The sequence below is a fragment of the Sminthopsis crassicaudata genome, chromosome 1, assembly GCF_048593235.1.
Source record: "Sminthopsis crassicaudata isolate SCR6 chromosome 1, ASM4859323v1, whole genome shotgun sequence".
In the NCBI taxonomy this organism is placed as follows: domain Eukaryota; kingdom Metazoa; phylum Chordata; class Mammalia; order Dasyuromorphia; family Dasyuridae; genus Sminthopsis; species Sminthopsis crassicaudata.
This window is the reverse complement of record NC_133617.1, coordinates 206,587,328-206,731,506: the sequence shown is the minus strand read 5'-3', so window position 1 is coordinate 206,731,506 and position 144,179 is coordinate 206,587,328. Positions and strand designations below refer to the sequence as shown.

The 144,179-nt window shown below is 32.5% G+C and overlaps 2 protein-coding genes across 3 annotated transcripts in view; one reads left to right on the top strand and one right to left on the bottom strand.

The window, feature by feature from the left end:
* DOK6 (docking protein 6) overlaps positions 1 to 10,467 on the top strand; it is a 681,307-nt gene extending 670,840 nt beyond the window's left edge. The window contains exon 8 of the mRNA XM_074274156.1: positions 10,027 to 10,467. Within this exon, the coding sequence (XP_074130257.1) occupies positions 10,027 to 10,166 (140 nt within the window). The 3' untranslated portion in view covers positions 10,167 to 10,467. The remainder of the gene's footprint in view (positions 1 to 10,026) is intronic.
* Positions 10,468 to 37,384: 26,917 nt separating this feature from the next.
* CD226 (CD226 molecule) lies at positions 37,385 to 142,956 on the bottom strand. 2 transcript variants are annotated; one of them, XM_074274147.1, is made up of 7 exons: positions 142,636 to 142,956; positions 142,258 to 142,320; positions 141,982 to 142,062; positions 83,334 to 83,681; positions 44,467 to 44,563; positions 42,693 to 42,735; positions 37,385 to 38,190 (listed from the first exon to the last, which is right to left on the bottom strand). In XM_074274147.1, the coding sequence occupies exons 1-7, from the start codon at positions 142,679 to 142,681 to the stop codon at positions 38,080 to 38,082; spliced, it is 789 nt and encodes a 262-aa protein (XP_074130248.1). In that variant the 5' UTR covers positions 142,682 to 142,956; the 3' UTR covers positions 37,385 to 38,079. The 2 variants fall into 2 exon arrangements, with proteins under 2 accessions (XP_074130248.1, XP_074130238.1); XM_074274137.1 differs by having other exon boundaries at positions 141,982 to 142,320; positions 142,636 to 142,955.
* Positions 142,957 to 144,179: the final 1,223 nt, after the last annotated feature.

The following is a 144,179-nucleotide window of genomic DNA, read 5'->3' as shown; positions in this document are numbered from 1 at the left end:
CCAAGAAAGGACATGTTTGTTTGTAAATTCACTAACTGACAGAAGAAGCAAAATGGAGAACAGTTAGCTTTTATAAATTGTTGTGCAACCATCAAAGAGTATTGATTAATGAATTAATATTTGCCTAGAATGAAGAAGAATGAGAAGTTACATGCTTGAAACTGTTAAAGCCACTGCCTAAATGCGTAGGAGAACAATAGTATTATTAACAGAAATAGTAAAGACAAGAGAAAGAAGTTTATTTGGTAGAGTGGATGTTTCATCTTACTAACTTTAATAACATCTTTATGAATACTCTCTACATGTTTATGGCTTTTCCTGAAAAGGAATTTAATTATCAGTGACATTAGTTCCATGCTAAATGTAGTGAATGTCACACCTTTTTCTTGGAAAAAAGAATAAAGTGGTTTTTATACAAATACAAAATTTCATGGTTTTTTGGTTCGTGGTTTTTTGTAGCTGTCTCTTCAGTAAAAGAATGTTTGCCATCATTATGTTGATCTACTCCTAATACACTAATTCATTCCCTTGAAATCTCTTTCAGATTTGCATAGCCTCCTTAATGCTATATAAATTTCCTGCCAGATTAAATCAAAATTGGTAGATTATAAAGCAACATTGTGCTGGTTACATGTCTATAAAGCCATGTTTTAGTCTTTGTCTGAATTTGACCTCCAATTGTTGTTTTTGTTTTTGTTGTTGTTGTTTATTCATCTTTCCTCATTCTCACATACTCATTCTCCTTCAAATGTTCTCTATGTAGGGAATTATTTTATTATTAAAAGAAAATTGAAGAAATATAAAAGAGGGATCAGAATTGCCAAAGGGTTGGTTTTTCATTTTTATTTTCTTTTTAATGGGTGAGAGATAAAGAAAAATAGTAACTAGAAGGAAGAAATGGTTTAATATGTTTCTTTAACAGGAGAGACTACACAGTCAGGCAAAAAAATATGAAACTCTAGGTCAAAGATATATATATGTTAACATTGAAGGGAATGGGAGAGATAAGGCAAGATAAAGAAGAAAGGAAAGGTAACATTAACAGAAATATTGATGCTTTTTAAGCTTCAGATTGACTACAGATTTTATAGACCATCAACCAAATTCCTATAAAAATTAATAAATCATTAGCACAAGCAGTTTAGTATAGGAGATTTCTAACTGAAAAGCCTAAATTTAAGCCATTTTCCTTCAAGTAAAAAGTAACCAGTTGATTCAGTGGATAAAGTTCTGTAAGCCTGGAATCACTAATACCTGAATTCAAACAGACCCCATACATAACACTCAATAGTATATGACCATGTTGTGACCTTGGGGAGGGCACTTAGCCATTTTTGCCTCAGTTTCCTCATATGCAAAATGAGTTGGAAAAGGAATTGGAAACAATTTCAATATCTTAGCCAAAAAAAATGGGATCACAAAGAATGGAACATGACTGAAACAACTAAGTAGTAATACCCACTAATATCAAGCTGTGTGACTTGAGTGAATCAGTTGACTTCACTGAGATAGTTTTCCCATATGTAAAGTGAAGAGATGATCTCTAAATGATCTCTTAAGTTCTCTTATGCCTCTAACAATTTATGAAATATAGCAATGACATGGAAATTCTGGAGTTGGAATCCATATAGCAGGAATCAAATATTGGCTTTGCTATCTACCTAATACCTATATAATCATGGAGATGGAATTTGGAGTTGAGGAAATAAATAAGTTAGTTTGATTGTGGGAAGGGGGCAATATGAAATGTCTAAAGAGATAGGTTGGAAATAGATGGAAAGGGACTTTAAATGCCACTTAGAGGAGTTCATAGTTTACTATAGATTCAAAAGAGAAGCAAATGCAATTTTTTAATAAGGAAGTGGCAGGATAGACCATGCCTTTGGAAGATTATTTTTGTAGCTGTGTGTAGAATGAATTGAAGAAGGATAGTAGATTTAGAGGCAGAAAGGATTGTAGAGGATATCTAGTAAAGTATGGTTGGAAACAAAGAGAAAAATTAGGAGTCTTTTAAAATGGTCTAGCAAGAAGCTAATACAATAGTCCAAAGATTACCATAGCAATGACATGAAGGCATTACTCAAGGTGGCAACAATGAAATAATGGAAATGATGCAAGAGGTTGTATGATAGCAGTGATAAGATTTGGCAATAAGACAACCTACATATAAACTATAGAATAACTGTTGAATATAACACAGTCTGTAAATATAAATAACCAGTACCTTTTTATTAAACTCTTACCACTTTTCTAAATATTTTCTAGTTGTCTTTATCCCAAATGAAGGTCATTTTGCTTGTTTTTCCTGGCTAGTATCAGCTTACATTCAACTGCTATTAAGAATAGAGAATTTAAATATGTTATTCACACCTTTTATTTTCGAAGTTCTCTAAGCTATGTCTTTAGGGCTCTTAAATTCTGTCCATTGCAGTTGCCCTCCCTCAGTACAAATAGCACTTTTCACAGGGAGGAATAAAACTTTTAAAAATATTCTCCATTTTGTTTTTCAGTGAATGCATTGAAACAGACTAAAAAGTGGCTGAAACATAATGTTTTCTAAAGTTTTCTCCTTATATCTGTTAACTCTGTTCTTGCTAATAGACACACATACCACTTTTTCTTTCTGAGGAAAAAAGGCTAGAAGAAAACAAACTTTCCCATATCTTTTGCCAGGAATAAAAACTGAATAAAAAGAATTTAATAGAAATTGAGCACACTGTGAATAGGATTTTAAAGCTCTTGCTTAAAAATTCAGAATGAAAGGGACATTCATAATCTGGCTGCTGTCATTCTTTGTTTTCTCTTCTCTGTGGGAAATGTGAGTCTCTGGTCTTGCATTCAAATTTGGTTGTTATTTTCTTCTGTTTAATATTGTGTTCTTTCTAGTTTATTACTAGCTTGACATTTTTTTATGATACAGCTGTGGAAGATTTCATTTAAGGATTTAGTTCCTTTTACATTATTGCAATATGGTATAGTTTGAATTTCTGTAGTTCAGGAAGTGTTAGGCTGATGTTGAAATAAAATTAATTTAAAAATATAATACTAACAAAAATTTATTCAGGATCTTCCCTTCTTTATATAGACTAGTAGAAAATGTCCTGATCTGGAACTTAAGAGATATAGGGATTCCAAAACTGCCTTAGACACTTTGTTATATGATTATGGCTGGACATATTGCTTTAAATTAATAGTAATAAGAATCTAAGTAGCATAATTGTTTTCAAAGTGCTTTACATGCATTATCTAATTTAAACCTCACAACAAACTTGTGAAGTTGATGGTATCCCCACATTTTAGATCAAAGCTTTTTGAATTATGTGTAACAACACCATATTGAGTCACATAACTGAATATAAGGGTCACAAAAATTGTTTATTGTTGCCAGCAACAATAAAAAGTATCAAAATTCTGCCAAGATTTAATTGTTTACATAAAAATAAACAAGCACATTCATCTCATTACTATGCAAATTTTGCTTTTATCATTAATAACTTTAATAACTGGTAAAATTACATGTATACCAAAGATATGATTTATTAGCAGTAAATGCTTGATTTGTATACCTATATACAAATGTTTGTTTGACATACATATATACTCAGGATCATGTAAACATTTCTCAGGGTAAAAAGGGTCACAAGTAGGAGGCTGAGAGAGGTTAAGTGACCAAGAAGTTAAACTAAGTAAGTATCTGAGGTACAATTTGAGTTTGTTTTCCTGCTCCTGAGTGGATATACTGACCCACTTGAGAACAACATACTACCACCTTAATTTCCTCACCTGTAAAACTGACCTGATGATACTGTCTACTTCTTAGAGTTGCTGTGAAGAAAGTCTTTTATAAACCTTAAAATACTGTGTGAATGTGATCTGCATTATTACTATTATTATTTGCATGACAGACTGTGCAGTGGGGTGAGGAGATTTGTTCAATCCATTTCTTTAATTCTAGGTGTGAATCACTGAACAATGCAGGATGACATAATGCATATGTATCTCAAGAAATTACTTAGATTTCTTTTTATTTTTCTCATTAGCTTCATTATTCTCATTAGAGTATCCTTTTAGATTAAACCCCTAAAAGGCCAGGTTCTTGTTTTTTATCTTTATCTCTCCAATGTCTTGAATACAATAACAACTTAATAAATGTTTATTGCCTTTAATTGCATTACATCACCAAAAAAAACTTATTAAGCCCCTACATCATTTTGTATAGCAAGGAATGAACAATGTGAGTTGTGACTTGTCTGTTCAGAAAAGGTAAAAGTAAATAATAAATCTTTATAAATACATTAAATTTGAAGAATATCTATTTCAAGTATTGGCTCCACAGCATGCATATCTGTATAAAGTAAGCAAATCTCAGCTTTAAATGAGCTTCCTTTTCTCTTCTGCAAAATGGTGTTGATAATACCCTTACTGCAAATTCCTATGTGTTGCTCTGAAGGTCAAAACTATTAATGTATCAGAAGTCCTCATTGATTGCAATATGTAAACTAGTCTTATGCTTATTCCATTTTACTTTTTCATGGTGTTTGTTTTCAGGTGGCCTTAAACCATAGGCAGTGGTAATTTGAGCCATATGAAACATAAGCTATAGGGTACAAGGCCCAAACGTGGAGTGATTGAGATAAAAGGTAACAAATACTTTTATTTGAGTGAATCGAAGATGTAGCACTGGGGAACAGGAAAAGTTATTTGCAGTAGTTGAAATAAATTTCTATTCAGCTCCTTTGGATTGCTATTCTCTGAACTCCTATTTTCAATAACGTATAAGTGTATTTTTCTTTTGTACCACCCACTCAAATAGACATATCATTTATAGTCTTATTTCCTTTGTTAGAATAGGTCTCATCTCTCTCTCAAAACTAAGCTTTTAAAAATCCTTTTTATATTTATTTATTTTACCTTTTGAAATCTACAATCTTAATTTCCTGGAGCTTCAATGACTTGTTCATAATCACATAGCTACAATATGCCAGAAACAAGACATGAGCATAGGTGTTCTGTGTAGCTTGAAGGCAACTGGATGGTGTAATAGAGAAAAAAAATGACATCAAGGAATACCAGAGTTCAAATCCATCCTTAGATATTTACTAATATGAGTCATTTAATCTGACTGCTTAAGTTTCTTTATGTGTAAAATAACTATTTCCCAGGGGCTGTTGTGAGAATAGTTAGATAATATTTGCAGATTGTATAAAGCACTATATGTCTGCCAACTATTCTCTACTAAAAGACTGATTCAGTCCTCTTTCCACTATTTTACTATCACTACTCTCTACTGAACTCCATAAGACAAAAGTTTTGTACCTATTTGAAAAACTATCTATATTTCAAATATATCTTTTAGCTTTTTGAGAATGAAGACTTAGAAGTAGACCTTGATTTACTTTCAACTAGTTCTAAGATATAATAACTCAGAAGTAGAGCAGATTTCCTAGGGGGAGGAATTTGAAATGAGGGTAACATTAAACTACTGGTAATACTGCTGATCCTTTAAATGAATTAACATTTATTCTCCAAGGATCTCAAGCATGAATATATGTGATGGTAAGTATCATTATCTCCATTTAGACACAGTGAATCTTCATGTCAAGGCAGGAGCAGGGAACACAGAGACTTTGTTCTGGACCACCCTTTTTCCAATCAGATCAATCAGATTTTTCCATTTGCTGTAAATATATCAGCATGCAATTCCTATATTTAGAATAGGAGTGCATCACCTAGAATCAGTGTTTGAAAAATTGGTATTCTCTGATGAAATGTAAGTTTAAAATGTCCACAATCCCTGAAATTCAATAAGAATTGCACCTGGTGATTAAATTCTTGCTAATGCTAGTTCTATTACTTTCTCCCTTTTTAAATGAAAGATTAACATAGTTTCTATAGAGTTTTCTTCTTTGATATTTTAACATCTAGGGATTATAGTTTTCATGTATATATTGCCTACAGATCTTGACAATTCTTCTTACTTAATACTAATGTATTAGTAATTCTTTATTTACAAATATTTATTATCTATCAAATAGAACATAAATTCTTACTAATTTTCATATATGCAAAACAACAAAGAACTAAAAATCATGCTGATTTTCACTTGCCAAATAGAAAAGAGAATGGGATTATATTGGACTGAGATGCTTCAAGTTGTGTTGATTCACTATGCAATAAGAAAACTTGTAGGGAATTATTAGGGTCATGAAATTTAGAAATGGAAGAAATGGAAGAATTAGGAGATATAGAGTTGGTAGAGACCTAGAGGAAGGGAGAAAGGGAAAAAAGAATGAATGAACATTTTTGAAACTTTTGTACCAGTTGATCTTTATAAGAACCCTGGAGATACATGCTATCAGTTGAGGAAACTGAAATAAGGGAACTGCCCAGAGTCTTATAGATAGCATATCAGGCAGAATTTGAACGCAAGTCTTCCTAACTCCACATCCAGTATTCTATCCACTATACCATCTAGATTCTTCTAGAAGTCATTGAATTCAAACCCTTTGTTTTATATGAGGAAAATAGACTCATATAGGTTAATTGCTCAGTCCAAGGTCATATAGACAGTTTTCTCAGAACTTTTGATCTGAAATTTAATGCATTTTCCAGTATATAATCTCTAGGTCATCTATTATGGTGTGCAAATTACTTTAGAAAGTAATAATTTATATGGCTTTTGTTTATTTATTTTGGCTGCTTCCTATGGCATTTTCTGCTTATTGCCATCTCAATCTGTTTTATTTCCTATTTCAGTGTCACCTCTGACTCCCAGTATTTGGGGCAACAATTATAACAATCACCATTTTTATTCAGTCTAATTGACAAGAGAATCTGGTAAATCTAGTGAAAAAAAAAAAATAAATGTGGTGCCAACAAGAGTGCAAGGGACTATATCATTAAGCACTAGATTTTGTTTTTATTTAACCAATTTTTTTTTATCAATCTTTCTCTTCCACTACAGCTCCTCCTATTGAGTATTGTTTTTAAATCCTTCAATACAAATGTGCTTGGGATAGGGGAAAAAAAAGTTCACATATTAGCCATGTTCCAAAATGTATATCTTTCTGAATTATCAATTCATCTCCTCTCTATTAGGAGATAAAGTCATGTTTCTCCTTGATTCCTTTGAATTTTCATGTATAGTCCTAGTTTCTTTTTAAAATATTCATTTCAGGATTTCTTAGGACACAGTAATATTTAATTATGTTCATTTATCATTCTTAGTTTAGTGATTCCCCTAAAGGAAGACACTGTCTTGAGTTGCATAATGACTTGATTGAATTATTTCTTTCTTTTATTAATGAAACCATGTTAAAAATCTAATTCTCCCATCAGATTTGCTTGAATGGTATTCCATAAGTGTTAGCATATTTTCTCATTAAATCTTTTTCTGAAATTAAATTTTATATTATTTTTAGAGCTTGTTTTTATAGCGTTTTGGAACTCTTTGGTATATATATATATATTTTAAGAGCATTTGAATTGAATAATAATGTATTACATTATGATTAATAAATTATCAATTCAGTGTTCCTGGTTTTCTTTCTCTATTTTTGGAGAGTTCTTTATACTCCAAGACATGATCCATTTTTATTATAAAGGTGCCATGTGCAACAGAAATATGTGTGTATATATGTATATGTATATATTAACTTATGTATGTATATATATAGGTATATACATATACATTATATGATATTCTCATCCAGTATTTACGAAATATTTATCATCTTTAATTTTTTCTGAAGTTCTATTCAGACCCTTTTTTCTTTTTTGTTAGATTTGTTTAGGTCTGAAAGGAAAACATTAAGGTACCAATTATTTTAGTTCAATTGCCCATTCTTCCCTTTAATATAATTAAATTTTTTCATTATCTATGGATTCATTATCTATGATATGTTTTAGCATAATATATATTTCTTGATGATCTTTTTTATCTTTTCTGTATTTACTATAATCTCTAAAATCATGATTCTATCCCTATTTCGTTGAGCAAAAGAAAAATAGATATTGATCTAGTCATTCATTTTAACTCTATGTAAATCATCGTGTTTTAAGTGTTTTTTTGTAAAAAGCCATGTTCACATTCTGCTTCATAATCCATTTCAATCTTCCTTTTTATGGGTGAGTTCATCTCATCCACATTCTCAATTATTATTGTTAAGTGTGTATTTCTTGAAATCTTATCTTCTTTGAATTATTTTTCTCTTTTTTTCTCTTCCAATTCTCCTCTTTACCAATAAAAAGATTGTAATAGAAGAAAATGGATGTGGACATGTTTTTATTTTGTGAGGACATGGTCAGAACATCTTACTTTGACCAAAGGAAAGTAATTTGAAAGTGTTTCTTCACCTTTACTTAGTTCTGTATCAGTCATATGCTGAATTTTGTGCTATACACAAATATTTTATTGTTCTATTTTTATTTTTGTAGCTTAAGGGAATGAATATTAATCTAAGTAAATATTACTTTAGCTATTAAAAAGCTCATTGTATAACTGATAGAGGTATTACAATAGTTTTTATAGTGAAATCAAGTTTTTCAAAGATCATTCAAGCTTACCATTAAACATGATCAGTTAAAGATGATCAAGTTCAAAGGAAAGTAAAAGTCAAAAATGAAAAACAAAAATGAAAAAAATGAAGTAACAAACTCTTTTTACAAAAAATTCTTAAAGAAAATTGAAAACTGGATAAGTTATTATTACTTCTATACTGTGTAGCATACTTTTATATATGAAGCTGAAAGGGAAAAAAAAGCAAAAAATTGTTTTAAAGAACAATTAATTATTGCTATGAAAAAAAAACTTGTTTCAGGCAAAACTATATATAAAGAAGAGTATGAAAGATTAAGGAGAAAAGCAATTATAATAATGGAATTCCTTTTTCCTTTTAAGAATATACTGAAAGTATTGTCAGAAGTCTAGGAGATCTAATTATTTAAGTTATAAAATATCATCCTAGAAATTAAGATTTTTTTTTACTTTTAGTGAACCTAGAAAGACATGTTTAATATGTTTCATTGAAGAATGTAATTATTATTAACTTATTGAAAAATTAGACTGAGTGGCAAATCTTTTGTGATTATTTAGGTTCTTTTCTTATTTTACTGAACATTAAATTTACTTAAGAAGTCTTAAAAACTTCATTCCTCTAATATGATACCAAGCCAGAGCCAGCTTGAACTAGTTTATGAGAATCAGCTGTTATATTTTCCTTGTGAACATTTCCCCTTCAGAAATTGGCAGTGCTACAAATCAGAGCTTGGTTTTTTGCTTTGTTGTTTACTTAAGACTTAAGATAAGTGATGAGAAAAATATTATAATGCAGATTAAATAAAATCTGTATTAAATAATATAGATTAAGAAGATTAAAACTAGGTTGCTTACACTTTTTTCCTAGGGAAGTAGTTGTTAAACATTTAGCTGCAGATTATTGACTAATATCTTTGATTTCTGCCATTAATTCCAAGTTTCAATCACTGAAAGGATTTAGAAGAGTAGAATTTAAAAGACAGAAAGGACTCTAGTAGTCACCTAGTCCAACTTGTACACAAAAGGAATATATATTATGAATCACCAGCTTATATACTTGACAAGGAAGCTGACTTCATTTTAGCAACCCCAGGTGATATTCATTACAATAATGTAACCTCATTCAATATTTTCATGGATTGATTTTTTTCTGGATATATCTTCAATACTCTTACTATAGAAGGCAAATAGAACATAAATGAAAACAAGGATGTTCTTTGTAAGATAACGTGCAACTAATTAATTTTTCATCTCTCTTGAACTAAATAATTTTAATAATTTCCTTAGATGTAACAGGCGTGTGAAGGAAAAAAAAAAGCAAGTAACCTGAAAATTTCATCTTAGGTATCATTATTCCAATTCAAGATGACATTTTCTCCCATGGGAGTTGCATGTTAATCTGTTTTTTTGTAGTGGTTATTCTTTGTGGGAAATGCACTGATCTTCAGCTGAAGTTACTTATTATGTTCTTCTTTACCTTATCCTTCTAGGTCACCGTTTTGGTTCAACAAAGATGTCGAGGGCACAAACGTTCCCCAGCTACACATCGGAGCAGAACGAAGAGCACCAGCAGCCCCTGTCGCTGTCTAGCAGCTATGGATTTAGCTACAGCTCCAGCCTCATCCAATGACACACAGAGAATCACTGTTGACCAGAGAGACAGTCTAGTCTGAAACTTGCCCATAGGGTCAGGGAACCACTTGTATCCTCTGCATCCATGGAAGACCAATTGCAGTGAAAACTGAGCTGTGTCAGTTCTAGTCCTGGTCACAGTTGAAGGTTAAAAACTGGAGCTCTGCTTCCTAGAGTCAGAGGCTAAGTCTTTTATTTATTGAATTTCTTTGGGGATCTATGTTTAAAGAAATTGATTTTGAATTGTAAGAAAAGTCATTTAAATAAATAAAAACCCTTTTGGTTTGAAGGCAGCAAAAGCCACCACATGGTTGGATGTTGTCTGCATTGGGTTGTGACCTCTCAGTTACACTTAGTTTCAGGCATTTTCCACCTGTCTTCTTGGCTGAGATTTCCGACCTACAATCCCAATGGACAGAACCATAGTTAATAGTGGTGAACCGCTGGAATCATTTCTGTGTTAGAGGTTTTAACAAGAATATAATCAGTGAACACCACAAACAACATCAAAACTGTCCATATTAATACATCCCATGGCTATTAAGAGAACAAGAAATTTAAAGCACCATGTTAAGCAGGGCCCCATAACTCTATTCTGTGTGTGTATGCGTGTGAATGTGTGTATGTAGAAATATAGAGGTGGATATAAAGCTATCCATCTATATATAACAAATATATATAAAATGTGTGCTGAGGGTGACAGGATATGCTCACTTAAATTGTTGAAAATGTAATTTGGTGCATTCAAATTAAGATTGTTATGTCAATATCTATTTTTAAATTAGTGCTGTAAAAAGGCTTCTCATTAGCAAAAGTATTTATGTAATCAAGTCTGAACTTATGACGAATGTAAATGCAAAAATGAGAAAGGGGAATGTGTTTGAACAAAATGAAATAATCCAGCTGTCCCATAATAATCTACATTATCACACTCTTTCTGGTTAGTGTTACCCTGGTTTCTGACCCCTGCCCTTCTTGGCTCTCTGAAGTATATAAGGATATTTAACTTGTTGATCATCTACCTATTTAATCTTCAGTGACAAAGCAATTCAAAATGAATTTTTAAGGAAAATAATCATATAAAATTACTTTAGCAAAACCATTTTAGAATCAACAAAAGAACAAAATGAAAATGATTTTTGTCAATATCAAGATATTTAAATTTTCATATAGACCATGTGCAGAAACAAAGAGAATATATTATTTGAGTTCTACCTATATGACAAGATTTTAAGTTATGTTTTAGGCCCTAGAACTTACTATGAATATAGAGAAGATTGTATTAAGGACTTATTTTTCCCCAATATTCTATCTGATTAAGATAGTCCAATGGGAAGAAGGAACTAACCATTATGTTGGAGTAGACTGATAATTTAAGTTTAAAAAATACATATCCATCTACTTTATGGTGCTTTCAAGCTAAAATGGAAAGTTCTTACCTGAATTAACTGGATAATTGTGTCTGTAATATATAACAAAGAAGACATAAAAAGAACTCCAGTGGGTGTTTTTAATCCATGTAATGTTGGAATGTAAATTTAAATTAATAATTAAGGATCATTTTGATTAGTAGTTTGCTAGTTGATGGTAAAGTCTTTTATTTCTATCTTAAATATCCTTTTTCATTAACCTGATTGCTAGCAAACAAGACACCTTCAGTGAACAAATGCCGAATGAAAAGGGCCTGAGTTTGTCTAAATGGGCATCACACCTTATAATAAACTGTCGATCATCTGTCTCTCATAAAAGTGTGAAAGTCTAGTATGGCAGTCCTACTTCCACTGAAGAAACTATTCTCAGCCTTGATGGGGAGATGGGGAGCAGCGGGAAATTCCCTTCTCCCTAACCCTGCTGTAGACTTTGATAAAACAGCAGAGAGGAAATGACTGGTACCAAAAGAAAGAACCTACCCTGAAATCCCGCTTTTCAGGGTTGAAATTGCTTGCATTACTTTAGCTTATGGCATTTGCTTTTGGATGCCAAGCCTATGCTATAGCAGAACAACTTCCAGCTGAGACCATTTTTGCACAGCTCCTGGTGGAGCCTCATCCAGAGAGGGAGAGATTGTCTCTCCATTGGCTCGTTCAGTTGAGCTGTTGCCTAGAGACCACAAGGTTCCACATGGGACTAATGGGGGAAGGTCCTCAGGGGGTCTAATTCATGTCTCAGCTTTATAAATATGCAGGGTGCACAGACAGTAGCCTGGAGGGTTCAGCTAATCAGCTATGTCTGCTCTTACATTGGCTTATGGGGACCCATAATACCTGCAGTGAAGTTGTTTACAAAACAATATTTGGATCTGATCCTTAGTTATCAGTGAATAAACTAATAAAGATCAGATCTAGCTGGACCAGTTCATTCTGAAAAAAAGTAAAGGAGAGAAAGAGACAGAGAGGCAGATAGATTGATTTCCTTCCTCAGTTTTTGACTGAAATTTATCAAAATAAGAAATGTTTTCAAATCTCTTTTGTTCCATTTTTACACACTTATTTTGGCATACCTTTGCATATGCCCATGGTGCAACTGTAGCTGAAATAAAACTGCATAGTGAACAGATAGAATTTATTTTAACATAATATTCTATTCACTAAGTAATGTGTGTTGTAATGAAAATGACAAGCCGATAAGTTTCTTTTCAACCAACTGGGTGTAGTTGCTGTCTCAATCACATGGGACTTCATAAAATGAATTTAACTTGAGTCAGCTAAAATAACTCATTTGAATCAGTAGAGGTTTTCCTGAAGATGTCCCTGCCATTTAAAAATCATTTCCCCTCCCCATGAAGACTGAATTATTCCCCCAATTTGCATGTAAAATTGTCAAAGGTAGGAAGGGTAAGAATGAACAAAAAATACCTTCAGATTCTTTATTCAAATGGATGAAGGGAGGAAATACTGTGAATGAGTACTGGTAAATTAAAATAGCCATAGTTTTACTTCAAAGTTAATGAAAAGAAGGAAATGTCAGATTTTCTGAGACTCAAATACATGTGGTTTTTCAAAGATTTTTTTTTCCTTTCAGACTTTTCTCCTGCTAATGTTACAACATGTATAGAATTAATAGCATATGTAGATGCTATATTTAAAATAAAGGAAATACAAAATAGCATTGATAAAATACCCATTATCTTGATGGGGTAAAAAAAGAAAGTACGATTTTATCACTTATTATTTATTTAGACACTCAGAAAAAAATTTGTAATGCAAGTTTCAGTTATTTTTGACTCAATCAGTTTTGGCCACAGACACAATTTCTTTTTACTGTATTAAAATATATAACTACTTATATAGTAAGATACTGGTATAGTATGTGTAGAATAAAGTGGCATTTAGTAAAACTGAGTATCAACTCTTCAGATGGAAACTAGTCAGATGATCTTTGCAACATGCCATTCAAATATCCATTTCAAAAATCATTCCATCATTTTTAATTATAAAGTTTATCCCTTGATATCCCTTATAGAAAAGAGTAACCAGACAAAGAAATGAATTTATTGCTTTCTTTCTAAGCCAGTTTACTGCACATAGTATCTTTATGGTATGTATTAAAGATATTTTCAAATAAACTGGATTTTGTGCCATTGCCTTTACCCAACATTTCAAAAATCTTTTAAAAATGATTTCTTTACCACAAAGATATTCTGACAATCTCTTTAAATGAGCATAATGAAAAATTAGCTAAAAAGAGTGTTCAAGTAATGAACTACAAATCTGGTTTTGAAGGTTAAAACAAAGAGGAAATACTAGGGGCTTGAACGGGATTGAGATTTAGTGTATATATGTGTGTGTGTATATATATATATATATATATATATATATATATATACACACATATACACATACACACATATATATATACATATACACATACATATAAATATATATATGGAATTTTTAAGTACCTAAAAATACCCAAAATGAAAGCAGTCTATATTTAAACAACTTTATCAAGATGGCCATGCCAAATGTTTTTCTGGATAAATAAACTTTTAAAAAAGCATAGTACTAGCTTTCCATTGGATTGGAAAAATGCAAAGGAGGATTGCTTGTATCAGACCAAGCAAAGATTTGTTGTTCTCTCAATTTCTGGCAATGATTTAACAGTCATTATTTATAACAAAATGGTCTTGCAACAGATAATTAGGAGAAAGTGAATTCAGACCTGTATATAAGTTATTCACCATTCTGCAGATGTAATGCCATTTGAGGGTTATTTTGGAGGCTAAATTTCTGAACAGAAGCATCAACAGATTCATTTACACATTCTCTGCAGATATAAATAAGAAGTTATAGGCAAGGTTAAATTTCTATTCCTCTCTTTTCATGGAGCTTCCCAAGCCTCTTTCAAAATTCTATTTTTGGCATTTTTATCATCTTGCCTGAATCTTTTCTACAATTGTTATTATTGACAGATACTCTAAGTATTATAGTGCTTGTGAAAGTGAAGTGGCTGTTTTTTTTTTTTTTACATATGTATGTAATAGAATTTTAGAGATAAAAGGGTTCCAACCTCTTTATTGTACAGATGGGGAAAGTGAGACCTGAAGTGATTAACTGATTTTCTCTAGGTCATATAATTAGTAGTGGCAGAGCTGGGACTAGAACAGATCACCTAGTTCTCAATGCAATATTCTTTCCTTCATTTGGATTGTAATTACATAGCTTCATGTCTTCCTTTTTAGGCTTCTATACTCTTTTTATCAACTTCCAAGAAGGGAAGAGCATAACCAAATGAATTTTTTCACTCTTTTTCCTATTCCAGCCTTCCCTAAGCTCATCTCTGAACATTTTAATAGAGCACATTTATTATGATTCTCACTCAGAAATGAATTGCTATCCCCATAGTTTTCTGACATTTTTCCCTAGAGCCAGCCAAAAATTTTGCAGGCACTACTAGTTTTTATAGTATGCTATAGATGATTGCTGAGTTCTGTGTTTGAAGTTAGAATTTATTGACCCTAAATGATAATTAATTTAGAGAATTTTAAATTGCTATGCTCTGTATTCCTAGAAATTCATCATGTTATAATTGTGATTACTATTACTATTTAACTATTTCTGCAACACTTTATGTTGTAAATATTTTGCAATCAATTACGCACCTTTCCTAGGCAAATAAATGATAGTTGTTAATGTTACATAGAAGTGTAAAATCTGAAACCGAGTTTGAATTACAAAGGATAATAAGATCATTTTTATTTTACTTGAAATTTTCTACTTTTCTTTATCATCAGTTTTATTTTCCTCATGTGCTACAAAAGCTTTTTAAAATATAATTTAAATGCAATTATGTTTGTGTATTGCTGGTAAACATGATATTTTAAAGAAATTTTAAGTCTAGATTTTGCTTTTATGACTTCCTGCTTCTTTCATTTTGGGGTCTTTGACCTCTCATCAGGATTTAAGGGAGAAATGAGACGAGTTTGAAAGAGAAGAATTTCTCTTTTATTTTTTATATCTATTTGATGGATATAATTTCATTTTATATTCTTCTCTGGGCTTGTTTTCATATATGAGTTGTCTAGAAATTGGCAAAGTTTTAAAATAAGTTTTCTTTTTCTGGCCTATAAATTTTATTTGTAATAAAAAAGCATTTTATCTAATTTTAATAGTTATTATATTCAAGTTCTCATCAAACATTTCATTGTTTCGAGGTATGCAATTCAGTGAGACTTGAAAAATAGACCAAATTCATTCCATTTCTTGACAGATTTACATGAATAATATGAGAAACTGTATTCTTTCCAATGCCAGTTGATCTGGACAAATGATGGCAGAGCATAAATACAATCTAGTTGTCATATTAGCGTGTCATCATTTGGGGGTTTTATTGCTTCCTTGATTCAACTAAATTGCCCATAAGTATATGTGCATTCCCTATTTTAAGAAAGTCTGATATAAAGTAAATGTAAAATGTAAAATCCCTTAAGTTAAAAGACTATTTAGTGTGTTTGTATATTACTTGTTGATCTTTAACATAAAGAGTAGGAGGAATAGAAATATATAGGTAGAATATGAGATTTTCTTGCCAATTCAAACAGTTTGGAAAAAAATATTTCTGAAATGCATAATACAAGTTAATGGCAAAGCAATTTTTTTTACAAAATTTTGTTTAATTCATCCTTTTATGTGTAAGTCATAGTAAATTTTGTACATGCTTTTAATAATTAAAAATTAAAACATAAATAGCCATATGATTCAACAAGAAGTTCCAAAACTCAATAAAGGGAATTATATAATCTTCTGGTTATAAGCAGTTCTCAACTTATAGCATTTAACATATATCACTTTGCTAATAACACCTGGACCTTTAGCTATTGTTCTCTTATTGCAAACTGCACAAACTTATTGACCAGATCAATTTACCCAAGTTTATCTCTTTATAACTCTTCTGGAAGATCTCCCTATTTACCATCCACAGCCTTTCCTAGGGTGTCACTTGATTTTGACTCCAGATCCGTTCCCACTCTTGAATCATTTCTTTGTAACACTTTAGCCCTTCACCTCATTCAACTCTCCAGGGAATTTTAAATACAAATTAAATTAAAAGTTATGTACTTGTTTGCCATGTTTACTTATTTAATTGCTTCATAAACATTTTAGAAAATCCTGTATTGAGTAGTACATAAGTATGTCTTTTATAACTCATTAAACAATTGATTTGATTTGTGATTCAAGTTTATTTCTTTAAAAATTGAATAGTAGAGTCTTGGTTAAGAGCAGAACTCACTATTCTATCATTGTTTCTATGGAAAAAAAACCATTAAATTTATATTGTTGTGATTTACAATATCATTTTCAAAATCAAATCTCTATAAATACTTAAGTGTGAATTGAAATATTTGAAGTAGAATAGAAAATATTCATAATCCCCAAAACAAAAATGAACATATCTGGCAAGGAAAAAAGTCACAGTTGGGAGATAGCAATAAAATTAGCACATTAATTTTTTTAAAAAATTATTTTTTGGTTGTGAATTTTTCTCCTAGCCATAAAAGGATGGCATGTTTAGTTGAAATAAACTAGTTTCCCTTGAATTTGCAGTTTCCACATCCAGCTCTCTTCTAAATAAATCCATACCATAAATACCATAGGTCCAATGTTTGTTATCTGTTGTTCTATGAACATTTCAAAAGTTTGAAAAACAAAAAAAGAAAGAATACATTAATGTAAATTTGAATGATGCTTTTATGCTTTTAAAAATACAAGCATGGGGAAGATAGACAGAAGAATCTATTTATTCATGACTTTGCATGATTAATACTTTGGATAATGAAGTTAATGTTCTTTAATGTATAATTACTTAATGAAATTACCAATGTATAGTAATGTGACTTTGGTTTGCTTACTTTATGTTATTATGTGAGGAAGTTTCTGTAACTACATAATTAAATAGAATTCTGACAATCATAACTGATAACCTTTAAAATGTCACCCATTACCTCACTCTAGCTTGCTATTTTCAAATAAAGGTGAAAATTTGCCCTTTATTAAAGATAAGGTTACAATGAATCTATTATGTATTTCCCGTATTTTCTGTAGCCCCATTTTATCTTGGATCTTTATTATTAGAATGATTCATATGAATTATAGAGCCTTATATTTGAAAAAGACCATACAGATCATATACTGTCATGCCTTCCAGAAGCATGAACCAGAATCCCTGACAAATAGTCACCCAGATTTTGTTTGAAGAACTCTTATGAAAAGAAATTCCTAATTTTGAAAGTACTTTTTTTGCCTCTTTGAATGATTCCAATTGTTAATAAGTTGTTTCTTATTTTATTGTGACTGTTATAAATCAGCTGAAATCTGTTTCCTTGAAAGTTCCACACTCTAGGACCAAGAGTAATAAGTCTGATCTATATTTCATATAATAATTCTTTGTACATTTGAAAATGGTCATCACTATATTTTCTTCAGGAAAACATCTCCAATTTTATCAACCAATACATATATGAAATGAAATAGAGTCTTCATTTTCAGGTTCCTTACTCTGCACACTTTCTAGGTTGTGAATTTGGCACTTATAATTGAAAATCATACTCCAAATCTGGTGAGCACAGAGCAGTGTGCAATGGAAACATTACTTCCTTTATTCAGAAAAATATAGTTCTGTTACCATTCCTTAAGATTGCATTAAGCTGTAGTACTTTCGTTACACTGAAAATAAATTTTGCACTTACATCTTGCAAAAAAAAAAAAAAAATCCTAGATCTTTATCACATCAACAGCCATCTTGACATCAAATGCTTATGCAATTTATTGGGGTAGAGCAAAAGCAGGGACTGGATTCAGGATTTTGCATTTATCTCTATTATAGTTCTTCCTGCTGGATTTAGCCCATAATTCTAAAATTTAAGATGGTTTAAAGAAAATCATGAATTCTGTTTCCAGTATAGTTGTCCATCCTCATTTCCTATCATTTGCAAATTTTATAAGTATTCTATCACTGCTTTCACTGAAGTGACTGAAAAAAAACTGTCTCATAAAAAGTGGTTAAAAACAGAGAATTGAAACATAGTACTAGAAACATCTAGTGGCATTTTATAATTTTAGAGCAAGAATTGAAGAATTCATTTAATTTAATAATTCTCAGTACCACTTCACAGACTGATGCCAACAAATTATTACCATTATGCAAAGTTTTGAAGTCTTTGTTTTATTAAAAAATTAATATTAAAACTGTCTTTTTCCCCACTTTCTTAATCCCAATTTTTCTATGCCTTGCTTCTTCTTTATCCCAGGCTCATGACACCAAACTCATGAACCAAACTCAGCAACTACTAAGTGAAGGCTACGAAGAGCAAAGAAATCCAAAGTGAATGAAATTCCTCTCCTTATTTAGAAAGTTTGGATTGTTAAACTTTGACTTAGTTGAACCGTCCTCATTCTTATAGGTGAAGAAGTCAAGATCTAGACAGAGTAGATGATTTGCCCAATTGGAATCATAGAGGTGGTAGTTAATGGCAAAGCCAGAACTATATTGCAAGTATCATGATGTCTACCTTTATAGAAACCAAAGAAATTCTTTTATTTTCAAAATGTAATTCTATGGCAGTTAAAACTTAGTATCCAAGACCAGCTACAGAGAGTCAAGTTAAACAGTGATCCTATCCAGACTTCAACATACATGCATATTCTACCCATATATCAATTCTTCAGAATTAAGTGGCTAATTTTTAGTTTTATTAATAGGTTAATGGTTTGAAAGTTTTGTTTTTTTTTTTCTCCTCCTTTGAGAATGTTTTTGTCATGGACCTTTAAAAGATCAAGCATCTATTGATGACAAATGAGAAGTCAAAAGACTTGGGATTTGGTACTGAATTCTAAACCTGAAAAAGAGCTATTAATAAAGAAATATAGGGCAACAGCAAAGAACTATAGTGCCATAGAAAAACCCAAAGATATAAATTTATGTGTAGAAAATGGGAAAAAAGGTAAAAATATCATTTTATACAACTATGTATATTATATGAATTTGGCTCTGGTGAATACTCCTATTCTTTCCCAATGCTAATCAAAAAGTATCCACCAAAGATCAAGCTGAGGATTTAATTTTCTGCTTCCATAAATATTTGGTAGTAAAGACTTTAGGGGCTTATTTTTTTCTATCTGTTTATGATAGATAGCCATATACTAATTATTATTAATATTAATATGTGATATACTGTCTTTTTGTTGCATGTAAAGTCTGTTAACCTTCATGCAAAATGTGGGGCACATATTAGATCCTTAATAAATAAATCAATCATATGACTCGCCCAAAGAATAATTATCATACTTTTTGTAGTATAATGTAGCATAAAAATTATGAAGTGGTTAAAAGAACCTCTTATCCATCTAAGGAGTTACATTACATGGTAGTGGCTAAAAATGTACTCATTAAAGTATTATTTCAGGGATATCTATGTTATATTATAATAAAAATGATAAAGGAGGAAGCAAAGAAAATTTTAAAATATTTAGAAATAAAAGCTACTCATTAATCTTAAAGAAATCAGGCAACCAAATTAAGGCAAATGGATCGACAGATATAAAATCTAATCAAAGATATTTCATTTAGCAATATCAATTGCTCCCATATAGACTTGATATATGAGAGGTACTAGCCTAGGCTGCTGACCTAGAATACATGCCCTCTATTGTATCATATCTTTCTTTTCCCTATCCTTTTTTTGTCTCATTTTGGTGGGAGTCTATGCTTGTGAGAACTTTGTCTACTCATTGTTGACAAACATTGAATTTTTCTTAATAGGAGGAAATGAGTATCACTAGAAGTGTGGAAATCAAAGACTACAGAAAGAATTATCTTGCTGGATTAATAAAGTCTCATGAGCATTTTATATTATTCTTTTTAAAGATTTTTAAGTTATTTTTGCCATTATTTATAAAATGATAATTGAGATAATAACTATTGCTATTTAACTCTTTGGGTTTAAAAATATAAAATAAATTTTTGAACACTTAAAATGATTTGATCCCAATTTTTTAATCACTAAAAATGTTGAGCAAAAATAATGGGAATCTATAATACAACCAAAAAACTTGTCTAAGCTAATCTGATCCCATGAAGAACAGCTTTTAAAAATCTGCTGTACACTATTGTCTCAATGATACTTGAGTGGAGGTAAAACAGAATTATATCTCAGCTTTCCATGATTAGGTAAATTTAGATGGTTTTTCTAAGTAATCTCCTCTCCTCACCCCTTTCTCTGAATAGTTTCTAATCCTAAAAATAAAACAACAAAGATTTAAAAATATGGCATGTTATATAGCAATAATTGTTTAAAACAAATAAAAAGAAAAAGAAATTCCACACATTTCAAGTCAGAGAAAAGGCTGATTTTCATTATGCTATGACTATTTGGTTACTGTTTCTTGAACATTTTTTTCCTGAATAAATTTCTTTCCTATTCTAATAATGCAATGGAATTTAAAAGCCTACATTTTTATTCTATATGGCAAACTCATAATGCACACTCATAATTTGTGGCTTTAAAAACACATGAACATATGAAATCATATTTCAAATATTAGATGGACATAAAGTAAGATCATGATCATGATATCAATAAAATATCCAGGGCACTAACCAGAAACAAATTATAAACCAATTATTTCCTAATCTATTCAAATCAGCCACAGTCTTCTCACCCTCAGCAGACACATATAAAAGTTGTCAAAGAATATATTTGGGTGAAATCCCTCCCCTTTTTCATCCCTGCCCTCCCCTGCCCCCATAGTGAGGGAAGACCAAAAAAAAAAATGCTACATGGGATCTATAAATCATAGGACCATTGGGAGCTCCAATTAGGAAATATCAGATTGAATTGCTTTTATTATCATATAGGAATTATTTTAAAATTGAATCACAAAGTTTTGGGTTAGAGAAAAGGCCTGATGTTGCAAGGTTTTATTTGTGATGTTGTACACAGTTTTGATGGATATAGTATGACATCCAATAACTCAGGTAAAATCAATATTACTAACAGTACATTGTGTGTCTTTTTCATGAATATAATACATCTTCTTTCTTCATGTAACAATGTTGGTATTCATTAATTCTTCAGTAGATTGGAATGGGTAAGGAAGAAGTAGGTTGTGGACCCCTTGGAATATGTAGAGGTATTGAAAAGTATTCAGGCCCCAAAGAGCTGTTTTCTAATGATATTAAACTTTAGTAATGGGACTCTTTAATGCTATATCCACACTTCTGTTTGGGATGGACTTAAAGGTGGGAGGAAGTATTAGTTTTTGACATTTCTTTAATATAGCTGAAATGCATAGCATTTCCTTGCAGTGATTCTCCAATAGCCCAGGTCACCAAATTATTGCCATATTTTACAAAAGATGATGACAGCTATTTTACATCTTCTTAAGACTAAGTGAAATGATGTTGTTGGTTGATTTTTTAAACTATCTGCTTATAGTTAAATCTCTTTGAAAACTAGGTAGAGCTAATAAATTGTTTCAGGCAGATATTATTTTCCTGTACCTTTAGGAATATTCAATATCACTACTGCTTTTCCTCATATGGAAAAAGGAAACTGATACAGATGGAACAAAAATTATTTGGTTTATTATCTAGGTTTTAAGGCATCATAATATGAAGAAATGTGTGATCATTCATCTCCAGCCATTCACTTGGTTCTTTCATAGAAATGAAGTGACAGCTTCATGCACTCATAGAAACATTCCAAAATAAGTACTTGTGCAAAGGGCCAACAGAATGTGTAGACATTCCCACACCCTTCTCAGGTCTTCCTTCTGTTTTTCTTCCCTTTTCCTCTTTTGTGTGTTCTATAGGATTCTTCAAAAATATATATATATAATATCTATTTTTTGTAAACACTCAATCTTGCTGTTTCTGCTTTGGTTCCTCTTACCCATGTAACTTTCTTGTTCTCAGTTACCTTTTGTGCACCTAACCTTATAATAAATTTAAATATCCACTACCAAGAGACACTCATCTGTGTTTATTGTTTTGTTTTTGTTTCTTTTAAGATAATTCAACAACAACAACAAAGCACTAAATAAATATGGTACTTCAAATGGAAATCAGGCACCCACAAAAATTAATTGTGAAAAACACAGAATATGAGATAGCCTTTAAGCTTTGCATTTCTAGACCTCAATGTTTATTTCATATTTCTTTTATTATGCTTAATCCTGATGTGTCTCCTACCTTAACTCTCCAGAAACTAATGAAGGATTTAGATGGTGGAATCTCTACTGTGATTGTAAACTTTCTTCCCTCAGTGAATTCTCTCAGAAGCCCTGGGAAGCTTAAAAGAGAGTCTTCACTTGCATTATAGTGAAACCTGAATGATGCATCTCACTTCTAGCTAGCTGTACAGATTGATCTTCTTTAACATCTTAGAAAATTCTTCTACAAATCAATGAAAACTTACACTTTGCATAAGGGTCAGGATTATGGACAGGTGCAGATCATAGAGTTAGAGACAGAGTCTCTGTTAAATTCTGACATTGTTCTAAGTTAGGAAGTCAGCAAGCAGAACACTTAACCAGAGCAGAAGCATACAAGAAATGACTGTGCAGGCAAACCAGAAAGCCCCAAACTCAGCATACAGAGGAACCTAGGAGGGCATACACCTAAGGGTAAGTCAATGAAAGTGAATACACTGGACACAGAAGACCCATGGTTGCTGAAGCTGACAAGGAAAAAAAGATATGGTGCATATGGCAAGATCTTGAAAAATTAGATAACTATCAGTCTTACCCAAAAAAGCTTTTAGATTCATCCCAGTGGGGTAATAACTAATCCCTAAATCTCATTTACTTAGTCTGATTTGTAGAAGCAGAGTACGTTAGAATGTTTATATGCAGGAAGGCAATATGCTAACATTCTCTTCAAGTAGTATTCTTTTTCAATACATGATTTAATAATGCAATGTTCTCCTTTGATTCCATAAAAGTTTGTAAAGAGGACAGTCAATCTACTTCATTATTGCTGCCATTTAAAAGCACGTTAAAAAAAATTCACAGTTAAGTCATATTTTCTTAGACATTCTCCATGGGAAATGAAGGTTAAAACTACATAAATATACCTCCTCAAAAAGTATTTAGTAAACTCCTACTCTGAAAGAATGACATTTGGATGCTGTTTTAGATAGAACTCAGACAATGAAAGTAGTCTATTATTTATATATTCTGGTTTTTTTGGTCCAAATTTGTGATTTCATAGGCTTCAAAGGCTCCTATTTCATGATATCCTTACCAACATAAATCAACATCTGCTCTTCAATTTATAGTTTTAAAGAGTTGCCTGGGGTTCATAGAAATGTCGTGATTAATCTAAGATCCTACAAAAGATAGTCACACAGAAAAAGAAAATTACAAATGTTAGAGGAGATGTGAGAAAATTGTTGGAGTTGTAAACTGATCCAATCATTCTAGAAAGTAATTTGAAACTATGCCCAAAAGCCTATAAAAGTGCAGACTTTTTGATCCAGCAATACCACTACTGATTGTACCCCAAAGAGATCATAAAAAAGGGAAAAGGACTGACATATACCAAATATTTGTAGCAGCTGTTTTGCGGTGACAAGAAACTGGAAATTGAGGGGATGCCCATCATCTGGGGAATGGCTGAACAAATCATAATATATTAAATAATTGAATGTTATTGCTCTATAACAAATGCTGAGTAGTCAGTTTCAGAAAAACCGGAAAAGGTTTACAAGAATTTTTGCTAAGTGAAGTAAGCAGAACCAAGAGAATATTATTCACAGAAATAGCAAAATTATATGAAAATCAACTATAATAGATTTACTTCTTCTCAACAATACATTAATTCAAGGCAATCCTAATGGACATGTGTTGTAAAGTGCCATCCATATCCAAATAAAGAACTATGGAGACTATTCAAGCATTTTATTTTCACTTTCCTTTTTAGTTTATCTTTTTCATGTATTTTCTCTTCTGTTTTGATTTTTCTTCTACCACATGAAAAAGAAGAAAGAAGAAGGAAGAAGGAGAAGGAGAAGAAGAAAAAGAAAAGAAGAAGGAGAAAAAGAAAAGAAGGAGGAGGAGGAGAAGAAGAAGAAAGAAAGAAAGAAAGAAAGAAAGAAAGAAAGAAAGAAAGAAAGAAAGAAAGAAAGAAAGAAAGAAAGAAAGAAAGAAAGAAAGAAAGAAAGAAAGAAAGAAAGAAAGAAAGAAAGAAAGGAAGGAAGGAAGGAAGGAAGGAAGGAAGAAAGAAAGAAAGAAAGAAAGAAAGAAAGAAAGAAAGAAAGAAAGAAAGAAAGAAAGAAAGAAAGAAAGAAAGAAAGAAAGAAAGAAAGAAAGAAAGAAAGAAAGAAAGAAAGAAAGAAAGAAAGAAAGAAAGAAAGAAAGAAAGAAAGAAAGAAAGAAAGAAAGAAAGAAAGAAAGAAAGAAAGAAAGAAAGAAAGAAAGAAAGAAAGAAAGAAAGAAAGAAAGAAAGAAAGAAAGAAAGAAAGAAAGAAAGAAAGAAAGAAAGAAAGAAAGAAAGAAAGAAAGAAAGAAAGAAAGAATCTGGTCACAGAGAAATTGTAACTCGGATCATCTAGACTCTGAACTAGTCTCCAAAAAGCACAACTCCAATGAGCTAGCCACAGTATTTAAATGCCAAACATATATTTGCCTAAAAACTATTTTACACAGAACTCACCCAAGACAATCATTTCCATAGAAGACAGAAAAAAAAAAATACAAGGTCTCCTCAAGGTCTTTCTAAAAATCTTTAGAATTAATTGTGAGATGTGAGAGACATTGACAAAGGACTGTCTAACATGGCATACCTGCATCAAAGAATGTACTGTACTCTATAAGCAAAACAGAATTACATCAGTTCAAAATAAATGTGAGATGCACAAATTTAGAGACATCTGCACTCCATATGGTCCCATGGATTATTTGTACCCACATTATGGTAGTCTTCTGAGCTCATAATGGTCAGGGAAAAGTCACAGTTAGACACATTGTACTATTATCCCATCATATTGATGTCATTTAGTCCTCTTCAAGAACAAAGACAACCATCTTGCCTACAAAAGAGGGTTTAACACTTTCATTCTAAACAATATATGAATTAGCAGGCATTGACACAATATTTCACTAGTCAAATCATACTTAGGCTATTATTTCATTTTAAAGAGTAAATAATGTCAGAACACTTCTACCAGCCTATTAAGCAATGGTTATGATAGGTGAAGATACTAATAGGAGAGAAAAAAAGAGTTTAGTCATGTTGATTACATAAGTTAGCTATGGCCAAATGATTTTTTGGTCAGTTCTCTGAATCTGAATTTTATGATCTGTAAAATCAGAATAATATCAACTGTTGAGGCTACTTCATGAGGTCATTGTGAGAATAAAATAAGGTAGCAGTGTGAAAAATCTTTGATATATAGAAAGCATATATTTGTGATATCCACATGGTATAATGGATAGATTGCTGCATGTGGAATTCTGAAGTGATCTGAATTGAAATCTTGTTTTAGATATTTATGAGACATGTAATCCTTTGACTGGTCCCTAATTCCCCATGGGCCTCAGTTTCCTCGTATATAAAATGAGAATTAGCCTTAATGACCTCAAATATTCCTCACAGTTCTAAATCCGTGCACTATGAACAATTACTCTGTGAAAAGAATACCTAACAAAGTTAAATGTTTTGAAATAGGGTAGAAACAAGAAAGTTGGGTTGTTTTTTTTTTTTTTTGCATCCAAATTATTTTTTATTAAATGTGTTTATTTAACATTTAAGCAGAAAATAGAAAAGGAAGAAAAAAAAATGTTACCTTGTGCACAGAACATAATAGAGGATTCAAACTGTGAAACAAATTTTAATTTCAATAAAGTCTATATAATAAATACTATACATTGTGTTCAGAGCTAGCCATTTTTGTTTTTTTTTTTCCTTGTCGATTTTCTTTTGTTCTTTGCTATGCACTTTTACTTTATTCTTTTTTTCCTTTTCCTCTTTCTCTCCTCCCCCAAGAAGGCTACGGTTAAGGCCAGATATATTTGTATGTGTGTGTGTGTGTGTGTGTGTGTGTGTGTGTGTGTGTGTGTGTGTGTGCGTGTGTGTTTCATACATACCATATATGTTTATCTGAAGGTTGAAAACATCATCCTTCATAAGTCTGAGTATTTCCATATTTTTCTAAATACACTAATTTATAATTTCCTCTACCACAGCAATATTTCAGCCTTATGCTTTTTAGTTATTTCAAATAGTCTAAAACAAAATTAATTAATATAACAGATACAGTGCAGTTTCCCTATCACTCTTTTAATTAAATCTATTTTAGCTTTAAATTTGAGATCACTGATTACTAGCTCTGATTTTTAAAAAATAAATAAGTAAATCCAACTCCTCATCACTATTATTATAATTTTGTATATATCTCTTATTTCCCATCCCTGATGGCTCCTTTGCTCTACTTCTACTGACTACCTTGCCCTGCATTACTTAACCTATACCATCTCCCAAGGATCCCTCCCTTAATCTCTCTACCCATTTTTTCCTTCTCCCTTTCTCTCATTTCCATTAATCTGTACCTTCTTCTATATCCCCCAATTAGTGTATCCCTCCCCCTCATATTTCATTATAAATTTAGAATACTTTTATATCCCTTTAGATATATATGTATTTTTCACTCTTTAAAATCATTTCTGATGAAAGGATTCCAAAACTACCAGGTCTGCTCCATTTAATCCATCTATGCCAGTTCATCTCATTTATATAACATACTCTTTTTATCTTTTCTTATATAGTTTTCCTTTCTAAAATCATGTCACACTCAGCTTTATCTCAATCTTTCTTTCAAACTATCCAATTACTAATGACAACCATAGACATATGTTTCACATTTCTACGTATAAAACATTAATAGTTTATCCTACAAAATCCTGATTCCTTGATTATTTTCTTTTTTGTTCAAGATTGTGCTCAAGTATGATTTTTTTCAGCCACATGCCTATTTCTTTTGCTCTTTGATAGATAGTGTTCTAAGATCTGTGGTCTTTTAATGTAGACACTGCTAAGTCTTGTGTGGTTCTAATTGTGGTTCCACCATATTTGAATTGTTCTTGTTTTTGTTGTTGCTCTTCATATTTTCTCTTTGATCTAGGAATTGGGGAATTTGACAAGGACCTTCCTGTAGATTTTCCTCATAAGATCTCATAAGATCCATGGATCTTTTTCTATTTTTATTTTCCTCTCTTGTTCTAAAACTTTAATTTTCTTTAATTATTTCCTGTATTTTTGTATCGGAATTATTTTTATAATTATAGCTTTTGGTTTTCTTTTTCTTTTTGATCAGTTGTTTTTCTTATGACATGCCTCACATTCTCTTAAATTTTTTTTCATTCTTTATATTTTATTTGATTATTTCTTGGTCTCTTACAACTTTGCTGGCATCCCCTTGTTGCCAAGATCTAATTTTGTTTTATTATAGCTTTTTATTGACAGAACATATGTATGGGTAATTTTTCAACACTGATCTTTGCACTCACTTCTGTTCCAACTTTTCCCTTCCCTCCCTCCACCTTCTCCCCTAGATGGCAGATAGATTCATACATGTTAAACATGTTGAAGTATATCTTAAATACTATATATATATATATATATATATATATATATATATATATATATATATATATATATATATATATATATATATATATATATATATACATATTTACACAGTTCTCTAGTTGCACAAGAGAAACCGAATTTAGAAAGGTAAAAATAACCTGGAAAGAAAAACAAAAATGCAAACAGTCTACACTCATTTCCCAGTGTTCTTTCTCTGGGTGTAGCTGGTTCTGTTCATCACTGATCAATTGGATCTGAATTGGATCCTCTCATTGCCAAAGATATCCACTTCCATCAGAATTGATCCTCATATCGTATTGTTGTTGAAGTGTATAATCATCTCCTGGTTTGGCTCATTTCACTTAGCATCAGTTCATGTAAGTCTCTCCAGGCCTTTCTGAAATCATCCTGCTGGTCATTTCTTACAGAGCTATAATATTCCGAAACATTCATATACCATAATTTACTCAACCAATTGATGGGCATCCACTCAATTTCCAGTTTCTAGCTATTACCAAAAGGGCTGCCACAAACATTTTTGCACATACAGGTCCCTTTCCCTTCTTTAATATCTTTTTAGGATATAAGCCCGTAGTAGCACTGCTGGATCAAAGGGTATGCGCAGTTTGATAATTTTTTAAGCATAATTTCAGATTGCTCTCCAAAGTGGTTAGATCCATTCACAACTCGACCAACAAAGCATCAGTTTCTCATTTGATTTTTAATTTTTTTGAGTTCTTCTATGAATTCTTTTTTAGGCAAGTAAACATTTAATGTTGTTGTTTGGAGTGACAGTAATTTTTTTGTTTGTTTAATGTTGTTTTGTTGCTTCCCTATTCTCTTCTGAAGATGAACCTCAGCCTTTTCTATTCCCATAGTAATGTTTTATGCTTGGTTTCTTTTTTTCCTTTCACGTGCTTGTTTTTTTTGTAGCATTATTGTTAATTTAATCATTTCTACGTCTGGGGTATGGAGGATAGTGTCAATGACCTCAGAGCCTCCCTCATTTCTCCTGTCTGGCCTGGAATCTAAATCAAGAACTCTACCCTCCTGTAGTGTCCACAGTCAGCAATGTCCTGATCTATTGATCTTTCTTGTCCAGGACCAGTCTGAAGCATAGTGAACCTAGAATCCCTTATCAACAGAATTTCCCTCTCTTCTTCACTCAGACACAGGATTCCCCATGCTGTCCTGGAGGTGAAAACTCCTTTGGCTGGGGCTGAGTTTATTTCCCAACCAAAGTAGCTCCAGGGCTCACTAATGCTTTGCTGTTGTTCCAAAAAGACCACTGTTCTAATCCAACTTTTATTTGTTTTTGACTACTCTGCTTTTGCTCTGGGGTACTATTTTTCCTTGTTCGTTGGAGAAATCTGGAGAGATTGAAATTTTCTAAACTACTCCACCATCTTCCCAAAATCCTCTCAACAAAAAAGTTTTAAAAGGGGAGGCTGAGGGATATTTGCCACTGCAAGAATGTAGCTTTAAAGTTCCAGTAATATAAGATACATCAACCCATGAAATACAAATTTGACCCAACAACATAGATGCATAGTTGAAAAAGTTCTATAAACTTTTGAATTAAGATGTTAACATTGTTAGGGGTTTTCTCCAGTGTCAATAATGATCATTTTTTGGTGTTTTGTAATATTGAATTTTAATAGCATCCTTCTGGATCATGTGAGCAGCAAGGTGGCAGACTGGACTTTTTTTTTTTTTTTTTTTTGATCAGAGAACTAAGAGATACAGGCAATGAAAAAGGTCATCAGGGAGCTATGCAACACTCTGCTAACCCTGAGGGAAAGAACAGAGTATCCAGCTGGGGATAGTTCAGACCACTCCAAAGCTATTTACTCCATAAACCTAGGCTGGAAATCTGTGAATTGCTCAGTATAGGAGGCTTTGAGATTCCGCCTCCTAGTAAACCATAATCAGAAGAAAGAAAATCAAAAGTGGTTAATAAGGAAAGTAAGAGAGGGAAAAAAACCCTAAGAGTACTATAATGCCTCAGTTCCCCTGCCTCAGTTTCCCTGAATTGTTTCTTTGAATTATTATTATACCCTGAGTGGAATTGTTGTAGCTATCTCCCTTCCTTACCCCATTGAGACTGAGAAAATTGGTGCCTCAAAGCTCTGGTTATTCTCACATTACAGAGTCACAAATCCCCAGATCGCTTATCTCAAATGCCTGGGTATAGCTAACTATCTCTTGTTTCTGTCTCTTTCTCAACCACCTTCTCAACCCCCAACCTATCAGAACTAAAATTATGATAGTTTGTCCACTCACCCAGTATTCTGCCTACCCTTGTCTTTGATTCCCTGATAGCTGGAGCCCTATAAAAGTCTCTGTAATTAATTGCTTGTAGCTGGATGCTTTGAAACAATAGTTCCATTCAGCCATCTAGGGGTCATACATTATTTGGACATAAGTCCTGTTCGATCACTAACCCAAATTCTCCACTAATAAAATATTAAAAACCTAATCTCTGTCTTGCCTCAGTTTCTCCAGCATTACAGTACTAAAAATTTTAGGAAGATGAAATCTCAAAGACATTGAACATAAACAGATAAATTAACAAGAAAAAAAACAGTAACAATAGATAGAAATATGGAATAAATATTGCAAAATAAAGGGAAATGATCCACTACTTGATGAGACAGAAGATCCTGTGGATTTTGAGGAAAACAGAACCACAACCCACTATTCCTGAGTGGTTTGAAAGAGAAATGAAGATTATCAGAGAGAATTATATGTCACATGGTAAAATAATGACCAGAATAGAAAAACTTGAATCTGCAATCTTGAGAATATTGGAAAAGAGCCAATAATTATGCAGATTTCCTTTAAAACAGAACATTACTTATCTTGTCAGAACAATATGCTTTCAATCTGCAGTCAGGGTTCAGAGCATTTAGTGAAAAGTCAAATTCCTTTATTAAAAATGAACTAACATCATGCATTGTACTGAGATGGATATAGTATAAGGGCTTCATGGCTTTATCATTTGAGCTTGGGTGGTTCTGTTTCTTTCAACATTTTCCCTGACAAAATCATTTTTACAGGACTTTTCTTCTCTTTGAGAAGGTGCATAGCACAGAAGAGAGTAGGCTTTAGAACTAGTCACCTGAGTCCAAGTTCTACCTCTAACAGGAATTTTGATGACAAATTCATTCAATGGGAATTGACTCATGATGGAATAATACATTGTAGATTATTGCTTTTGGATAAGAAGTCAAAGTAGAGTAATAGCAAATGGAGCAAAAAATTGAACAAGGTATGCCAAGTTTGAAGAAGTTAAAGTCTCTAAATCTATAAAATAAGAACATTTTCCAAAGAAAAATAAGATTCTTCACTTAAAAACCTTTTTATATCCCTAAAGTGTTATGGGAGCAATTTTGTCTTTCTTCTTAAAGATCTTAAAATCTTAAAATAAGATTAAGAAAAAATGTAGCTATAATGCTAACTAGTTTTGAAGATTTAGAAATCTGCACAGGAAAGCAAAGAATTAGCAGCCAATTCTAGGATGTTATCCATTAATCTATAATTTTTTAATCAAGTACACTATCTCTAGAACATATTAAAATCAGGTATTGTATTTTACAGATAAGGATCCTAAAGTCCAGAGAAGTAATTTCCAATTGAGATGAAATTGTGGTTTCATAAGGGGGGCAGGGAACCAGGGTTCTCTTATTTTATGCAGAAACTTGGTTATGAAAGTCAAGACAATATTTATGTCTTAATAATCATTGGACTTATGTTTCTTAACCCTTCTGTCATGGAAAAATTACTTAGCACATAAGCATAATGTCTTAACCTGTACTTGGTATGACTCTACATACTACAAAAACCTTGCTGAACTTGCAAATTAAAAGCATAAAATGTAGTTCAAAAGCAGACATTTGGAAGATTAAAATTTCATCAATTTGGAACTTACTGCTCCATATATACCAAAATGTTTGTAACAGCAGTTTTTGTGGTAGCAAAGAATTGGAAACAAACTAGATGTTCATTGATTAGGTAATTTGAAAACAAATTGTGTTATATAAATATAAATTACATTCAGAAGTGTGCTGAAGCCAACTCATATCAGCTCAGAGGGTCTATTATTAAAATTTCAGCCCAAGCATTTATACCTAGGATTGGCAATCACTACAAATAAGGGATTGTTTTATTGTTTTGTTGATTGTCTGGGCTTAAGAAAGTGATAGAGAAAATGTTAATAATGCAGATTAAATTTAAAAGTGTGTGGGATGTTTTTGTGTACATCTTTCTAAGAGAGCTAGTTATTAAATACTTACCAGTACATCTCCAAATGTAATGGAATATTACTGTGCGATTTTAATGAACATGATGAATACAAAGAAGAGTAGAAATTATTTTAGTAACGTACAATATGACTTAAACAGAAACATGAAAACAGTGTTTATGTGTGTGTTTATACATATAAATGTAAATATATATGTATGTGTGTCTGTATCTATACACACATATCTATATATGTGTATGTATCATTGCAAAAGGAAAGAACAATAACCACAACACAGATGAAGTTTAATGCTAAGAACTTAGAAAAAATAAACTTTGCCCCAAAGAAGAAATATGAAAAGACATCCTTTCCATCCTCTAGTCTTATGAAGAAGTGGGTGATATAGAGATCTCAGAACAATGCTTATAACATCATTTTTTTTTCAATTTGTTGATTATATGTGCTCATTTTTACTTTCTCTTCCTCCTCTTTTTAAAAAAAATTATAAGATAAAAGGAATAGATCTAAAGGTGAAGGAAGGGGGAAGATAACAGGTAAAAATCTAGGTGATGCATAAACACAAAAAAAATCAATAAAATTCATTAGAATTCAGGAATCTACAAATTCAGAAAACTATAATTCAGATGTGATACTTACTGAATAAAATACTATAAAAATGAGCATTACCTATATATTATACTAAAATTCAACTTAGCAAGCACTCATTATGTACATAGACTTGATAGATTCTGAAAATATAAAGACAAAAATGAAACAGCTTCAATGAAATTGGTACATTGCACCAATATGAAAAATAAAAGTGGTAGAAAAACAACCTTACACAAGGAGTTACAAAATAAGTATGTCATTTCTGATTTTATTTGTTTACTTGCTTTGTGATCTTTTACATGTCATTGAAACTCTCCTGAGCTTGTTTCTTCTCCTTTAAAATAGAAATGATTCCTGCTTTGCCTACCTCTTGAGGTCATTGGGAAGATTACATAAAATAATATATGTAAGAAAATATTGAAAAGCCTAAAGACCCATATATTTGTAAGGGATTATCTTTATGATACACTGTTTTGTGCTATAGATCATTAAATTTTAGACTTCATATTTTGTTCATTTAATTCATATTTTTATTACTTATTTGTATTATGGTACAGGGCTTAAAGATTTATAAATTTTATAAATAAAATCACAAATCATAATAATAGTTAGAAATTTGAACTTTTAATTTACTCAAAAGAATTAACCCATGCCTTCTAATGCTTATCACTCTCAGTCACTTCCCTCTCCCTCCCATGCATGCACACCTGTACACATAAACACATATATTAATAAAATTCTGGATTGTTTTTACTTTTACTTATGTTAATTTGGACTCCTATTAGAGAAGATTAATTAATTAATTATGTGAACTTTCTCTTCTGATTCTCAATTCTTCCTGTATCAGTTATTGATAGTTGTCCCAATTTCCTCTGATTTATCTATTTCATCATTTTTTATGGCACAGTAATATTCTGGTATACACATATGACACAATTGCCAATAAGAAAAGATTATTTTAATTTTTAAATTTTGGTTACAATAAAAAGAACTCTTATAAATATAAATGTATATTGATCCTTTTACTTCTTTTTTTTTTTTTTGATTTGTTAATGTATTTAATGGAATGACTGAATAAAACTGTTTTAACATTTTGGTACTCTTCCAATTGTATTCAGAATGGTTGGATCAATTCATAGTTGCACCAATAGTACACTGCACTGATTCCTTTGTCATTTTCCTCTTTGTCTTCTTCACCAGTATTATGAGTATGATGTGGAGCCTCAAAATTTCTTCAATTTGCATTTCTCTAAATATCAGCAATTTAAAGCACTCTTTTATATAATTATCAGTAGCTTGGGTTTCTCCTTTGGAATATTGTGTGTTCATATCTTTTTAACCTTATTAATTTGAATCAGATGCTTATGTAAATTTGGAAATAAGACCTTTGTTAGAGAAACTTATTGAAGCTGATTTTTTAATTCTAGTTTTCACTACATTAGATTTGCTTATGTAAAAAAAAACTTTTTAATTTTACTTAGTCAAAATTGTCTTTTATCTTGTGTGATATCTCTTATTTTCTTAGTCATAAACTCTTCTATTATACGTAGATAAGAATAACAATTCTTCCTTGCTCTTCTCATTTGTTTACTGTGTAGTGTTTTAGATATAAGGCATGTTTTCCATGTAAAGTTTATCTTGTTGTACAATGTGAATTGCTGGTCTAAATTTTTTTTATACCTTTCAATCTACTATTCATTTCCCCAGCAGTTTTTGCAAAATAATGAATTTTGTGAAAAAATGAAGCAGAGATTTAGGTGTTTTATCAAAACTTCTGCTATTGTTTGTTTTCTCCTCTATATTATATAACTAATTCATAACAGAGATCTTTTTTTTTAAATAGTACCAAATCATTTCAATGATTATTGCTTCATAGTATATTTTGACATTTAATACTGAGAGATTCCCCTTCCTTCCTATGGTACTTTGATTATTTTTTCCCTCTCTTCCTCTTTCTCTCTCCACAGATAATTTACACAGAAAAATACATATATACACTCATACATACATATACATATACATGTATAGATACAGATATGTTGGTTTTTAAGGAGTTTGGTACAGTACTCAATATATAAATTATCAATTTATATAGCATAATCACTACCATATTGGTATGTTCACCCATAAACAATGATTATTTCTCCAATTATTTGGGACTGTATTTCTGCAAGGAGTGTTTTATAATGAATTCACATAGTCCCTGGGGAAATCTTGTTATATATACACCTAAGTTTCCATCAAGTTTGTATAGTTATTTTAATAAAATTTCTCTTTCAAACTCTTCTGCTATCTTTTGTTAGATATATATAAGAGTGGTAATGATTTATGCAAATTTATTTTATATTATAAAATTTTTCTATTTATTTTTTCAATTAATTTTAGTTGATTACATCATTATGTCATCAGCAAAAGTCTTATCTCTCTTTTTTCTTTTGGCCTATATTTATTTCTCCAATTGTTAATTATTGCTCCTTTTCTATAGAAAGAATTTTAGCATTATGTTAAATAATTATGATGAAATTGATAATTTGAACTTGTTGGAAAGGCATATAACTTCTCTCCCTAACAACATTTGTTCTTGAAATTAAATAAATACTATTTATTATGTTAATGAAAAACCCATTTATTCTTATTATTTCTAGGAATAGATGGCTTTTTCATTAACATTATTAGAATTAATTTATTATTATATTAGAATTAATAGTAATGAGTGCTAGATTTTGGTATCAATATAATCATATTTTTATTCTTTATTAAATGTATTGTCTACTTTATGTTGAAGCAATTCTTAATTCCTGGAGTGAATCCATCTTGGTCATACTGTATCATCTTTCTAATAAGTTGTTATAGTAAACTTATTATATTATATTTTAAATTGTCACATCAAGATTCCTTAGGATTATTGGTTTGTAGTTTTCTTTTTTTCCTTTGTCTGTCCCTAATTTAGATAGAAAAACTTTATATCATAGAAAGAGATTAGAGTGATGCCTCAGTATCTTATTCATAAAAATAATGGTTACAGTCTTGTAAATTTTGTTAATTAACCTTTTGTTTTTGGAAACCACTTTACAAATCTAATAAAATATGATCTAAAAATATGACAAGTGCCATGGCATAATAAAGATTTGGCTCCAGAGAGAGGCATAGATAAGTTCAAGTTTCATTCTAATAATTACTGACTATATCACCATTGGGCTTGACTTTTCAGTGCTCTCTAGTCAACTCCCTGAGAGTATAAATTGCAGGATTAGTAGAATCTGCATTAACTTGTTCATCCAGTAGTTTCCTATATGTGTGAAAATTATTTGTTTAGTACTTATTAAATTGTAAGCATCCTGAAGACAAGGACTTTCTTCTTATTTGTATCTACAGTGTTTAGTATAGTGTATATAGTAAGCACTTAGTAAATGTTTATTGACTATTGATCATGACTTATTCTATAATAATAACCTTGGGATCTACTCAACAGAGGACATATGTATCCCTTGACATATGAAGAGACATGATAAGAGATTTCAAGGTGGAAGAATCATAGAAGTCTTTAATAATCTTTTTATTTTAAAAATGAGGAAACTGAAACCCAGAGGCCTTGTCCAAGGTCATACATTAGATATTACACATCTAATGTATGACCTTGGACAAGGCCTCTGGGTTTCAATTAAATTAAACTTTGATTCACAAATTTATGGTTTTTCCCATTGTACTACAATGTGTCCCTTAATTTGTATAAAGTGAACACTAATTACGTGCCACTTCACTTTCTAAGTAGAAGTAAACAATAATTTTCCTAGCTTAAAGAACAATTTTAATGTTTTGCTTATAAAATAATTTAAAGCCAAAAATATTTTAAATTGAAACGTTTATAGTAAGAAATTATACTTGTATCCTATAAGCAACCTGAGAGATTGTATTTTTCTCTATTTTGTCAAATGGCCTGCTCTAGGCTTGAAATATCTGTAGAATTTAACTCTACCTTTGAGTACAATGAATTGTATCATTCAGAAATTAAGAATAAATATGTTAAGTGTTTTACACCAGTAGTAGCTAGATGTAGATAGAGTGTTGGGCCTAAAAACAGGAAAGCTCTTTCTGAGTTCAAATAGGACCTTACACATTTATCAGCTATGTGACCCTGGGCAAGTCACTTACCCTGTTTGCCTTAGTTCCTCCCCTATAAAATTAGCTGGGGAAGTGCAAGCTTCTCCAGTATCTTTGCCAAGAAAACCCCAACTGTTGCCACAAAAAGTCGGATACAAGTGACATGACTGTACAATAACTCAAGCCAAATATGATATTTTTATTGTTTTTTGTTTTTTTCACATACTTCGCATTGTATTCATTGTATTCTGGAATAGACTTAGAGTTAGAAACCAGAAGAGGCAGTCACTTTCCTCTGGGCAAAGAGTAAAATAGTTTGTATTTGGTGACTTCCTTACCTACATATCTAATCACCAACATAATGTCCTATTCTTGTTTTAGTTGACAGTCAATTAATGTCTTACTAATGTAGTAGATAATAATTGTTATTTGGATATTAATTGGGAACAAAGAAAATCCCCCCCAAAAAAGAAACTATAATGATGGAATGAAAAGAAAAAGTTAATATTTGAGATGGAGAACAGGAGTTAAAGAAAAAGAAAGGAAAGTCTACCTCAGATACTCTCCACTTTTTGCAATAATCTATTCATTCCACTTTCAGCAATACAAGGCTCCAAGTCTTTGGAGTGACTTTATCTAAACCATTGCAATGGCTTTTGGAAAGGAGAGGGATAGTCAATGGGAGGTCACCCTTATTTTATAATCTCTCAGATAATTCTGAATATCCTCAATCAAATGATGATATTTATATAATCTTCTTTGTATAAGACAAAGTAAATTCAATCAGTATAGATCTGTAAATACAAAGGAAGAAATCTCTAAACACAACTTGCATTTTACTTCGTATGCTTGCTTGGCTCAAATTGAAGAGTTGCTATCTTGCAGTTGGTTTTTGAGAGAAGACAGGACAGTTGACATAAATATCCTCTTCTTGGTTATCTTGAAAATGGTCAAGAACCTCACTTCTGGTGCAGTTTTTAGATGACTAGAAAAAGAAGTGGGAAAGAATTTCAGAAAAGTAAATGCTACCATTTCAGTACTTAAAAGAAATGCAGATGATACATGAGCTCTGATGGCCTTCACCCATTGTCAGCATAAGATGCCAAACACCATAACAAGTGACTCTAGGAGTCATTTTCATTAAGAGTACCCACAATGTATATGAAGGTTATGGAATATTATTGCTCGGTAAGAAATGACCAGCAGGAGGAATATAGAGAGGCCTGGAGAGACTTAAATCAACTGATGCTGAGTGAAATGAGCAGAACCAGAAGATCACTGTACACTTCAACAACAATACTGTATGAGGATGTATTCTGATGGAAGTGGAAATCTTCAACATAAAGAAGAGCCAACTCACTTCCAGTTGATCAATGATGGACAGAGGTAGCTGCACCCAGAGAAAAAACACTGGGAGGGGAATGAAAATTGTTAGCACTAATATCTGTCTGCCCAGGTTGCATGTACCTTCGGATTCTAATGTTTATTGTGCAACAAGAAAATGATATTCGCACACATGTATTGTACCTAGACTATATTGTAACACATGTAAAATGTATGGTATTGCCTGTCGTCGGGGGGAGGGAATAGAGGGAGGGGGGGGTAAATTGGAAAAATGAATACAAGGGATAATATTATAAAATATATATATATATATATATAATAAAAAAAAAAAAGAGTACCCACAATGAAGTTCTATATGAAAATACATTCCTAGTGTGAAAGTTTAAGCTTGAAGTGAAATGCAGCAGATATCTGAGCTGTCAATAAATTAAGGGATTGGTGATCTCTAATATCCCTTCCATTTCTAAATCTATGATCCTGTCACTTGGAAAGGATAGAGTGAATTAGAAAGCATAAAGAAGTCTTTCAGCATAGTAGAATAAAGGAAAGACCCATAAATGGGGAAATGGCCTTTAGTTCTTCTATAAACACTAAAATGGCAGCTTGGTATAGTGGCTAGAGAGTAGATCAAGAAGACCAGAGTTCAAATTTCACCTGTGATATACACTATGTGACCCTGAGTAACCTCTCTATGCTCCAAGGAATTGAGACTACAGGTAGAAGGTAATCTTTCCCCTCAGTATTTTAAGTTTAAGTTTAGTTTGGATATTAATGTGTGCTTTCTAGAGCTCCAAATTGGGGTACCAAAATACATTATGCTTTCTATAGCTCCAACTCTGGGGTGCCAAAATATACCACCCAGACTAGTTCTCTGGAGAATCTTGGGACCAACCTCAGTCCTTGATTTTAGTGGAGGAATGAAGAAGGCAGGAGACCCATGAGAATGGTCAAAGATGAGTCAATTTATTTCAAGTTCTTTCAACCCCTAAACCTTGGTAGGATTACATCACTATAGCACATTAAGCATGTGCCAACTGTAGAACCATTACATCACCACATCACTACAACACACTGCTATAAATATGTTAATGCCTCTTACTGTAATATCCCTTGCTTTAAGTAGAACACAGGTGGTCACACCCTTCCTGACTTTTCAGGAAGGGTGAGAGACACCAAAGGGGATGGGGAGCCAAACCACACATTATCAGCAGGTTCCCTCTGGGCTGAAGGGTCTTATGCCTTACCCAGAGTTCCCCCACTATCTGTGACCCTCTACATATTAATATGGCTCTTGTCATATTTTTCCCATCTCTGATTGTTCATGTAGCATTTAAATTTTTTTCTCTCAGTCCCTTCCTTTAAAAACTCAAATAGTGTCTCTAACTTCCTCTATTCAAATTATTTAATTTAAAAAAAACGGTTTTTCATTTTAGATGTTTTATAAACAATATATGAAAATTAAGAAACTTAGAAATAGCCCAGAAACACATCAGCACTTCTAATACTCATTTCAGGACAGCAAATGACAAAATTACTTCTACTAAATTTTGTTTTAATTTGCCAAGCAAGCAAAATGATGGGTTATATGTGATGAGTTTAATTTCTGGTGGTGTTTTCAGGTCATTTTTCATTTAGGCTGAAATTTAACAAGATAGTTTAAATTGTTCCAAGTTAAACATATTGTAAATCTAGTAATTCAAGTGATAACAATACTTTTTTTCTCAATTGTAAAACATTTTTGGACTGATTTATTAGAATAACTCAGTCAAATCTTTGTGTCACTTTCTATTTATTATAGAAAGCAAGGAAGAAGAAAAATCATAAAAAGAGGACTGGCCTTGGAATCCAAAAGATCTTAGATTAAGTCCTATCTCTGTCACTTTATAGACATGTAATCCCAAGCAAGTCACATTAACCATGTGACCCTCGGTTTCCTCATTTATAAAATGAAGATTAAGTTATTTGTCCTTTAACATAGCTCACAGGGCTATGAAGAAAGTTTATGTGTGTATGTTTGTGTGTGCAAAAGAAAATGATACATAAATATGTCAGTATGGACTATTTTTAGATAAATCAGAAAAATTATTTTCTAAAACAGTTTAGAAAGAAGTTTTTGAGTTCAAGTAAATGAACAAGTTTTATTGCATTCTTTAATTCTTAGTTTGGGATAGTTTTTTGTCGACTACCATTATAGATTACCTGATTGGGCATTGCCAAAGACAAAGAAATAGAATTCACAAGTCAGAGAGTAGGTGGTGATGGGGTAGACATAGCAGCTAGAATTAAATAACTCATTAATTTTGAATAACACTTAACATTTCCCTAGTGTCTCAAAGAAGCCAAATTGTATTCCTGCTGGAAATCTTTAAATCATTTTGGTTCTATTTTCCTCTGATAACCTCTCTGATCTGCTTTCAAAGGTCAAGAAATGTCCCTGAAACAAATTATCACTGTGCAGATGTATAATCAAACTTCTCTGACATCCAGACATAAATCCAAATGATGTGCCACCCAACCTCCACTCTATAGCAAAAGTATTTCAAAAGCTTTATATATGCTAAAGGAACAGAGAGCAATGAGCTGTTGCTATCTTTAGAAAGAGAAATTTCTTGTCATATCCTATCCTATTGCAGACTGTTTATCATTTATTTAAATTGCCTCTTAGACACAAAGTCAGACTGACAGGTAGATAGATAGATAGATAGATAGATAGATAGATAGATAGATAGATAGATAGATAGATAATAGAGATAGTATAATTGCATAAAGATAAAGAGAGAGACAAAGAATGAATTTGAATGCTAGATCAGAGGTCACTCATGGATCAATACTAATACTGTCCCACAGGAATCTTTTAACATGCATCATTTTTCCAAATTGGATCAGTTTGCCTCTCTACTACTCCTAGAAACTAATGATTTTGATGCCAAGCTTAGCATGGATTGGTTGATTGGCTTTTAGTCCTACTGGAGCTCAGAACTCCTTATCTCAAATAAGTCTCCCAGGAGGAGAGACTACAGACATTAATCAACATACATATCTTTAAAAAAGGAAAAATTTTTCCCAAGTGCTGCAAATCGAATGTGATTAAAGGTTAGTCTATACCCTTAGTCTCCAGTAAAATTCTATTCAATTAGGAATAATAGAAAATAATTATTTAAATACTGAGAAAACTGGAAAAGAACCTAACTTCTTAAAGCTATAATTTACACCAAGGAGAATTTATCAATCTGAAAGGGTCTAGTCCAGTAATATATCAAATAACTTTTATATAGGCCTTTCTGCACTACAGGCTTGTGACTTAAGATATAAGAATAGTAATACCCTTATTTATAAATGAAGGATCTAAGTGATTCTCCTATACACACACACACACACACACACACACACACACACACACACACATCTATGAACATATGAGGATGAGCTCTATACTATTGTAAAAAGTGTCCATCTTATTCCCATATATTATAAGTGTCTCATGCTACAGGTAGTAATACTGGGAGAAATGTTTAATAAATATTTCAATTCAATAAATATTTATTTACCTTGAAGTAGAAAAACACAATAGTGGATTAGTAAAGAAAAAAGAAAACAATAATGGGGAAAGGAAAAAAAAATAGCAAGTGGCTTCAACAGCATAAGTAACTATTAGGGTATATAGTGGGTTATTACATAGAAAGAAGAGAAGCATATAGAAATCCAGCACTGATGTCAGGAAGAATTGAATTCAAGTCCCATATATGTGCACACAGCTGGTAACTAGCAGAGAAAAGACTTGCAAACCAAATTTTATAATTTTAAGTCTAGAGTTCTTTCTGTGTGCCTCACTGTCTCTGTACTTTTCTTATGCATGCTTATAGAATAGTTTTTTTTTATTTTTAGTGAAAATGTATTATTAATATCAAACAGCAATTATTTCTTTGTTAATATTAACATGACAAAATAGGTCAGTATTAGGAAACCTGAAGATTAGCTGAAGTCAGTTGGGGCCATTAGCAATGACCAGTTCACTTAGGAATAAGATCCTGTAACTGTAACTGTAAAAAAGTGTTTTTCATATAAACTCAATAATACATAGATACAAGAAAAAATTACTATAAGAATGATGTCCAAAATAAATGCATCCTTGAGAAATCTTACCTGAATCTGAGTATCCCACAGTGCCCGAGACACTCTCTTCCTCCTGGAAATCCACATTCAACAAAGATATTAGCACATGTCATAGTATACAATCTAGTCTTAAAACTACTTACTTTCTTCTTTTGGTCTCTTGATCATTCAGTCTTGATATTTCATAATTCTTCTGGTGTCTTATCTTACTGTATTACAAATAGGGATAGATTCTGTATCTCTGATATGATATAAAAATCTCTAAAATAATGAAACTTCCTCTACTAATGTAAGCAACACTTCTGAAACTTGTAATCATTGACAGCTGCCTAGAACTTTGAGAAATTGAGTAACGTGTACCTTGCTATTAGATCTGGACTTAAACCTAAATCTTTTGGTTCTAAGGACAACTCCATGTCCAGTATCCAAATTACCTTCTGAATACAGGAGTATTTATATGATTAATTTATAGTAAGCCTTTATGAGGAACTTTCAATTGCTATCACTAATTAACCTAGCCTTGCTACCTTCCAGCAGCTCATACTTGCCATTAATAGCATCTACCAATATCCTATAGCTAGTCACAAGTCATTCTCCTATGAACATAAGAGAATGAGCTACACGTAAAAGTGTCCATGGGACTGAATTCAAGTCCCATATTTAATATATTCTAGTTGTGTGACTCAAAGCAAGTAAATTAGACTCTCTATTCTCTAAGGAGCTTTCTAAGAATATAATGTGAAAAAAGATATGTGCTCACCAGGGAGTTCTTTTCACTGATGTAATTATTATATCTGTATTACAGAGAAATACTGATTACTTATTTTTTATCCCAACTGAGAAGAATAAAACAGAAAATGCATATGCAGAATTTATTATAGATGTGAGAAGGAGCAAAATTGCCAAAAGAGGGAATTCTTTTCTTAGAAATGTCAAAAATCTGTTTGAGGAATGAATGGCTTATAGGAGGTAAATTGATATAATACTTAAAAGAGCCTTGGAGTAAAAAGTCAGGAACATTATGTTCAAAACACAGCTTTAACACTTACAAGAAGTTTGACCTCAGAATACTCTAAGCCTCAATTTTCTTATCTATAAAATGGGGATAAAAACTCATAAGCTTGTTAACTTCCTGTATAAATGTGATGTGTTGCTATTAAAATAAAAGAGCAATTAGAACGGGCTATTAGAAAAGGCAAGTCACTTAACTCCAATTGCTTTGCAAAAAAAGAAAAAAAAGGTATAACTTCCCTCGGACTCTCCTCCTTCCTTATCTGAATAATTTTAACATTTACATGTAGAGCATCACATGACCAGCTAACCCTTAAGTCTAGAAGATAAATAATATTCCAAAAGTTTAAACAAAAAAGGTTCTTCCTCCTACCACTAATTAATGCCCATTTCCTATTCTCTCCTCTCCTCTTCCTCAATCACATTGACTCAAGAAATGTAACTTCAAGAAATGTCCTGGACACCATTGAGTCCAGGACAGGCAGAAGAAGGCAAAAAGGCATTGTTTCTATCAGTAATTTACCTAGGACACAAAAGATCAAGTAAGTCTTGGCAGACTGCCAAATCTTGACTCTAATTATTAAACTTTCTAATTGAGATTTCTTTTTTCACTATTACCACCTACTGCTGTTCTCCTTCATTTCCCCATCCCCCACATCTAACAGAATATGTAGGAACAGTGAAAAGAAAGGAAGATAACAGCTAAGGAACTTTGACAAACTACTAATATATGAGATAAGTATTCTAACCAGACTTGGTACAGACAAGGCTTTTGATTAGCAAATATACTCACCTGCAATAATAACAGATGACAATGAAAAATATCACAAGAATTAAGACTAAAGCTGCCCCTCCAGCCATGAAGAAAACAATCTGATGGTCGGTTTTTGCTGGAAAAAGAACAATGCAGGGGGTTTAGAAAGAAAACTATACATAAGCCAGTTTATGCAAAATAGCTAATAGTCTTGTAACACTTTAAGATTTGTAAGGTGTTTCACACATGTTATCTCATTTGATCCTCACAACAACACTGTGAGGTAGGTACTATTATTATCTTCTTGTTAAGAATGAGGAAACTGAGGCAGAAATATCAAATATTTACCCAGGATCAAACTGCTAGTAAAGATGAACAAGATCTAAATTCAGATTTTCCCATTTCCTTCTCTAATAGATTAAGGCAAACAAAGATTAAATGACTTGTCCAGGCTACTACAGCTAATGAGTGTTTTAGGTGAAATTTAAACTCAATCTTTCTGACTCTAAGTCCACTCTTGTATATACTGTCACCCAATTGCTTATGTGCTCAAACTGCCTTCGGTGGCTACATGTTTGTAAGCAAAAAACAAAAACAAAAAAAAAAACAAAAACAAACAAACGAACAAAACAATATATTGATTAAAATCATACTGAAGTTGATAAGAAATTTTGTGACTTTCACAACGCTCCCAGATGTGGTCATATCTGGCTCTTCATGATCCCATATAGGGATTTTTTGATTAAGATACTGGAGTGATTTTCCATTTCCTTCTCTAGTAGACTAAAACAGAGTTTAAGTGATTTACCCAGGGTGATACTACTAATGCATGATTGAAGTCAAATCTGAACTCAACTCTTCCTGACTCAGGCCCAGAATTCTACTCACTGAGCCACTTAGCTACCTCTAGATAGATATAATTTGCTTGTTATTAATTGGCAATTATTTTAATATTGTTACATATGTAGCCTATCATCATTATAAATATAGATTGCTGAATTTTGTGTTAAGAAAACCTGGGTTGAAATACCCATTCTTATTAAAAGCACTAAAGAGCATAATAATACATAGAGTTTTCTTAAAATGATAAGTAGCATCTATATAAAACCATTAGCAAGCATTATATGTAAATAAGGATAAACTAGAAACATTCCCAATTAGATCAGGGGTTGAAAAGCTTGCCCATTATCACCACTATTATTCAATATTGTACTAGAAATGTTAGCTTTAATAATAAGAGAAGAAAAAAATTTTGAAGGAATTTGAGTAGGTAACAAGGAAACAAAATGATTACTCTTTACAGATGATATGATGGTATACTTAGAGAATCCTAGCAAATCAACTAAAAAACTATTAGAAACAATTATCAATTTTAACAAAGTTTTGTGATATAAAACAAACCCATATAAATCATTGGCATTTCTATATACTACAAACAAAGTCCAGGAGCAAGAGATAGAAAAAGAACTCATTTAGAATAACTGTAGACAATATAAAACATTGGGAATCTACAAGCCAAGACAAAGCCAGGACAATTTATACTTCACACAAATAAACTTCACACAATTACAAAACATTTCACACAAATAACATTAAATCTAAACAATTGAAAGAACATCATGTGTTCATAGCTAGGCTGAGGTAATATAATAAAAATGGCAATTCAACCTAAATTAATCTACTTATTTAAAGTCATACCAATCAAACTTCCAAGAAATTACTTTATAAAATTAGAGAAGATAAAATTTATCTGGAAGGAAAAAATGTCAAGAATTTTAAGGGAATTATAAAAAAAAAAATGCAAAGGAAAGTAGTTTACTTGTACCAGATCTAAAACTGTATTATAAATCAGAAGTCATCAACTGACTAAGAAATAGAGTAGGAAATCAGTGGAATAGGTTAGATTCCCAAGACACAATAGTTGATGACTATAGTAATCTAGTGTTTCATAAACCCAAAGATTCCAGCTCCTGAAATAAGAACTCACTATTTGACAAAAATTGCTAGGAAAACTGGAAAATAATATGGCAAGATTTAGGCATTGGCCAATATCTAAACAGGGGTTCTCAAATTATGACCTGCGGGCCACATGTGGCCCACCGAAGATGTTTATGTGGCTGCCCATTATGGCAAATGGGCTGAGGGGTAGCGACAGAGTGTGAGTTTTTGTTTTTACTATAGTCCGGCCCTCCCACAGTCTGAGAGACAGTGAATTGGCCCCCTATTTAAAACGTTTGAGAACCATTATAATACCTTATATAGAGATAAGGTCAAAATGGGTTTATAATTTAGATATAAAGGATGATACTATTGGTAAAATTAGGAGAACAAGAGATAGTCTACTTCTCATATCTGTAGAGAAGGGAAAAATTTATGGCCAAAGAAAAACTGATGAACATTATTAAATGCAAAGTGGAAATTTTGGTTACATTAAAAAGGTTTTGTACAAACAATACCAACACAGCCAAGATTAGAAGGCAAGCAGAAAGCTGGAGGAAAATTTTTGCATCCAGTTCTTCTGATAAAGATCTCATTTATAAAATATATAGAGAATTGACTCAAATTTATAAGAATACAAGCTATTCTCCAATTAATAGATGGTCAAAGAAGAGGAACAATTTTCAGACAATGAAATTAAAGCTATTTCTTGTCATAAAAAAATATTCTAAACCACTATTGATTAGAGAATACACATTAAGACAATTTTGTGGTACCCCTTCAAATCTCTCAGATTGGTTAAGATGATAGGAAAAGTAATGGTAAATATTGGAGACGATATGGGAAAACTGGAACATTAAAACAGTGTTGGTGGAGTTGTGAAATCAGCCAACCATTTGGGATAGCAGTTTGGAACTATGCCAAAGCACTATCAAACTGGGCATACCATTTGATCCACCAAAGTCTCTATTGGATTTGTATCCCAAAGAGATAACAAAAGAGGGAAAAAGATCCAATGTGCACAAATATTTATAGCAGCTCTTTTTGTAGTGTCAAGAGACTAGAAATTGAGTGGATACCAATCAATTGGAGAATGGCTGAATAAGTTATGATATATAAAAGTAATTGAATATTATCGTTCTATAAGAAATGATAAGAAGGCTGATTTCAGAAAACCTGGAAAGACTTACATGAACGGATGCTAAGTGAAGTGAGCAGAACCCAGAGAACATCATACACAGAAACAAGATTATGTGATGATCAACTGTGATGAATTTGGCTCTTTTTAACAATGAGGTGATTCAAGATAATTCTAACCTACTATCCAGAGAGAGAACTATGGGGACTGAAGATGTATTAAAGTATATTATTTTCACTCTTTTTTGTCATTATTTGTTTGCTTGGTTTTTCTCATGTTTTTCTTCTTTCCCCTTTTGATCTGATTTTTCATATGCAACATGAATATGGAAATGTGTTGAGAATAGTTACATATGTTTAACCTATATTGATTGGTTGTTTGTGGGAGTGTCAGGAGAAAGTAGGGAGAAAAATTTGGTTTTGCAAAGGTTAATGTTGAAAATTATCTTTGTATCTATTTGGAAAAATAAAAATCTAAAAAAAGAAAAAATATATTAAAAATAAGAGTATGAGGATTACTTTTCAAAAAGAGAAAACGTGGGTTCAAGTTCCATATCCTGCTGTGTGATCCTGGGCAAGGAATTTAATCTCTATATAATTTATATAATTCCTTGAGATTTATCTGTTAAGTCAAAGGTAGATTGTACTCTCTCTAAAATGAAGTTTCCATATCAGAAGGTCCTATCCCATATAAATCATTCTCTTGAATGTTCATGTATCTTCATTATGTTGATTTCAGAAATGAGATTTAGAAGTGGAAGAGGCCTTAATGAGCATCTAGTATAACCTCCTTATTATACAACTAAAGAAATTTAGTTCTCACATGATTAAGTAACTTTTCCAAGATCATAGAGATAGTAAGTAGCAAACCTAGGATTCAAATTTGGGTCTTTCAAATAACGAGTTTGTTTGTTTTTTCCCTTCTTTTACCAAATAAGAAATACAAACAAATCATAGAGATAATAAGTAGCAAAACTAGGATTCAATATTGGGTTTTTCAAATAAAGAGTTAGGGTTTATGGGCAGCTAGGTGGCGCAGTAGATAGAGCACCAGCCTTGAATTCAGGAGGACCTGAGTTCAAATGTGATCTCAGACACTTAACACTTCCTGACTGTGTGACCCTGGGTAAGTCACTTAACCCCAGCCTCAAGGGGGGGGGGGGCAAGAGTTAGGGTTTTTCCCCTCCTTTCACCAAATAAGAAACACAAATCCCAAAAACATTGTGCCATTTTCTTCAAGCAATTATGATACCCTTTTTTTGGTAAAAGTCACTGTCAAAATAACACAGAGGTGAATAATAATACAATAATAGCTAATATTTATACAATACTCACTATATTCTAGGTACTATACTAATCACTTTACAAAAATCTTATTTGATCCTTATAACAATCCTGGGAGGTAGGTGTTACAATATTCTCCATTTTACAGATGAGGAAACAGCCAAAAAGAAGTTAAGATTTGTCCAAAGTCACATAACTGGTCTAAGCGTCTGAGACCACATTTGAACTCAGATCTTTTTGATCCCAGACCCACTGTTTTATTCATTACAATCACCTCATGGCTAGATGAAAATTAAATTTTTTTTTGTGTTCAAGTTATCACACATACACACACACACACACACACACACACACACACACACACTCCTGAAAATACTATTTGTTATATGCAAGCAAAACTTTGCTTAAGGAAGCTCCATTACATGGAGAGCCATGTAATTTGAACACATGATGATAAATTTGAACAGTTTTCTTTTCTATGCTTAATCTTGTCATGAAAAGGATGTAGGACAAGGAGTTAGAAAACCTGAGCTTCAGCTTTACTGCTAACTATTTGACCCTTAGTAGAGTCCTGTTATTCACTGTGTTTCAGTTTCTCTATCTATTAAAGAGATTTGACAAACTTTCCTTCCTACTGTTTAGAAATGTTCAGATGATCTCCTGAGATAATATACATGAAAGTACTTTACAAAGGGTAGATTGCTATAAAAATGTAAAGCATTTTTATTATCATCTTACCTTTGGGCAAGCAATTTTGCAAAATCTTAAAGTAAACTCCTGTCAGGCAGCATGTATGCCCCAAGTGGAAGGTTGGAAAGAGTAATAACTCTCAACCAAATTTCCTTTCCTTCTAGAAAGTTGCACCATTATATAGCTTCCAGATTTTATTTTTATTACTCACCTTTGACACCTGAAAAAATCCTAATTTCTTCTGATTCTCTTCATTTTAGCATATTGGGCATTCATTGCCTTGCATTCTTAATCAACTAGGCTGAAGGTTTTTTTCTTTTTCTTTTCTTTTTTTTTTATTTGTTTTTGCAGAAGCAGTTGGGGTTAAATGACTTGCCCAGGGTCAAACAGCTAGGAAGTGTTAAGTGTCTGAGGCCAAATTTGAACTCAGGTCCTCCTGAATTCAGGAGTGTATCCACTGCACAACTAGCTGCTACTTTCTTTTTATTTTTCATGAAAATAAAAGCTAATGTTTTGAATTTTCTTCTTGTTTTATAATGTTGCACTTAGAAATTGAGTAAACAAGAACAGAGCCTTTGTTTTTTTTTATTTGTTCTATCTCTAATAAACAAAAACAGGAAATATATATACATATATATATATATATATATATATATATATAATCATTGTGTTGTGAGAAGTTTTCACTGTGGGATAGAAGTATTAACAAGGAGCAAATAAACAAAAGTTAATGTTTCAAATAAAGACAAGCTCCTCAAAAGTGGTTTTAATGTCACCTCTTGCCACTTCCAAATGGGATCTATCCTTTCCTATTCTCAGGCCATCATAGCAATGTAATATTTCATTCTAGAATTTCCATAAATAAAGGGATCCCCTAAATCTTATCCTAAATGCTGTGGATGCCAAAAGATAAAGTTGCAGGAACATAAACTCAGCCTGGTAACCACAAGAATTTGATAATTGGGGAGGGGGGGAGAAGGAGGCAGATAAGGCATGGATACTGAGGACTCATGCAAGCTATTTTCTTTGTCCATATTCCCTAAGTAATTTTTTAAAAAGATGTGATGACAGATTTTCATTCATTTGAAAGGTATCAATTGAATAGTTCCTTTGTGGTAAGCATTGTTCTAGAAATTCTGGAGTATATGTTGTTGTTTGGTCATTTTTCAACCATATCTAGCTCTATGTGACCCCACTAAAGGCATTCTTGCTAAAGCTTCTGGAGGGGTTTGCCATTCGATCCCCCAGATCATTTTACAGATGAAAAACTAAGACAAACAAGGTTAAGTGACTTGTCCAGGGTCACACAGCTAGTAAGAAGTGAGGCCAGATTTGAATTTTGGAAAATGAGTCTTCCTGACTCCAGACATACATATACATACATATATTCCATTTCTGTGATTTTCCCAGGCTATTCCCCCAAGTCTAGAACATATTCTCCCTTAACCTCTGCCTCTCAAAATTTATTCTTTCTTTTAAAGGTTATTTCAAATACTGTAGCCTCCATGAGACCTTTACTGCTTCCCCAAATTGCTACACTTCCCCCCAGAAAACTATCTTTGTATGTATTTTGCATATACATTGCATGTATGTGTATATTGTCTCCAATAACAGGGGTAAAACAAGAATTATGTCATTATTGCTGTTGCATTCCCAATACCTACAATAATGACTGATTCATAAGAAGAGATTAACAAATTCTTTATAATTACTTGACTCACAGACTACCAGATGTTGCAGAGGATGAGCCAAATGTGCAATTATGAGAAATTTGATAAGGTTTAATGGATCTAAACCAAATTCATACATGGCTTGGGACTCAATGACTTCAAATAAAAGGGAAAATGGCAACCCTATATTATAATATGTGATTCAGAATCAAGACAAAAAAAAGTCAATAACTATTAGAATAATCAGAAGCTTTGCATCTGAACATGAAAACCATTTTTTCATGAATATAATTAGAAAGCTCTGGACATGGTAAGGACTAAGATACATGATACAGACAAAAAGAAAGAAGAGAGAGAGAGAGAGAGAGAGAGAGAGAGAGAGAGAGAGAGAGAGAGAGAGAGAGAGAGAAAGAAAGAAAGAAAGAAAGAAAGAAAGAAAGAAAGAAAGAAAGAAAGAAAGAAAGAAAGAAAGAAAGAAAGAAAGAAAGAAAGAAGAAAAGAAATCAAGTATTTTATCTTAAAAAAAAAAAAAGCAACTTGTTACAGACACAGGAGTCATTTCAAGAGTGACTTGCCCAGTCTGTGTGAAGTTGTATTATCATCAATTGGATAGAGCTAAGGTTAAAATCAATACCAAATTAGAAGAAAAAATAAAGAATAGGAGAAAAGACTATGCAAGATCACAGATCACAGCAGCTCCAATCCAATCAATGTTTAAATGTACTGTCAACTCTGAAAAATGGGAAATGGAAAAAAAGTAGACTATTATCATTCTTTAGATAAGTTTAACTTGATTCAAAAATAATTGCCACAATGAGGAGGCTCCCCCAAAGCTAAGTCTGTAAATGTAATCTGTGCAAGAGAAAAGGCAATCAAAGCAACCCTCTGTTTATAACATCCGCTCATTTGTAAAATATTAAAGGAGGAGGATGACTCACAAAATTAGGAAAAAGAACCGAGGGGGAAATGAGACAAGAGAGAGATAGGAGTGAGAGCCAGCTAAGTGAGATCATCTCCACAACATTTAAGAGAAAGGAACATACAGTAAATTGTAACATTTTCCAGAATTTTAAAGCTAATCTATTTTTATTTGTCACAATAATGGAACATTACATTTGAGGTTTATCTTCATAGCCCCTGAAGGAGGCAGAAATGGCACTTGCTATAAGATGCTGAAGATCTGGAGGAACTATCCCAAACCTTCATTTTCCCATTTTAACTGGCTGGTCAGAACTACAGAGTATGGCTGTTACTGCCTGATGGAATGGAGGGTTTTTTTCCCTTAAAGTTATAACTTTAAAGGCACCATCATTGTGTTCTACCCAATAATTATTAATTGATATCAATTAACCAGTCAGACACAATTAGCTTCTCTATAAATGAACATTAACTAAAGCAATATATTAAGAATAGTTGATACAGGGCCATTTGAATATTTATAACATCATTTGCTGGCCTTACAAAATTATCCACTTAAAGAACTCATACACTGGAAAGTTGTTATCACCAGCAGTTGTCTTGGCAGGGCCAGACTAACTGATTTTAAGAGCCCTGAATTGCTTGTACTGGACATTTCCCATCTCTGCAACAGAGAAAAAGATGAGAAATAAGTAGAACCAAGATAAAATAAGGTAAGATGGAAAATAAAGATACTGGAGTGGTTTACCATTTTTTTCTTCTGTGAATTAAAGCTAACAAAGGTTAAGTAATTTGGGGGATCACACAGCCAGTAGGTGTTTGGGGCCAAATTTTAGCTCAAGTTTTCCTGACTCCAGCTAAAGACAGAGGTATCTGTCATAATACTTATCAATGACAGGCTTCATCAAATAGTGCCATACACAGATGTCATTGTACTAATTGTACTATACCCCAGATTGTAATAAAGCTTCTTCAATGACATTTACTGACAAACTTATGAGCTCTGCTTCTAGTATATGACCCATCCTCTCACTTGACATATCATCCTCACATATATTCTCCTTATCCTTCACCACCTCTGGGAGGATTCGGATGTTCAGCTTGGATTAGATAAAATGATACTTCTCCTCTCCCTCCTCCCCCTTTTTAAATCAAAAATCAAAAAAGAAAAGAAGTAAAAAAGAAGAAAGAAAAAGAAATTTACTGTTATTCAAAATGGATCAATCATATACATTCACATTAAAAAACAAAGCAGATGAAAAATTCAGATTGACCATGTTGCAACATGGTTAAATAAACAATCTAGTGAGCTTATTTATTTTAGATAAGTTCTGCATGTGGACAATTATTAGCTAGACCAATCATATAATAGGTGAAAAATATTGGATTTAGTGTTATTTAAAAAACTGTACAGTATTATATCAATAATCCTTCCCATTTCCACAGGAGCTCATATTTTTAATGGAAATATTTTCCCTGGATATTAGATGTTTGCAAATTTTATATCACTATGATCTCAAAAAATAATATAAAAACATTATAGCTAGAGTGCAATATATTATAAAAATTGATTTATGTATGAGGAGACAATCATTAGTCAGTCAATAAATCTTTATTAAATAATTATTATATACTAGATACACTATTAAGTGGTGGAGATATAATGAAAGGCAAAGCACTACTACTCCTGCCATCAAGGAATATATATTCTAATGGAAGAAAGAACATGGATAAATGTAAGTATATATATATAGAGAGAGAGTGAAGATGAAAAATAATCTTAAAAGGCTGCACTGAAACTTGAAGAAAGCCAGACCATTCTATAAAAAGGACAGTCAATCCAAAGACATGGAGATAAGAGAAATGTCATTTCACAGAGTTGAAAAATTGGTGTAGATATATTGAAAAGTGTATGAATACAGTGAAGCAAAAAGGTGGTAAAAAAAAAAAATAAGAAAGGGCCAGATTACAAAGGAAAGGGCTTTAAAAGCCAGCAGTTTTTGATCCTGGAGGTAATATGGAGCTACTGAAGTTCATTGAGCAGAGTTACATACTCAAACATATGCTTGAAATAAATCCATCTTACTAAGCAAAGAGGAAGAAGAGAATTGAGGCAGAGAGACTATTAGATTGCTATTGCAATAATCCAGGAAGAAGTTGCAAGGACTATGTGAATGGAGAGAAAAGGGTGTATAGGAAAGAAGTTGTGAAATTAGAAGCAATAAGATTTGGTAACAGATTGGATTTGTGGGGTGAGAGTAAAGAATCAAGGATGACACTAAAGTTTCGAGCATAAATGATTGAAGATGGTCATACCTTCAACAGTAATAGGGAATTTTCAGCAGAGGTTAGGATTTGGGGGAAAAGATAATTAGTTCTGTTTTGAATACGTTCAGTTTGAGATGTGTATAGGAAATTTTGATTCAATTTCAAGATGTCCTAGAGGCAATTAGTGATCTATAACTATAGCTCAGGAGAAAGACAAGGGCTGACTATATAGTTCTGAGGATCATTTGCATAGATACACCATAATTGGAATTGATGAAATCAACAAATGGACAGTATAGAAATACCGTAATAGGAATTAATGAGATCAATAAATGAGACAGTATAGAGAAAAAAGAGAAAAGCACCCAGTAAATGTATCACTGAAAAAGAAAATGGGATGATTATATTGTGAGACTGGGGGGCAAGATATAGGCATACTGAGAATTGAACCCAGATAATGTGAAATCATATTTTTCTATGCGTCAGTTTCTTGAGCTATAAATTAAACACACTAATTGCAAATTTCCAAAAACTAATGTGAAAAAATGTCATTTTTGTTAAAGTACTTCAATTCTTCAAATAAATGTTCAATATATGAAAGATTATGGTGACTTTCTACATATCCAATATTAAAATATCAAAGTGGAGAGAATTTTCCCATAACTTTTCCTAAGAAAAACAGATATTCCATCCAAATAAAAGATAGGTTTATTAGAAAAGTAATTCACAGGGTCGTTCACTGGAGGAATTAAGTGTTTTAACCCTTTAATTTTTTCTAACCTATTCTGATTAATCAAAAAAAAAAAAGCAAAATTGCTTCTCATTTCCCCCTCATTTTGTCTTTGCTACCTTACAAAGGAGTTAAAAAGCCTTAGGAACCAAACAGCCATCTCCCCAAGCAATTCAGTAGACCTAGGGCAGATAGAAATGCAAAAGCAATCAAGTTCACATGGCTGTTCTGGATGTTAATCAATAGTTCATGACATTCCTTTTTCCCAAGTACCTCCAAGAGACTCTGGGTAAAATAAAAACAACACTTAAATCCTACTCTGGAGGGAAGAGAATTTATTTCCTAGTTCTAGCAATTGCTTCATGTTGATTAGCCAGCGGGCTCTTACTTACATCTCAGAGCTGTCTTGATTCATAGGAGGACAAAAGTATCTTGAACCATAAAGCCACTATTTTCCCTCCTTTCTTAAAATATTAATATGATTGAAAAAAATTTGAATTGAGTCAGTAAAATACATAAATTAATCATTAACTCCTAGACAATGACATTACAAATGAAATTTATGCCCATCATAAGCATCTGTGGTTGAAATTTAAACTCTTAAAACAGGCTCTTGATGGAAATGTTCCTGGTACAAGGTGAGCAGCAACAATTACTGAGGTCTATTGTTTCCTAGAGCCATAGAAAATAAGTCAAGTAATTTAGAACTCCAATATCAGTGTAGTTTTTATTTGAACAAAACTTAGGAATGTTTATCTTCTCACTAGTCCTGAGAGGTGGGAAGAAAAGGAAGGAAGACAATATGCAAGAAAGGGGACCATGGTGGGACTTTATAATACTAGGCTTTTACAACTTTTTCCACTCCAGACTCCTTTTAACCCAAGAAATTTTATGCTACCCTTAGCATATACATATATGAAATAGATATATAAATCAGACATTTCCTGATAATAATCATTTCACAACTCCCACATTCAGTTACATGATCCAATATAAGATCACAACATCAATTTAAGAAGCTTTAAAATATAATAGATTATTATAGTAAACATTTCACAAAGAGATACAGAAAAAGCAAATATATAAAAATATTGGAATCCATTAATAATAGGAAAAATAAGGCAACTAGAATCTATATTTGATGGAATGCTCCCAGTTTTTATTTCATCTCTGTCCTAGATAGAGATAAACATCTTCAATTAAATTAGTATTAGACATTAACTAGTCTCTGATATTAGGACACTTTTGGGAATTGTTATTACCTTGTTATTATTGTTATTATCAGCACACCAAGGTAAAACATTATCTCAATCAAGGAGCTTCATGCTATATCTCTACATTGCACAAATTATAAATATTGTGTACATACACACAAACACACACACACACACAAATATCAGTGTGAAGAAAAAAATTATATTTCTATCACTAGTGTCTTTTTATTCAGGATTTTGCAGTAAACTAAGCATAAATAACAGAGGATTTTCCTTAGCCATGATAAGAGGAGGGTATCACATTGATAAATGAATAAGGTCAATGACAGTTTTTTAGCCTAGTGAAAATATTGATGACCCTGATGATTTGTTGAACTTATCTGTAAAGATGAAATACATAGCTAGTGGATCTCATTATGCTAATGTTATTCTGAGATTTGAAAGGTCAACTTATTTGCACAAATCAATTTCATATCCTTTGTGTTTGAGAAACCTTTCCTTGTTTCTCAGGAAGTAGCTACTAGGGAACAGAAATGATATTTAGTAAAATTATGACAATAGCATCTAAATTTAATCTATCTTCTAAGTAAACAGCAACCAATGTTCTTCCAAAAAGCTTCAAAAGATAATCCTCATCAATAAATTAATCAACAGCCTTTTATCGAATGCTTACTATGTGCTAGATATTATTTTAGATGCTGGGGATACAATGAAATAAATGAAATCATCTTTATTTCTAATAAGCATATATTCTAATGGGAGAGAAAATAAGGTCATATGTGAACTAGTATAGAATAAATAATTATAAATATAATTAAATACAAGGGAGTTTAAGAGGAAGAGCACTAAGCAGTTGAGGGGGAAAATAAAAAGTATTCAGCCATAACCTGAAGGAAAAGAGAAGGGAAAAAATGATGGTGCTAGGATTTAAAATCAAACTTGATAGTTTATTACAATGCTTTTTCTCTGCCTGGTGAATAGCCAGAAGCTTTTGTGTTCTGGCACTTAAAAACTTCAGCCCACATGGCAACTATTTGGACAGTGGCAGGCTGGACCTGAATTTTTCTCCAATAATTCTGTGAATGTCTGTCTCAGGTATCTATTTATATAAAAAAATAATAAAATGTGACTTTTCCCAAAAGTCCTACTTTTGATGAAACCTACAGGGTTTCATCATGGCATAGAAGTGACTTTAGATTCTCAAAGACTGTGCCAGCAGAACATATGGCCAAGCAGGTATTACCATGCAAGAATGGCACTGAAATGTACCCTATGAGACTGCTTTCTAAGGACCACTTTAGCTAAGCATAAATAGACTCATTGCCAGTAGACTAGATACTTGGTGATGAAGCTATTAATCATGGCTATGTTTCTAAGAAAAACACAAAATCAACTTCAGTCTTATATGGATCTTTCTGCTCCTGTAATGATAATGGCGAACAGTGTCAGAAAAAATTGCCAAAAATATTAAAATAATAACAGTTTTTAGATGGTCTGTAAAATTTAGATTAAACATTGGTATTCTAAATGTGATATTCTTGTCTGATGAACACTGAAGCACAATACTAGAGGAATTAAATTATGTCAATCTTTATGTTTTTCACTTTGAATAAAATCAGGAGAAAGTTGCAGTTTAAAAGATGGTCCAAAACTTCTCTTTAGAGAGTCAGATCAAGGAATTGGTATTATCATATACCCAAAGACAACAAGGACATTTGGTCATCTCATATTTCAGTGCTCATGATAAGTATTTCACCATGAAAATAATTGCAGTTTATGCATTATCTTCTGCAGATAATTAGGAGATACTTTGTAACAAGAACTCAGTAAGACCCTCCAAATTAAACTAGCATGCAAATATATGTCAGCCTACTCTCACATTTATAAATATGGGGGGGGAGAGAAATAGGGAAGGAAAAGGACAAAAAACTATAGGTGACTTCAAAGTTAAGGTAAAAGAAGTAAAATAACAGAAAATATGGATTAGGAATAAGAAATGAGAGGTCAAAGATTTGAAAACTACAAAGAAGCCTCATATCATACATATTATTAATACTGTCTTTGAGAATAAAATTTAAATGAATTAGACATAACAAAAATCAAATAACATAATCATTAAATTTATTTTTAATTTATCAGACTGAAAACTACTCTGCTGATTTGCATTACTTCCTACAGAGTATTCTTTGCCTCTAAAATTTTAACTTCTTGAACTGCTGGATACAGTATTTCCTAAGCAATAAATAATTCTACTGATAAATTCCATAGCCAAAAGTTTAGAGGGAAAACATATACTTTCCAATGGGTTCCTAAAAATGTGTAGGGACACAATATAAATCAGAGATGAAGGTCTTATAAAATAGCACCCCCTCTTTTAGAAGCTACCTCCCCAATACTGCACTTGCAAGGTTGCAAGTTCTCATTACCAATGGGGATGACTGCCCTCACAGTGTCCAAAGTTGTTGTTTTTCCTTTGTTCTTGAAGAAAACCAATGACATTACAAGGGCAATGATATAAATGTTTTGAACATGAATTGGATTTAGGAAGAATTTTGCAACGTCATTAGCCTTACTCTCCCCTCCAGTCATTGAAATCTGGGTCCAATCTCTTAAAACTATAGCTCAATAGCCAACACCAGTACATTATCTTCCAGTAGTGAAATAATCCAAAACAATGTTACTTACTGAGATGGAACAGTAAAAATAGTATCTACAAATCATTTCACACATACGAAAAATCTGTGGTACTCTAAAGTGAAAACACATAGTATCTATGTGACAAGTGGGCACCAACTTAAAGATTGCTCATAGAGAATAAAACACATGTACAATACACATGGCTTTGGATTCTAACGCCATTATAAGTTTTGACATCCTTTGCCTAGGTATATCTGGATACTTTCTCCTACCTCCCAGCCAGATTTGCTTCTTTCTATAACTTTACATGTCCATACTAGCTCCTCTCCATGATTCTTTTTCTGGATCCTCCCTAGAATGCTTCCCCTGACAAACCGTGAAATGTAGAGTTTCTCATTGATGAGGATGCTATAGCCTATCAAAGAGGGAAAACTCTCTTCCCTCTCTTGTCTGCTGATTGGAGCTCAAGAATCACATTCCACAAAACGACTTCTTTCCAAAAATGTCTCACTCTTGATATGTCTGACAGCATTTTCAGTGACTACTCCCTGTGCCTGGAATTTTCTTGTTTCTTATCTCTACCTCATGGCTTCTCTGGCTTTTTCCAAATTCCTAACTAAACCTCACCTTCTCTGAGATATTCTTCTAGATCTTGCTTAATGTTAATGCCTTGCTTTTGTTGATTATCTGCAATTTATCCTCTATAAGTATTGTTTGCTCACAGTTGTTTGCATGTTGTCTTCAGCATTAGATTATGATCTCCTTGAGAGCAGAAGTGGATTTTTTTTTCAGTTTATGGAAAAAAAAAAACCAAGAATTTATAGAGAACATAGTACAATAAAAAAAAAAATGATTGCTCATGAAACTGAAAATCCACTTTGTACAACTTGCTATTCCTTTTTAAAAACAATTATTATGTAAATTTCTTTTCCCTCTTTTTTTCTCCCTTCTCCTTGATCCCCACCCCACAGATACTTACCATTAGAATTAAACATATATATATATATATATATATATATATATATATATATATATATATGCGTATATATATATATATATATATATATGCATATATAATTATTCTACACATACTTCTATTTATCAGTTCTTTCTCTGAATATCAATAGTGTCTTTCATCCTATATCCTTAATTATCAATTTGGGTATTTATACTAGTCAAAATTACTTATTCACTAAAAGTCACTACTAAAACAATATTACTTGGGGGCATTCTGGAAAGATGTGTGAGTAGATCAGAAGTTTCCAGGCTTTACAGATTTCCTCCACAAATAGACAGAAAATTGTCACAAAATGAAAGCAGAGTCAGACACAAAAATAAAAGGACAAAGCAGTTGTCCCACTTGAAAAGACCTCAGAAAAGGCTGAGGTTTGACCTGAGTAAAGTGTAAATACTTCCATGCTGATTCTACTGAATTAACAAGTAGCAGGTCCAGAGGGAAGCAGACTAGACCCTAAGAAATTTCATCTCAGGAACTTTTACTTCACAAACTTACATCGCTTCATCTAAGGAACAATAGATGGTTAAGTGGGGGAAAACTGAAGGAGCCCCTGCTCTTTCCTGGCAGTGCTGACCAGAAGTGGTTTAGCATAGTGATAAGCATATAGTAGGATTTTTAAGAATTTTCTTTTGTGTTTAGGCAAATCTTTACTCAGTAAATGACCTGTTCCCTTTCCAATTAAATAAAAAGTTTTTCATGTTTGATAAAAAGATGAAATTTTATTAACTAGTCTTTGTGCTTCATTAACATTTTGTTTACCTATTTCAATGATTATATGAAATGATCTTGAAGTGGGAGGAAATGATCCAACGCCTCCCTCCATGACTATATAGAAAATTAGGAGTTTGAATTAAGTGACATTGAATATTTCTTCTAGCTTTAATTATCTATAAGAAAAACTTTTCAGTGGTTTTCTATAAATTAAAATGTAAATAGCTCAGCCTAATATTTATGCAGTTCTATAACCTGTTTCAAGTATTACATATATATATATATATATATGTATATATATATATATATATATGAAATGTGTGTACATGCAAAAATATGCGTGTGTCTATATATTCTCTATTATCTAAAATGCATTTCCTCTTTCCCTCTGAGCCTTAGAATACATATATTCCTTCAAAAATTAATTCAGGTGACAAGTTCTATAGGAAGTCTTTCCCAATCTCCCTAGTTGTTAGTGTCCCTCTTTCTGAAAATTACTTTGTATTATAGATTTTAGGGATTTAAGAGTCAGAACAAATCTCAGGGACCAGATTGGTCAGCCCATACTTGAAAGAAATTTCTATTATACACTCCAATTATTACTTTGCATTTACTTATCTTTTATATGTTTTATCCTTTGTCAGAATCATTAGTCTGATTCCAGTTTTCTCTTAATTCAGGTTCAGTGCTAGGAAGAAATGAGGCACTGAACCATTGATTAAAAAAAAAAAAAAAGGTGTGGGAGAAGATACATATTGCTCTAATAACAAGGATATGCAACAAGGATACAGAGGAATTTAACTTCTCTGGAAAATACTCTGTCTCCATGAAGAAATATGTCTGGTCATCAGGGCAAGAGCTAATAAAGGACAGAGTTATTCATATGTTTTTCTGAAATATACCCAGTCTGATAGAGCTAGATTCCACATATCTGGCATTTTTTATGACTTCAGGTAATCAGAAAGATATACTGAAGAAGTTTAGACTAATTGGGTCTTTGTGAAAGCACTGTATTCTTTAAGATAAGCCTCCTCATATTGTCAGTAGGGAGAAAGGAAAAAGTATCATTGTTGTCAATAGAGAATAACATGAGTCATATCAAAACCCACCAATACAATGAAAATTTCTTGAGAACAAGTTGATTCCACTCATTTTTGTCTTTGCATTCCCAGCACCTAACAGTGCTTTGCATATAATGGATTTTTAAAAAATACATTTCAAATTAAATTGAATTTAATTCTTCCATTTTAAGAACTACAATAAGTTGAATAATGGACAAAGGAAGCCAAAAGGTGGTTTCTTAAATCATAGCTTTTCATTAAGTGTTGGTTGAGTTAATAATAATGATTACGATAAAGATGATATTTTTCTTCCGCTGAAAAAGAAACAGCTAGAATAACTAATGTGACCCCAACTTCCCATGAATTTTATTGATACACTCTTTCCTGGACATAATTTCAAGGTCCTATATCTGCCACTTGTCCCTGGCAAGTGCAAATTTCATTTGAACTTTCTTCCTCCTCTCATCATAACTGTATATTTTTATCTCATTTTTTTTCCCTGCAGCTTTCCTATAAGGTGTTAACATCAATTACAGACTTGAGATGGAGTGTTGAATTTCCTGTTTTGTCAAGTTGTTAATCATTTTTCTAAAGAAAAGAGGAAACTGTTTATTGTATACTCTTCCAAAAAGATCTACAAACAAGGAGATCAATGCATGGTTATCAGAAACAAGGTTTCTCTGGTAGTGATTACAAAGGACAGTTTGCCAGACTATCCCATAGAGCCAAATGATAAATGTGATCTCCTTACTAACGTGACAGCCAAGATTTCTAAAAGAAGGTATCTCATTATATCTTAAGATTGATCTTGGATTTGGTAGTCTAGAAGATCAGTCTTGAAAACAATCTTATTGCTGAATTAAATACCAAAGAAGACAACTAAGGGGTAAGATATTCAAGGGACTTGCTTTGTTTGGGCAGTGAGGACTGAGATTTATATACATATATTTCACTTTAAAACCATACCCAGAACAGCTATAACACTGTCCCAATTATCCTAAACAACTAGTATTTTACAATAAAGTAATTTCCATACTATTGTACTCAAAATAGGAGATAAATAATGATTGAAGATAATTTTTTTTTATTGAAGAATAAGTTCTCTACCCTAAGAGAATGGAAGTCCTGGTCCTGCTACTGGACTGAACTGCTACTTTTTGATTATTTCATTGAGTCATGATCATTTCTCACACTTATCCATGAATTCACAAAAATAGTTCACAATAAACCTAACTGGTATCCTTAAGGTCTTCCTTTATGTTTTCTGACATATTATGGGTAACAGTGTAGCTATTTTAGCACCTGGATTATTACTCCTCTTATCCTAGAAATGGCTAACAGTAGACACAAATATATGTTTATGTGCACATACATGTGTGCATATATACATATGTGTGCACATGCATGTGGGTATACATGTGTATACATACACCCTACATACACATACTATTCTATATATACTTTTGTTTATCATCTCTGTCCTCTGGATACAGATAAAGACTTTCTTTTTTTGTCCATCATAGTTAATTTAGATATTTACAAGTCAGAATGACTTAGCCACTCAAAATTATTATTTTTTTTTTTCCTGAGGCTGGGGTTAAGTGACTTGCTCAAGGTCACACAGCAAGGAAGTGTTAAGTGTCTGAGATCAGATTTGAATTCAGGTTCTCCTGAATTCAAGGCTGGTGTTCTGTCTACTGCGCCACCTAGCTGCCCCCTCAAAATTATTCTTAAAATAATATTGTTGTTACTGTATACAATATTCTCACAATTTTCAATTCTTTGCTACCACAACAAAGCTGCTATAAATATTTTAGAACATATAGGGTTTTTTTCCTCTTTTTCCCCTAATTATCTTATTTCTATTAATTATAATCCAATTCATTGTCTACTGTTATATTGGAAGGAATCTTTGAAGTGACAATCCAATTGACTCATTTTATAGATGAAGAAACAACTGCAAAGAGAAGTTAAGGGACTTGCTCACATAGTAAAAGTGAATCTGAGGAAAAATTTTAAATGAAGTTCTTCCTGAATCCAGTCCTAAAGTCCAGTTTTCTATTCACTATAACACAATCTCTAAAAGTTATATAAAAATTAATTGTCTATTTTTAAATAATTTTTCTCTTACATAAATAAAATTGTTCTCATACAGATGAAATTATGTCATTTTATTACCACGACTGTGAAATAATGAATCTTTCATTCATGTCATAAAAGTGAAGTGACAGATGTTGCCTTTCAAATATAACCCAGAGCTTTGGATATGCACCATCTTTAAGTCAGAGTAGTGACCCCCTCTTTTATTCCCACAATTCCTGCCTTTTCCTTAGAAAATACCCTTTTAGAGAGGTCCAACCACTGCTTTTATTGATGAAAAGGTTTTGATATTTATTTAGGTAAGTTAGCATTTACCATATCAAAGAATGAAATGAATGGGGGTTTTTTTTTGGACTAAAATATTTTAAATTGCTAATACACACAAATTATTTATCTTATGTGTTAGAAGTCCAAAGACAAAATTCTAAAATTTCAAATGATGAGTTTCTTCCCATTAAGGAAACTATATGCAATCTTTTTTATTTACTCCATAATTAACAATTTTCCAGAGATACCCACATGCCTGTTGATATCTCCTAAAAGTGTCTGAAATGAAGAATTCAATGTGTGAAAAAGTGGTATAAATGGACATTTTGTAAATGGATGTATTAGGTAGGCTTCTAAAAGACAAGTAATAAATGTGGAAGTGTATTTTAAATGGGAACAAAATAAGCACATTTGTCTGAATTACATTTCCTGTTTCAAGTCTAGGTTTCAACCAAGAGAGAGTGATTCAATTGCTACAACTGATTTTTCAAACTGAAGACTCAGGTAATAAATAAATTTCAAGAAATAGAAAATCCCAGAAAGCATCATGTTCTAGCAGGTCTTTCTGGTTCCTTTTCTTATTCAAGTGTTTAAGAATCTGTTTATACAACACTTGTAAAACACAATATTTATTAGATATGTAAGTCACAATAGTCTAAAAAAACTATTTAGATCTGAAAGGCACATTTACCTTACATTTCACACTGAAATACTTTTAAGACACAGATGGTTAAGTGATTTATTATAATTTCACTAAGAGACTAAGAAGCAGAGATGTGAACTCAGGCCCTGTGATTCCAAATTCATAATATTACATCATTCCTTAATGTAACCTTGTCAGAATATTTATTGTGATATATTGCCATTGAGATTTTTCACATCCTAAGTACAGAATGGTCATTGTTTTTGATTAAGTATTGTATTTATAAAGTTCCTTGTATAGCTTAATGATTTGATATACAGAATAGAGAATAAATAGAGGGAGATAGGAATTCTATTAGAATTGCATCAGACTTAATAGTTAAGGCTAGGAGGGACCCATATATATGGGTATGATTGAAGAATTGAAATTACTTTTCATTTCAGCTTCCAATGCTTGCCTCAGAATTCATTTAATAGAAAAGGAAATGGGTCCATTATATACATATATATGTGTATATATATATATATATATATATATATATATATATATATATATATATATATTTTATTTAGCACATTAGATCTTACAGCTACAGTGGGGCAGAGACACTCCTAACAACTCCAGGACATTAAAAAAAAAAAAAAAATTTATGGTCATATTCCTTGAAGAATCTCTAAAAACAGCTGAATAAAACTTATGAAGCTTGGGACAATGCACCCTCCACCTTGAAACCAGAGTCCTATTTTAACAAAAAGTTAAAAGCCAAGTAATAGACTGGGAAAATGAGCACACAATGTAAAAAGTTTCTGATCATTGAAAGTTATTATGGAGACTTCCGGCCAAGATGGGCTCCTCGTTTTCTCTCAGAACTTACTTCATGACAAGCCTCAGACTTAATGCTTGACCCAAGAAGAAATCCACAAATAATCACTAAGAGAAGACATCCTTGAAAGTCGGCAGAAAAGGTCTGTGTTTGCTCAGGGGAGGGCCAATCAGACTGGGCGCAGACTGAGGGCAGGCAAGCCAGAGCGAGACAGGCAGCTCACACAGCTCAGACTAGAGGGGGAGGGTTAGATCTCTGCCGTTTCTGGGAAAAGACTTTTTCCCCAGTGTGGATACTCTGTCTTGGCAGCAAGCTAGGATCAGTGGAGAGGGTGTAAACACTGGAGGTGAAGATTAAAACCCCGGAAAGCCAGCATCTCTCAGAACCCTGCCACCCCCAACCCCCACCTAGACTGACTCAGCGCATTCTCAGAGCCTCAGAGCATAGACTCAGTACAGTCATCACTGTTCTGTTAGTGGCTCTCTGCTGCCCTACCCCCAGTCTGTAGAGGAAGCCCATTAACACCATCCAGCCCCATCCCCTGCAAAACAGACCAATTGTTTCTCTTGTCAATTTGTTTTCTTCAATTCCCTCTCTGAAACAATGAACAAAAAATTCAAAAGGGCTCTAACGATTGACAGCTTTTGTATGGAGAGAGAGCAGACTTCAAACATTGAGGAGACTAAAAACAGACTGTCCCCAAATGAATCCCCTAAGAGGAATATGAGCTGCTCTTCAATACAAAAGAATCTCATAGAGGAAATCAAAAAGGCTATCACAAGAGAGCTGGAAGAGAAATGGGAAAAGGAAAGGGAAGCTTGGCAAGAGAGCCTGGAGAAGTCATCCCATGCATTCAAAGACAGAGTGGATAAAGAAATCAAATCATTGAGAAACAAGATTAGTGAGCTGGAAAAGGTAAACAACTCCAAGGAAAACAGGATTAGTGAGCTGGAAAAAGAAAACAGCTCTCTAAAAAGTAAAATGGATAAAATGGAAAAAAATTCCATAGAAGATAAAAACTCAATTGGACAATTACAAAGAGATATAAAAAAAGTGAGTGAAGAAAATACATCATTGAAAATTAGACTGGAACAAGTAGAAATGAATGACTCAAGGAGAAACCAAGAGGTAGTCAAGCAAAACCAGAGAAATGAAACAATTGAAAAGAATGTCAAGTACCTTATTAGAAAGACAACAGACCTGGAAAACAGATCCAGGAGAGACAATTTGAGAATAATCGGACTCCCTGAAAAATGGGAGGAAAAAAAGAGCTTGGACAGAATTTTCGAGGAAATTATCAAAGAGAACTGCCCAGATGTTCTGGAAACAGAGGGTAAAATAGACATTGAAAAAATCCATCGATCACCTACTGAAAGGGACCCTAAAATCAAAACGCCAAGAAATATAGTGGCCAAGTTCAAGAACCATCAGACAAAGGAAAAGATATTGGAAGCTGCTAAAAAAAGCAATTCAGATATGGAGGATCCACAATAAGGATAACCCAGGATCTAGCAGTGTCCACATTAAAAGAAAGAAGGGCCTGGAACATGATATTCTGAAAGGCTAAGGAACTTGGTATGCAGCCAAGAATAACTTACCCAGCAAAAATGAGCATTGTTTTCCAGGGAAGAAGATGGACATTTAACGAAATAAATGAATTCCATCTATTTTTGATGAAAAAACCAGACCTACATAAAAGGTTTGATATTCAAATACAGAACTCAAGAGATTTCTAAAAAGGTAAAAAGAAATCTTGAGAACTATACTTCTGCCAAAAAAATATGTAAAGAACATATGTACAATTTGTCTTAGAAACTAGAGGTGGAAAGGAAATTATATCATTAAAAAGTGTAAAGTGGTGGTACTACATCTCATGAAGAGGCAAAGGTAACCTATTATATCTGAGAGAAAGAAAGGAGGGAGATGAACATAGTGTGTATCAATAGACATATTGGATTTATGGTGAAACTTCTTCCATTTCATTGAAAAGTGAAAGGGAAGGAGTAAGCTAAGGTGAAGGGAATACAGAAATTTCAAGGAAAAGGGGCAAAATAAGGGGAGGAACTTTAAGGTGGGGGAGGGATCCTAAAAAGGGAGGGCTGTGAAAAGCAAGTGGTGTTCACAAGCTTAACACTGGGTAGGGGGGTAAGAGGGAAGGAAAGGGGAAAAGCATAAGCAGGGGTTAATATGATGGCAAGCAATATAGAATTAGTCCTTCTAACCATAAATGTGAATGGGGCAAACTGCCTCATAAAGAGGAAGCAGTTAGCAGACTGGATTAAAAGTCAGAATCCTACTATATGTTGTTTACAGGAAACACACCTGAAACAGGGTGAGACATTCAAACTAAAAGTAAAAGGGTGGAGCAGAATCTATTATGCTTCAGGCAAAACCAAAAAAGCAGGAGTAGCCATCCTCATCTCAGATCAAGCAAAAACAAAAATTGATCTAATTAAAAGAGATAAGGAAGGGCATTATATCCTGCTAAAGGGCAGCATCAATAATGAAGCAGTATCAATATTAAACATATATGCAACAAGTGGTGCACCATCTAAATTCTTAAAAGAGAAATTAAGAGAGCTGCAAGAGGAAATAGATAGCAAAACTATAATAGTGGGAGATCTCAACCTTGCACTCTCAGAATTAGATAAATCAAACCACAGAATAAATAAGAAAGAAGTCAAAGAGGTAAATAGAATACTAGAAAAGTTTGATATGATAGATCTTTGGCGAAAGCTAAATGGAGACAGAAAGGAATATACTTTCTTCTCAGCAGTTCATGGAACCTATACAAAAATTGATCATATACTGGGGCATAAAAACCTCAAAATCAAATGCAGTAAGGCAGAAATAGTAAATTCATCCTTTTCAGACCGTAATGCAATCAAAATTACATTTAATAAAAAGCCAGGGGAAAATAGACCAAAAAATAATTGGAAACTAAATAATCTTATACTAAAGAATGATTGGGTAAAACAGCAAATCATAGACATAATAACTTCACCCAAGAAAATGACAATAATGAGACATCATACCAAAATGTGCGGGATACAGCGAAAGCAGTAATAAGGGGAAGTTTTATATCTCTACAGGCCTACTTGCATAAAATAGAGAAAGAGAGGGCCAATGAATTGGGCTTACAACTAAAATTGCTAGAAAAGGAACAAATTAAAAACCCCCAGACAAACACAAAACTTGAAATTCAAGAAATAAAAGGTGAGATTAATAAAATTGAAAGTAAAAAAACTATTGAATTAATTAATAAAACTAAGAGTTGGTTCTATGAAAAAACCAACAAAATAGACAAACCCTTAGTAAACCTTATTTAAAAAAGGAAAGAGAAAAAGCAAATTGTTAGTCTTGAAAATGAAAAGGGTGAACTCACCACTAATGAAGAGGAAATTAGAACAATAGTTAGGAGCTACTTTGCTCAACTTTATGCCGATAAATTCGATAACTTAAATGAAATGGAAGAATACCTTCAAAAATATAGCTTGCCCAGATTAACAGAGGAAGAAGTAAGTAGTCTAAATAGTCCCATCTCAGAAAAAGAAATAGACCAAGCTATTAACCAACTTCCTAAGAAAAAGTCCCCAGGACCAGATGGATTTACATGTGAATTCTACCAAACATTTAAAGAACAACTAACGCCAATGCTATGTAAACTATTTGAAAAAATAGGGATTGAAGGAGTCCTACCAAATTCCTTCTATGACACAGACATGGTACTGATACCTAAACCAGGTAGATCAAAAACTGAGTAAGAAAACTATAGACCAATTTCCTTAATGAATATTGATGCTAAAATCTTAAATAAGATATTAGCAAATAGACTTCAGAAAATCATCCCCAGGATAATACACTATGACCAAGTAGGACTTATACCAGGAATGCAGGGCTGGTTTAATATTAGGAAAACTATTAGTATAATTGACCATATTAATAATCAAATTAATAAAAACCATATGATCATCTCAATAGATGCAGAAAAAGCATTTGATAAAATCCAACATCCATTCCTACTAAAAACGCTTGAGAGTATAGGAATAAATGGACTATTCCTTAAAATAATAAGGAACATATATTTAAAACCTTCAGTAAACATCATATGTAATGGCGATAAACTAGAACCTTTCCCTGTAAGATCAGGAGTGAAACAAGGTTGCCCACTATCACCATTACTATTCAATATAGTACTAGAAACTCTAGCCTCAGCAATAAGAGCCGAGAAAGAGATTCAAGGAATTAGAATAGGAAATGAGGAAATCAAATTATCACTTTTCACAGATGACATGATGGTATACTTAGAGAACCCCAAAGACTCTGCTAAAAAACTATTAGAAATAATTCAGAATTTTAGCAAAGTTGCAGGATACAAAATAAATCCACATAAATCCTCAGCATTTTTATACATTACCAACACAATCCAACAGCAAAAGATACAAAGAGAAATTCCATTCAAAATAACGGTCGATAGTATAAAATATTTGGGAATATATCTACCAAAGGAGAGTCAGGAATTATATGAGCAAAATTACAAAACACTTGCCACAAAAATAAAGTCAGATTTAAATAATTGGAAAGACATTCAATGCTCTTGGATAGGCCGAGCGAATATAATTAAGATGACAATACTCCCTAAACTAATCTATTTATTTAGTGCCATACCAATCAGACTTCCAAGAAACTATTTTAATCACCTAGAAAAAATAACAACAGAATTCATATGGAACAACAAAAGGTCGAGAATTTCAAGGGAAGTAATGAAAAAAAAATTAAGTGAAGGTGGTCTAGCTGTACCTGATCTAGAACTGTATTACAAAGCAACAGTCACCAAAACCATTTGGTATTGGCTAAGAAATAGACTAGTTGATCAGTGGCATAGGTTAGGTTCACAGGGCAAGATAGTGAATAAAAATAGCAATCTAGTGTTTGACAAACCCAAAGATCCCAAATTTTGGGATAAGAATTCATTATTTGGCAAAAACTGCTGGGAAAACTGTAAATTAGTATGGCAGAAACTAGGCATGGACCCACATTTAACACCACATACTAAGATTAGATCAAAATGGGTCCAAGATTTAGGCATAAAGAACGAAATCATAAATAAATTTGAGGAACATGGGATGGTTTACCTCTCAGACTTGTGGAGGAGGAAGGAGTTTGTGTCCAAGGGAGAACTAGAGACCATTATTGATCACAAAATAGAAAATTTTGATTACACCAAATTTAAAAGTTTCTGCACAAACAAAACTAATGCAAACAAGATTAGAAGGGAAGTAACAAATTGGGAAAACATTTTTACAGTTAAAGGTTCTGATAAAGGCCTCATCTCCAAAATATACAGAGAATTGACTTTAATTTATAAGAAATCAAGCCATTCTCCAATTGATAAATGGTCAAAGGGTATGAACAGACAATTTTCAGATGATGAAATTAAAACTATTTCCGCTCATATGAAAGAGTGTTCCAAATCACTATTGATCAGAGAAATGCAAATTAAGACAACTCTGAGATATCATTACATACCTGTCAGATTGGCTAAGATGACAGGAACAAATAACGATGAATGTTGGAGGGGCTGTGGGAAAACTGGGACACTGATGCATTGTTGGTGGAGTTGTGAAAGAATCCAACCATTCTGGAGAGCAATCTGGAATTATGCCCAAAAAGTTATCAAAATGTGCATACCCTTTGACCCAGCCATACTACTACTGGGCTTATATCCCAAGGAAATACTAAAGAAGGGAAAGGGACCTGTATGTGCCAAAATGTTTGTGGCAGCCCTTTTCATAGTGGCTAGAAGCTGGAAGATGAATGGATGTCCATCAATTGGAGAATGGTTGGGTAAATTGTGGTATATGAATGTTATGGAATATTATTGTTCTGTAAGAAATGACCAACAGGAGAAATACAGAGAGGCTTGGAGAGACTTACATCAACTGATGCTTAGTGAAACGAGCAGAACCAGAAGATCATTATACACTTCAACAATGATACTGTATGAGGAGGTATTCTGATGGAAGTGGACATCTTCAACATAGAGAAGAGCTAATCCAATTCCAATTGATTAATGATGGACAGAATCAGCTACATCCAGAAAAGGAACACTGGGAAATGAGTATAAACTGTTATTTTTATCTTCTGAATCCAATTCTTCTTGTGCAACAAGAAATTCAGTTCTACACACATATATTGTATCTAGAATATATTGTAATATATTTTACATGTATAAGACTGCCTGCCATCTGGGTGAGGGGGTTGGGGGAGGAAGGGAAAAAATCTGAACAGAAGAAAGTGCAAGGGATAATGTTGTAAAAAATTATCCATGCATATGTACTGTCAAAAAAAAAAGTTATAATTATAAAACAAAATAAAAATTAAATAAATTAAAAAACAAAACAAAAAAAAAAAAAAGAAAGAAAGTTATTATGGTGACAAGGAAGATTAAAATACGCATTCAGAAGATGATAACAAAATCAAAGCTCCTACATCCCAAACCTCCTAGAAAAATAAGAATTGGGTTCAGGCCATGGGAGATCTTAAAAGGCATTTCGATAATCAAGTAAGAGAGAGAGAAAAAAAATTATGAACAGAATTGAGAGTGGTGCAAAAGGAAATATAAAAAGCTAACGAGGAGAAGAATGACTTAAAAAGCAAAACTGGCCAACTGGGAAAGGAGGTAAAAAAGCTCATTGAAGAAAATAATTCCTTAAAAAGATAAACTTGAGCAAATGGAAGTTAATAACTTTGTGAGAAATCAAGATACAATAAAGCAAAACAAAAAAAAAACCATGAAGAAGTAGGAAAAAATGTGAAATAAATCATTGAAAAAACTACTGACCTAAAAAATAGATATGAGAGATAATGTAAAAATTATTGATTTATCTGAAAGTCATGATCACAAACAAAAAGAGCCTGGATATCATCTTTCAAGAAATTATTGAGGAAAACTGTCTTAATATTCTAGAGCCAAGGGGTAAAGTAGAAATCAAAAGAATCCATCAAATGCCTCCTGAAAGAGATTCTAAAATGAAAACCACCAGGAATGTTATAGCCAAATTCCAGAATTGCCAAGTGAAGGAGAAAATGCAAGCATCCAGAAAGAAACAATTCAAATATAGTAGAACCAAAGTCAGGATCATCCATGATTTAACAACTTCTACATTAAAAGACCAGAAGGCTTGTAGTAATATAATATTCTGGAGAACAAAAGAACTAGGATTAATTTAATATTCTCTAATTAATGTTTTAGAGCAATTTTTAGATTTTTTTTTTTAGATTTAAACTCAGGAAGATGAGTTTTCCTGAATTCAGGTACAGTGCTCTATCAATTGCGCCACTTAGCTATCCCCAATATTGCTGTTATTTCATGTAATATTCTCTTAGTTTTGTTAACTTCGTATCAGTTTATGTAAAACTTCCTATATATAGCAAAAGAATATTTCATTACAATTGTATATCACAACACTCCCCATAGATTCCCTCAATATCCAATTCTTTACTACCACAAAAGAGCAGCTTTAAATATTTTTGTAAAAATAGTTTCTTTTCCCTTTTTAAAAAATTTTTGGGATACAAATCTAAAGGTGGTATTGCTGATTCAAAAGGCATACCCTGTGGGTATAATGTTAAATTGTTCTTCAGAATCATTGAACCAGTTCACAACAATACCAACAATACTTTAGTGTTCCCATTTTTCTACATCCCTGCAGCATTTGCCATTTTCCTTTTCTGTCATGTTAACCAATCTGATAGGTGGGTACCTCAGAATTGTTTTAATTTACTATTCTCCAATTAATGTCTTAGAGTATTTTTCATGTCTATTGATAGCTTTGATTTCTCCTTTTCAAAATTGCCTGATTACATCCTTTCACAATGTATCAATTGGAAAATGGCTTCTATTTTTATAAATTTGACTCAGTGCACTATATATTTGAGAAATAAGGACTTAGTCAAAAAAAATTTTTCTATAAAAGTTCTTTCCCAGTTTCCTTTTCCTTCTAATTTTGACTGAATTAGTCTTGTTTGTATAAAAACTTTTTTTAATTTCATGCAATTAAAATTAACCCTATACTTTCCATTATCCTCTCTATCTCTTTTTTTGCATAAGCTTTTCCTTTAACTATAGATCTGAAAGCAAATTTGTCCATGCTCCCATAATTTACTTACATCCTTTATGTCTAAATCATTTATAAATTTTGACCTTATTTTGGTATATGGTGTGAGATGTTGATTTATGCCTAGTTTCCATCAAACTGCTTTTGGGAGAAATTATTATTTCCCACTTATATTGATAACTAATTATTGAATGAAAATCATGGATTTTCTCCTTTTCTACTTCCTTATCCAGAAACCAGCTAGAGTGGGCAATGTTGGACAACAATTTACCCAGGCCAAGATCTAAAGAAAGACAGTAAAAGAAATTCTAAGTTTAGGTAAATATGTGGATTCTTGTGCATTATGTTTGCTCAGATAGGTCTGAGAAAAATGTTGATTCTCCCATTTGTGAGATAGGTGATATGGTAATTGACCAAAGACCCTCCCATTATAATTCTCTCTTATAACTTGTTGACCAATCAGAATTGATTTGCATCCTCAGGTACATTTCTTTTTCAAAAGATTTTATAAATAATGATTGTTCAACAGGTTTGGTCTCTAAGTTAATGAGGTGACAATAAGCCTGTTTTTGTTGACTACTCCCTAGAAGTTGTCAATATTAATTTACCCAGAAAATCTCTCTCTCAGAACTTTTTAAATGTCACATTTTCTATTTCTCTTCAACTGTTGTCAAATGCTGAGTTCTTATCCCAAAAAAAGACATGGGTCTTTAGATTTACCAAACATTAGATTACTATAGTCATTTCCTACCATGTATTATGTAAATAATCTGTTCCATTATTTCTTAGTCAAAAAGCTGGTTTTGATGATTATTGCTTTACAATATAGGTTTTGGATCTGGAAGTGCTAGGTACTCTCCTTTTATTTTCCATTAATTAACTTGATCTTCTTGTCCTTTTGTTCTTCCAGGTGAAATCTGTTATTATTTTTTGTAACTATAAAATAATTATTTGGGAGTTTGATTAGTATTAGCCTGAAAAAGTAAATTAACATATAGAATTGTCATTTTTATTATATTGTCTTAGCCTACTCTTGAGCAATTAATTTCTCCAGTTTTTAGCTCTATCTTTATTTGAGTAAAAAAAAAATTTTTATGTTCATATAGTCCCTGTGTTTGTGTTGGAAGGTAGAGCTCCAAGTATTGTATATTGTTTACAGTTATTTTTAAGTTGCATTTTTCTTTCTGTGTCTTCTTGATGAGTTTTGTTGGTGATTATGGAAATACAGATGATTTGTGTGAATTTATTTTGTATCTGCAATTTTATTTTAACTGCTTTATTTTTTCAACTAATTTTAGTTGCTTTCCTACAGTTTTCTTAAGATACTGTAATATCACCTACAAAAATTACTAGTGTTAGTTCCTCATTGCCTATTTTTATTCCTCCAATTTCATTTTATTGTTTTATTGGTATAGAAAGCATTTTAATATGATATCTAATGGTAATAATAATCAATATCCTTGAAAACAGGATAAATACCCCTGATCTCATTGGTAAGGCTTCTAATTTATTCCTGTTATAAATAATACTTGCTGTAAGTTTATGTTAGATACTATTTATCATTTTAAGGAAAGATCCATTTATTCCTATGCTAGAAAAAGAATAAACTTAAAACCCCCAATTAAATGCCAAATTAAAAAGTCTGAAAATTAAAGGAAAGATTAACAAAATTGAAACTAAGAAAACTACTGACAAATTAATAAAACTAAGAGTTAGTTTTATGGGGAAAAAAACAGCAAAATATGTAAACCATTGATTAATTTGATTAAAAAAGGGGAAAAGCATATTATCAACATTAAAAATGAAAAGGGTGAAATTGCCACCAAGAAAGAAGAAATTAAAGCAATAATTAGGAGAGATTTTGCCTAACTATATGCCAACAAATCTGACAATCTAATTGAAATGAATGAATATTTACAAAAATATAAATTGTTCAGATTAACAGAAGAGGAAATAAATTACTTAAATACCCACATTTTAGAAAAAAGAAATTGAACAAGCCATCAATGAACTCCCCCCCAAAAAAATCTCTAGTACCAGCTGGATTTACCAGCTGAATTCTACCCAACATTTAAAGAACAACTAATTTCAATGTCATGCAAACTATTTTGGAAAAATAAATAATGAAGTAATTCTGATAAATTCCTTCCATGACACCAATATGGTACTGATACCTAAAACAGGAAGATTCAAAATAGAGAAAGAACCTTAGAGACCAATCTCTCTAATGAATATTGAAGCAAAAATTTAAATAAAATATTAGCAAAGAAATTTCAACAACTTATAGGCAAGATAACAGTGTGACCAAGTGCACTTCATGTCAGGAATGCATAGCAGGATCTATATAAGGAAAACTATTGGCATAATTGGCCATATCAATAACAAAACTAACAGAAATTATATGATAATCTCAATAGATGCAGAAAAGGCTTTTCACAAAATACAGTCCTCATTCCTATTAAAAACACTTGTTATTAATTGGCAATTATTTTAGTGTTGTTACAGAGGTAGCATAATATCATAGTAAATATAGATTGCTTGATTTTGTGTTAAGAAAACCTGAGTTCAAGCATCCAATCCCATTAAAAACACTAGCGAGCATAAGACTAAATGGAGTTTTCCTGAAAATCATAAATGCATTTATCTAAAACTATCAATAAAAATTATTTGTAATGGGAAGAAACTAGAAGCATTCCCAAAAAGATCAGGGATGAAACAAAGATGCCTGTTTTCATTACAATCATTCAATATTGCACTAAAAATGATGCCTTTAACTATAGGAAAATAAAAAGGAATTAAAGGAATTAAAATATACAATGAGGAAATAAAACTACCACTCTGCACATGATATGATGGTATACTTAGAGAATCCTATAGAATCTTCAAAAAACCACTTGAAACGATCAACAATTTTAGCAAAGTTGCAGCATATAAAATAAACCCACACAAATCATCATTACTTCTATATTTTACTAAAGAAGTTGAGAATCAAGAGAAAGAAAGAAATTTAACTTAAAATATTTATAGACAAAATAAACTATTTGGGTGTCAAGCCATCCCAAGAACTATATGAACACATTTACAAAGCCTTTATAATAAAAATGACAATTCTACATAAATTGATTTGCTTGTTCAGTGCCATCAAACTCTAAAAAATATTTTGTAGAGCTAGAAAAGTAATAACAAAATCCATGTGGAAGAACTAAAGGGCAATGATTAAAAAAAAAAAAAAAATGCAAAGGATGGTAGCCTAGCAGTACCAGACCTAAAACTATTATAAAGCAGCAGTCATCAAAAACATAGGGTGGTGGATCAGTGGAAAAGGTTATATACACATGATGCAATTATCAATAACTATAGTAATCTAATATTTGATAAACCCTAAAACTCCAGCTTTGTGATAAGACCTTGGAATTGGAAATTGTATACCAAAAACTTGGCATAGACCTACATCTTACACCCCATACCCAAATAAGGTCAAAATGAGTATATGATTTAGGCATAGAGACATGATAAGTGAATTAGGAGAGAAAGGGATAGTTGACTTATCAGATCTTTGGAGAAGAGAGGAATTTATGGCCAAAAAAAGGAGAGCATTGGAAAGTATAAAACGGACAACTTTGATTACATTAAATTAAAAGAGATTTGCACAAACCAAACCAACACAATCAAGATTAAAATGAAAACATAAAGCTGGAAAAAAAATTACAGCCAGTATTTCTGATAAAAGCCTCATTTCTAAAATATATAAAAAACTGTGTCAAATTTATAGGAATACAAGTCATTCCATCATTGATAAATGGTCAAAGAATACGAACAGACAATTTTCAGATGAAGAACTTAAAATTATCTATAGTTATATGAAAAAAATACTATTGACTAGAGAAATGCAAATTAAAACAACTCTTGAGTTAGCCCTTTACTTCTCTCAGATTGGCTAAGATGATAGGTAATGATAAATGTTGGAGGGAATATGAGAAAGCTAGGATATTAATGCACTTTTGGTGAAGTTATGAAATGATCTAACCATTCTGGAGAGCAATTTGGAACTATGGCCACAAGGCTACAAAACTGTACATACCCTTTAACTATCAGGAAAATGAGTAGATGCCCATCAATTGGGGAATGGCTGAATAAGTTATGGTGTATGAAACTAATGGAATATTATTATGCTATAAAAAATGATGAACAAGTTGATTTTAGAATGGCCTGGAAAAATTTACACAAACTTAATGCTGAGCAAAATGAGAAGAACCAGGAATACATTCTACACAATAACAGCAAGATTGTGTGATAATCAGTTATGAAAGACTTGGTTCTTTTCAGTATTAAAGTGATCTAAGGCAATCCCAATAAATTTTGGATAGAAAATGCCATCTGCATCTAGAAAGAAAAATATGGAATTTGAATGTAAATCAGCACAAGCTATGTTCACTTTTTTTTTTCTTTCTCTTCTTTTTTATTTTTCTCTTGTGGTTTTTCCGTTTTGTTCTGATTTTTCTCTCCCAATATAATTCATAAGGAAATATATTTTTTAAAAAGAATGAGCATATATAACCAAAATAAATAAATACATTTTAGAATAAAAAATAAAATTTAAATTAAAAAAGAAAGTCATTTATGACTTGCTCAATTTCTTTTTCTAAAACAGATTATTTAAGGTTATATATTAGGCTATTTTTGTTTTTGTTAACCTAGGCACTTTATGTTTTTGTAAATATTCCCATATAATTGGGAAAAATAATTGCTAATGATTGGTTAAATTTCACCTCGTTGATAGTTTATTTGTCCTTTTCATTTTTGGTACTTGTAATTTATTTTTCTTCTTCTTTTTAATCAAATTAACTGATACTTTATTATTTTATTGGACTTCTTTATGAAATCAACTCTTACTTTTATTTTTTATTTCAGTGGAATTTTTACTTTCAATATTTTCACTTCTCCATTGATTCTAAGATTTCTATTTTGATGTTTAAATTTGGGTGTTTTTGAGTTGTTGTTTTTTTAATTACATTCATTTGTATTTTCTTTCTCTCATTTATTAGTGAATGTATTTAAAGCTAAATTTTCTCCTAAGTACTTATTTGTTTGCATTCCACAAATTTTGATATGTTGTCTCATTGTTGCCATTCTTTTTAATAAAATTATATTTGTTTCTATGATTTCTTTTTAATCCATTGTTTCTGTGGGGTAAGATTATTTATTTTCCAATTTTTAAATTTATATTTTCATGTTTTATTATATTATAAACTAAAAGGCATATATTTAATAGTTCTGTTTTTCTGCATTTGACAATGATGTTTTTATGCCATAATCCATAGTCAATTTTTATGCAGTGTCTTGTACACCTGAGAAAAAAGTATATAACTTTCTATCCTCTTTCAATTTTTACACAGGTTTATCATATTTAACTTTTCTAAAATATTATTCATCTCCTTAACTTCCTTCTCATTAATTTTATGGTTAACTATATCTCACTCTGAGATAGGAAAGCTAAATTCCTTCATTATTTTATTTTCTATCTCCATTTGTTATTTAAATTTTCCTTTAAACAATTTGGATGCTATGTCATTTGATTCATATTTTTTAATATTAATATTAGTTCACTATCATCAGTTTTCTTTTAGCAAAATGTAGATTTCCTCCATACCCCTTTTAATTAGGTCTATTTTTGCTTTTTCCTGGTCTTAGATCTTGATTGTTACCCCTCCCTTATTGACTTCAGCTGAAGCATAATAAATTCTGCTCCAGCTTCCTTATTTTAATTCTTTTTTGTGTCTTTTTGTTTCAGGTGTGTTTTGTATAAACAACACATTGTTGGATTGTAGTTTCTAATCCATTCTACATGTTTTTTTCTGCTGTGGGTGTGTCCATTCCATTCACATTCACATTTATAATTACTAACTTTTCTTTTCCCTCCATCTTATTTTCTTCAGTTTATCCTTCTCTCTCTCTTTTAATCTTGTCCCTCCTTCTAAAGCCTGGTTTGCTTTTGACCTTTTCCTCTTTTTTTTTCTCCTTTTTTCACAAACTTTTCCATTTCCTTATCTTTCCCCTATCAAATAAGATTAATTTCTTTCTCCAATTGAACATGTGTGTGTGTGTGTGTGTGTGTGTGTGTATTCTTCCATTTTTGAACCAATATAGGCCAGACAAAGTTTAACCATTGCCCACTACAACCATCCTTCATCGTTTCCTCAATTGTAAATGTACTTCCTTTCTGCTTCTTTTATGTGAAATAACTGTTAATCTTACTTTCATCTTCCACTTTCTCCCCATGTATCCATTTTTTCTTGTTCCTCTATATTTTAAAAATCATTCCAACATAATAAACTCACTCCCACGCTCTTTGTCTATACAGAATCCTTCAAAATGTCATAATAATGGCAGACTTATAAGTATCATTCTTTCATATAGGAATGTAAACAGTTCGATCTTATTAAGTTCTTTTTCTTCATGTTTACATTTATATGCTTCTCTTGAGTCTTTTATTTGAAATTCAGACATTCTATTCATCTCTGATCTTTTTTTTTCTTTTTTTTTTTTAATTGGGGATGCCTAATTCTTAAATTATCTCTCTTCAATTTATTTTTCAGCTGTTGTTTTTTCAAAAATATATTTCATATTTTCTTCTAATTTTTATTTTTATTGCTTATTGATTTCTCACAGTCTTAGCTTTCATTTGTCCAATTTAATTTTTAAAGTATTGTGTTCTTCAGTGAGGAGGCCCTGATGCCATTTGGCTTATTCTGTGGCGTTTTTTTAGGTGTTATTTTCTTTAGTATTTTGTTTCTTTTACCAAATTGTTAATTGTCTTTTCATAATTTTCCTTATTTCTTTAATCCAATTTTTCTCTACCACTCTTATTTGATTTTGAAAATAATTTCTAGCTCTTCTAGGAACTTTTTGAGTCTTTTCTCCAAAGGCTTTGCTTTGAGGCTTCTCTTTTATCTGTTTTCACATTACTGTTTTCTTCTGAATTTGTTTCTTGATCTCTCATCATTATAACTACTTTTTATGGTCATGTTACTTTTTGTTGATCACTCATTTTCAACTGTATTTCTTGACTTTGAACTTTATGGTAAAATTGTTCCCACCAGTAGTGTTGGGGAAGGGGCACTATACCAAGCCTCGGGCTTTTTTGCACTGTTGTTTTAAGAGCTTGTTTTAAGGATTGGGGAAATTTGTGGTGCTTTCAAGGAGTGTGATTCCAAAGAGGTGTGCTCATTGCTCTCTGGTTCTAAACTCTGGTCTTTACATAGGAAGGACTCTTGAGTGTAAAGGGCTGAAACTCTTAAAAGGTGTGCTTGAATCAGACAGCAGAGCATTTGAGGCTAAATTACCTATTGGACAATAACTCTATTAGCATATGTTTGGAATTTCTCTTCTCACAATTAATGCTGGCTCAATGCTTGGGGTTTAGAGAATTGTAGGTAAGGATTAAGGGGTGCAGTGAGAGAGGTGAGAGAACTTCACTTGGCCTCTTGAGGAGGAGGAGAAAAATGTGGAGATTTTCTGGACTCTAGAATCAAGGAGGGATCCTTGGCAAAACTCCTGGCAGTTTTGTCCATCTCCTTCACTTCTCCCCCTAAAAACCAAGGACTTTTGCTTATCCTCACTCTGGCTGATTCTTAGGCCTCCAGGGAGCTAGGTTAGACTTTATGCCTGAATCCTTAGGATTAAAATAAATACTGCTCCCAAGAGTCCTGTTTCCTTGGTACCATAAATGATACTGCTCCCTCATCACCAAAAGTGCTCCTCTCTACCCTTGAACTGTGACCAGAAAATATAAGCACTGAAGTTTGGTCCTGCGCCCAATGATAGAACAGGCAAACCCTATAATCTTTTTTTCTTACTAGTTGTCCAATAATCTATTGCTTGAGACTTCATGAAGGTTTTGCTGCTAATGTCATCACCACCAAAAACCACTATTGAGTTACATGGGCTTCATGCCAGTCTCCACCCTCATATCACAGATCTCTTCATCTGATCTCCTAAGTTGTCTTGGGTCAGAAGACTGTCTCATCAATTAAATATATATATATCATTCAATCCTACAAGAGTACTTTCATTGTTGCCACTATAAATGACATAATTATAAAAATTCTTAAATGGTCCTTCATTATGATGAGCAAGAATAATAATATACCTGTCTAATATACCTGTACCTGTATCATTTGCTTTGCCTGCCTAAACATTGTCTTGTCTTGGTCAATTGGAAATAGTTGGCAAATAACTTTTATTCATATATTTTTAGACTGTTAGGGGATCTGGACCCTGCAAGAAATTTTAAAATACAGTCCCATTACATAAGGAATATTTTAGACATAAACTTGCTTATTTATCCAGAAGTAGGCAGAGCCAGTACTTTAAAAACTGGCCCTCTCTAAAGATTTTTTGCATAAAGAGATATGCTGTCAACCCCTTTTTGGCTTGAAGTTACAAATCCAACATTGAGTTTACCCATAACTGTGATTGTCATCAATGGGAATAATGAAAGCATGAGTTAGCCCATAGTGATTAAGTGTGAAAATCAGCTATGACTTTGGCAAACTCTTTTCTTATTACACACAGCTGCTACCACTGCTGCTTATATAGAACCTTAAACATTTCTTCTTCAGTTCTATTTCAGAAAGAAATGTCAGCCTAGGCACTGCCAAGAATATGAAGGAGGCAGCCTGGACCTGGCTTGGCTCTAAAACTCTAAATTCAAGCCAAAGTAAATGAGCTGACGAAAGCCATATGGAAAATAAAAGCATAAAGTGATAGACAACTTCTGTCAGCACCAAGAATAAAGGATTATCTTTGGCACATTTTTCAGTCAGAGAGCACCTTTAGAGTCCAGATTTTAATACTGGATAGACCTTCAGGTCTCCTGACCCTTACTCAAATATGAAAAAGAATCTAATGTAAACTATCCCCATGATTTCCCTTACAGTGAGTATTTTACAATGAGAGCTTTAATTTTGCATTCCTTCCCAATTGTGAAGATTATCTAGGTCATAAAAGCTAAAATTATGACAAATTAATACAGAACAATAACCATAATTGATTGACTTATTCAATACATACATTCAATATATACAAAACAAAACAAATAATGGGCAAAGTAAAAATGCTTTGATGGGATATTCAAGACAAAGAAAACAGTCTCAGCTTTCAAAAATAGATAGTTTAGTTATCAATACAATATTTAATATGTGTGTATATATTATGTATTATCTAATTTATATTCATATCTCCTTCCATCAGATGTAAGTTCATTCAAGGAATGATCTGTTTGTCCTTTTGTGTTTATATTTATCATGTAGCACAATGCCTATGCCCAGAATACTTGTAAAATTTCACTGGATTGAACTAGGAGACAAACAAATATTAGAGATCATGCCAGACCATGTATATCAAGTGTGTATATTAAACTAACAGATAACAGTTTCTTTCAGGAATGAGGAAAATTAGAAAAAAAGTGGGGTGAAGTGACAAATTTACTGTGATTTCTATGAGCAGAGACTAAACAAGGTGTGACTTGCTAAAGAATTAGAATACAGTAACTTCTAATCTGCTTAAATTTGCCCATTAGAACTAAATTTTCATGCTAAATAAAAGCCTTTAATGGAAACCATTTGGTGGAAAATTTTTACATTCATAGCAACCCAATATTTCATTTTTAGACTTACCATCAGTTACAGTCAGATTCATCACAAAGATTTCATTTTCTCCTGTGTTAGTGGTTAAGCAACATTGGTAAAATCCTGAGTCAGAAGCAGTGACATTGTGAATAACAATAGAGCTACTGGTCATCTCTTGGCTGCAGCTTGTCAATATTTTTCTTTGGTACTTTAAGCCATAACTTTTCCCATTGTTCAAATTACAGTAAGTTAAGTGGTCAATCTGATGTGGCTGAATCCTTTCCCATGTCACATGTTTCAGGGGGCTGGACTTGTGAGTCTGAAATATGAATTTGACATTTTTTCCAGGTTCTGATACCATATGGCTATTAGATGGAACACGTATTTCAAAACCATCTGAAAAGAAGAAAAAGTTTTTCATATATTTATTGTTACAACATAATCTTTTGAAAGTAAAAAACTCTTTTAAAAATCTTTTAACAATAATCAATATTGATATTTAGAATGGTCTTCTTAGTTCTGCTCTCTGAGGCAAAGCAAAACAATTCAAATTCCATTAAAAACTTATTTCCTTATTCATAAAAATATGAATTTTATCTTTTTTCTAGGTTCTAATTCTATATGACTATTAGATGGAGCATGAATTTCAAAACCATCTGAAAAGAAGCAATAAATTGTTTCATATATCTAAGTTTCATAGAAGTAATAAGGCTTTTAAAAATCTTTAAAAGATAATGCTGGTATTCAAAATAGTCTTCCTAGTTCTATTCTCTGCAGCAAAACAAAACAAATCAAATTCCATTAAACCCTGAGTTTCCTTATTTATAAAATTCAATTCATAAATTTATAAAATTCAAATTTATAAAATTCAAATAAATCTATCTCCTGCCTGGCATAAAATCACTTCAATTCAACTGACTTTTATTAGGTATCTGTTATATGTAAGACATATAGAGATGATGATTTAGTGGACAAACAACTAACTTATAGTGAGAAAAATTAAATTCTGCTTCTGACATAAACTAGTCATGGGGCCATAGGGAAATCATTTAATCTCTCAGTGTTCCAAGTCTTTCAGCCACTCTCTAAAGTAATATATATCTGCATTGATGAAATAGATTTCTTCACTGAGAACTCTTAACAGTGATGAAATTATAAGTCAAGATTTTTTAAAATGTCAATGGCACTGTACAAGATGCTGAGGATGTGAAGGGGAAAAAAATGTAACAATGGCTGTTCTGAAGACATTTATGTGCAATGAAAATAGGAATACATGTATATAAGTGGAGAGTAGGAAATGTGGAGAAAGTTTGAGAGCCAACATCTGGATGGAACAGGAAAAGTTTCATGGAGGCTCCTGATCTTATCCTTGGAGGAAATTAAGAATTCTGAGAGGCAGAGCTGAAAAAGAACTGCATTCTAGAAAATGTTACCAATAACTAGGCATTTAGGACATGGTCAATTCTATATTATTAGATTATAACTATAACTAGATTATAAACTCCATAGGAGCAGAGATGAACCTTATAATAAGGGAAGATTCATCAGGATTTTTTCAGGGTGTAAACATCTTTCCTTTGTTCATCTATTTATCTATTGGTTCCAGAGATCATCCCTCTTACCATCTTTAGTCCGAGAAAGTCACCACTTTTGTCTTTGCAGGTACCCTGCTCTTGGGACTCACCTAACTGCTGTCTTCCCTTCTTAAGGATCACCTGACCAAATAGGTTGTTTCCCAATACTGCTCACCTAAATATGCTCAGGGTTCAATAATTTCTAGTTATGTCTTTGGCAGAGACCCTTTGGAATAAACAATTTTCCAGTCTTATAATTTAGATACTCTGGTAAAATTTCTTTTCTATCAGTGATATTTCAAATTCATTTTACAGAAGTTGTATTCCATTACTAAAAATATTGTTGAAATACATGTGCATTTCAATGTAATGATTTAAATTTACACTAAGTTGTCAATAACTGACACCATGCCTAAGTATATGTTTTGAAAGGAAGAAGGATGATGGGTACCTAACAAACAGGAAGTGAGGAGGGATAATCAAAATAAAATGCAATTGATCAGGGAAAAAGTTTCAGTAGAACCTGAGATGTCAAAGACATTGTTTGTCTACTTCACAATTTTATCTAGGGACAGTAAGTCCTTTCTTAAACCAAGAAACTGTTGCTCTCTTTAAACAGAGGGACCTTGCAGGGAGGAAAAAAAAGTCTATATCTTCTATTTAAGAGCTTTCCAGTATTTAAGGATGTCCAAAAATGGAAAAAGCAGCACTCAAAGGTAGCAATTCTCTGTAATTAGAGGTGCTTCCTAGATTAGTAATTGTTGGGAACATCACAGAAATAGATAGGATTATGGTTGGCGAAAATGACAATTGAGATAACTTTCATTTGATTAGTAAAACAAAGAGAATTGCAGAAATCCATGACTACAAACTGAAGATTGCTTTTCACATGTGTAAGATAAGGTTGACACCATCAAATATTTTTGTTGATTACCAGTAGTAAAATATGAAAGACAACAAAGGCATTGAAGGAAATACCCCTAATAATAAATAGCTTAGGAAATTTATTTTTGTATATCTCTAAAAATAAATATTTCTATATATGTGCATGGGTTTATATATGTATACATGTATATATGTATAATGTACATGTACATATAAGTAAAACATATATGTATATATAAAATTTATTTTTAGAGATGTTATAAGCATTAAATTAATATCAATATATGTATACAAAATGATACAATGGATAGAATACTGGGCCTAGAGTAAAGAAAAACTGCATTCCAATCTGATCTCAGATACTTACTAGTTGTGTCACTGGGCAAGTTATGTATGCTATATTTGCCTCAATTTTCTTAACTGTAAAATGTAGCATCTATTTCACAGGCTGACTATGATGATCAAAGAAGATTATATTTATAAGAAATTTAGCTCAGTGTCCAGCACATAATAGGTGTTTAATAATTGTTCACTTCCTTCTTCAATATATTATTCCCTATAACATTTCCAGAAATCATAAGAAGCAATTTTCATTTATAGAAACTGAAGCCTAGAGATTCTGTGATCTACTATAAAAACAGGGCTGGTAGGTATCAGTATGAAGAGTTAAACCCAAGCCTTGCCTGACTCCAATTCCTATATTCTTTCCATTCCAGCATGAAATAATCTTTAAATAACCTTGAAATAATCTAAAATTTTACTATTATCTTCTACTTTTGCACACTAAGCCAAATGATTTCAGCACTAGTTCCACTGGGGATTAGTCTCATTTGTAACTTTCGTCCAAGTGACCTGGTGTTTAAAGTAATTCACTGTCCTTCCTCACTCCAGGCTGAGAAAAAAAAAAAATCTCTACTTCAGGAAGCTGCATTTACCTCTGGCTAAGTCAGTCATATACAGTATCAGTTAAATTAATCTGAAGTATGTAAAGATGAGAGCCATTTTATACCATGAGGCAGAAATGACCCATTTTTAGGCTCTTATAGAAAATGACAGTTAAATCATAAAGCCAAAGAATACTAGATGAGTTGCACCAAAACTGTAGTGACTGAAATCCTAGTCTAAGAACTTTACTGCAGACTTTCTGCCTGCAAATTCACAGTAAAGTCAGAAATTTACTTCAATATCCCAATGTCCTTTAACTGGAAAAAGGAAAGTCTTTTAGGTTATTGATATTGCAGAATTCACAAAATTAAATCTTTAAGGACTATACCTAAGAGATATTTCAAAAGAGAAATCTTAATGAATACCATATCTATATTAGGGAAGGTCAAATTTCTAATTTCATTTATTCTCTGCTGGAATATAATTTGCTGCCTCAGATGGCCATATTGAATAGGGGAGAGGTTCCTAACCTTATCCAGGATGGCCTTATTTATATGCTGAGGAAGGGAACATTGTATGGCTTTATCTGAGGGAAACCAAAAAGGACTCCAACTCAAAAACCTCTCTTTCCTCCTGTTATTTCAAACTCTACTATTAGAAATGCAAAAGTCTATAGTTTCTGAGTTAAAATGAAAATCATGTAAGAGATGTAACATAGTAACCCCTGTATAGAATAATAGGTTTACTTGAATCAAGAATCTGAAGCAGAAATTTTTCTCCCCCCTCCCAGGCTGGGGTTAAGTGACTTGCCCAGGATCACACAGCTAGGAAGTGTTAAGTGTCTGAGACTAGATTTGAACTTGGTTCCTCCTAAATTCAGGACTGGTGCTCTATCTCTATCATGCTCTATCATGCTCTATCATGAGTCTAACAAAACTAACTAATACTTATTCCAGGAAATTTTTAGTTTTTTAGTTTCAAAAATTATACTTCCTGTTTCCCTATCTCTCTTGCTATTCTTCTCAAGGATAAAAGTTCTCAAATCCTTTAATTGATCATCAATAACATGATTTTAAATATCCTTATTGGAATAATAACTGGCATTTATATAGCCCTTTATTACTTACAACACTTGAGATAGTTAGTGACTCTTTGAATAGAATATTGGTCCTGGAGTGAGGAAGAACTGAGTTAAAATCCAGCCTCAGATATTTATTGGTCAATTCATCACTGATAAACAACATTACTTAAATCTGGAAATCAAAACCAGCATAATTCTCTAAATATATTTTAATAGAGCAAAACACCATAAGACTATCACCTCCCTCAATCCAGAAAATATTAAGATCACCAGAGAAACTACCTTTTACAATCAGACAAGTGATTAAACGATACAGAAAGCACTACAAAATCTTGTTCTGTTTATTGCTTATTGATTTCAATAAAGCATCTGACCTTGTAGGAAGAAAAAAAGAACATAAACTGAAAACATATTTTCCACATATTAAGACCATTCAGGATTCTTTGATGAATGCACACAGTGAAAGCATGATTTATTGGTTCTATTATTAGATTCAAATGAAGCATAAAATAGAAAACATATACCTCTCAAAAGCACGTTAAACTATCATTTAGAATCTACAATTATACATGGAAGGCAGATACCCTAAAGATGACAAGATTGTCCAGTTGAGTCAAGATGCAGAACACTGCAGGACCTTATCAGTAAGACTAAACAATTCAAAAGATATTAGTAGATGACAAAAGCCTATTACGTTGCTTATGGCATGCAGTTTGATGGCAAGTCCATTGCAATTTGGGAGGATAAGGTAATGTATATTATTTCAGAGAAGGTCTTGTGTACCTAGGATAAGTATAAATGGTTTCTTTCATAGTACCACACATAGGAAGCTTTTCCTTATATCCACTCCTCGTTGCTAGTTGCCTCCCTAAACTTACAAGCACAAGAGACAGCAATAGAGAGAGAAAGAGAAAGATCAAAAGAGAGAGTATATTCCTTTCCCATATAGATGATAAACTCTTTGATGGTAAGATTTTATTTATGTGTATGCATCCATTTTATTACAATGCCTGGTTTATAGTAGATCCTTATTAAATGCTTATTAAACTGAATTATTCATTTGAGCTATCTTTGTGCAACTATCTTATTACATAAACTATGAGAATAGCATCACTTGACCTTTTTAAATTATTTATGCAAATACAGGTTTCCTTACCATCTTTTGAGCTTAACATAGTTAGAGAGCAATACTCTAGTTCTAGTAGTCCTGAAACTTTCCATGTGAACTTTTATCCATCCCTTATCTCTCCATTTTGTTCACATAGATCAGGAGTTTTTGTCAATATATTTTTTAATGCAGGCATACTACCAACAATTCCATTTAAAAATATTTATTAAACACCTATAATGTAGAAGTCACTGTGCTAGATAACTGGGAAATCAAGGATAAAAACAAAATCAGTGACTATGTTTAATGAATTTAAGCCTACTGGAAAAAAATCAAAAAAATTAATGACCCTTTAGAAAAGGAAATTATTACTCTGATGTGGCTCATGAATATTTACTCTTCACTTTTTAATTTCTGACAAGTGATTCATTTCAATGATCTTTTCTATATTTTACAAGGAATCACCATCATGTTCACTGTTATATAGTTCTAAATATCCATCTTTTTCATGTTTTTTAAAAAATCAGGAAAACATCTGCTCACCTTCTAGAATGTCACCTTTCCCATTTTCTTCAAGAATTCCCAAAGATGCAACAATCCAGCTTTAGTTTCCCATGTATCAGTCCAATATATCAATGTAGTTTATCATACTATGCTGATTTGAACTCACTGATAACTACTAAAGGACTCAACTTTTCCTTATTCAATATTCCAGTTTTCTATTAGTCATTTTAAATATACATATATATATATATTTTATAATGTTCTCTATCCCTAACTTGGTAATAAATTCTTCCCTTATCCACAGATTGGACAGATAAACTATTCAATGCTCTCCTAACTTGTTTATAGTATCACCTGTTCGGTATAAATCACATACCCATTATAATACATTGTAAGATACTGGTCTGCATATTGTTTCTGCCATACTGTTTTCAGTTGTCCCAACAGTTTTTTTGTATAATAATGTGTCATAGTTCCAAAATCTTGGATCTTTGGATTTATCATATATCAGATTATTATGATCATTTACTATAATTTGTTCCTAAACTAATCCTAAATTTGCACCCTAACCTTAATCCTAACCCTAACTTTAACCCTAATCCAGTCACTACTTTTTAATGCAAGTGTGGGTGAAAATAGTAGTTGTAGTTACCAGACTAATACAGAAGTGACAAGTAAACAAGGAGAAAGTCAGATAGTACAAGAGAGAACAAATCTGAAACTTGTTTCTGTTCAATATCTTTCACTTGAGGCATGAAAAGAAAGCTGTTTTATCTGAAGGCCAAAAGTAGCCACAGATGACAACAAATAAAAAGATAACTTTTCCTAGACCCAAACTTAATCCATTCTTTTAATACAAAGCAAGGGAAAAAATCAACAATTGAGTGGAGGACTACAGCATGTTTGCCCTTGGGCTTCTATTTTAGAGGTACATAAGCAAAAGCAAGTCCTTCAGCAAGCAGAGAAATAGGACATAGGAGAATTAACTTTAATTTCATTAAGAAAAAATTAGTTAAAATAGGAATCTACCAAATTGCTTGCCTCTTATCTATATCCTCATTGAGTTCTTCTCCAGCCCAGTCTTACTCTCTCCCATCTCCATGAGTTGGGCAGGCTTAGAATGTCCTAACTACAAATTTTGGTTGCAGGTTTATAGGAAAATAACCAGCCCATCTTAGAATTTTTGATAAAGAAAAAGTAAAAGCCTTATAGAGTATGACATGTACACTATAGACTTTGGAAGAGAATATTTCAAAAGATTCAGAGAAATGAAAGGGTTTCAAGGCCTAAAATGCTAGAGCAAAAGTTAGCCTAAAAGAGGTGAAATGCTCTCAGGAATTATATTATGGAGGCACAAATAGAAACAATTCTGATTTCCAATAAGCAATGAAGAGGTTTTTCCTCCTATCAACTCTTCTATAGAAAATATACAACAAGACACTCTGCAAACTTTGTTCAAAAACTTCTACTGATGGAGAAGCCATTAATGCCAAAATAGGTACTACAATTTTGAGTAGTTGAAATATATTCTTTTCTTAAAACCTTAAAATGTAGTAATAATATATATGTACACATGTTATCCAGACATTTGTTGGAGTTCTGTGACTGAAGGGCAATTGAATTACTTACTGAATTAAAACTCCATTATTTAGAAGGCTGAAAAAATACAATCACTACATTTGACATGATTCTTATCAACAATTATCTTTCTCATTGCTAAAAATGAAATTATAGAAAAAAATTATATAAAATAATTATATATAAGGGAAATTGGAGAGCAATAGACATTTTCACATACATACATATACATATATAGCACATAATGTACATAAGATACATATTTAATATAATATGTAATACATATTGCATAGACAGATGTAAAAAGTCAGTTATAGAGATAGAGTACTTGTGATTAGTAAAGTACCTAATATAAAGTATCTCACCTGATTCTCACAACCAACATGTAAAAAAGGTGCTATTGTTACCCAATTTTAAAGCTGAGAATTTGAAGGAGAGATTCAATGACTTGACTAAGTATAAAGTTATTAAGTATAAATATCTGCATTTAAACTACATAGGTAACAATTTGTTGACAGTTTTCAAATATCATAAATTTGTACTATGAAAAGGAATTCTTTTCGTATTCAATCTGATTTAGATAGCCAGGATTTGTATTCCATCTTGGACATTAGCATTTCATTTTTTTCTTTCTTAGGAACCATAGATAGGCAAAAATAGAAGTAAGAGAGATGGAAAGAGAAACTTGTGGTTTACCAAATGAGTGACTCCATTAAATTTGGAACATTTATATACAAGCTGGTGTGTGTATGTGTGTAGATTAAAAACAAAAGGCATTTCTAGGTTACAAAAAATATGAATACTTCACCACAAGGGCTAGAGCTAAATGATGGATATCCAAATAAATGTATGAAGATATAAAACCTGTTGCAAACAGTAACTGAAAGATGAAGAAATCAAGTCATCAGAAACAAAAATAGCTTATTAAATAGCTTGAACCCTATCATCAAAATATTGGGAGAATTCAGTTTGGATATAGTTTTTTAAATGACTGTACTCAGTATACTTATTCTGAAAAAAAAAGTAAAAAAAAAAAAAAGGTTTTAGTGTTTGAAATTTATTAAAAAGTTACTTGTATTTTTATCCATAAGCTAGAAATAAGTAAGAAACAATCTGGCATAATTTTTCCAAGGTTCCTTGTTTTAAGGCATATAAAGCTTTCCTACATAGACACTTGGAATTCTTTAAAATCAAGTTCCTGTAACATCAGTACTATCAAATGCTACTGATCAGATTAAAGGGATAATAGCAATGACCCAAGAAGTTGTCAAGACAATGAGGATTTTAGTAGTTTTATTAGAGAGGACAGAAGAGGGGTAGTTGCCCTACGAATGTAGCTCCCTACTACTTTGGTATGTCAGGGGGCACTGTGTATTCCCTGAGCGAGTCATTGAACCTTTCTCTAGTTAACAACTTTAAAGTTAGCAGCTTTAAAATTGGGTAATAATAACACCCATTTTACAAGGTTGTTGTGAGAATCAAATAAAATAGCTCATGTTAGACACTTTACTAACCACAAATAGTCTCTGTATTTCTCTCTATAACTGACTTTTTCTCTGCATGTGTGTCTCTGTATAATACATATTACATATTATGTTAAATATGTATCTTATATGCATAATATATGTATAGGGGTGGGTCTACTGTTACCTATGTATAGCCTATATATTCTATAAACTTATTTTTTCATAATTTCAGTTTTGACAATGAGAAAGATAATTGTATTAATAAGAATCAAGTCAAAAATAATTATTGTAGTGTTCTCTGGTTCAATTTTCCTGGGTTCTCTGTGATGAGATCTAGATAAGGGGTAACTAAATGAAATTAGGGTTAATTGAGGTCTAGTGGCAGGTTCGGGGTTCAGGGAGGCAACCCTGCAATCCCTTTTGATTTGGTGCAAGGATACAGAGTTAAATGAGGTCTAATAGCGGCTCGGAGTGCCTTGTAAAGGAATTTACAGGCCCAAAAACCTATATTGATAAAAGAGGTTTATTGTGGGGTTTGAAAGTAAAGTTAAAGTCTAGTTAGTAAAAGATGTTAGGTAAAGAGAGGAGGACACCAGAAGTTCTGGTGGACAGAGAGTTGATTCCAGACTGGCTCTTTTATAAGGAGAGATTTAGCTAACGGGGTCTATGGGTAGAGTCCCAAATTGGTTCCTAGATGAGTTTCTGTGAGGGCTAGAATTTGCTGGGTGGGGGTTGGGAAACCTGAGCAGATCATTAGAATGGGGGCTGGGACAGCCTAAGTTGGCTCAGATCTGGTGGGGGCTGGGAGAGCCTGGATATCTCCTATTGGAATTCAAAAGGGTGCTTTTGTCTAGGATTTGTGAATCAAAGGTCCTACCTTCTTCAGCTATGAGGGGTTGGGAATCAGAAAGGAATCTTAAAAGGAACACAACCCGAATCATCTGGGGGCAGCCTTCATTTCAGTTCAGTAATCACCACAAGAGTAGCCAGGAGTTAAAGTCCAGATTCTTTATTATCTCCTTGCCTGGGGCTGTGCATCTTTCTTAGAGGCCTTCCTGAGTCTTGGTTTCAGTGGAGAAATGCAGGAGGACAGACCTGCTACCATGGTGATGTGAGATGTAATGAATGAATCTGGCTGAGTTTGTCCCAGTTTATATGCTATATTATAATTACATTATCATAGGTGTGAATCTTGTAGAATAGGTGTCAGTCTTATAGAACTAAGTACATGTACTGAACTAGAGAACTATTAAGCACCAGACTAAACTAGATAACCATTGTCTATCAATTCCACTGACAACACCTTGTAAGAATCTTTATTTCAAAGTTCTGGCCCATAACAATTATATTCCATCAGCTTTTTGAATTATGGAGTTTTAATGCAGCAAATCAGGAATTCAATTTAATCTTCAGTCAGAGAGAGATCTAGCAAATATCTAGATAAAATACATGTACATATGTGTTATTACTGTGCTACTATGCTTTAATGTTTTAAGAAATATCAAAATTTATTTCAGCTATCCCAGAATAGTAGGAGTTATTTTGGCATTAATGCTTTCCCCATCAGTAGAAATTTTTGAACAAAGATTGCAGGGTGTCTTGTGTATTTTTCTATAGAAGAGTTTTCAGGAGGAAAGAACTCTTCAGTGCTTATTGGAAATCAGAATTGTTTCTGTTTGTGCCTTCAAAATATAATTCTTGAGAGCATTTCATGTCTCTTAGACTAACTTTCACCCTAGTATTTTAGGTCTTGAAACTCTACCTATTATTTCTCTGAATCTTTTGAAATATACTCCTCCAAAGTCTATACTGTATGTCATAATATATCAGACTTTCATCTTATTTGTCAAAAATTCTAAGATGGGCTAGTCATTTTCTTACAAGTTTTTCATAATTTCAGCTTTGGCAATGGGAAACATGACCGTTAGTAAGAATCAAATAAAAAATAATGCTTATCACTTCTATATCCATTTGAATAAAAAAATTCATCAAATCAGGAATTCAACTGCTCAGAGAGAATTCCAGCAAATATCTAGATAATTGAAATCCTCCATCACTATTCTACTATGTCTCTAGACAAGATTCATAATATGTTTTTAACACCTATCACTATTCTACTATGTCTCTAGACAAGATTCAAAATATGTTTTTTAACACCTACTTTATTTTCTCTAGATGTTCTCTAGTACACTATCACCACAATATTTATGTTTCTTCTTCCAATGATCATTGTCTAAATGCTCTTCATTGATTCACCACTATTATATTTCTCAATTTCTTCAAAAAATTACATTTTTTTTTTTTTTTTTTTTTTATTATATATATATATATATTTTATAATATTATCCCTTGTATTCATTTTTCCAAATTACCCCCCCTCCCTTATTCCCTCCCCCCGACGACAGGCAATACCATACATTTTACATGTGTTACAATTTAGTCTAAGTACAATACATGTGTGTGAATATCATTTTCTTGTTGCACAATAAACATTAGAATCCGAAGGTACATGCAACCTGGGCAGACAGATATTAGTGCTAACAATTTACATTCACTTCCCAGTGTTTCTTCTCTGGGTGTATCTACCTCTGTCCATCATTGATCAACTGGAAGTGAGTTGGATCTTCTTTATGTTGAAGATTTCCACTTCCATCAGAATACATCCTCATACAGTATCGTTGTTGAAGTATACAGTGATCTTCTGGTTCTGCTCATTTCACTCAGCATCAGTTGATTTAAGTCTCTCCAACCCTCTCTGTATTCCTCCTGCTGGTCATTTCTTACTGAGCAATAATATTCCATAACTTTCATATACCACAATTTACCCAACCATTCTCCAACTGATGGACATCCATTCATCTTCCAGTTTCTAGCTACAACAAAAAGAGCTGCCACAAACATTTTGGCACATATATGTCTCTTTCCGCTCTTTAGTATTTCTTTGGGATATAATCCCAGTAGTAGCGCTGCTGGGTCAAAGGGTATGCACAGTTTGATAACTTTTTGGGCATAATTCCAGATTGCTCTCCAGAATGGCTGGATTCTTTCACAACTCCACCAGCAATGTATTAGTGTCCCAATTTCCCCACATCCCCTCCAACATTTGTCATTATTTGTTCCTGTCATCTTAGCCAATCTGACAGGTGTGTAGTGGTATCTCAGAGTGGTCTTAATTTGCATTTCTCTGATCAGTAGTGATTTGGAACACTCTTTCATGTGAGTGGATATAGTTTCAATTTCTTCCTCTGAGAATTGTCTGTTCATATCCTTTGACCATTTATCAATTGGAGAATGGTTTGGTTTCTTATAAATTATGGTCAGTTCTCTATATATTTTGGAAATGAGACCTTTGTCAGAACCTTTGTTTTTAAAAATATTTTCCCAATTTGTTACTTCCCTTCTAATCTTGTTTGCATTAGTATTATTTGTACAGAAACTTTTTAGTTTGATGTAATCAAAATCTTCTATTTTGTGATCAATAATGATCTCTAGTTCTCCTCTGGTCATAAATTCCTTCCTCCTCCACAAGTCTGAGAGGTAGATTATCCTCTGTTCCTCTAATCTATTTATTATCTCCCTCTTTATGCCTAAATCATGGACCCATTTTGATCTTATCTTGGTATATGGTGTTAAGTGTGGATCCATATCTAATTTCTGCCATACTAATTTCCAGTTTTCCCAACAGTTTTTTCCGAATAATGAATTTTTATCCCTAATGTTGGAATCTTTGGGTTTGTCAAAGATTAGATTGCTATAGATGTACCCTTTTTTGTCCTTTGTATCTAATCTGTTCCACTGATCTACCGGTCTATTTCTTAGCCAATACCAAATGGTTTTGGTGACTGCTGCTATATAATATAGCTTTAGATCAGGTACACTTAGACCACCTTCCTCTGAGTTTTTTTTCATTAGTTCCCTTGCAATTCTTGACCTTTTATTCTTCCATATGAATTTTGTTGTTATTTTTTCTAGGTCATTAAAATAGTTTCTTGGGAGTCTGATTGGTATAGCACTAAATAAATAGATTAGTTTGGGGAGTATTGTCATCTTTATTATATTCGCTCGGCCTATCCAAGAGCACTGAATGTCTTTCCAATTATTTAAATCTGATTTTATTTTTGTGGCAAGTGTTTTGTAATTTTTCTCATATAATTCCTGACTTTTCTTTGGTAGATGGATTCCCAAATATTTTATACTCTCAACATTTGTTTGGAATGGAATTTCTCTTTGTATCTCTTGCTGTTGCATTTTGTTAGTGATATATAAAAATGCCGAGGATTTATGTGGATTTATTTTGTATCCTGCCACTTTGCTGAAATTTTCAATTATTTCTAGTAGCTTTTTAGCAGAGTCTTTGGGGTTCTCTAAGTATACCATCATGTCATCTGCAAAAAGTGATAGTTTAATTTCCTCATTTCCTACTCTAATTCCTTGAATCTCTTTCTCGGCTCTTATTGCCGAGGCTAGCGTTTCTAGTACTATATTGAATAGTAATGGTGATAGTGGGCAACCTTGTTTCACTCCTGATCTTACTGGGAAAGGTTGCAGTTTATTTCTATTGCATATTATGCTTACTGACGGTCTTAAATATATACTCCTGATTATTCTAAGGAATAATCCGTTTATTCCTATACTCTCAAGAGTTTTTAGTAGGAATGGATGTTGGATTTTGTCAAATGCTTTTTCTGCATCTATTGAGATGATCATATGGTTCTTATTAATTTGATTATTAATATGGTCAATTATATTAATAGTTTTCCTAATATTAAACCAGCCCTGCATTCCTGGAATAAATCCTACTTGATCATAGTGTATTATCTTGGAGATGATTTTCTGAAGTCTTTTTGCTAATATCTTATTTAAGATTTTAGCATCAATATTCATTAAGGAGATTGGTCTATAATTTTCTTTCTCAGTTTTCGATCTACCAGGTTTAGGTATCAGTACCATGTCTGTGTCATAAAAGGAATTTGGTAGGACTCCTTCATCCCCTATTTTTTCAAATAATTTATATAACATTGGGGCTAATTGTTCTTTAAATGTTTGGTAGAATTCACATGTGAATCCATCTGGCCCTGGGGATTTTTTCCTGGGGAGTTGATTAATAGCTTGTTCTATTTCTTTTTCTGAAATGGGACTATTTAAGCAATTTATCTCCTCCTCTGTTAATCTAGGGAGCCTATATTTTTGGAGGAAGTCATCCATTTCATTTAAGTTATCAAATTTATTGGCATAAAGTTGGGCAAAGTAACTCCTTATTATTTCTCTAATTTCCTCTTCATTGGTGGAAAGATCCCCCTTTTCATTTGTAAGACTATCAATTTGATTTTCCTCTTTCTTTTTTTTGATCAAATTTACCAAAGGTTTATCTATTTTATTGGCTTTTTCATAAAACCAACTCTTGGTTTTATTTATTAATTCAATAGTTTTTTTACTTTCAATTTTATTGATTTCTCCTTTTAATTTTTGTATTTCGAGTTTAATTTTTGGTTGGGGGTTTATAATTTGGTCTTTTTCTAGCCTTTTAAGTTGTAAGCCCAATTCGTTAATCTTCTCTTTCTCAATTTTCTTCAAATAAGCCTCTAAAGATATAAAATTTCCCCTTATTACCGCTTTAGCTGCATCCCAAAGATTTTGATATGATGTCTCATCATTATCATTATCTTGGGTGAAATTGTTAATTGTTTCTATAATTTGCTCTTTCACCCAGTCATTCTTTAAGATGAGATTATTCAGTTTCCAATTACTTTTTGGTCTATTTACCCCTAACTTTTTACTGAATGTAGCTTTTATTGCATTGTGATCTGAGAAGAAGGCATTTATTATTTCTGCCTTCCTACATTTAATTTTGAGATCTTTATGTCCTAGTATATGGTCAATTTTTGTATAGGATCCATGAACTGCTGAGAAGAAAGTATATTCCTTCCTATTGCCATTCAGTTTTCTCCAAAGGTCTATCATACCTAGTTTTTCTAATGTTCTATTTACTTTTTTAATTTCTTTCTTGTTTGTTTTGTGGTTTGATTTGTCTAAATCTGAGAGTGCAAGGTTGAGATCTCCCACTATTATAGTTTTACTGTCTATTTCTTCTTGCAGTTCTCTTAACTTTTCCTTTAGAAAGTTAGATGCTATACCACTTGGTGCATATATGTTTAGTATTGATATGGCTTCATTATTTATGCTACCTTTCAGCAGGATATAGTTTCCTTCCTTATCTTTTTTAACGAGATCTACTTCTGCTTTTGCTTGATCTGAGATAAGGATAGCTACCCCTGCTTTTTTGGCTTTACCTGAAGCATAATAGGCTCTGTTCCAACCTTTTACCTTTACTCTGTATGTATCTCCCTGCTTTAAGTGTGTTTCCTGTAGGCAACATATTGTAGGGTTCTGCTTTTTGATCCAATCTACTATCCGTCTCCGTTTGATGGGATCGTTCATCCCATTTACATTTACAGTTAAAATTACTAATTCTGTATTTCCTGCCATCGTATTATCCCCAGATTATGCTTTTTTCCCTTGACCCCCCTGATCCCCCTCCCCGATATTTAATTTACAGACCCCCCTTGTGACGCGCAACCCTCCCTCTTTTTTTTTTTTTTTTTTTTAGGATCCCTCCCCCCTCCCTCCAAGTCCCTTCACTTATTCCCCTTTTCCTTTTCCCTTTTCCTCTCCCCCCTTTTAATGAGGTGAGAGAAAATTCTCTGAAAAACAAATATGTTAATTATTTACTCTTTGAGCCTCTTCTGATGAGAGTAAGATTCACACAATGATTCTCCCCCTCACTAAGTTCCCTCAGATATGGTGTATTTTCTATGTCTCTTCCTGGGATGTAGTTTCCCTCTTTTTATCACTTCTTCCCCTTTTTCTGAACCGACCTCCTTCCCTTTACTACACCCCCCTTTTTTTCTTTTATATCAGTAAAATCAAATTATCCTTGAGTATTTTTTATATACCCACAACAGAGTTACAGTTCTCAAGGGTTCTGTGTACCTTTTTCTGTTTCTCTTCAGTCTTGTGGATGTAGATCAAATTTTTTGTTTAAGTCTGGTTTTTTTCTTAGAAACATATAGAATTCCTCTGTTTCATTGAATGACCATCTTCTTCCGTGGAAAAAGATGCTAAACTTAGCTGGGTAGTTCATTCTTGGTTGCAGTCCTTGATCTTTTGCCTTACGGAATATCAGGTTCCAGGCCCTTCTATCTTTTAATGTGGAGGCAGCCAGATCTTGGGTGACCCTTATTGTGGCACCTTGGTATTTAAATTGTTTTTTTCTAGCTGCTTGCAGGATTTTCTCCTTTGTGTGGTAATTCTGCAGCTTAGCCACAATATTCCGTGGTGTTCTTTTTTTAGGGTCTATTTCAGAAGGAGTTCGATGAATTCTTTCCACATCTACTTTCCCTTCTGTTTCTATTATCTCTGGACAGTTCTCTTTGATAATTTCCTGTAAAATAGAATCTAGGCTCTTTTTTTGGTCATAGTTTTCTGGAAGTCCAATAATCCGCAGATTATCTCTCCTAGATCTATTTTCCAGGTCTATAGATTTTCCCAGTAAGTATTTGACGTTGTTCTCCAGCTTCTCATTTTTTTTGTTTTGTTTGACTGATTCTTGGGTTCTCTGTGAATCATTCATTTCTATTTGTTCCATCCTGACTTTTAAGGAGTTATTTTCTTCTTTCACAGTTTTTAGTTCTTTTTGTAAATGCCCAATTTCGTTTTTAAATGAATTGTTTTGCTCTATTGAATTTTTTTCCATTTCCCTAATTTTTTTTTTTTGAGAATTATTTTCTTTTTCCAATTCAGAAATTCTATTTTCTTGAGACTTTTTTATCTTTTCCAATTCAGAAATCCTACTTTCCTGTGTTTTTTTAACCTTTTCTAATTCACTAATTTTGTTTCCCTGCATCTCCTGTGAATTCTTTATTTTTTCCAACTCCAATTTCAGGACGTTGTTATTCTCTATCATAACTTCCCTTTCCTTGCCCCATTTTTCTTCGATCTCCTTCAATTTCTTAAGAGCTTCTTCTAGGAGAGAGTTATGTGATGGGGGGCAGGAATCGTTCCCCTTTAGGTTGTTATCTTCTGAATCTTTGCTGTTAACTTCCTCGGGGTTGGACACCCGCTCTTTCTCTGTATAGAAGGAATCTATGGTTTTTCTAGCTTTTTTGCTCATACTTAAAAAATGTTTTGGGGTCTGTCCCTGGGGTAGGAAATTATTTACTTCTTTACCAGCTTCCTCCCAGACCGGATGGATGCAGCGGCCCCTGCGCCCGCGCTAAGAGAGAGCTCTGGGAGAGAGTTCCCCACCCCCTCCCTGGAAGCGCCTCAGAGGTGATTAGCACTGCTGTGCTTTGAGGGCGTAGAATAGTGAAGACAGCAAGAAGCTCAGCCTATGTGTCCGGGTGGGGAGTGGGTGTCTGCAGCAGGTGACGTGAGAAGCCCCTGCGCTCAAACTGGAAGTGTCTGCCAGAAACCGCGGTCCCTAGTTCAAAGGTTCCGCTTCTCTGGGACTTCCTGGAGCTGAGTTCCACTCCCTCCAGCTAAGCTAGGCAGTGTGTGTTGCCTTGGGCCGTATCCACCCACTTGTCAGTCTCTTAACTATTCTCAGGTGGGAGCTGAGGCCACACCCCCTGGTGCCGATTCTCTGCTGAGTCACCCCCAGGGTGTGTGTGGGGGGGGGGAATCTAATCTGAGTTTTAAAATATTTTGGCTTTCTCTTCTGTACTGCTAAATAATTAGCAGAGAAGAGCTAACAGCCTGTGCCAGATTCCTTTACCTCAGTGGCTTCTCTGATCCCAGAGCCCCTCCCAGCGCAATGGGCGCAGTGTGCCCCTACCCCACCGTCTGTGCTGGTCTTTCTTATTCCTCCCCTGAGAACTGACCTCTCCTGTTGAAACTCCAGATTCTCTTCAGCTGGTAAGTCGTGCTTCCAGTCCTTGTGGTATCTATCAGTCCTGAGCTAATTTTGAGACTTAATTTATCTAATTGGTTGTGAGGGAGTGAGGACGTTCACTGAGTCGTGTGTTTCTTCTCCGCCATCTTGGCTCCGCCCCCCAAAAAATTACATTTTTAATCTTACTCCACAACCACTAATAACACTTTTCAAAAACTATATTGTTTGGAACCCTACCTAGAGTTAGCAAAGCTTGGTTTCAAATCCAGTTCAAATCACACAATGGCTATATTGACCCTGGGCAAATTTACTCAGTGTACCTCAATTTTCTCATCTGTGGAATGAGAATAGGGATAATAACAATAGCACCCCTATCACTGGGATTATAGTAAGGATAAGAAATAATACTTGTAAAGTGTTTTGCAAACCTTAAAGAGTTCTATAAATGCTAGCTGTTTTACCCTTCAAAAACCATGTTATATGGATACATCTCATCCCACTCAGGCTTAATGATTATCTTTAAAAGTTCGCCTTCTTGTTTGGGAAATTGCAGTTTGCTGCCCATGCTTATTTTCATTGTGTAACTTTGAACAAGTCACTTAATATCTCATGCCTCTATGAGGGTCTATCAATCAATAAATATTTAATTAAGTAGTATCTACTTCTAGGTACTATGGAAGGTATAAAAATAAATCCCTAAAGAAGTCTATAAATTAGGACTGTCATTATCATGTCATCACTAAGTTAAGAAGTATTTTTTTCTGGATCTCAGGATACCTTTGCAAATACTAATTATATGTCACAATATTAGGGAAGTAATTCACAATCTTCATATTATATAAAGGGAAACAGAGAACTTAAAGATGAATGGGCTTAGCCAATTATGATCACAAAACAAATCAAGGCTTAAATTAAAATTAGAAATTTTAGTTTTACAATCTCAAAAACCCACTTTGATGTTTTTGTGTAGTTTTTTGGTATGTGAGTATATGAGTAGTGTCTGTATTATGAGTGTATGGTTTGCTGTGTATATTTGGTATGTATATGTGTGTGAATATGGTGTGAGTTTGTATACATGTAAGTGTGGGATATGTGCATTAATGGTTAAAAGAAAGAAGGATGAGAGAGAAGAAATAGAAGGAATTCATGTCAAGTATTTTCACAAATATGATCTTATTTGATCTTTATATCTAGCTTTTGAAGGCAGGTATAATTATTCTTATATTGGGATAGTCTGAGAATCAACATGGAATTCATTGGTAAAGAACTTCTGATAAGTATAGTTCCTAGATTAATGCAGATCTGCAATTTATATGTTAAAAGACTTGGTAAAAGGCAGGGCTTTAAGCTCATATCATCCTAATTCAGAAACTAGCTCTCTCTCTCTCTCTCTCCACTGCAACACACACTTCTCTCATCTTGGAATCAGAAGGAACCAATTTTACAAATGAAAAAACAGATTCTCAGAGTCTAAATTTTTGTAAACTAAGAAAATGAAAATAATAATGGTGGCAATTATAATCATCTCACAATACTTTAAGATATTTTAAAATCTTCCTAACTATGTTGCAAACAGTACTAAATTGTATTTTTTGAGATTTGTTGCAGTTTTTTGAGAGGCAGTTTGGGGTTAAGTGACTGGCCAAGGTCTCACAGCTAGTAAATGTTGGTATCTCAGGCCACATTTGAACTCAGATCCTCCTGATTTCAGGGCCAGTGTTCAAATCACTGCTCTCTCTAGGTGCCTCTGAGTACCAAATTTTACAGTAGTAATTTAGACTCAAAGAGGTTAAACAAACTGTTTGTGTTTACATAGTGTTGGAACCTCCCCATCTTATAAAAAAATCCATTTTTTTTTTCAAATGAGATCTCCTAACTTCAGGTACAATGCTCTTTCCACAAAAATCCTTGCCATATTGTTGAATGTACACAGAGAAATGTTAAGCACCTTATCATATCCTCATGTATCACTGTTAAAATATTATCAACCTTTAATCCAAAAAATTTATTTTATTTGAGTCATTCTCCAATGACACATATTTTAATGCACTCTAGGATTCAATTTAGAGTCATAAAGAAATGTGTCTTGCTGATGAATTTTGTGGAATATACTAATAAAGATAAGATTCCCTAAAAGACAAAAACTTGGATTTGGAATTAAGTAGGTTTGGGGCCAAATCCTACATTTTTTTCTTACTAACTGTGCAACTTTGGACACGCATTTGACTATTAGTTATTTACTAAATTCTGGGCAGGTTGAAAAAATCCCCTACACCTGAAATTTTCCATATTGCTGACATTTTTTTTAATAAAAATAAAAAATCTTTTCTATATATTAGGTAGAGAAGAAACAATTTTTCTTACTAGCAATTTTTCTGAGATAAGTTAGCTTTCAATTATAATAACAGAATGATTTAATAGTAAAATAAAAGCCAAAGATCATTGATACCCAATAAAATGTTTCATATAAAACATTTATTTCTTAAAAATTAACTTGAAGAAGGGGCAGCTAGGTGGCACAGTGGATAGAGCACCAGCCTTGAATTCAGGAGGACCTGAGTTCAAACCTGATCGCAGACACTTAACACTTCCTAGCTGTGTGACCCTGGGCAAGTCACTTAACCCCAGCCTCCAAAAAAAAAAAAAAAAATTAACTTGAAGTCCTTGGATTTGGGGATCATGTGACCAGAATGATGATGGATTAGTCACTGTTTCCACTCTTTTTTAAACAAGATATTTTAATTATACAATTTCAGAAAAGAACTAAAACTAGTTACTGGGAAGGGGAAGGGGAGACACTGGTCTTGATGGATTTTTAGAAGTATTTTAGTATCTTTTCAATCAACCCTATACAAATTATTCCTAAAAATTGAGAAAGAAAAAACTTCCCAATTACTTTGTGAAACAAATTATTTTTAATAACAAAAATGGTGATGAAAGAAAAGAAATACTATAAAAATATATGATTGTGAATATTAAGTCTTATTTTTTTTAAAATCCTGGTTAAAAATAATAGCAATTTACCAAAAAAAAAAAATTCTTTGTGATCAAATGGAATTTTTACCACATATACATATATAGATAATTCAAGGTTAGAATATGAGAAAAATTAAATTAATTAAAAGTATTCAAAACAACACAACAACATGAATAGAAATGGAAAAAATGTTTGACAAGATACTGTTGTCATTTATGCTAAAAAATAAAACAACAGCATGCATGCATGTGAGTTTATGTATGTGTGTATATAGATATATGCATACATGTGTGGGTCTGTGGGTGGATGTGAGTGTGTAAATATATATATATATATATATATATATATATATATATATATATATGTATACTTATGCATATATGTGTTTATATATGTATGTATCCATAAATATATCTATGTTTAACTCTAGCCTACTTGGGGGAGGGGGGAGAAATGAAAGAGGAAAAAAAATAAAATAAAAAGTGCACATCAAAGAACAAAAGAATAACCTACAAAGAAGCAAAGAAAAGATGGACATTCATGAATATAATTTTTCTATTATTATATATGCTTTATTTAAATGGAAATTTATTGTTATATATTTAAAAGATATGAAAAAATACCTTATCTTGCTTCTTTGCAAAGCAAGGAGGAAGGGTATAGAAGTGAAATGTTGCATAGAGTATCAGATTTTTCCATATTTTAGTTTTGTATTAAAAAAATTTCCTCTTTTTAAATTTTGTTACAAGGGATGGTTCTCTGGAAGGAGGAAAGGTGAAGAATATATTGAGAAATATGACAGTGTTGTACAGATAAACATTTAATAATTACCCTCAAAAATGACACACTTTCAAGTTTAATCTGCATTATTATAACATTTTTCTCCTTTACCTCATTAATTCTAGACAGGAAAATAATAAATCAAACTTTGATTTGTAATATTTGCTGATTTCTAAGGCAAAAAAAATGCTCATGCTAATAATAGACTCTTGCTACTAGCTCAAGTTGGCTCTTGCATATCCTTGCTGTAAAACTGAAGAATATTGACAAAAATTTCTTAGAAAAAAATGAAATTGAAGCCTTTGATCAATTTTTGTTCCAAAGAAAATGTAGCTCTTCTTTTTTGAAGAGATAGAAGGCAATGGCTGCAGGATATTGCATTAAACTTGGTTTATATGTTGGTTACTATTATTGTAATGTCTTATTTGTCCTCTTCTTTTTGTTTATTTGTTTCAAGGATGGTTTTATAGATAAGAAATTAGGAGGAATATGAATGAAAATAAAGATGATTCCAAAACTGAAGGAGTCTTTTATTTTCACATAAAATGAACACTGATAAAAGGTATGGTATGAAGAAAAATAAATCAGCTATAGTACAATTTTTAAGAAAAGAAATGAAAACCTTTAAAAGACTAGGTTTTCAAGTTTCTGTCATTCTCCCAGGTTGCTTCAACTCATTCTAAACTAGTTCCCTTGATACAAGATAAATTTCATTTTCACTAGCGCAGCACACAGTCCCTCCAAAGCTTGCAATTTAATTTCCACCTCCATAATTTTAAATATTTTTAAGTCATCATTTTACAGTCTATTTTCCTTCAGAATTGCTTCCAATAATGGCTTTCTAACTCCATTACCTTGAAATTGCATTTATCACACTTATGTTTTTGCCTTTTAAAAACAAAACAAAACAAAAAGCCATAAAATTTTTGAAGCTAGTCTAATCACAGGATGTTGTAAAGCCAGTGGTAGATTACAAATACCCTATAATGTGCTTCAATCAATTAGTTAATCATAGTTCCTGCAATTTCCTTTCCAAAGAACATTATTGTAAAAAATAGTCAGAAGAACAAACTATATTTTTTCTTGTTGATAGATTCAGTTGTATTCAACAGGAAAATATCATTTACTCCCAGGTGCAATTTAGACATCTAAATGATTCACATAATTAAATCATTACTAGTTTAAATGGCAGGGGATAAATTATCCTGACATCCTGAATTTTAAAAAACTTTCAAGTCAATATAGAACAAAATACAAAACCCCATACAGCACATCTAGTCAAAGGCTAATTTGTTGAACTAGATGAACAGGTATAAAGTAAGGCAGCAGGATAAAAAAAAAATCACTTCTGGTAGAATTTGAAAGTCCTAAATTTGAGTCACATATTTGTGATCTTCACCTAAATCACATATCTCACCTAAGTCTCTTTTGTCAGATCTATGAAATGAACATCATTGGATTATTGATTTTAGTCATGGGTATTCACCTTGTAGAATTAGGCGAGGAGGCAGGGGGAAGGAGCAGAGGGTTTAATCAGAGATTCTTTAAAGACCTAATCCCAGACTCAATCAGAAAATTCACAAAATGACAGATTGTTCAAGAGGTAGGATTAATGGTGAAGAACTTGGAGGTTCCATTTCAGCTTTTTGGCTCTTGCCCTGAAAATTAATAAGCTTCACAATTAATACAAGTCAGATTGGTCAGTAGAGGTGACATACTATTCAAAAATACACATTCAAGTCTAGACTGAAATGTCCTCTCTGGCCATTAGCCCCAATGATAGATATTCCCCAAAGCATATCATGTCAACAAACAAGACATAAAGGGTTCCTTTTGAGGATTATCCAGTGTCTTTATTACTCTTAAGAATACTTAGCTTTTGCTGGAACATGAAAGGAGGAAAAGGTGGAATTTAAAAATTTAAATCATTGCAAATTCATTTGGACATCATTACTACTTTGTGACCCTCTTATGTGCCTAGCATTGTGGCTGAAGTTTTGTTTAGAAGAAAGAGCATGAAAATGTTGGTCAACATGAAAACAGAACTTTGAGAACTTTGATCAATATTATATTCAACCAAGATTCCAGGAGAATGATGTTGACAAATATTCCCCCACATCCCTCCAACAGAGAAATAATAGATTCAAACAGAATGGATGAGAGCAATACAAAAGTTTACCTTGCTTGACCATTTATATTTGTTACAAGGATTTTGTGTAAATGTTTCTAACATATTTGTTAAGAATATCTTTTTTTTTTCTTTTTCAAAGGTTGAGAAAGTGGAGTAGAAAAAAAATGTTTATTACCTGAAAAAAGTGAAATTTTCTTTAAAATTTTTAAAACATGAAAATTAGAAGTTGTCTGGGTATTCCATGCATCTGAGCTATTACAACCCACTAGTCTAAGGTTGCATATAATTTAAAAAATATCTAGGGCTATTTTTCCCACTTTTTCTCCTAATAGAATTCAAGTAAAAGGTAGTCTGATAGTACAAAAGAAATGAGGACTGACTGAGGAGTTGGAAAGTCTTGGGTACTTTTTTATTCTTTGTCTTCTTTATTCTTCTTTTTATTTATCCAGTTATATGTAAAAACAGTTTTGTTATATATGTACATTCATTTTTATGTATTTCCATATGTACTTTGGGAAAGAACAATGAAAGCAAAAGGGAAAAACCATAAGGAAAAAAAAAGGTGAAAATAGTTGATTTACTTCCAATCTCCATAATTCTCTATCTGGATATGGATGGCATTTTCCATCCAAAGTTTGCCTTGGATCACTGAAGTCCTGCAAAGAACTATGTCTATCATAGTTGATGATCACACAATCCTGCAGTTGCTGTATACAGTGTTTTCTTAGATCTTCTTGCTTTACTCAGCATCAGTTCATGTAAATCTTTCCAGGCCTTTCTAAAATCAGTCTGTCCATCACTTTTATAGTCCCATTATTTTTACATGCCATAACTTATTCAGCCATTTCCTAATTGATGGACATCTACTTATTTCCAATTCTTTGCCACCTCAAAAATAGTTGCTAAAAAACATTTTTGCACATATGGGTCCTTTTCCCTCTTTATGAAAGGCTTGGATTCTAATACTATCTCTGACCTAATTTAAGCTATTTGATATGTCATTTTATTTCTCTGAGCCTCAATTCCCTCATCTGTAAAATGTGTATAGTCATTCCTGTAGGACATTCCCTATAGGATTCTAGTATAGATCAAATAAATTCATGTATATAAAGGACTTTGAAATGCTTAAATTGCTAAATAAGATAAACAAGCAATTAATATGTGCCAGACATGATGCTAAAAACTTTACAAGTACTATCTTAGGGAATCCTCACAAACACTATAGGAAATAGATGTTATTATTCCCCATTTTACTGGAGAAAAAGACAGGCAAGTTAAGTGACTTATTCAAGGTCACACAGGTAATGTGTGTCTGAGGATGAGTTTGAAATCAATTGAGAATGGAGTTAAAATAGCGATTCTTTGACTTACTTGAACTGATGCTAAGCAAATTGAGTAGAGCCAAGAGAATATTGTACACAACAACAAGATTATGTGATGATAAACTGTGATAGACTTGGCTATTTTCAACAATGAGGTGATTCAGAACAATTCCAATAGATTTGTGATGGAAAGAGCCTTCAGAGAGAGGACTATGGGGACTGAATGTAGATCACAACATAGTATTTTCATCTTAAGAAAACAGAAAAAAAAAAAAAAAAGAAATATCAATTCTCCCTTACTACAGGCCCAACACTCAATCTACTGCAATACCTAACTGCCTTAAAAATAAAGGGGGGGAAAGCATTTACCAGGGAATTCAGACTCTTTGGACAATGAGGTTCATTTTCCCTGAAAGATTTAAAGGGTCATCATAACATAGATAAGAAGTTGCCCTCTAAACTTAATGATGAGCTGTCTTTCTTTGCATCTCCAAGCCTGGGACACTGGCTATTAAGTGTACAAAATAAATGCTTAATAAAGGTTTGTGGCCTTGGCTTGTTGACTCTGAGAGAAGTGAGGAAGAGGAAAAAATCTGTTCTTGAAGTTTTAAGATGAAATAAATCTTGAAGAGAAAAAGGGAATCATCAGCATGTGACATGAATGGCATTTGGCAACGCTTTCTTTCCTTTTCATTTTGCTGAACAATGTAGTAAATGGTTATTAGGTCTGACAATAAAAATTGTTTATCATTACTGATTCAGAAGTACTAATAATATGTTATAGAGTGTTCTGCATACTACCAGACTCTGCTGGAAGTGGTGAACCAGCTCCTTAAAAACTGTGGTAATCAGCCTCCCCATGAGGGTATCTATTACCTCACCTCCATTTCCCATTATATTCCCCTCCCACATCTAATCAAACTCTGAAATGGATCTGGAAGGACTTAGAGCTATAGCTTAGTGGTTTGCCTACCCTGGGGAAACTGTGCAAAATTAGCTTATTTCTCTCCTTCTGCCTAGATTTGAGAAATAATGGTCTCACAGTCCCCCGCTTAATTGTAAATATATCTTTCCTTTATGTGTCTTCCCCTTTGTGAACTTCTGCTAGAAGAGCCTTCAAGGTTCAGGCATTTCCCCATGACACATTCTGCCCACAGCATTTATATGATCCTGAGACATATGCAATGCTTCACGTATTCTGTAGTATCAAAGTAATTTATCTTGCCAAAGATACCATTCTCACCATATGCTTTCTTTTTCTCTTTCTGTGACTCATGCATGAAAAACTGAACCTTTACAGTCACCTTCCTGCTCAAAAGCTTTAGACCTATACATTGCTTGCCTTCTTAAGAAACAAACTTGATATCCACTGCTTCTGCAGATATTTTATGCCAAATACAGAAATGTTCAAACAATAAGGAATCTTAGAGATCACTAAATCTAAGCACCTCACTTTAGAGGAGACATGTCAAAAATGAGACCAAGAACACTTAAGTGACTAGTCCAAAATCACACAACCATTAAGTGACACCAGAACTAAGGACTTCTTAATCCCAAGTCTTTGAAAAGAGGCTTTTGATGGAAGCTATTATTTTAATGTATATAAAATCCCTAAACACTACATAAACATGAATTAAACATAAATAATTTCCATTACAAATTTTTTTTCATATACTAACTCCTTTGTCCCAAAGCAATTTGAAAAAGCAACTAGACAAGTCGGTGAATAGGGTGCAGGCTAGGAATTAGAAAAATCTGAGTTCAAATTCTACCCCAGACCCATGATGAGTTATGTGACTCTCAAGTCACTTATTCAGTTTTTTCATTTGTGAAATGAGTATCATAGTACTTATCTCATAGACTTATTATGAGGATCAAATGAGATAAAGTGCAAAAGTGCTTAGTGACCTTCAAGGTATATATTAGCTAATTATATTTGGGAAGGGAAGCCTTCTCAATTTTGTCCAACTCAGCAATTTTCCAATGGAGAAAAGCATAAAAAAAGAATTTTTTAGAGATGATTCTAATATCAAATGATCCATCATGTCAATTAGTGTTACATTTGAACTTGTTTCTTTAAAGAAATTAGGAAAGTGAACCAGAGGACAGTCTTTAAGAAACTAGAGTCATATTGACTCTAACAAAATAGGACTTTAGAAGATAATATAATTATAATGTCACAAAATTATGTTAAAGGTTCTTTCCATTTTATAAATATCATTAATATTATGAATCTATTTTCCTTTCCCCAGGAAAAGCTATCAGCATTGCTGAATGTAATTAAATTGGTTTTCCTTCCTTATAGTCCTACTACTTTTTTAGATTTTCTAGGTTTATTTGGGCAAAGAACCCAGAAATGAATCTTTCTTTTCTGTCACAGGATATCACAGATAACTACGTTCAAGCTGTGAAAATGCTTAATCTTCTTATTGGCACAAAACCCCCAAATACATTAATTACCCACTCATTCAATTTCACTAAGACAGGAAATATCGCCTCATGACAAATGACCAATTGTTACCAGTTAAATGAACCAAAAACATATTCATAAGCTGGGGAAGGGAGAACAGAAATGCTCAGAAGAGTTTAGATAATAGCAACTAAAATATGACATATAAGTAAAAATATATATATATAAATTTAAGTCACAGAGAATGAGTAGAAATACCATCTTTTCCCTTTCAAAACAAAAAATCTGTAGAAATGTGTCAGAGGCTGAAGAGATTAAAATTTGGAATTAGAACACTTGGATATTTTTTCAGTAACTTTTTAAAAAAATATTATATTATTTTCCCCAGTTATATGTAAAACCAAATTTTAACATTCATTTTGAAAACTATGAGTTCCAAATTCTCTCCCCTCCTACTTACTTCACTTATCTCCCTCATTGAGAAGGCAAGTCATTCAATGTTAGTTATACATGTGCACTCATGCAAAGCATTTCCATAATAGTCATGTTGTAAAAGAAAATATAAAAAAAAAGGCTCAACAAAAATAAAGTAAAACAAAGTATGTTTCAATCTGTTTTTTCTTTGGAGATGGATAGCATTTTTCATCATGATTCCTTCCCAAACATTATATACATGAAAATATAAGATTAAATATTACATCAAAAACAGTTTTGGAGAGAAAAAAGATATTAGGGGCTTTGACTTGATAAGGTGACAAGGACTTACAGTTTACAGAGCCCATTAACATAAATGATAGCATTTGATTCTTGTGCAAATCCTATTAAATAGATTATATAACAATTCTCATCTCCATTTTATAGATCAGGTCACCAGAGCTGAAGCAATATCATTTTTTTATGAATTCTTATACAATTCCAATTTATTAGATGATGTTAAAACAGTTCTCTGATTATCCATCTGTTCAGAAAAGTGGCAGACATAATTAATAAGCTAAAAAGGTATGTATCTCTTTAAATTGAAGAAATTTAATCAATCTGAATGGAGAATCAGAATTATTGGTAGAAAGAGAGGACATTGCTTCAACTTCCATTTCAAAAATTAATTAGCTGATGGATCAACGGTATATTTTGCTATCATAGTACAGAAAACACAATCAAACACAAAAAATTTATAATATATGAGGGGCAATATAATAGCAACTATACCATGTCATATAAAACCATTGGGGGTGAAAATTGAATATGTAAGTAATAATAATTTAGTTAATAGAGATTCTATAGATCCCTTGATTAGAATAGAAAGAATGAGCCTGAGATTTGGAAAACATAGATCAAGTTCAGATAATAGATATATGGTGGTTAAATCAGCCACATGTATATGATCAGGATTCTTCCTCTGGGCTGTGGAAGGGTTTTGGCTTCAAGCAATTTTAGGAACATGCAAGGAAAAGAAATAATACTTGTTTCATCTTGAACTATGCAAAGAAGCTAAGATAAAATGTTCCTGTGAACTTTTCTCTAAAAATGATCCACACACATCATGACAAGATTTTAAATTCTGACTGGAATAGGAGGCCCAAAACAATTCCCTTAAAAAAATTCACAATTTTTCCATTAGGAGCTACCAAACACATGCACACACCCAAGTCTTAATTTTGAAACATAAAAGGGAATAGTTTTAAAAAATATAATTTCAGAGAAATCCAGGTATCATAAAAATTATTTTGAGAAAAAACAAGAACATATCTAAAAGACCACTAGGTTGAAGAAAAAAAAAGCGATATTGGTATAAGGTTTTACAATTTACAAAGCACAACCACATTCATCATCTCATTAAATACTCACAAGTGTATACAATAAGGATTATCTTCCCTAGATGAGAGATAAGGAAAGCAGTGAAAGCCTACTTCAAGTGTTTCTCAATTCAAATACAACCTCCATTCAACTATATAAATGATCTTCCTAGAGTGCAGATATGAATGTCAACTCCCAAATTAAATTCCAGTGGCTCCCTTTCACCTCTAGGATCAAATCCACACCCGTTTCTTGCAAATTCAAGCCCTTCATAACCTGCCACACCTACCTCATCATTGACCTTTCAAATTTTTGTATACACCTTCCCAATCACTCTCTAATTTAGTGACACTGGTCTCCTGATTTTTCCTCACACAAGATATTCCATATTCCAATTCTAGGCATTTTCAGAGACTGTTTCTCATACCTGGAATTCTCACTAACATCACCTTCTCATTTCCAACTGGCTTCACTCAATTCCTTCAAGTCTCATTTAAAATCCTATCTTATGATCCTTCTCTTTTTTCTCTGTTTTATTCATGTAACTATTTAGAGAAATATAAAATTTCCTGTAAGAATCACTTTGGCTGTGGACCATGGGTTTTGATATGTTGTCTCATTGTCATTCTCTTGGAAGAAATTGTGGATTGTTTTCTGTGGTTTGTTTTTTTAACACATTGACTTTTTTAGAATTAGATTATTTTATTTGTAATTAGTTTTTAGTCTATCTTTCCTTGCCCCTTTATTGAATACAATTTTTATTACATTTGGTCTGAAAAGGAAGCATTTCTGTCTTTTGATTATGATGTTTTTATGCTTCAATAAATATTCATTTTTGTACTGTTGAGAAAAAGTATTCCTTTCTGTCCATATTCAATTTTCTCCAGAGGTCTATCATATCTAAATTTTCTAACATTCTATCAACCTTCCTAGTTTTTTTCTTGTTTATTTTGTGATTAGATTTGTCTGATTCTGAGAGAAGACTGAGGTCCCTCACTAGTATAGTTTTGTTGTATGTAACTGGCCTAAAATATTCTCTAGAAATTTGGCTATTATACCACTTGGTGCATATACATTTTATTAAATAGTTACTACTTCATTATTTAAGGTACTCTTTATCAAGATGTATTTTCCTTCCTTATCTCTTTTAATTAAATCTTTTTTTTAAACTTTTGTTTTATCTGAGATCAGAAATGTTACCTTTGCTTTTTTATTTCAACTGAAGCATAATAAATTCTGTTCCAGCCTTTTACCTTTTCTCTGTATGTCTCTCTTTCTCTATCAAATATGTTTCTTAGAAACAACATATTGTAGAATTCTGTTTTTTAATCCACTTTGCTATTCACTTCCATTTTATGGGAGAGTTCATTCCATTCACATTCACAGTTATGATTACCAGCTCTATATTTCCCTCCATCCTATTTTCTCCCCTGTATACTTTTGTTCTCTCTTTCCACCCTGTTTTAGTAGTTGTTTTTTACTCAACACATCCCCTACCTTACTGCTTATTACTCCTACCTTCTTCTCTTAGTAGTATTTTAACCCACCCCACCCACTATCTTCTGTCTCCTCTCCCACCTTCTCTTACCTTTTTTTTTCCCCTAGTGTTTCTGCCCTTCCTTCTATCCTGTCCCTCCCTTTTCTTTTTTCTTTCTCCTCTTATTTCTTTATAGGGTTAGATATATTTTCTATACCCAACCGAATGATTAAGTTATTCCCTCTTAGAGCCAAAACTGATGAGATCAAGCTTTAGACAATGCTCATCCTTCTCCCTTCTTTTCTTTAATTGTAATAGGTCTTTTGTGCCTCTTCATGTAATCTAATTTGTCCTATTATATCTCTCCTTTCTTCTTCCAGTACAGACCTTTTTGCCACTCCTTAATGTCTTTTTCTTTGATATTATCACATCAGAGTCCATCATCTTGCTTCCACCCTCATAAGTCCCCCCTGATCCTACTCAATGCTGATGCCTTCTCTCTATTGATTATCTCTAATTTATCTCATATGGATCTTGTTTCTACATGTTTGTTTGCATGTTTTTCTTGATAAGATCAGGTACTGATTTTGCCTTTCTTTGTATCATCAGCATTCAGAATAGTGTTTGATACTTAAATTGCTTAATAAAAGCTTGCTTATTATGTTGACATCTACCAAATTTCCTTAGGAAATAGCACTAGTCTTTATCAATACCTATTCTTGTATCAATTGTTCCATTTTTAGCTGTCAATAATTCACAAAAGTTATAGGTTTTTTCAATAGTTCATTCTATCTTCTCATTTCTATTCTCAAATTTTTGTGGTAACAATTTTAATATTTTCCATAACAAATCATTAGTCTTACTTTAGACAGTTATCTGTATTACCTCCCATAATACAAACCCACTTTTTTTTCTGTTAAAATAAGATCATTTTCATATTTAGTGTTTCTATACAATGGTCATCTTGTCTAGTACTCCCAACTTTCCGCTCAAATAAATTATTATATATATATATATATATATATATATATATATATATATATATATGAAAGTTTAGGGTTTCTGTGTATTCAAGTCTTTGTACTCTCTTAATTCTTACTCCTGAACAGTGCTTTCCAGTATTTCATTTATTTATGTATTTATCTGTTTGTTTGTTTATTTATTTGTTTTTTTACTTCCTATCCTCCATTATATACACTATTACACTTAGGTCACCTATGTATACATCTGTGTAAATCACTAATAGATTATACACCAAAGTTGATTATATGTGCCACTATGAAAAGAAAATGTGATTTCATTCATTCAGGCTATCCCTGCCCACATAGATTTTAATCTGTCTGTAACAATAAATATATCTTAGGGAGTTGGCTAAGGCACACAAAGGTTGTTAATATGTCCAGGATCATTCAACTAATGTGTTTAAAAGATGGGATTTGAATCCCCTTCTTCTTGACTCTAAGTTCAGTGGGAGTCAAGAAAGTTCTTTTGAGAAATAGCAAAACATGCCAGTGTCAGAAAATGTGGCTAGGAGTTAGTTGTAAGATGAGTAGAATAGTAAGAATTAGCCAGGTTATGAAAAGCTGTAAAAAAAACAAAGAGATTTTAGATTTGATCCTGAGGTAACAGGATCACTGGAATTTACTGAATGGGGGGTGGGGGTGGAAAGAAGGTGTTGACTTGGTCAGATATTCATTTTAGGAAGACCACATTGTTAGCTGAGTGGAAAATGGATTAGAGTAGATAGAAACTTGAGACATACAGCAAACTATTATACTTCAGATGTGAGGTGATATGGTATATTAATGGCAGTTGCAGAAGATAGGATGGGATATGTCATATTGCAAAGGCAGAGTCAAATGATCTGCTCTGACATATTGAGTGTAATGTGTTTATTGGACATCCAGTTCTATATTTCAATAAGCAATTGGAGCTGTAAGTCTAGAGGTCAGGAGACAGATTAAGGCTAGATGAATATAAGCAATTCAATTACCACACTGAAGAGGATTTTTAGAACTCTAGAAGCTGCCTCAACTAGTAAACTCTTGATCTTGAAAAATGGAAGATATGGAAGACAAGTAATAATACCTATTAAGGAAAAAATTTCATTTATAAAACCTTGTGTGGGAGTATGATAAATTATTATTAATAGTTAATTAATAATATTAATTGCCCAAGAATCAGTAAGGAGCATTAGAGAAAAAGTAAATTAAAAAAACCCAACTCTATGAATGTCCAATTCAGCCAAATCATCAAGGATATTTAACAACCATAGGAGGACAACAAAAGGGATTAAAATGAAATTAAAAAGAATTGTTATAAGATACAATATTTGCTTCCAACCATACTGAAGAATGTTACAGAGAATCATAGAACAATTATTTATAATATATAGGTAAAAAACGCTATATTCAATAAAGATAAATGTTAGAGCTAATTAGCAAAATAGCTAAATGTATTTCACTGGGACAATTCACTGGCAATTATTCAGGAATCCTGAAGATGCTTAGACCAATGTCAAAGGACTACCTAACCACCAATGTGACTGTCATAAAAATCAAAAAGCTCTAAAGGAGACATGGGGTACCACATCTTCATGGGTTTTATGAATATATTTGAAAGGGTTAAAATCATGAATTCATAAATAGCTATAACCAAGAGTCTAAAAGGCAACAAAAAAACCTGACAAAACTCTTAGGATTCTTAGCAGAGATAAATGATCTCAATATCAAAAGAAGACAGTGAATATAATGTATCTAGATTTTCCAAAGCCTTTTACAAAATCTAAGGTTAAAGGCTAATTTAAACCATTAAAAAAACAATTTTAAATTATTTCAGTATTAGTAGAAATTATCCAATAAATGACAGAAGTGACAACAACAAAAAAGTGGGGATAAACAGACAGTTATTTGAAGGAGAAATGTTAAAAGGAATGAGGGAGATCTGTTGATTTTATCTTATCAATCTCACTTAATGCTTTTTGTAAATACTACATCATCTCCCAGCTTACTCATGACAGCACATTTTTAGGGATAGCGAAATGCCAAAAGAGAAGGGAAAATTATAGGCAGATAGCTTCAAGCTAAATGATTATGCAGGGGGAAAAATAGCCCATAAGTTTTAATAAGGGCATGTGGAAGCAAGTTAATTTGAGGAAATAAATCTAGGGGGAAATAATCAAAGTCATATTGTTGAGCTATGTTTTGTTGAGTCACTAAAACTCATGAAAAATAATTTAGGAGCAATTATTAACTATGTCTATCATGAGATTTCATGAAACCTTGGAGGAATTCCTTTCATTTTGGGAGTAGGGACAGGGGCTGTGGACTTGACAAGTTTATTTATACGGTAAAGGTAATACTATTTTTAAATTACATCACCAAAATGATCATTAGTGCCTAAATAGGACTTAAGACTCCATTTATTTTTATTTATTCTGTCTGTTCCATAATGCAGTCCTTCAATATCTTTTACCTGTACTGTTTGAAGGAGGCTTCTACCTGGTCTCATTCACATTGACTCCAGATTTTCCTAAACCACTGTTCTGATCATTTAACACTAAAATAAAGAACTTTTGTGTCTTTATATTATCTATCAAGTAAAGCTTAAATTCCTTAGTCTAACATTTAAAAATAATTGGAGGATAAGGAGGGCTAGAGATTACATCTCTAATTCTGTTTTTACTTACCATTAAATTAGCATGGTCAGGTGATATAATTCCCTTATGGGAATTTCCTCTAGAGAGGAAAAACTGATGTTTAATGGCAGTCACTTGGAAATATTTGGAAGATGCATAAACATCCTGTATCTGGTTCTAATCTACTATCCATTTGATGAAAAAGAGGTTGTTTTGTTGTTGTTGTTGTTGTTGTTTTGGACTGGCTACATAAATAGAACCATACATTAAAACTGCTTTAGTCTCTGAGGACCAATCCTCCTGATCTGACTCTTTCCTGCCTGTTTATTTTGCAATGAGAAACAATACTGTAAAAGGAGAGATCTGTCTTTCCCCATCTACAGGAAATCTATGACCATCATGAGGCTTGTCTTTGCTCCTTTATTGTTTTTCTTTCTTGTTCTAGGTGAAAGAGCGTGGAGATGACAATGACTTTGAAAGATTTGAGAGAAAAGGATAATGAGCCCTCAGATGGACCAGGAATAGAGTTTATGCCAGGTTTTTTAGCCATCCAATATGGATTAAAACATAGTATTTTCACCTTTTTTTGTTCGCTTTTTCTTTCTCATAGTTTTTTTTTTTCCCTTTTTGGTCTGATTTTTCTTATACAACATGACAGATATGGAAATATGTTTAAAAGTATTATGCATGTTTAATCTATATAAGATTGTTTACTCTCTTGGGAGGGGGAAGCAAGGGAGTGAAGAAGAAAAAATTTGGAAATACAAAATTTTACAAAAATGAAGGTTGAAAACTATCTTTAAAGCTCTTTCTGTTGTGCTTTTAATTGCTGATAATGTCCAACTTTCACTAATTAACACCAATTAGATTGTATAAAGGTTTTTTTGTTTGCTTTTTACTTTGAAGAATTGGTAAAAAAAAAAAAAAAAAAAAAAACGGAAGTAAAAATATTTCTTCTGAATATTGTGGGTGATATTCTTAATTTCTGGGGAAAGAGTATGCTCTTGCTTAGCACAATATCTATGGTAAAAATGGTTTACACATAGAAAAATAAAATACTAGTGAGAAAATAAATAAATAATGAAAATGTAAAAAGAATTCTATACATCTAACAAGATTTGTAGCTTGATCAGAATTCTCTAAATTTTTCTTATATTAACTAATAATAATAATAATAATAGCTAACATTTATATCATAAAGTTGGCAAAGCATTTTATCTGATCCTCACAAGTTTTATGATGTTCCCCATTTTACAGATGAGGAAACTGGCTTAAAAAAAAAGTTATAAAAATTATTAATGGTTCATTAAGGTCACATAGTTAATATCTAAGGTCAGATTTAAACTCAGATCTTCCTGATTCTAAAATCAGTTTTTTAACCTATTATCCTACCTAGATGCTTCATAGGAGAGATATATGAAGAGAAAAGAGAAGAACAAAAGTAAAGACTTACGGATAATTACATTCAAGGGGAAATGTGTTGACTAAATGAAAAACTTGGAAGGACCAGAACTCAAAAGGTCTTCTGAAAGATTCTATATTTCTAATGATAGAAATAAAAGGAACATGAATATGTTCACTTAAATAGTAATTAAAAACGGGGTATTTCATGAAAGTGTTAGTTATAAGTTCATATTAGATCATAAAAATAACTATACAATGCAAATGTAAATAGACATAGAGCCCCATGCATAACTATCTGTCTCTCTCAGCTGTCCTGAGGCCTGGTAGTTTTCTAAGAAACACAACTGTGATTAAGAACTAGTGTGCTCTCTTATTGGGAATTATTAATTTTCTTAAGGAGTCTTTTCTGAAATGGTATTCTTTAATTCTATAGCATTTGTGCACAAGATTTTAATTTTCTAGAGATACCAACTAACAAAGCAAAATTAGTAAGTATAATAATGCATGAAGCCCTTGAGAGTGCTGATGGAATGGGTGGTGGAGAATGTTTACAAAACCTATGTCCCAAAGAAATTTTCTATATTGCACTTCTTTGCTAGGGTCATGGATCTGCCTCCTTAGACTAATTACAAAGATAAAAACAATATTTAAAAGTAAGTTAGCTAAACAACTAAAGTCATGGAAATTTTTTTTTAATTGAGATTTATTAGATTTTGAATGATCTCCAGTGGAAGTGCCAGGAGCCTCATCTCTTAAGTTATTTAATTAAAATTCTCTTGAAATAAGTTAAAGAGAAGGTTCTCTAGGGAACAATCTCATACTGATTCCTGGAGAATTGAGTCAATATTCTTAAATTCTCAGTATGTTCAATATTCTGCTTGAAGCTTTCAAAAAAGTATCTGTTGCTTATTTTCCCAAAGAAAAGTTGAAGCCTGTCTATAAACAAAGAAAAATAAAAAAACAAAAGTACATTGTTGCGCAAATCAAGGATTTCCATTTAAGACAGAAGGAAATTGCATATATTTGATATTATAATATTAATTGAATTAGCAACGATTTATTAAACATCCAATATCCACTCTGCCATACATGAGGGAAAAAAAATTTTAACAACATATTCTGCATATAAGAATGTAAGAATGATATAATAAGATTTTCATAGCTTTTTAAGTTTGTAAAGAACATAACAAATATTCCATTTGATCCTTCTAAGAATTCTGGAAGATAGGTACTATTTTACTTACTTTATAGATGAGGGGGAAAAAAAGACAGAGATTAAGTGACTTGTACTATAGTCACACAACTAGTCAAAATCTGAAGTAGGAGTTCTTAAATATAAGACAATATAATAAATGAAAAAGAGAGGTACAAATTCATGACAATAAGAAATCTGAAAGAAAAAACACTTCACGACTGAAACAAATCCAGGAGAATTCTCATAAGCACATGCACACCTGGCCAAGGTTTAATGCACACTTGTTCCTTTCAGAATGAATGGCTTTGTCTTCTGAAGTCCCTAATAGGATATCTCTTTTCCTTGTCATATTCTTACCTTTTTAATTCTTAACAAAATAAACATTTATATTATAGAAAAACAAAAAACGAAAGAAACAAAAAAGATAATTTTACCCATAGCACACAGATCTCTCACAAAATCTCTGCATTAAGGGTATAGTCCAATAGTCCTCAAAGTAGGTGTCAGGGCCCCCAAGGATCTGTAACTTTATAGGAAACGTTGATAATCAACCAACTGGATGGTCAGAATATGAGTCTCACAATACACTTCCACAATGGGCAACAAATAGGGCTTGATTCTAACATGAACATACCTACCCTTACCCTTTAATATTGCCTCCCTTCTACACCATTCTACTGTGTAAAGTTCCAACCTCATGTCTTCTTCTCCAGGGATTGACCACTGAGGATAGTTATAATGTAACAGCTAGCCACAGAAAACCACATAGCAGCTATGCAGATGCCATTGGGAAAATTGGACTGAGAATCACACAAGCAACGTACGTGTCAGAGATCAGACTTGATCTTCCTGGTTCTTAGGCCACCTGTTTATCTACTCTACTCTACTGACTCATGCAGTATTATGTATACATATATATAAGTGAATGCATAGTCACTCCATTTATATTCAGTATATACATATTGGGAGTAATGCTATTAAAATATTTTTGGTGATTTAGTAAATAATCAAAAAGTTTGAAGATTACTGTTCTAGATTTATCTAATAGAATATAAGTACCTTGAGGGCAGGGGCACTTTATTTTTCATTTTTGAATTCCCAGTTTAATGTTTACTGACTTGAACCCATACCTAAAGAGATGTCTCCTCTACAAAATCTCTAACACTGGTGATGTAGTATTTGTCTAAAGGTTTACAATGAAGGGGGATCCCTACCTTTCTAAACAGCTTGTTCCACTCTTTCAGAGAGAAAGTATGGCATACAGCTCACTCTGTTCTGCATCTGCTTTACTGCCTAGTTCTAACTTCACAAAATAAGGTGCACTCCTTATTCCCATGCTAGTTGTCCCTTTATGTCTTTCTCTCCTATCTTTGTCATTTTTCTTTTATATGTTGTTACTACCAATTAGATTGTAAACTCCTTGAGGACTGAGAATGCTTTTTATATTAATTATATCCTCAGCATTTAGCAAGAGCCTGGTACATAGTAGGCACTTAAATGTTTATTAAATTGAACTATTATAGAAGAAAAAGAACTAGTCTGAGTCTAGTTTCTGTTACTGTAGATTTGAATAACAACTCTTTCCTACTCTAGGAGTGTACTGGATGATCTTTGAAGTATCTTATAACTGTGAGTTTCTTTGATTTTAAAATGTTATGAGTCAAGTCTACCTACTGCTTCCAACCACAAAAAGTTCTCTGATCAGAGGAAATACCCATTTACTCAGAATGTCTCTCATTCTGCCATCCCAAACTCCTCCAAGCCCCAACCCAAGACACTACGCCAATTTTGAAGAGGAAATGCTACAGTTCTTGTGGTTGCTTGCTACAATATAAATTTTACTGAAAGTCAGAGATAATACTCACTGAGGCCAGTTCTCTCTCCTAGAGTCAAGGTTATTCTATAAAAGTAGTTGAAGAGGTGTGAAAAAACAAGGCTGATGAAAGTCAAAGGGACCTTAACTTTAAGGACTAGTCGGTCTCATCGGGTACACTTGCAACTTTTATACAGTCTCATAAGGGAAGTCCATAGAAGAAAATTTATTCTCCATACTAGGCTTTTATTATGCTTCACTTTTGGTTCTCTCCTTTCTGTCAAAACACTCTTCAGTCTCTTACCAAAGAACTCTCCTTGGGGCCATGATCTCTACAGTTTCTCAATCAACTCCCTCTCATGATGGTTTACCTACCTATCATCAGATTCCAGAGGTCTGATAATAATCAACTAGCAGATGTCTCTAATATCTATACATGCAGTCCTAATTTGTCTCCTGATCTCCAGTGTTGTATCACCAACTATTCAACATTTTGAACTGAATATCCTATTGGTATTTGAGAAAACAACAGGCAGTGTGCAGTTCCAGCTAGAACAGGCTCTGAGCAGTCCCTCTGCTCTCTTGTCCCAGACCCCATCATGAGTACCCACAAAGTGCTGGATGCTTCCTCCAGAATGGATGCTGACTTCTCCATCCCTGACATACAGATGATAACTTGTCACATCTCCAGTCGGACTCTCAGGCCCACTAATCTTTCCCCAAAATCAATGATCAAGAACATAACTGCTCACATTGCTTAAATAACCACAGATTACACAGTAACATGATAGACTTCTAGACTTTACCATCTATTCTATACCTAATTTATCTAGAACACAAGGTATTACCAGTTGAACTGCTACCAGTTTTTTCCATAATCCCTGCAAGTGAATTCTCCTCTGTATACTGTTTTCCCTTATAGAATATGAACTTCTTGAGAGTAAGAAATGGCTTACTTTTTAATTTATGTACTTTTTGCTTAACACATTGAAGAGACCTAATTTTTTTTTGTTTTCCATAGTTAAAGTGTCTAAAACAAATTCAAGTACCTTTTGATCAAAACCATCTTTCTTTCTACCTTCCCTGTTTCTCCCAAAGACACCATTATCCTTCCAATCACCCATGTTAAGTACTTTTGGAGGTATCTTTGCCTCTTCTTTTCTCCTGATTCTCCATTGTCAATCAATTCCTAAATCTTGTCAATTTTACCTCTACAATGTCCCTTTCTCTGTTATCAGGGCCACCATCTGAGTTCAGGTCCTGCTCACCTTAGATCATTTATTTACATAATCTACCCCTATATTTATACTTTATTTGTTTATTTACTTTCTCCTACATAATTTTAGCAATCTCATAATTTCCCTCATCAAAGTTTCTTGTCCTTCTTTAATTCATTCATCATACAATTATCAAAGTGATATTCTTAAAGAATGGATCTGATCACATCACTTCAGTGCTCAAAAACTCAAGTGCTCCCAAATGACTGATGAAACAAACTCTTCTTTTTGACATTGAATAACCTTCACAACCTAGTTCCAGCTAACCTTTATCTTTTTGTTCCTTTCACAAACTGTGTATTCCAATCAAACTGTCCTATTTGACTCATACATGATCTTCCATTTCTCATCTTGAAATAGTTTTTTTCCTAATTCTATAGCTCTCAAACCCTACTACTGTGCTTGTCCCACATAATTATCTGTTAATACCAATCACTTAACCAGAATTAATTACCTTTAAGAAATTGGTCTTTAGTATGGTGGTAAAATTGATATAAAACATCCCCACCTCCATCCCCAAAGTCTGGAATACAGTATCTCAACAGAAGTACAGAGTCTAGTAGAAAGAGGGTTCAAATTTAGCACATAAAATTAAGGGGTAACACAGCCCCTGGAGATCTTTTTGCTAGGGCCCTTAGGATGTTCCTCTTAGTTTCTGCTGGGCTTTTGAATCTGCTTTTCATCATCTTGTTCCTTCAATCAGTTCCCATTAAAGACATTGCTGTCAGAAGCAGGTCTCCTAGAAGTGATTGGTCATTGCTAGGAATGTGATAAGAAATTGAAATCTCCTGAGGCTCGGAAGTAGTACATAGATCTTCCTTTGGTCAAATTGGGGATGGGGAGGGGTGGGGAAGAAACAGATAGATGCTAGTTTGTTTCTTCTTTTTCAAGGGTTGCTTAGAGGCTTCTCTAACACTAAACTACCAAATATTGAATCTTTGATTCCATACAAACATTTTGGTTTTATGTATGATCTCCATATAATGAAGAAGCTAGTTGGCATAGTGGATAGAGTGCCAGATCTGGAGTCTGGAAGACTCAAATTCAAATATAGCCTCTGACACTTATTAGCTATTAGACCCTGGAAAAATCATTTAAACCAGTTTGTCTATTTGGTCATCTGTAATCAGTATATATCCTTTCTTTTATCACCCTCCCTTTGTTCCCATATCCCATTCCCCTCCTATTTTCCTGCAAGATAAGATCATTTCTATGCCCCTATTGAGCACATATCTTATTCCCCTAAAAGGGAATTAAAGGCATAGCTGAAATCATTTGTAAATATAAAACAGTTATCTGAAGTAAGATATATTTTTGCTCTAAGTAGTTGAAATAACATATTAAACAATTTATTCTAAATAGGACACTTGTATTTGGCTCTTCCTTTAGATAATTGATAAAAAGGAATATGTTGGGTAAGTAAAGAAGGGTCCCCTACATTGAAAAAAGAAATAATAATGATAATAATAATAATAAAAGAGTTTTACATAATACTTACAATTTATAAAATGTTTTATTTACATAATGTTATTTGATTCTAAGAACAACCTTGTGAGGTAAGTAAAGAGCATATTAAATTAATTTTATGGATGTAGAACCTAAGGGTCTCAGAGATCACATCCCTCAGTCACATAGCTAAGAAGTAACAGAGCTAATGCTCAAACCCAAGTCTTTTGTCTCCAAATTCAATGTTGTTTCTACTTACATAAGTCGTGTGTATGTTTGTAGTCTACTAGAAATAGGAGCTGTACCTGAAATTTTTTTGTCTTAGGGAAATCTCACATGATGAAATTTTCTTAAGCAATTTCAGTCATCATATTCTTTGTAATAAGAGCTGTCTAGAACCCTGAAAGGGGCAGCTGTGTGGTACACAGCAGATAGAGTGCCAAACCTGAAGTCAAGAAGACTTCTTTTTCTGAGTTCAAATCTGATCTCAGACTTTTCCTAGCTGTGTGACCCCGAGGAAGTTATTTATCATGGTTTCCTCATCTGTAAAACGAGTTGAAGAAGGAAATGGTGAACAACTCCAGTATCTTTGCCAACAAGTCCCAAATGGGCTTATGAAGAGTTGGACATGACTAAAAACAACTGAATAATTGATCCTTGAAAGGCTAGATGACTTGCCCAGAAAGTATGTAGCAGACATATGATTTGAATCCAGGTTTTCCTGTCTTGAAGATCAGTTCTCTAGGTCCTTCTCTTCAATGTTCTTATGTATAATTAAAATCATCTTATTTCTTTTAAGATTTCCATTTTTTTCTTTTTAATTTTAGGTTATAGAGCTGTATTATCAGAGACAGAGAGAATTTCTGTAAAACACCTATATTTGAGCATGATTTCTTGTGCATGGCAAATATAAAGTTAGGGATTTACTCTCTTATAATATACCCTTAGGGGAAAAAGAATAAAGAAAATAAAATAGTCTTGGGATAGTTTAGGATGAGGAAAGCTTTTCTTGTAAATATTCATTTTATTTTAGGGAGGAGCATTGGCAATAACCTTACCTTCTACAAGACCAAAAATTTCCCTTACCATCTATCTTCTGTGTTTACTACTTAGCTTCATTAAAGAGTAAGATTTCCAAGCCCTTAAAAGATTTTGGTTTCATCAATAAAGTGTTCTGAAAATATTCCTTATAGGTGCTTTTGAAGATTTTATTTCCTTTTAAAACAAAAAACTGCTGAAATGCAGCATTTTTACAGAACACTTTTATGAAAAGTACTTTTTATGATAAAGTAAAAGGCCTGTTATTGATCTGGTTGGAATTGACCATAAGAGATGTTTTATAGCTTTATTTCTTTAAATGTTAGGTTTGAAGGTGATTTTTTTTTCTTATTATTCTAAATCAAATGAAAGCAACGCCAGGAAAAAAAAAAAAAAAAAAAAAAAAAAAAAAAAAAAAAAAAACAACGAATGTGATGGACTAAACTGGAAAAATCTAAACAGGAAAAGGAAACCAAGCTAATATGTATTGACCCTAGAGCAGAGAAAATAAAAAACAAAATTTTCACCTTGAGCTTTTTAACACTTCTTGGTATTTTCTTTGTCAGACAGCAGTATGACAGAAGACATTACCAAGTTTCAACTTAGTACCTATCACAAATATGAAGCAAATAGAGCTGTTTTTATTAATTCTGCTACTGGATCGAAGATGGGGAAAAGAAAGTAACACATTATAATTTGAGATAGAAAAAAGAGAAAGACAAATGCTTAAAGAGAAATTAAAGCTAAAAATGTCATTCTTTCTTAAAAGAAGATTCCCTTCTAATTAAAAAAGTCAAATAAAAAAATAAATGAATATAGGATGTTTTTAATGATGTGGATTTTAACATCAGATGCTGGAATCAAAGCAAGATATTAGGCAAAAATAAAAATAAAAATAAAAGGAACTAACAATTCACATTTATATTGTACTTTCATGTTTACAAAGTACTTTGCTCATAATCCTAGGAGACAAGTATTCAAGTATGTGCTCCACTGAGATTAAGTTCCTTGCTCAGGTTATCATAGCTTGCAAATGTTGCAAGTAGAATTTCTCCCCAAAGCCAGATATTTTTTTAATTGAATTGTTTAGAACCATGATCATATAACTTTACACAGCTAATACTGTGCACAGTATTTCACACTAGAAAGTGCTTCATAGATGTCTTTAACAAATTAATGTATTTATTCATCAAGCAAACCAAAAATGTCTTTATATATCCAAACCAAATGATTATTTTGTTATTATTGCTGTTAAAACAGCATTTACAAGAAATTGAACAAGCCCTTAGCTCCTTAAGAAAAAAAAATTCTTAGGACCAGATGGAATTACAAAAGAATTCTACCAAACATTTCAAAAAACAATTTCAATATTATATAAATTATTTGAAAAAGTAACTAAATAAGTAGTTTATCAAATTTCTTCTATGACAAAAATTGGTAACAAAACTAAGGAAAGAAAAACCATTATAGACCTATTTTCCTAATGAATATTGATGCAAATAAATAAATTAAATGCTAACAAGGAGATTACAACAATATATCACAAAGATTATACACTGCATCTAAGTGAAATTTATACCAAGAGTGCAGGACCAGTACAACATTAGGAAAATTTTAAACATAGTTGATCATATTCATAACAAACACAATAAAAATTATGTCATTAAATCCGTAGATATGAGGAAAATTTTTTGGTAAAATATAACACTTATTCCTATTAAACAATGTTAGAAACCATGGGAAGAAATTAAGTCTTTCTTTTAATGACAAGTAGAATCAAACTAAAATCAAGAACAAGCATTATCTATAATAGGAACGCACTAAAAGTTTTCCCAATAAAATCAGGGACGAAGCAAAAATGTCCATTATTACCACTATTATTCAATATTGTATTAGAAATACAGGAAATAAGAAGAAATTGAATGAAATGAATAGGCAATGGGGAAACAAAGCCATTCACTCTTTATAGATATAGTGTAGATAATCAACTAAAGACTAGTTGAGGAGGCAGCTATTTGGCGCAGTGGATACAGCAACAGCCTTGAATTCAGGAGGACCCTAGTTCAAATCTGGTCTCAGACACTTAACACTTCCTAGCTGTGTGACCCTGGGCAAGTCACTTAACCCCAGCCTCAGAAAAAGGAAATAAATAAATAAACAAATAAATAAATAAATAAAAACTAGTTGAAACAATTAGTAAGGTTAGTGAACTTATGTGATATATATTAAACCTACATAAATCATCAGTCTTTATATATGTCAATAACAAAACTATCAATAAGAAAAATAGTCATTTAAAATAATTTCAAGAAAATATAAACTACTTGGTAGTCTACCTGCAAAGACAAACACAAAAGAAAGTTCACAACACTTTTCATTCAAATAAAGACAGATATAAACAACTGGAGAAATAATAGTTACTCATGAATAGGCTGAGCCAATATAATAAAAATGACAATTCTGTCTAAATTAATTTACTTTTTAATGCCATACCAATCAAACTACCAAATAACTACTTTATAGACCTGGAAAAAAAATAGCAAAATTCATCTAAAAGAACAAAAGGTCAAGAATATCAAGGAAATACATGAAAAAAAATGTGAAGAAAGGTAATCTGGCAGTATCAGATTTCAAATTATTTTGAGAATGGTAATCTTAAAAACCATCTGGTACCGGCTATTAAATAAAATGGTGGATCAATGGAATAGATTAGTACATTTATATACTAGGAAATTATAATAATACTTTAATGTTCAATAAACTCAAAGATCCAAGCTTTTTGGGGAATGATTTAATATTTGATAAAAATTTCTAGGAAAACCAGAAAGCAATTTGTTTGATAGAAACTAGGGATGGACCAATAGTTCATACTATATACCAAGATAAGGTCAAAATGGGTACATGTTTTAGACATAAATGGTGATATCCAAACAAATTGAGGAAGCATGGAAACTTATTTATCAGATTTATGAATAAGGGAAGAGTTTATAACCAACCAAAAGATAAAGAGATTCATAGGAAGTATAATGGACATTTTGATTATATTAAGTTAAAAGGTTTCACATACATACACACAATTGAAATTAGAAGAAAAGCAGGAAACTGGGAAATTATTTTTACAGTAAGATTCTCTGACAAAGGCTTCAACTCTTAGATATATGCAAAACTGTCAAATTTATAAAAATAAATGTCAGTGTCTAATTCATAAAAATTATGAATAATTTTAGAAGAATCAAATCTATAGTGATATAAAAATATTCTAAACACTACTGGTTAGAAATATATAAATTAAAATAATTATGGCATTTCACCTCATACCTATCATATTGGAAAATATGATTGAAAAAGAAAATGAGAAATGTTGAAGGGGGTGTAGAAATAATGAGAGATGTCAAGAAAATTACTTTATAAGATGACAATACTCCCCAAACTAATCTATTTATTTAGTGCTATACCAATCAGACTCCCAAGAAACTATTTTAATGACCTAGAAAAAATAACAACAAAATTCATATGGAAGAATAAAAGGTCGAGAATTGCAAGGGAACTAATGAAAAAAAAAGTCAGAGGAAGGTGGTCTAAGTGTACCTGGTCTAAAGCTATATTATATAGCAGCAGTCACCAAAACCATTTGGTACTGGCTAAGAAATAGAACGGTAGATCAGTGGAACAGATTAGATACAAAGGACAAAAAAGGGTACATCTATAGCAATCTAATCTTTGACAAACCCAAAGATACCAACATTAGGGACAAAAAATTCATTATTCGGAAAAAACTGTTGGGAAAACTGGAAATTAGTATGGCAGAAATTAGATATGGATCCACACTTAACACCATATACCAAGATAAGATCAAAATGGGTCCATGATTTAGGCATAAAAAATGAGATAATAAATAGATTAGAGGAACAGAGAATAGTCTACCTCTCAGACCTGTGGAGGAGGAAGGAATTTATGACCAGAGGAGAACTAGAGATCATTATTGATCACAAAATAGAAGATTTTGATTACATCAAACTAAAAAGTTTCTGTACAAACAATACTAATGCAAACAAGATTAGAAGGGAAGTAACAAATTGGGAAAATATTTTTAAAAGTAAAGGTTCTGACAAAGGTCTCATTTCCAAAATATATAGAGAACTGACCCTGACTTATAGGAAACCAAACCATTCTCCTATTGATAAATGGTCAAGGGATATGAACAGACAATTCTCAGATGATGAAATTGAAACTATTTCCACTCATATGAAAGAGTGTTCCAAATCACTACTGATCAGAGAAATGCAAATTAAGACAACTCTGAGATACCACTACACACCTGTCAGATTGGCTAATATGACAGGAACAAATAATGATGAATGTTGGAGGGGATGTGGGAAAACTGGGACACTGATACATTGTTGGTGGAGTTGTGAAAGAATCCAGCCATTCTGGAGAGCAATTTGGAGCTATGCCCAAAAGGTTATCAAAATGTGCATACCCTTTGACCCAGCAGTGCTGTTATTGGGATTATATCCCAAAGAAATACTAAAGAGCAGAAAGGGACTTGTATGTGCCAAAATGTTTATGGCAGCTCTTTTTGTTGTAGCTAGAAACTGGAAGTTGAATGGATGTCCATCAATTGGAGAATGGTTGGGTAAATTGTGGTATATGAAGGTTATGGAATATTATTGCTCTGTAAGAAATGACCAGCAGGAGGAATACAGAGAGGCTTGGAGAGACTTAAATCAACTGTTGCTGAGTGAAATGAGCAGAACCAGAAGATCGCTGTACACTTCAACAACAATACTGTATGAGGATGTATTCTGATGGAAGTGGAAATCTTCAACATAAAGAAGATCCAACTCACTTCCAGTTGATCAATGATGGACAGAAATAACTACACCCAGAGAAGGAACACTGGGAAGTGAATGTAAATTGTTAGCACTACTGTCTACCTACCCAGGTTACTTATACCTTCGGAAGCTAATAATTAATGTGCAACAAGAAAAATGGTATTTACACACATATATTGTATCTAGGTTATATTGTAACACATATAAAATACATGGGATTACCTGTCATGGGGGGGGGAGGGAGTGCAGGGAGGGAGGGGATAATTTGGAAAAATGAATAAAAAAAAAAGAAAATTACTTTATAGAGGTAGAAAAATTAATAACAAAATTCATATGGGAGGACAAAAGGCCAAGAATTTCAAGGGAATTAGTGAAAAAAAATGCAAGGGAAGGCCTAGCAATAACAGATCAAAAACTGTATTATGAAGCAGCAGTCATCAAAACCATTTGGTATTAGCTAAGAAATAGAGTAGGAAATCAGTGGAATAGGTTAGGTTTACAAGATACAGTAATCAATGACTATAGTAAATCTAGTATTTGATAAACCAAAGCCTCCAGTTTCTGGGATAAAAACACACTATTTGACAAAAATTGCTGGGAAAACTGGAAAATAATATGGTACAAACTAGGCATCGACCAATACCTAAGACCCTATACCAAGTTATGATAAAAATGGGTTCCTGATTTAGATATAAAGGGTGATACTAGAAACAAATTAGGAGAACAAGGGATAGCCCACCTTTCAGATCTGTGAAGAAGGAAGGAATTTAAGGCCAAATTGTAGAGAACACTATAAAATACAAAATGGATACTTATGATTATGTTAAATTAAAAAAGGTTTGTCATTAAAAAAAAAATGCAACCAAGATTGGAAGGGAAGCAGAAAGCTAGGAGAAAATTTTTACAGCCAGTATTTTTTATAAAAGCATCATTACTAAAATATAGAGAGAATTGATGCAAATTTATAAGAACACAAACCACCAATTGATAAATGATCAAAGGATATAAATAATTTTTAGATAAAGAAATTAAAGTCATTTCCAGTCATATGAAAAATGCTCTAAAGCACTGTTTATTAAAGAAATGCAAATTAAGACAATTTTGAGGTACCACTTCACACCTCTCAAATTGGCTAAGACTACAGGAAAAGATATTGATAAATATTGAAGGGGATATGGGAAACATGGGACACTAATGCACATTTGGTAAAGATGTGAACTGATTCAAACATTCTGGAGAACAATTTGGAACTCTACCCAAAGAGTTATAAAACTCTACATACCCTTTGATCCAGCAGTATCTTTACTAGGTCTGTATCACAAAAAGATCATAAAAGATGGAAAAAGACCCACATATGCAAAAATGTTTGTAGCAGCCCTTTTTGAAGTGGCAAGATACTGGAAATTGAGTGGATGCCCATAAGCCATAAATGCCTGAATAAGTTATGGTATATGAATGTAATGGAATATTACTGTTCTATAAGAAATTATGAGCAGGCTGATTTAGAAAAGCCTGGAAAGACTTACATAAATTGATGTTAAGTAATGTGAACAGAGCTTTGTACACAGCAACAACAAGATTATGTGATGATCAACTGTAGTGGACTTTAATGTTTTCAAAAATGCAGTGTTTCAAAGCAATTCCAAAACACTTGTGATGGAAAGAGCCACCCACATCCACAGAAAGAATTATGGAGACTGAATGTTTATCAAAGCAGGGTATTTTCACCCTTTTTGTTGTTGTTTCTTTGCTTGTTTTTTTTTTCTTTTTTTTTTTAATCTGATTTTCCTTGTGTAGAATGACAACTATGGATATATATTTAGAAGAATTGCACATCTTTAACCTATATTGAATTGTCTAGGGAAAGGAGGAAAGGGATAGAGAAAGAGAAAATTTTAGAGCACAAAGTTTTACAAAGGTGAATGTTGGAAAGTATCTCTGCGTGTATTTGGGAAAATAAAATTCTATTAATAGTTTTTTTTAATTGAGAGATTAATGCACTATTGATGGATTTATTAATTTGTCCAACTATTATAAAGAGCAAATTGGAACTATGCCTAAACATCTATCAAACTGTGCATACTCTTTGACCCAGCAATACTAGTTTTTATCTAATAGGTCTGTATCCCAAAAAGATCAAAGAAAAAAGAAAAGAACCTATATATACAAAAAAATATTTACAGGAGTTCTTTTATAGTAGGACAGAAGCAGAAATTGAGGGAATTATTGGATTGAGTTGAGTAAATGACTGTAATGGGATATTATTATGCTATAAGAAATGAAGAACAGGATCATTTCAGAAAAACTTGAGAATTATGATCAACTGTGATATATTTAGCGACTATTATCAATACAATGATCCAATATAATTCCAAAGTACTTATGTTGAAAAATGATATCCAGTATGAACAGACAATTTTCAGATGAAGAAATTAAAGCTATCCATAGGCATGTGAAAAAATGCTCTAAATCACTGTTGATTAGAGAAATGAAAATTAAAACAACTTTGAGGTAACACCTCATGCCTCTCAGATTGGCTAAGATGACAAGAAAAGATAATGAGAAATGTTGGAAGGGGTATGGGAAAATTGGGAAAATAACATATTGTTGATGGAGTTGTGAAATGATCCAACCATTCTGGAGAGCAATTTGGAACTATGTTCAAAGGATCTAATACTGTGTATTCCCTTTGTTTCAATAGCACCACTACTGTTGGAAATCATAAAAGAGGGAAAACAACCCACATGTACAAAAATATTTATAGCAGCTCTTTTTGTGGTGACAAAGAATTGAAAAATGAGTAGATGCTCATCAGTTGGGGGATGACTAAGTTATTGTATATGAAAATAATGGAATATTGTTGTTCTATAGAAAATTATGAACAAAATGATTTTAGAAAAGTCTGGAATGATTTATATGAACTGATCTGAACAAAACAAGCAGCAACATTGTACACAGCAACAACAAGATTGTGGAATGATCAACTAAGACAGACTTGGTTCTTCTCAGTGGTTCAGTAATCCAAGGCAATCCCAATAATCTTTAGATGAAAAACCCAATTACATTTAGAGAGAGAAATATGGAGGCTGAATATAAATCAACACATCCTATATTCATTTTTTTTCCTTTTTCTTATGTTTTTTTTTTCCTTTTCTTGTGGTTTTTCCCTTTTGTTCTGATTTTTCTCTTCCAACATGATTTATAAGGAAATATGCAAAAAATATATATATATATACATGTAATTTGGGAAAATAAACAAATAAAAACAGAAAAATGAAATAAAATCAAACTCAATTTACTCTCTCTTTTTCTGCTTTAAATCTATTAAGCAATGCCTGTTTTTAATGATCTTTCCCTTCACAAACTCCTGATCAAGCAGCTAAATTTTGTAGAAACGTGAAAGATGAGAAACTTCTATGTAATAGTTGTACTCTTTGATCTCCTAAGTTCAAACTTTGAGGGCACATTTTCAAGAAAAGTTAAATATGGACTGCTATATATTATAGATACGTGGTAGCAAGGTGATGCAGTATATAGAGTATTGAGCCTGGAATCAGAAGGACCTGAGTTAAAATATAACCTCAATCACTTGCTAGTTGTGTGACCTTGGGAAAATCTCTTAATCCATTTGCCTCAGTTCCTCATCTTAAAATGAGCTGGAGAAGTAAATGATAACCACAGTTTCTTTTCCAAGAAAACCCCAAATGAGTTACAAAGAGTCGGGCACAACTGAAACAACTGAACAACCATAAATTATAGACTTCCCCAAAAGTAATATGAGAAATTTAACAAAAAGGACAATTAGATGTTCTGATCCCCTGCTGGGTTTGTAAAAACATCAGATGGAATATATACCTTTCATAGAGAAATAAGAAAAACTTGGTGGAAAAATTCATTGGAAAAGAACCATTGTGGTTCTTGCACAATTTGCTTTTTTGTTAGAATTTTAAATGCCTACCATTTAAAAAAAAATTGAATTCCCAAGAATAAATACTCAACACTGGTTTTCCTTTAGCAAAGTGAAAATCATTTGTCTCAACCAGAACTATACTCCTGTGCATACTTCTATCAAATATCACAATATTGAAGACATATTCCTTAAAACACTTACTTTAGTTGAATGATCAATGGAGACTCTCTAACACTGAATTTTATAAAGACATCAGGGATGAAGTTGTGAAAGCCTTCGTTTGGATACTGTCATTTCTCATTTTTTTCTGATTCAAATTTATAAAAGATAATTTTTTTTCAATAGAATATTCTTATACTAAGAAAATTATAAGATATAAAAAAGGAAAGAAAATAATAAAGGCAGGGATTATGAAATGTGATCACAATTCAGGCAAGACCATTTCCAGCATCTATACCTCATTCTTTTTCTTTTTCTCTTCATATATCCTCTCCCCCTCATATCACAAAATATACTACTCTTCCTTCCTTTGGAAAATTAAGCTTTCTATTCATTTGTTCCACCCATTATCTTCAGACTCCACTGAGAATTTGTTGCTTCAGTTGTCCCCTCTTACTTATCAGCCTTTTCTCTCTCCAATATCCCCTTCTCTTATGATTCTCAATATGTATAGTTTTCTTTTTTTTAAAAGAAACTTTACTGCTTTCTTTGAAATATATTTTTTTCCTACTTCCTATAAAACCAAACTTCTCACTTTTGGTTTATCCCCGTAGTATGCATTTCCTCATAACATAGTATATTCATTCTTTCTGCTTCTGCCCCTCCTATTTTGCTCAACATGTTTTTCTAAAGGTTACCAATCACTTCACAGTGTTCAAATTAAATTCCTAATCCTATTTGATATGTCTGCACTGTTGACTTAATACAGCCTTGAAATTCCTTCCTTGGCACTTTGTCATTTCTTTCTCTATGTTCTACTCAGACAATGAGAGAATCTTAAAATTAGAAAGAAAGCCATAGATCATCTAGGCTATGACTTAAAAATACAAATCCTCTCTACAATATACAGACTTAGAGGAAGACCTCCACTTAAGGGAAACTTGATACTTAGCAAGCTAGCCCATTCCATTTCATAAATGATAGGATTACTAAGTTTGCCTTACTTTGAGTCAAAATCTCTCAGTAATATCTACACAATGGTACTAGCTCTGTTCCTAGAGCCCAGAACAATAAGCCTAACATTTCTAATGCATGACATAGCAAGTCATTGTCTTACTAGGTCTTCTCCAGGCAGTGTCTTAAGTTACTTCAATGAATCATAACAGAACATGTTCCTTATGTTGATGACATCAGAGATCATTTTCAAATATCTGAGTAAAACCAGAAGTCTCACTGTTCACTCATATTCCATTTGCAGTCCACTAAAATTCCCTGATCTTTTGTCATATGAACTGAAATTTCATTGTTTCTCTATGATGCTGTATTTGTTCAAGATATTACACATCCCTATTCATTTTCATCATATTTCTGTTATTAATGGAGCTATTGTTATTGTTAGGTAATTTTTCAATCATGTCTGACACTTCATGATCTCATTTGGAGTTTTCTGGAAAAGCTACTGAAGCAGTTTTCCATTTCCTTTACCAGTTCATTTTACAGATGAACTGAAGCAAACAGGGTTAAGAGTCCACAGCTAGAAAGTGTCTGAGTCCATATATATAACTCAGGAAAATGAGTTTTTCTGACTCCAGTCTCAACAATCTATCCTCTATGCTACCTACCTGACCTTCTTCATATTAGGATTGGCTAATCATTTCAGCTTATTGGACTCCTTTTGGAATCTGATCCTGTCACCTAACACATTAACTATTCTTCCTACATTTATATCATCCAAATGTAATGAACACGTAATTAATTGTCTTTATCTGAGTCAGTGATTAAAACATTGAACAGAACAAAGCAAAAGGGCAAAACTCAATTACATTCATTGGGTTCTACTCATTCTCCAAGTGCTAAATGTGAGCATTTCTGAAGTATTGATACTTTGTTGCTTTTTTAGTTTATATATGCAATCTCTCTCAGAGTTTTATCCTTTCTCAAAGCTGCTACTGTTACCTATACAGAAGACTTTCAGATCTACATCTCTATTTCCAGATGTCTCTCCCAAGCTTGCTCTCACTTTTTCCTGGTTGGGTTTCTCTACCAAAATGTTCTATCCGTATTTAAAAATCATCATCACCCAAATCAAACTAATTATCCTACTTATTATTTCTGTTAATGTTATGACTAGTTTTCTAGTCACTCATATTGGAAACTTTGTTCATTTTTTAAACTTTTTTCTCTTGCTGATTCTCCCTAATCAGTCAGTTGTCAAGCCTTCTTTTGATGTCTTGAATTCCCATTCCCTTAAATTTCTGATATCCTAAGTTTTATCTGTAAGCTTTCTTTACTGGAATACTATAATAACCTCCTAACTGTCTTTCCAATGATAATGAAAATAATATTAGTGATGTTAATAATACTTAAGGAAGCATGGTAACAATAGAAAGGGCACTGAACTTGCAATAATGGAATCTGAATTTGAATCCAGGTTCTGTTATGTAAAACTTGAGAAGAACTAGTTGAGTCATTTCAATCAATCTATAAAAAAGCATCACATGCTAGTCATTGTGCTGGATGCTGGGGATTTAAAAAGAGGCAAAATAGTGGATAGTGAAGTCGAGAACCTGAGTTCAAATCTTGCCTCAGACACTTAACACTTCCTAAGTGTAGGACCCTTGGCAAGTCACTTAGCCCCAATTGCCTCAGGAAAAAAAAAAAAAAAAGGAAGGGGGGCAGCAAAAGACAAGTCCCTTCCCCAGAGGAATTTTCAATTTCTACTTCTAAGGACTTCAATTTTCTCATCTGTAAAATGAGGGGGCTATATTAAATTACCTCTGAAATGCCTTTCAGCTCTAGAACTATGATCCCAATTATATTTGAATGGTGATTTATTTTTAACAAGATGTTTTCCTCTAAACCCTGCAAAGAATGGAATATAAGTGTAATTATTTTCATTTTATAAAAGGCAAGTAAGGCTCAGAGAGTTTATGGAACTTATTCACAGTCACATAGTGATCAATTTAAGATATGAATTCAGATCTTCTGACTCTTTCAATTATGCTACATTGCTGTAATATTGCTTTACTTCAGTTCATGCAACACACCATCACCTGGATAATCCTCCTAAAAAAACACTTTTCTTCTATAAAAATGCTGAACAAGCTGATTTTAGAAAGGCCTGGAAGATTTACATGAACCTGATGTTGAGCAAAACAAGTAGAACCAGGAATACGTTGTATACAATAACAGCAAGATTGTCCAATGATCAACTATAACAAACTTGGTTCAGTAATCCAAGGCAATCCCAATAAACTTTGTATAAGAAAACACTATCTGCATCCAGAAAGAGAACTATGAAAATTGAATGTAAATCAACACATGCTATATTAACTTATTTTTTCTGTTTTTTTCCTCTCCCTTTTGTTCTAATTCTACTCTCCCAACATGATTCATAAAAAAATGTATGTTTTTAAAAATAATATACATGTATAACCAGAAAAAACAATTAATAAAAAAAATTAAATAAAAAAACACCTTTTATCATGTCACTCACTTATTCAATACCTATCAGAAAAAGCCAAAATTCATTAGTTTGGCATTTGAGTCCCTTAACAAGTTGCTCTACCCTCCTTTTCCAGACTTATTCTCTTCTACTTCTCTATAAGAATCCTTTACTTTCATCAAACTGATGGATTCGCTATCCCTAAATACAAGTGGTTGGTCCTTTCCTATCTCTTTGCATTTGCTCTTTTAATTTCCCCCATTTTAAATGTCCTTTTCTGTTCCTATCTTCTTTTAACAAAATCTATCCTTTCAAGTTCAATTTGAAATAGGCTTTCATAAAGCCTCTTCTTATCATCTCAGTCTTAAGAGAGTTCTGTACTTATTTGTGTCTCTCCTGGCAAGTCACAATCTCCTATAGCAAGCAATCATTGAATTGCACTCTTCTCTATATCCCCTATAACATGTATAAAATTTTTCAATGATACTAGGGGCTCAGTATATTGGTGGATGAAAGAAAAACTGAATGGTTCAGTTGATTCAACATGCGTCCTTTGAATATACAGGTCAGCTAAATTGATATTTTTGAATTTATGTGGCCCCTCCCCCTTTTAATTTTGCTCATATGAGGCTTTAATAAGCATTTCTTGCTTGGTTGCTTACAAAGAATTTTTAAATACTAAAGATCTTTTTAAAACAAACTATCAAAAAAAAAAAAGTAACAGAGTAGTCAGCTCCCTTTGCTTTCTTCATGTATAATAGCATCTAGTTGAAATACATATATTTTGAACATCACTATAAAATCACAGAATTTTAGAATGGCCCTTAGAAAATGGTAGCAATTCTCTACAATAAAACCTACAAATTACTTTAATTAATTTAAGTAGAGGAAATAGAGAATATCAAGAAGAAAGAAAGAAAGAAAGGAAAAGAGAAAATGATTGAATTTCATCTATATTTCACAAATTTTGGAGGCAAGTGACATTGGCATAACTGTATTTGATGTCTTTAAGCCACTATGACTAGACTTTCTTGATACAACTTTCTTGGAATATTCCTATTATTTATATGTCTTTTCAAAGGAACCCAAGCTGACTTATTTCAAAAGAATGTTGTTGATATCAATCTCCTAATCTACCTGAAAGAGAAGATCTCCCTCTTTCTAATAATAATCAAGCAGAAAAAGGACCCAAATGATAATGTTAGCTTATTCGGTTAAATTTTTAGCCCCTCCCAAGGACAAATTTCAGAAAAATCTTATCAGGGCTTTGACTAACTTATAATATTTAGAGTTATAGCTCCATATAGGGAATTTCCTCCCCAGTAGGAAATTTCTCCTTTTTCCCAGACCTATTATTTAAATCTTCTCATGGGCCACAAACGCAATATTTCATACTGTCCTGTCCCTTATATTATGTGATGTGAATAAAAAAGAATCCCCTGGTCTTCATTATAGATTAAGCATTTGTAAAGCAGAATTCATTATTTGTGAAGACTGACCATATTCCATAAACTTCTTCTTCTTTTTTTTTTTTTTTTTGGTCAGTGTGATTACTTAGACTTTGGTATCATTACCAAAAATACAGATAAAATTTTGAAAATCACAGACCAATATTTTCTCTAATCTAGCCTTCCAAAACATAGAATACAGATACAAAGAGACAGAAATAGGAACAGAAACAAAGACAGAAAGAGAGAAAAAGAGAGGGGGAAATGCAAATGTAGCATTGTCACAAATTAAAAAAACACCCTTCCATACTAACTATAAAGCCAACTCCCTTGCCTCTGCCACCCAGTAATAATACAGCAGCAGAAAGAATATTTAATCAGGAATCAGAGGTCCTCAGTTCAAATCCTGCCAGGGCTATATAATATCTATGTCTTTGGGCTTTTCCCTTAAATTTCCTAGATAGTTTCTTCATCTGTAATATAGGGGAATTTGGATGAATTGGCTTTTAAGTTCCCTTTCACTTCTACATTCACTGCTCCTATTAGAGAAAATAGGAAAGCATGGTCATAGTTTGTTACTCACAAAGGTTTAATAATCCTACCTTAAGGCTACCACTTTAATTTAGTTATTTGCAAATCCAACTACTTTTCTCTATTCCCAACAGCCTACGTATCTGGGATGAGACCAGAAAAAATTGGCTGACTTCTAGCAAGATGCAGAAAATTTCACTTGGGACAAAAGCTACAATGACCTGACACTCAGAGGAGGAAGGTGAAACTCAGCTTTGTCATCAGCCAATTGTGGACATCTGTTGGGCAGCATATTGATATTTCTTATGCCTGCCAAAGCTATCTTCTATTATCATGGATAATTAAGAGCCAACTGTACTCTATAAGCTTACAAATAGTACTTCACAGATGAGTGAAAACAGAAGCCAACAAGGACTGAAGTGGTAAAATGGATTCTTTAGTGAATGAATAGTTAAGCAAAGAGATCTTGACAACTGACACCAAGTGAATGCCATTTGAAGAAAAAGGGAACTGAGAAGTGTTGTGCTTAGGTACAAGTGAATAACAACGGGACTTGGAGTCCTTTCCTAATCTCCACCTTTTGATGTTTTCTATTGGCAATATCAATGACAGTTTCAAGCTGTTACTCCCTTAAAAATAGGGCAATGGGAAATAGACAGAAGTCATGTGGACAGAGCTGGCTGAATAAACTAGTATAATTTAACTCAGAAGCATCTCTTTTCCCTAAAAAATCACTTTTGCTCTCCTGTCTCTTTTGATTTTAGAATTATGTCATTGGAAGTACTTTCCTTTGGATTAACATTCAAATTTTCCTGGAAGAAGTAAAACAAAGCCATGACCAACTATTGAATTAATTCATACTTATAATAGTAATAGTAACTAATATTTATATAGAACTTTAATATTTGCAAGTAAATTTAATATATTATCTCATGTGATCCTCATATCACCACTATGGTTGTAGGTACAATTATTATCTTAACTTTGCAAAGGATGAAACTGGGATACATGATTAATAGTTGTAAGAGGACCCAAATTATCTTCTATTCTTAATTCATTGGTTGGTACAGTGATTTGTGTATTGGAATTACTTAATAAATGCTTTATTTGTTAGTTCAAATCCCTATCTTCCAGTCCCCAAGACCAGAGACCTATTAAATTCATTTCCAAAATGATAGCAAGTTGAGAGTGACTAACTCCCTAATGAATGGTACCTTGAAGAGGACGGAGAGAGATCCAGGGTCAAGATGATAGCATTGATTGAGGTTATGTTGAATGCAATAAGAGAGCTCTAGGTATCTGTTAGTAGTGTGAATGTATTAGGTGCCTATATGGAAGTGAGGTTTAAAGAACAGAGAGACTAATGTTGAAAGCAAAGGTGGAAAAACAAACAACCTACTTCTCAACTTTATTTACAACATGCTTTGCCAATAGAAAACCTTAGAACAATATATATCTTTTGCACTCTACTTTTATCTTATATTCAAACAAGTAAAATATTATTTCCACTACAAATTAATTATATCATAAGAACAATTAAATTGATTTAAATTGTTATTCCCACTAAAAATTTTGATCCTGGATTACAAAATGCTGTATTACTGATTACTATGACTACTTACCTAGTTTTGCTTATATCTAAAAGTTTCTAATGATAAGGGGAATGACAGTTAGTGTCAAGAAAGTTTGCTCTTACCTGATTGGACAACCTGTATCACCTTTTCCCAAGGTCCATGAGGGAAAAGGTGGAGTATGCAGAGATAAAGGCCAAGGTCAGCTTTCGAGGCATTGTGGAAGAAAAGGGAAATGTCATTTGCAGTCACACTAGAGTTCAAAAAGCGAATCTTACTGATATAGTCTGCCCTAATGAGCCCACCATGCTTAGGACTGAAAATAGCCATGGAATTTTTCCCTTTTACTGTCATCTTGAACCATTCAGCTTGGCTTATAAAGCCCAATCCTGGATACATACACTCGAAAATCATGTTCTTGGCGAGCTTCACAGTTGCATCCACAAATTCCTCTTCAAACATGGCTGAAATGTATAACATAACAAGTAATTCAATTAAATTTTTTTAAAAATACGTAAAATTCCATATAAATACTTACACCTTTCTAAGATCTAGCACAATAATCAATGTAGTTATTCAAATAAATAATCTAACAATGATTTTATAAACCTAAGGAAAATTTTACTGATCTTATTGAGATAGCTTCTAGGTTCTTTGAACACCTGAAAAATATAAACATTAATGTGACTTTTGAATCATTCTAAATTCTGATTCTTTATTATAAGTTTGGAAAAATACACATTAAAAAAAAAGGAAAAAAATGGGAAAGGTCTTCCTACCTTTCTGTGCCTGAAGAATAACAAAAAGGAAAGGAAGACAATGCATCTCTGGAAGCACTTGTAAGCTGACATTGAGTTCAATACACTGTTTCCTGCTTCTAAGATACCATCAGTATTGGGTGGTTTGTTTTTTTTTTTTTTTTCCTTCTAACGAGAACACGGTTAAAACAGCTTCGCTTTCTTTTTCTTCTCTCTCTCTCTCTCTCTTTTTTAATAACAAAAATTCAAGGAAGGCAGCTAGCTTTGTAGTTATCTCATTTGTAGTTAGCTTATACTACTTGGACAAATGAGTTTCTGATTTTTTCTGGTCACTGAGGAAGATCATATATTTATTTTCTTGCTTTTGCTTCAGTAAAATAGTTCAGGGCACTAGCCACACCCACTTCATTTATGTAAAATGGTCCTATTGCTATAGATTCTTCTTTTTGAGTTTTCCTGGCAGAAACTGTAGTTGATGATTTAAGAACAACAACTATGGCCCATTTTTCAACCTCCTTCTTGCTCTCTTGAGAGGAAATATGATCTGGAGGAAAGAGTGGGTGGCTAAGGAGTCAAAAAGACGATTTAGATCTTACTTCTAATATAAATTGGGCATCATGCCCTTTAAATCCAGATGCTCTTAAAAGCATTTTTTTTTCTCTTTTGTACCTTTGAACCTCCCAAGATATCTTGGGGTTTATTGGTTAGATTTCTTTCTTAAGGACCAAGCCTTAAAACAAAACCAATCTGATTCTCATTGGCAACCAATAGGTCCTAGGTCAAGCCCCATTTGGCCATTGTTTGGGTCCTGATTGACTCAGATTAAATGAAAATAGCAATCATTTCTGCTAGGGCCAGAAACTATGAGGGTCTTCCCCTCCTGGATTTATTTATTTGTTTGTTTGTCTGTTTAGTTATTATATTTGTCTGTTCATTTATTTATGCATTTGTTTATTTATTTATATGTCTGAATCTTTTCTTAATCACTGAATGAGTATAGCTTCAGTCAAACTGAGACCTGTTGAAGACCTTAGCTTAAAAAGGTCAAGGTCTCCCATTTTATTCAGAGCTATCTCCAATCTTCTTGACTTATATCTTGCCATTAGACCTAGATGTCTCTGGAGGGGAAAGTGAGGGAGGTGAACTTGCACAGCCCTCCCTCACTTAAATCCTATTCACTTGCATGTTGTGACATCACCTCCCCAAGATTTTGGTCCTCTTCCAGAACAAAGGACAAATAACAACAACAATATTACATATTAAATCTTATAACAATGGACAAATCATTTAATCATTTGTGGCCCTTAGGCAACTCTGTACCTTTGTAAATTAGACTCCTCTACCTCAAAAAAAAAAAAAAAAAAAAGATTGTCTTTTACAATATATTTAAATATTTATAAAGGGCAAAAATAAAAAGTTCATAAGTGTAAATTAGCTTAGTAGGTTGATTTTATACATATATATGTATATATATATATATATATTCATATGTGTATATATATGTATATATACTCCTTTGAGCAAATATATATATATATATATATGTATATATATATATATATATA

Bases quoted from the DNA above. Each gene is read 5' to 3' on its own strand.
- CD226 (XM_074274137.1), bottom strand. From the start codon at position 142,681: ATGCATTGTCTTCCTTTCCTTTTTGTTATTCTTCAGGCACAGAAAG. The intron at 83,682-141,981 runs GTAAGAGCAAAC...TCTTCTTTTCAG, and splicing joins GATACAGGTTGTCCAATCAG to ATGGTTTTGAAATACGTGTT. The intron at 38,191-42,692 runs GTAAGATTTCTC...TTCTTTTTCTAG, and splicing joins TGTGGGATACTCAGATTCAG to TCATCTAAAAACTGCACCAG.